This window comes from Ziziphus jujuba, chromosome 4, assembly GCF_031755915.1.
Source record: "Ziziphus jujuba cultivar Dongzao chromosome 4, ASM3175591v1".
Taxonomy (NCBI): Eukaryota; Viridiplantae; Streptophyta; class Magnoliopsida; order Rosales; family Rhamnaceae; genus Ziziphus; species Ziziphus jujuba.
The window spans coordinates 30,471,301-30,611,782 of NC_083382.1; the positions used below are offsets into that span (position 1 = coordinate 30,471,301).

Below are 140,482 nucleotides of genomic sequence, written 5' to 3' on the forward strand. Positions count from 1 at the left end.
TTTGAATAACTCTAATCTTCGAGGGTGTCAATTAGGATCATCTAGCCCAACGGGAAATTCCTATGGCCTAGTCGATGGTCGAGGATGCCTTTTCTTTTTGAAGGTCAAGCTTATCATCATGAATGGTATCCGTTTCGTTCATGGAGAAGAATGATGATTGCCTAAGGATGTGTGTCGATCGATTTCAAGGCGTCAAAATATTTTCCCGATCGATTATCAAAATTTAAATGCTTTTCAAGGTGTTTTATTCAAGTATTTTTGGTTTGTGTTCATACATGTATCTGTATGTTATATTGTTTGATATTATACTGCACCATATGGAGGCGGCGAACCAATGTGGTCCATGTAGAGCTAGCCCCATGATCATGTTGCCTACGAGCCCGGGGAATTGGACGGCCAATATAGGCAACCACCCTGGTTTGTATTGGTAGCAGAGTGTCGGCGACAGTTGGAATCATGGATTACGTAACATGTAGAAGGTGTTGTACGTACCTCCATTACAAGCGTGCATATTTTATTTTATGCTATGGATTTTAAGATATGAATTTCAATGTGGAGTTTTAACAATTGCCTATGCAAGTTAGGTATATTTGAAAAATATATTTTATTATTTGTTTTATGTTATGGTTTTTCCAAAAGCGACTTAAGGTTAAGTATCGCCAATTAAGAATCCAAAGCAGGGTATCGTTGAGTTCAAAAAGGAGATCCTAAAGGAAGCACGTGATTCAATGTATGCGATACACCCCAAGGGTACCAAGACGTATGGAATGCTCACTGGATGACATGGTGGTTTGGCATGATAAAGGAAGTTGCAAGATCCGAATAAAGGTACTTAGGTCACCGATAAGTAAAAGTAGGGAGATGTAAATATGGATTTCGTGCTTAAACTATCATTCACAAAGAGAAGGTACGACAGCGTTTAGAGAATCAAGCAAGCTCCGGATAGCGACTAAAGTTCTACTTGGTGGTTGATGAGGTTAATGAGAAGAGGATGATTCCTTAGGCATGGTTAGATGATTAAGCATGGTTATTTTCATTCTAGAAGCTAAGATCTTGATATCTTATTTCCTTGGAGATTTAAGGTTCGTATTGGTGGTGCTTCATCGATTCAAGGTGGTTGATATTGTTGGTGATAATTTACAATGATAAGGAGTATGATTTTTGGGACGGAGTTAGAATTTAAGAAGTGTGGAATACTTTATTGGGTTAAGGATCTAGTGATTTGTTCATAGTATTGGTGGTGATGCTAGAATTAAGATTTAAATTTCTTATTGCTTGAGGTGTGGATTCATGGAATTTATTTGAAATAAGGGAAACTTAGGGTTTTCAAGAATGGTATTTGGATGTTGAGAAATTTTATTCATGACCTTGATGAATTTAGTTAAAAGAAAGATTGATGTTTGTCGAGGTTAAGACTATTGGCTAATCAATGAGGAGCAAGGGTTTTATAATTGTAAGTACTAGGAGGGTAATCGAAGACAAGTGAATTAATCTCAACCTTAACTTGGTGATACCAGTATTTGAGGAAATTAGACTTAAGTTCTAATCTAACCTTTTAAAGTGCTGATCGAGTCACGAGAGTTGGTTGTTGGTTTAAGGATGCATGCTTTAGAAGCACCTTATGGTTAGCGTTCGACTATAACCAAGACTTGCAGATCGTGTTCTCGTGGACCAATTTGACTATCCTTAATTAGTGGGCATGAGAAGGAAAGTTGCACAAGAGGGAAGTTAAAGTCACTATTAGGCGAATGTAGTGGCAGATGCTTTGAGTAGGAAGGCTACTGGATCCCTTGCTCACATCCAAGTCATCCAACTACCTCTCATGGTGGAGTTGAAGAAGATGGGGGTGTTAATGCATATGCACCCTTCAGGAGTTCTCATGGCTAGCTTCCGGGTACGACCGGTGTTGGTGGATCGTATAGTAGAGACCCAAATGGAAGATCCTAAGTTGAGGGCAATTAAGGGCAAGGTACAAGAAGGTCTTGATCCGGAATTTTCCATAAGGAGGGATGGAGCCCTCGTGTATAAAGGACGACTTTGTGTTCCGGATATTCCAGGACTCAAGAAGGAGATTTTAGAGGAGGCGCACAGCTCGATGTATGCGATGCATCCTGGGAGTACCAAGATGTACCGGACGCTTGTTAAGTATTATTGGTGGATTGGTATGAAGAGAGAAGTGGCAGACTTTGTATCAAAGTGTTTGATTTGTCAACAAGTGAAAGCAGAAAGACAGAAGCCTTTGGGACTACTCCAATCTTTACCGATTCCTGTGTGGAAGTGGGAAGAACTCAACATGGACTTCGTATTCAAGCTTCCTTCCACACCTAGAAGGTACGACGACATTTGGGTAATCATTGATCGTCTCACCAAGTCGGCACACTTCCTACCGGTACGAGAACGTTTTTCACCCGAGAAGTTAGCCCAGTTGTTCGTGCAAGGCATACGTGGGATCAGTTCAAGATGGCCTTCTCTACTGAGTTTTGTCCTCCTGCCTACCGTGAAGCAAGAAGGAGAGAGTTCGAAGAACTACGACAGGGGAACATGACAGTGACAGAGTACGAGAGGAGATTCCGAGAACTATCAGAATTCTACATGCACCTAATTCCCGACGATCACACGAAGAAGGTGAGGTTCATAGACGGATTGAAAGAGAGCATCGGCTACACCCTTTCCGGATCAGTACATCCCACCTATCAGTCCGCCAGGGATGCAGCGCTCGAGCTAGAGAGACAGGAGGAGATACACAGACCCTCAAGGCGCAGATCTTTCGAAGGTTCGTATAGCGGAGTACCTCGACAGGGGGCAGCTAAGAAAGGCCATAGCTCAGGCTCAGACAGTGATGGGTTAAGCCCACGAGGCAGATTCCAGAGGAGAGATAGTTATCGCATGCCCCAGCCAGCTCGCCATTCGATCAGTGTGGATGCAAGCTTGTATCAGCAGTCACGCATTAGTTCTCCGCGGATTTGTCCACTTTGTAGGGGGAATCATTCTGGGCAATGTCAGATGGATGGGTTCTGCTTTCGGTGTGGGCAGCCAGGTCACATAAGGAGGGATTGCCCTTATGGTAGCAGCAGTGTGCTAGAAGCAGGTCGACGGACACAGCGTACGGGGATATTTCCAGGACAGAGTTCCCAGGGGAGTCAGCCAGTAGGAGTTTCTTCGGGATCAGTCCAGCCGTCTGCAGGATCGAGTCGAGGTAGAGGAAGGAGACCCCAACAGACAAGTCAAGGCCGGGTGTTTGCTATGACGCAGCAGGGAGCCAGGACTACGCCCGACGATTTCACAGATCAAGGGATGGAAACAGGCCTGATCCTGTTGGATCTATCCGGACTTGAAGTAGTGTTGGGCATGGATTGGTTGGCAAGGAACTACTTAGTCGAGGAAGCAACGTGGGAACCCGAAACACAGATGCGTGAGCAGTACCCGTACCTGTTCCAGTGACGTGCGGAAATTTCGAGGACGAAATTTTTGTAAGGGGGGAAGGCTGTAACACCCCGTCCCAAATCGCACCGGAATCCGTGCACGTTGACCGAGGTTGACCGTTGACCGTTGACCGAAGGGGGTCAAAAGTTGACTTTTTGACTCGGTGAGAATTTTGAGTTGACTAGGGTACCGTGGCGAAGTGCATGATGCCCTGAGTTCGTAGACTAGTAGCACGTCGAAAACGGAGCTACGGTTTGAAAGTTATGGGCAAAACAAGTTGAAGTGTAAACTGTCTAAAAGGTGCCGGGAGTTGACTTTTTCTTGTGATGTAATTGTGAGTTGACTCTTGTATGGTTGTAAAGTACTCGTCGATACGAGTTCATAGACTAGCGGCACGCTTAAATCGGACATGTGGTTAAAAAGTTATGGACGTTTGAAGTTTACCGGATACCGTATTATTTTAATGTTTTTGGGTCGTGAACAGTGAAATGCCACGTGTCAGCTTCTGAGTGGTCCACGTGGCATGAACAGTGTCATGCAGGGTTTTAATTTTGAAAAACTCTCGGGGAAGAGAGAGAAAGAGAGAGAAGAGAGAGAAAGAGAAAGAGAGAGAGAGGACCCGCCGGCCGCCGGTCATTTTCACGTTTTTCCGGCCGAGTTACTGTACACGCGCCGGACAGAAAGCTTGCCCACCTCATTTCCGGCAAAACCTCCAAATTTCACGGCGAACGGCCGCCGGACGCGCCCGGATCGGACGTCCGAAGTTTGGCGGCGATTTTTCCCCCTCCACCGCCGGCCACCGCGAATCAGCACTATTCCGGCCGATAAACAGTACACGCGCCATACACCCAGCATCCTCTCCTCAAGTCCGTCCTACCCACCAAAAATCACGGCCATCGGACCACCGACGCGCCGGGATCGGAGCGTTTTCCGGCGAGGGGTCGAAAATCTTCAAACGGTGATTTCTCCGCCGTCCGACCTCCGTTTTGCTCACCGTCGGTCCCGTTGGATTGCTCTCCTCACGATCTACAAATCTGCAAAATTTCACAGCAAACGGCCACCGTCGGAAATTACTGTTCCGGCGACGGTTGCCGGTGACGTGGCGGCCGCCGGAAATTACTGTTCCGGCGAGTACCCGAAAATTCCGGCCAGCTCCAGTCCGCAGTGTTCGACCTCCTGAACCCAAATCCGACTTCCGTTTCCACCAATTCGCGACGGTTTGGGAGAATTGCAGAGCCGAAACCCGAAAAGCTTCCCGATAAAATTCCGACCCCGTCGGGTACGATCATCGGAAATTAAGACCGGATCTGTGATTAGCATCACTCGAGCTTCGATTCGGTATATAATTCGTAAATTTTAGTTATCGTTTGTGTTTTGACCCCCCGGATACCGGGTATTATTTACCCGAATAAAATATTAATTTATTTGACTGTCTGTGAATTTTGTTCTAGGAGCACCGGTGAGTCGTAGAATTGATCCCGTAGTGGATCATGGGTTAATTGCGTGCTCCAGGTGAGTGACCCACCTTCAAATTAATTTTGGGAATTTAATTGGTGAATATATAATGTGTGATTTAAATATTTGGAATTTAATTTCTATGTGCCAAATATTTATTGGATTATTGTAGAATTATTTATGAATTTATTGGATTTAAGAAAATGCGAATTCTACAAATTTATGCCATGTGAAATTAATTTATGGTTTTGAGGATTTTGAAATTGGTGTGGTTTTAATATTAAATTGGGCACGATTTGATTTTCAAATATTTCAAGGAAAATATTTGGTTATATTGGTGATTTCAATTTTTATAAAATATGCCCATGGAATATTATGAGATTTGATTATGATATTTCGAGAAATTATTATGCTTGGAAAAATGTGGATATTTGAATTGATGGATTTTGGGAGTTGGTGGATTTGAAAATCATGGAATTTATGGTATGGATTATAAGGAAATTGTGGAGAATTTCCCGGTTCAAGCGGATGGATTATGCCCGCTATGTTTATGAAAAATGTGAAATTTGTTTTATAATTTAAATTGTGGATTTTATGATTTTTAGATGCACCGTGCACGTACTGGTGTTCTGATTATGTGATATGGTATATGTGATATGGTTAGTGTGCACACGGTTGTGATTAGCGCGCAGGTGGGTGTGATTAGCGCGCAGGTGATGTGATTAGCGCGCAGGTGGGTGTGAGTAGCGCGCGGTTGATATTATGAGGGTGTCCTGTGGATGCCATCGGAGAGGGCGGCCACCCCCCTTTGGCCGGGACACCAGGTTAGCAGCGGCGCAGTGGGACGCCACGCGACCGTATGCCGGTTTCTTTCTATAACCTCCTGTCTGGCGGTACCTTGGGACGCTGGGTACTGTTGGCGCCACTGGTATATAGTGGGTGCATCAAAAGATTTTCAAAACTGTGTTTTAAAAATAAAATGTTAATGAAAAATATAATTGTTACCGCTTCTGGTATTTAATTGATGTCTTGGTTTTCGGGGAATATGAATAAAGGGTTTTGTGAAATTGTTTTAAAAGGGGAACCTTTCCAACTGAGAGAATTGTAAGGGTTTTGAGAGAAAATATTATTTCCAAATAATTATTATTTATACTTATTACTGTGATATTATATGGTATAGTAGTAGGGTCGCTCACTGAGATGATTAGCATCTCACACTCTTAAATTCCGTTCCTCTAGGTACCAGGTTGTCGGTGTTCACTCGGAGCGGACTTGATCTTCCTCGCTGTTTTAGTTCGGCAGTACCCTGTTATTCTTTTATTGCAGTTGTAATATTTCTTTCACTCTTGTTGTATTTATTTTGCACTGGATTACTGTATTTATTTTTTTAAGTACTGCAATTTGTGGAACCAATTTGTAGTTTGTGGGAGGAATAAGGGGATATTTTTGAAGTGTGTTTTCAGTGCAGGTAAATTTGTGGTAAGTAAATCCCTTAGGGGAGGTGCTGCCGGATTTTCCGTTGGAAGGTTCGGTGGTATTTCCCTGGGATCAGGGCTGTCTAGGGTTCCGGAGGAGGAATTCTGGACGGGTCCTGACAGTTGGTATCAGAGCATAGGTTCTTGTAATCCTAAGGGACTGTGCATTGTTGTGTGTCCCATCCGTGTCTAATCTCTCGTTTTACCCGCGTGGAAGCGTTCTTTCTGTTTGTCTCGAAGTAAATTCGTTGCCCGAGTTTGAATAACTCTAATCTTCGAGGGTGTCAATTAGGATCATCTAGCCCAACGGGAAATTCCTATGGCCTAGTCGATGGTCGAGGATGCCTTTTCTTTTTGAAGGTCAAGCTTATCATCATGAATGGTATCCGTTTCGTTCATGGAGAAGAATGATGATTGCCTAAGGATGTGTGTCGATCGATTTCAAGGCGTCAAAATATTTTCCCGATCGATTATCAAAATTTAAATGCTTTTCAAGGTGTTTTATTCAAGTATTTTTGGTTTGTGTTCATACATGTATCTGTATGTTATATTGTTTGATATTATACTGCACCATATGGAGGCGGCGAACCAATGTGGTCCATGTAGAGCTAGCCCCATGATCATGTTGCCTACGAGCCCGGGGAATTGGACGGCCAATATAGGCAACCACCCTGGTTTGTATTGGTAGCAGAGTGTCGGCGACAGTTGGAATCATGGATTACGTAACATGTAGAAGGTGTTGTACGTACCTCCATTACAAGCGTGCATATTTTATTTTATGCTATGGATTTTAAGATATGAATTTCAATGTGGAGTTTTAACAATTGCCTATGCAAGTTAGGTATATTTGAAAAATATATTTTATTATTTGTTTTATGTTATGGTTTTTCCAAAAGCGACTTAAGGTTAAGTATCGCCAATTAAGAATCCAAAGCAGGGTATCGTTGAGTTCAAAAAGGAGATCCTAAAGGAAGCACGTGATTCAATGTATGCGATACACCCCAAGGGTACCAAGACGTATGGAATGCTCACTGGATGACATGGTGGTTTGGCATGATAAAGGAAGTTGCAAGATCCGAATAAAGGTACTTAGGTCACCGATAAGTAAAAGTAGGGAGATGTAAATATGGATTTCGTGCTTAAACTATCATTCACAAAGAGAAGGTACGACAGCGTTTAGAGAATCAAGCAAGCTCCGGATAGCGACTAAAGTTCTACTTGGTGGTTGATGAGGTTAATGAGAAGAGGATGATTCCTTAGGCATGGTTAGATGATTAAGCATGGTTATTTTCATTCTAGAAGCTAAGATCTTGATATCTTATTTCCTTGGAGATTTAAGGTTCGTATTGGTGGTGCTTCATCGATTCAAGGTGGTTGATATTGTTGGTGATAATTTACAATGATAAGGAGTATGATTTTTGGGACGGAGTTAGAATTTAAGAAGTGTGGAATACTTTATTGGGTTAAGGATCTAGTGATTTGTTCATAGTATTGGTGGTGATGCTAGAATTAAGATTTAAATTTCTTATTGCTTGAGGTGTGGATTCATGGAATTTATTTGAAATAAGGGAAACTTAGGGTTTTCAAGAATGGTATTTGGATGTTGAGAAATTTTATTCATGACCTTGATGAATTTAGTTAAAAGAAAGATTGATGTTTGTCGAGGTTAAGACTATTGGCTAATCAATGAGGAGCAAGGGTTTTATAATTGTAAGTACTAGGAGGGTAATCGAAGACAAGTGAATTAATCTCAACCTTAACTTGGTGATACCAGTATTTGAGGAAATTAGACTTAAGTTCTAATCTAACCTTTTAAAGTGCTGATCGAGTCACGAGAGTTGGTTGTTGGTTTAAGGATGCATGCTTTAGAAGCACCTTATGGTTAGCGTTCGACTATAACCAAGACTTGCAGATCGTGTTCTCGTGGACCAATTTGACTATCCTTAATTAGTGGGCATGAGAAGGAAAGTTGCACAAGAGGGAAGTTAAAGTCACTATTAGGCGAATGTAGTGGCAGATGCTTTGAGTAGGAAGGCTACTGGATCCCTTGCTCACATCCAAGTCATCCAACTACCTCTCATGGTGGAGTTGAAGAAGATGGGGGTGTTAATGCATATGCACCCTTCAGGAGTTCTCATGGCTAGCTTCCGGGTACGACCGGTGTTGGTGGATCGTATAGTAGAGACCCAAATGGAAGATCCTAAGTTGAGGGCAATTAAGGGCAAGGTACAAGAAGGTCTTGATCCGGAATTTTCCATAAGGAGGGATGGAGCCCTCGTGTATAAAGGACGACTTTGTGTTCCGGATATTCCAGGACTCAAGAAGGAGATTTTAGAGGAGGCGCACAGCTCGATGTATGCGATGCATCCTGGGAGTACCAAGATGTACCGGACGCTTGTTAAGTATTATTGGTGGATTGGTATGAAGAGAGAAGTGGCAGACTTTGTATCAAAGTGTTTGATTTGTCAACAAGTGAAAGCAGAAAGACAGAAGCCTTTGGGACTACTCCAATCTTTACCGATTCCTGTGTGGAAGTGGGAAGAACTCAACATGGACTTCGTATTCAAGCTTCCTTCCACACCTAGAAGGTACGACGACATTTGGGTAATCATTGATCGTCTCACCAAGTCGGCACACTTCCTACCGGTACGAGAACGTTTTTCACCCGAGAAGTTAGCCCAGTTGTTCGTGCAAGGCATACGTGGGATCAGTTCAAGATGGCCTTCTCTACTGAGTTTTGTCCTCCTGCCTACCGTGAAGCAAGAAGGAGAGAGTTCGAAGAACTACGACAGGGGAACATGACAGTGACAGAGTACGAGAGGAGATTCCGAGAACTATCAGAATTCTACATGCACCTAATTCCCGACGATCACACGAAGAAGGTGAGGTTCATAGACGGATTGAAAGAGAGCATCGGCTACACCCTTTCCGGATCAGTACATCCCACCTATCAGTCCGCCAGGGATGCAGCGCTCGAGCTAGAGAGACAGGAGGAGATACACAGACCCTCAAGGCGCAGATCTTTCGAAGGTTCGTATAGCGGAGTACCTCGACAGGGGGCAGCTAAGAAAGGCCATAGCTCAGGCTCAGACAGTGATGGGTTAAGCCCACGAGGCAGATTCCAGAGGAGAGATAGTTATCGCATGCCCCAGCCAGCTCGCCATTCGATCAGTGTGGATGCAAGCTTGTATCAGCAGTCACGCATTAGTTCTCCGCGGATTTGTCCACTTTGTAGGGGGAATCATTCTGGGCAATGTCAGATGGATGGGTTCTGCTTTCGGTGTGGGCAGCCAGGTCACATAAGGAGGGATTGCCCTTATGGTAGCAGCAGTGTGCTAGAAGCAGGTCGACGGACACAGCGTACGGGGATATTTCCAGGACAGAGTTCCCAGGGGAGTCAGCCAGTAGGAGTTTCTTCGGGATCAGTCCAGCCGTCTGCAGGATCGAGTCGAGGTAGAGGAAGGAGACCCCAACAGACAAGTCAAGGCCGGGTGTTTGCTATGACGCAGCAGGGAGCCAGGACTACGCCCGACGATTTCACAGATCAAGGGATGGAAACAGGCCTGATCCTGTTGGATCTATCCGGACTTGAAGTAGTGTTGGGCATGGATTGGTTGGCAAGGAACTACTTAGTCGAGGAAGCAACGTGGGAACCCGAAACACAGATGCGTGAGCAGTACCCGTACCTGTTCCAGTGACGTGCGGAAATTTCGAGGACGAAATTTTTGTAAGGGGGGAAGGCTGTAACACCCCGTCCCAAATCGCACCGGAATCCGTGCACGTTGACCGAGGTTGACCGTTGACCGTTGACCGAAGGGGGTCAAAAGTTGACTTTTTGACTCGGTGAGAATTTTGAGTTGACTAGGGTACCGTGGCGAAGTGCATGATGCCCTGAGTTCGTAGACTAGTAGCACGTCGAAAACGGAGCTACGGTTTGAAAGTTATGGGCAAAACAAGTTGAAGTGTAAACTGTCTAAAAGGTGCCGGGAGTTGACTTTTTCTTGTGATGTAATTGTGAGTTGACTCTTGTATGGTTGTAAAGTACTCGTCGATACGAGTTCATAGACTAGCGGCACGCTTAAATCGGACATGTGGTTAAAAAGTTATGGACGTTTGAAGTTTACCGGATACCGTATTATTTTAATGTTTTTGGGTCGTGAACAGTGAAATGCCACGTGTCAGCTTCTGAGTGGTCCACGTGGCATGAACAGTGTCATGCAGGGTTTTAATTTTGAAAAACTCTCGGGGAAGAGAGAGAAAGAGAGAGAAGAGAGAGAAAGAGAAAGAGAGAGAGAGGACCCGCCGGCCGCCGGTCATTTTCACGTTTTTCCGGCCGAGTTACTGTACACACGCCGGACAGAAAGCTTGCCCACCTCATTTCCGGCAAAACCTCCAAATTTCACGGCGAACGGCCGCCGGACGCGCCCGGATCGGACGTCCGAAGTTTGGCGGCGATTTTTCCCCCTCCACCGCCGGCCACCGCGAATCAGCACTATTCCGGCCGATAAACAGTACACGCGCCATACACCCAGCATCCTCTCCTCAAGTCCGTCCTACCCACCAAAAATCACGGCCATCGGACCACCGACGCGCCGGGATCGGAGCGTTTTCCGGCGAGGGGTCGAAAATCTTCAAACGGTGATTTCTCCGCCGTCCGACCTCCGTTTTGCTCACCGTCGGTCCCGTTGGATTGCTCTCCTCACGATCTACAAATCTGCAAAATTTCACAGCAAACGGCCACCGTCGGAAATTACTGTTCCGGCGACGGTTGCCGGTGACGTGGCGGCCGCCGGAAATTACTGTTCCGGCGAGTACCCGAAAATTCCGGCCAGCTCCAGTCCGCAGTGTTCGACCTCCTGAACCCAAATCCGACTTCCGTTTCCACCAATTCGCGACGGTTTGGGAGAATTGCAGAGCCGAAACCCGAAAAGCTTCCCGATAAAATTCCGACCCCGTCGGGTACGATCATCGGAAATTAAGACCGGATCTGTGATTAGCATCACTCGAGCTTCGATTCGGTATATAATTCGTAAATTTTAGTTATCGTTTGTGTTTTGACCCCCCGGATACCGGGTATTATTTACCCGAATAAAATATTAATTTATTTGACTGTCTGTGAATTTTGTTCTAGGAGCACCGGTGAGTCGTAGAATTGATCCCGTAGTGGATCATGGGTTAATTGCGTGCTCCAGGTGAGTGACCCACCTTCAAATTAATTTTGGGAATTTAATTGGTGAATATATAATGTGTGATTTAAATATTTGGAATTTAATTTCTATGTGCCAAATATTTATTGGATTATTGTAGAATTATTTATGAATTTATTGGATTTAAGAAAATGCGAATTCTACAAATTTATGCCATGTGAAATTAATTTATGGTTTTGAGGATTTTGAAATTGGTGTGGTTTTAATATTAAATTGGGCACGATTTGATTTTCAAATATTTCAAGGAAAATATTTGGTTATATTGGTGATTTCAATTTTTATAAAATATGCCCATGGAATATTATGAGATTTGATTATGATATTTCGAGAAATTATTATGCTTGGAAAAATGTGGATATTTGAATTGATGGATTTTGGGAGTTGGTGGATTTGAAAATCATGGAATTTATGGTATGGATTATAAGGAAATTGTGGAGAATTTCCCGGTTCAAGCGGATGGATTATGCCCGCTATGTTTATGAAAAATGTGAAATTTGTTTTATAATTTAAATTGTGGATTTTATGATTTTTAGATGCACCGTGCACGTACTGGTGTTCTGATTATGTGATATGGTATATGTGATATGGTTAGTGTGCACACGGTTGTGATTAGCGCGCAGGTGGGTGTGATTAGCGCGCAGGTGATGTGATTAGCGCGCAGGTGGGTGTGAGTAGCGCGCGGTTGATATTATGAGGGTGTCCTGTGGATGCCATCGGAGAGGGCGGCCACCCCCCTTTGGCCGGGACACCAGGTTAGCAGCGGCGCAGTGGGACGCCACGCGACCGTATGCCGGTTTCTTTCTATAACCTCCTGTCTGGCGGTACCTTGGGACGCTGGGTACTGTTGGCGCCACTGGTATATAGTGGGTGCATCAAAAGATTTTCAAAACTGTGTTTTAAAAATAAAATGTTAATGAAAAATATAATTGTTACCGCTTCTGGTATTTAATTGATGTCTTGGTTTTCGGGGAATATGAATAAAGGGTTTTGTGAAATTGTTTTAAAAGGGGAACCTTTCCAACTGAGAGAATTGTAAGGGTTTTGAGAGAAAATATTATTTCCAAATAATTATTATTTATACTTATTACTGTGATATTATATGGTATAGTAGTAGGGTCGCTCACTGAGATGATTAGCATCTCACACTCTTAAATTCCGTTCCTCTAGGTACCAGGTTGTCGGTGTTCACTCGGAGCGGACTTGATCTTCCTCGCTGTTTTAGTTCGGCAGTACCCTGTTATTCTTTTATTGCAGTTGTAATATTTCTTTCACTCTTGTTGTATTTATTTTGCACTGGATTACTGTATTTATTTTTTTAAGTACTGCAATTTGTGGAACCAATTTGTAGTTTGTGGGAGGAATAAGGGGATATTTTTGAAGTGTGTTTTCAGTGCAGGTAAATTTGTGGTAAGTAAATCCCTTAGGGGAGGTGCTGCCGGATTTTCCGTTGGAAGGTTCGGTGGTATTTCCCTGGGATCAGGGCTGTCTAGGGTTCCGGAGGAGGAATTCTGGACGGGTCCTGACAGTTGGTATCAGAGCATAGGTTCTTGTAATCCTAAGGGACTGTGCATTGTTGTGTGTCCCATCCGTGTCTAATCTCTCGTTTTACCCGCGTGGAAGCGTTCTTTCTGTTTGTCTCGAAGTAAATTCGTTGCCCGAGTTTGAATAACTCTAATCTTCGAGGGTGTCAATTAGGATCATCTAGCCCAACGGGAAATTCCTATGGCCTAGTCGATGGTCGAGGATGCCTTTTCTTTTTGAAGGTCAAGCTTATCATCATGAATGGTATCCGTTTCGTTCATGGAGAAGAATGATGATTGCCTAAGGATGTGTGTCGATCGATTTCAAGGCGTCAAAATATTTTCCCGATCGATTATCAAAATTTAAATGCTTTTCAAGGTGTTTTATTCAAGTATTTTTGGTTTGTGTTCATACATGTATCTGTATGTTATATTGTTTGATATTATACTGCACCATATGGAGGCGGCGAACCAATGTGGTCCATGTAGAGCTAGCCCCATGATCATGTTGCCTACGAGCCCGGGGAATTGGACGGCCAATATAGGCAACCACCCTGGTTTGTATTGGTAGCAGAGTGTCGGCGACAGTTGGAATCATGGATTACGTAACATGTAGAAGGTGTTGTACGTACCTCCATTACAAGCGTGCATATTTTATTTTATGCTATGGATTTTAAGATATGAATTTCAATGTGGAGTTTTAACAATTGCCTATGCAAGTTAGGTATATTTGAAAAATATATTTTATTATTTGTTTTATGTTATGGTTTTTCCAAAAGCGACTTAAGGTTAAGTATCGCCAATTAAGAATCCAAAGCAGGGTATCGTTGAGTTCAAAAAGGAGATCCTAAAGGAAGCACGTGATTCAATGTATGCGATACACCCCAAGGGTACCAAGACGTATGGAATGCTCACTGGATGACATGGTGGTTTGGCATGATAAAGGAAGTTGCAAGATCCGAATAAAGGTACTTAGGTCACCGATAAGTAAAAGTAGGGAGATGTAAATATGGATTTCGTGCTTAAACTATCATTCACAAAGAGAAGGTACGACAGCGTTTAGAGAATCAAGCAAGCTCCGGATAGCGACTAAAGTTCTACTTGGTGGTTGATGAGGTTAATGAGAAGAGGATGATTCCTTAGGCATGGTTAGATGATTAAGCATGGTTATTTTCATTCTAGAAGCTAAGATCTTGATATCTTATTTCCTTGGAGATTTAAGGTTCGTATTGGTGGTGCTTCATCGATTCAAGGTGGTTGATATTGTTGGTGATAATTTACAATGATAAGGAGTATGATTTTTGGGACGGAGTTAGAATTTAAGAAGTGTGGAATACTTTATTGGGTTAAGGATCTAGTGATTTGTTCATAGTATTGGTGGTGATGCTAGAATTAAGATTTAAATTTCTTATTGCTTGAGGTGTGGATTCATGGAATTTATTTGAAATAAGGGAAACTTAGGGTTTTCAAGAATGGTATTTGGATGTTGAGAAATTTTATTCATGACCTTGATGAATTTAGTTAAAAGAAAGATTGATGTTTGTCGAGGTTAAGACTATTGGCTAATCAATGAGGAGCAAGGGTTTTATAATTGTAAGTACTAGGAGGGTAATCGAAGACAAGTGAATTAATCTCAACCTTAACTTGGTGATACCAGTATTTGAGGAAATTAGACTTAAGTTCTAATCTAACCTTTTAAAGTGCTGATCGAGTCACGAGAGTTGGTTGTTGGTTTAAGGATGCATGCTTTAGAAGCACCTTATGGTTAGCGTTCGACTATAACCAAGACTTGCAGATCGTGTTCTCGTGGACCAATTTGACTATCCTTAATTAGTGGGCATGAGAAGGAAAGTTGCACAAGAGGGAAGTTAAAGTCACTATTAGGCGAATGTAGTGGCAGATGCTTTGAGTAGGAAGGCTACTGGATCCCTTGCTCACATCCAAGTCATCCAACTACCTCTCATGGTGGAGTTGAAGAAGATGGGGGTGTTAATGCATATGCACCCTTCAGGAGTTCTCATGGCTAGCTTCCGGGTACGACCGGTGTTGGTGGATCGTATAGTAGAGACCCAAATGGAAGATCCTAAGTTGAGGACAATTAAGGGCAAGGTACAAGAAGGTCTTGATCCGGAATTTTCCATAAGGAGGGATGGAGCCCTCGTGTATAAAGGACGACTTTGTGTTCCGGATATTCCAGGACTCAAGAAGGAGATTTTAGAGGAGGCGCACAGCTCGATGTATGCGATGCATCCTGGGAGTACCAAGATGTACCGGACGCTTGTTAAGTATTATTGGTGGATTGGTATGAAGAGAGAAGTGGCAGACTTTGTATCAAAGTGTTTGATTTGTCAACAAGTGAAAGCAGAAAGACAGAAGCCTTTGGGACTACTCCAATCTTTACCGATTCCTGTGTGGAAGTGGGAAGAACTCAACATGGACTTCGTATTCAAGCTTCCTTCCACACCTAGAAGGTACGACGACATTTGGGTAATCATTGATCGTCTCACCAAGTCGGCACACTTCCTACCGGTACGAGAACGTTTTTCACCCGAGAAGTTAGCCCAGTTGTTCGTGCAAGGCATACGTGGGATCAGTTCAAGATGGCCTTCTCTACTGAGTTTTGTCCTCCTGCCTACCGTGAAGCAAGAAGGAGAGAGTTCGAAGAACTACGACAGGGGAACATGACAGTGACAGAGTACGAGAGGAGATTCCGAGAACTATCAGAATTCTACATGCACCTAATTCCCGACGATCACACGAAGAAGGTGAGGTTCATAGACGGATTGAAAGAGAGCATCGGCTACACCCTTTCCGGATCAGTACATCCCACCTATCAGTCCGCCAGGGATGCAGCGCTCGAGCTAGAGAGACAGGAGGAGATACACAGACCCTCAAGGCGCAGATCTTTCGAAGGTTCGTATAGCGGAGTACCTCGACAGGGGGCAGCTAAGAAAGGCCATAGCTCAGGCTCAGACAGTGATGGGTTAAGCCCACGAGGCAGATTCCAGAGGAGAGATAGTTATCGCATGCCCCAGCCAGCTCGCCATTCGATCAGTGTGGATGCAAGCTTGTATCAGCAGTCACGCATTAGTTCTCCGCGGATTTGTCCACTTTGTAGGGGGAATCATTCTGGGCAATGTCAGATGGATGGGTTCTGCTTTCGGTGTGGGCAGCCAGGTCACATAAGGAGGGATTGCCCTTATGGTAGCAGCAGTGTGCTAGAAGCAGGTCGACGGACACAGCGTACGGGGATATTTCCAGGACAGAGTTCCCAGGGGAGTCAGCCAGTAGGAGTTTCTTCGGGATCAGTCCAGCCGTCTGCAGGATCGAGTCGAGGTAGAGGAAGGAGACCCCAACAGACAAGTCAAGGCCGGGTGTTTGCTATGACGCAGCAGGGAGCCAGGACTACGCCCGACGATTTCACAGATCAAGGGATGGAAACAGGCCTGATCCTGTTGGATCTATCCGGACTTGAAGTAGTGTTGGGCATGGATTGGTTGGCAAGGAACTACTTAGTCGAGGAAGCAACGTGGGAACCCGAAACACAGATGCGTGAGCAGTACCCGTACCTGTTCCAGTGACGTGCGGAAATTTCGAGGACGAAATTTTTGTAAGGGGGGAAGGCTGTAACACCCCGTCCCAAATCGCACCGGAATCCGTGCACGTTGACCGAGGTTGACCGTTGACCGTTGACCGAAGGGGGTCAAAAGTTGACTTTTTGACTCGGTGAGAATTTTGAGTTGACTAGGGTACCGTGGCGAAGTGCATGATGCCCTGAGTTCGTAGACTAGTAGCACGTCGAAAACGGAGCTACGGTTTGAAAGTTATGGGCAAAACAAGTTGAAGTGTAAACTGTCTAAAAGGTGCCGGGAGTTGACTTTTTCTTGTGATGTAATTGTGAGTTGACTCTTGTATGGTTGTAAAGTACTCGTCGATACGAGTTCATAGACTAGCGGCACGCTTAAATCGGACATGTGGTTAAAAAGTTATGGACGTTTGAAGTTTACCGGATACCGTATTATTTTAATGTTTTTGGGTCGTGAACAGTGAAATGCCACGTGTCAGCTTCTGAGTGGTCCACGTGGCATGAACAGTGTCATGCAGGGTTTTAATTTTGAAAAACTCTCGGGGAAGAGAGAGAAAGAGAGAGAAGAGAGAGAAAGAGAAAGAGAGAGAGAGGACCCGCCGGCCGCCGGTCATTTTCACGTTTTTCCGGCCGAGTTACTGTACACACGCCGGACAGAAAGCTTGCCCACCTCATTTCCGGCAAAACCTCCAAATTTCACGGCGAACGGCCGCCGGACGCGCCCGGATCGGACGTCCGAAGTTTGGCGGCGATTTTTCCCCCTCCACCGCCGGCCACCGCGAATCAGCACTATTCCGGCCGATAAACAGTACACGCGCCATACACCCAGCATCCTCTCCTCAAGTCCGTCCTACCCACCAAAAATCACGGCCATCGGACCACCGACGCGCCGGGATCGGAGCGTTTTCCGGCGAGGGGTCGAAAATCTTCAAACGGTGATTTCTCCGCCGTCCGACCTCCGTTTTGCTCACCGTCGGTCCCGTTGGATTGCTCTCCTCACGATCTACAAATCTGCAAAATTTCACAGCAAACGGCCACCGTCGGAAATTACTGTTCCGGCGACGGTTGCCGGTGACGTGGCGGCCGCCGGAAATTACTGTTCCGGCGAGTACCCGAAAATTCCGGCCAGCTCCAGTCCGCAGTGTTCGACCTCCTGAACCCAAATCCGACTTCCGTTTCCACCAATTCGCGACGGTTTGGGAGAATTGCAGAGCCCAAACCCGAAAAGCTTCCCGATAAAATTCCGACCCCGTCGGGTACGATCATCGGAAATTAAGACCGGATCTGTGATTAGCATCACTCGAGCTTCGATTCGGTATATAATTCGTAAATTTTAGTTATCGTTTGTGTTTTGACCCCCCGGATACCGGGTATTATTTACCCGAATAAAATATTAATTTATTTGACTGTCTGTGAATTTTGTTCTAGGAGCACCGGTGAGTCGTAGAATTGATCCCGTAGTGGATCATGGGTTAATTGCGTGCTCCAGGTGAGTGACCCACCTTCAAATTAATTTTGGGAATTTAATTGGTGAATATATAATGTGTGATTTAAATATTTGGAATTTAATTTCTATGTGCCAAATATTTATTGGATTATTGTAGAATTATTTATGAATTTATTGGATTTAAGAAAATGCGAATTCTACAAATTTATGCCATGTGAAATTAATTTATGGTTTTGAGGATTTTGAAATTGGTGTGGTTTTAATATTAAATTGGGCACGATTTGATTTTCAAATATTTCAAGGAAAATATTTGGTTATATTGGTGATTTCAATTTTTATAAAATATGCCCATGGAATATTATGAGATTTGATTATGATATTTCGAGAAATTATTATGCTTGGAAAAATGTGGATATTTGAATTGATGGATTTTGGGAGTTGGTGGATTTGAAAATCATGGAATTTATGGTATGGATTATAAGGAAATTGTGGAGAATTTCCCGGTTCAAGCGGATGGATTATGCCCGCTATGTTTATGAAAAATGTGAAATTTGTTTTATAATTTAAATTGTGGATTTTATGATTTTTAGATGCACCGTGCACGTACTGGTGTTCTGATTATGTGATATGGTATATGTGATATGGTTAGTGTGCACACGGTTGTGATTAGCGCGCAGGTGGGTGTGATTAGCGCGCAGGTGATGTGATTAGCGCGCAGGTGGGTGTGAGTAGCGCGCGGTTGATATTATGAGGGTGTCCTGTGGATGCCATTGGAGAGGGCGGCCACCCCCCTTTGGCCGGGACACCAGGTTAGCAGCGGCGCAGTGGGACGCCACGCGACCGTATGCCGGTTTCTTTCTATAACCTCCTGTCTGGCGGTACCTTGGGACGCTGGGTACTGTTGGCGCCACTGGTATATAGTGGGTGCATCAAAAGATTTTCAAAACTGTGTTTTAAAAATAAAATGTTAATGAAAAATATAATTGTTACCGCTTCTGGTATTTAATTGATGTCTTGGTTTTCGGGGAATATGAATAAAGGGTTTTGTGAAATTGTTTTAAAAGGGGAACCTTTCCAACTGAGAGAATTGTAAGGGTTTTGAAAGAAAATATTATTTCCAAATAATTATTATTTATACTTATTACTGTGATATTATATGGTATAGTAGTAGGGTCGCTCACTGAGATGATTAGCATCTCACACTCTTAAATTCCGTTCCTCTAGGTACCAGGTTGTCGGTGTTCACTCGGAGCGGACTTGATCTTCCTCGCTGTTTTAGTTCGGTAGTACCCTGTTATTCTTTTATTGCAGTTGTAATATTTCTTTCACTCTTGTTGTATTTATTTTGCACTGGATTACTGTATTTATTTTTTTAAGTACTGCAATTTGTGGAACCAATTTGTAGTTTGTGGGAGGAATAAGGGGATATTTTTGAAGTGTGTTTTCAGTGCAGGTAAATTTGTGGTAAGTAAATCCCTTAGGGGAGGTGCTGCCGGATTTTCCGTTGGAAGGTTCGGTGGTATTTCCCTGGGATCAGGGCTGTCTAGGGTTCCGGAGGAGGAATTCTGGACGGGTCCTGACACCACTCTGTTGGAAAATTAATGACAAGGTGGGTGTTTTCTTCTCTGGAAATCTAGCATATGGAATTTTTATGTTGACCGCTAGAAACTTTTGATTAAATAGAAACTAGTCCACCCACCATATGAACTTCAAGGAAAAATACCGAATAGAAAACCCTTCAAGTAATAGATTGGCTTTGCTAGGAATTATTTACCAAGTTCTGGACTAACCAAGCATATGGCAGGGGATGAATAATAGAAGTTTTTGCACATATGCAACAGTCAAAACATATTCACGAATGCTAAAAGTGAAACCTAAATAGAACATTAACAAATAACAAGTTTGTTCAACAAAGCTTTTCTCCCTCTAATTTAAAGCAGTATCGGCTTGAAGGAGACCATCCCTAATCTGTGAAGCGATATCTCTCACAGCACCTGGTCCATGTGGGATGAAAACAGATGATGACTTTGAGGATGCCCCAATCTCCTTCATAGTGTCAAAATATTGAGTGACCAACACCATATCCATAATATCTCTGGCCGTTGTTCCTGGAACATTCTCGGAGAAGGCAAGCACACTGTCCCTCAACCCATCAACAATGGCCTGGCGCTGGCGAGCTACACCAAGCCCGGACAGGTATTTGGACTCTGCCTCTCCTTCAGCTCGCTTTATTTGCAATATTTTGTCTGCTTCAGCCTTTTCGTTTGCTGCCTGCCTCTGTCTCGCAGCTATCATCACAAATGATGAAATGCATCAACATCACACTGCTGCTACTCCAATTGCAAATGAAAATTATACATGGAGACAGAGCAAGTTGCTTGGAACCCAAGACTAGAGCATTATTATCATTATAAAGCAAGTTGTCTCCGTTTAAAAGGAGGGTGCTTTCAAAGTCTCTGAGAAATAGAATCCTCATTGCCCATTTCTTGTTTTGAATGTATCAAATTAAACATAAAAAATGCTATGTAAATGATGCCCATGGCAGAGAACATAAGGCCTAAAAAGCACATAGAGTAAGATATAAGATCTGTTTTTTATATTATTATTATTTTTTACCTGCATTTATCTCGTTCATCGCTCTCTTAACACGAACATCAGGCTCTATATCCACTATGAGGGTCTGAACTATTTCAAAGCCATAAGCAGACATTGCCTGCAACGATAATTGGCGAAGGTTAAGAGGTGTAAATATTGTTTTAGACATTATTATATAAGGTTCGGCCTTTCTCCAATCATAAGCAATGTGCTACCTTCTCTAGCTCCTCCTCAACAGCTTTTGCTATGTCACTCTTCTGCTCAAAGACAGCATCCAACTCCAATTTTGGTACACTAGCTCTGATAACTGAAGGAAATGCAAAATATGAGATTGTACAAGATTGTATGAAATATGGTGTGTTGTATCTTAGTAGAATAGCACAAATACAGCCTTACACACCATCAAAAACATAGGCCTGGATCTGCGCTTTGGCATTGGAGAGCTTATAGAAAGCATCTGCTGCCTTCTCTGGCAAAGCACGATATTGAATAGATGCCACAACATTCACAAACACATTATCCTACAAGACCAACATCAATCAGACTACATCAACACCCATACACTAAATCACAAAATTGTAAACTAGTTTAAATTTGATAACGAGCAGCAAGAACATTGATAAACCCATATAAAAATGAAATCTCTGTTAGTTATAGTTAAAATTTCCTAAAAATGTTAAAATAAGTGAGTACTTAAATTGAAATGCTTTTGTTAATCTCAAAAATTAATTTTTAACAACAGAATAGACATACATTTTGCAATTCAAGTCAGATTATTGAGGGAAGTGAGAGAAAAAGAATCAGAAAACCTTAGTCTTAGTTTCGCAACGAACATCGAGTTGTTGCACACGGACTGAAAGTTGACCAGACAACTGGTATCCAAGACACCAAGGCAAACAGTGACATCCTGGCTCAAGAACATCGTTAAATTTCCCAAAATGTTCCCTCACAGCTACGTTTGACTGCTCTACTGTAATGCAACCCAGTGATTGTCCCATTCTTCAAGTCTCAGGACCTAAAAAGTTAATATAACATTCAAATATTTGAACCTTAAAAATATCCCAACAGCTTATATCCAAAACAATCTCTACTTTCTACATAAAAAAGAGGAATAAATAAATAAGTAAATAAAAATCGAACATTTATGAATTACAGTTCGATTCTCCATGTTTATAACCCAAATATATATATATATATATATATACATGTAAAAATGAATACTCCTAAATGAAATGAAATTAATAGAGTAGCACAACTATGAACCATCATTTTTTTTACTACTATTTTTCTTTCCAATCAAAACAACTGAATGAAGTTAAAAGCAAAGAAAAAAAAAAATACTCTGTTTTTCTAGAAGAAAATTATTATGATAGTCCAAATTCGTCAGAAGAGCCGAAAATAGAAAGAAAAAAAAAAATGTTAACTTTTGACAAGAAAAGCTAACTAGTAGTCTGTGATAGAAGCAAAGAGTGGTGCAAAACTGCAGAGAAATGAAAGACTCCGCTTTTCTTAGCAGCTAAGCAAGAAGCTAATATAGCCATTACCTGAGTAAAAGCAGAGAGAAAAATAGAGGGACGAGAGAGAGAGAGAGAAGAAGAGATGGGTTTTTCTGTTTGTTTGTTTTGGATGCGTGAGAGATTTGATGATGTTGAGAGTAATGCTAGAGGCTTTTGAAATAATAATAATAATAATAATAATAATGCTGTAGATATAAAAAAAAAAATTATAAAACCATCAAAATGATGCGTAGGATAGATTTGTTTTTATTTATTGGTTAAAAATTAATATAATCTAAACATATATAAATAAACTGGGATAAACATAACTAAGGAATAATCATTTATATTCATGTGTTTTTGATAACAATATTGAATTAGAATTATGATTTAACTTTTATAAAAGAAATTATTATAAATAATTTATTTTTTTAAAAATGTTCAAATTTGATAAAAATTAACTAAAAAGTTAAATTTTATAAATTTTTGTATATAATAATCAATTTAAATTTAAACTTATCAAAATATAGAAGAAATATTCTAAAGTGTACATATATATTAAAATATAGAAATAAAATTTTTTAAAAAGAGTTATTGCTCCTTCTCAAATTCAAATAAATACCAAATGTTGGAAAAACTAAATTATTATATTCCTATACCAAACATGCTCTAAATATAAGCTAATAAACTAACAACACCTTATCGTATGTCTGACAGTGGAATGTGACATTCAGAGGTGGAACGTACAACAATCCAGAGTTATATCTGGACTATAATTTCTTTATTCACAAGTTTTAAAATCAAGATTGATTTAAAAAAAGAAAAGTTTTAAAATTCAAATTCAGTTTGCTACACAATGGAACAGTAATTAATTCTCACTCTTTTATATATATATAGACCATATAACTTTCTCCAACATAAAACAAAAATGAAAAAAAAAAATGCAAAAATTCCAGGAGTCTGAATTTTGTATTTGCTGTTTACATTGGATAAACATAAAAGAGATATTATCTGTTCAGCATTCGCTTTCAAGGGAATTGCAATAAATAGGAAAAAAAAAAGATCATTTATCCTCAGAATTTTTAGCTTCTTAAAAAAAATAAAATAAAATAAAATCCTGGGTTGGATTGAATTTAAAAAGCAGTTGTAACTTTGTAAAATCTTTTAGCTAATATCAAAGATGTGGTCGTACAGCTGGAAAGTTAAAAGTAAGTGACAATTATTAATGGTAAGAGAATCAAAACAACCTTGCCTGAAATGGAGCCAAATTGCAGGCGTGGTTGGTACCTAACACATATAAACTTACTATGTTATAGTAAGTTCAGAATCGGTGACTTTAATTCCAGCCATTGGATGCTGTAGTTTGCCATTGTATATATATGGTAGTGGGGGCTACATCATTCTTCCATTACAACAGAAAAGGAAAAAAAGATAAAAACAGAGTGATACAAAAAGTGGAATCGAGTAAAATAACATCCTCTAATGTTAATTGTAATATTAATTCCCATAAACTTAGATGTTATACAATAATACAGTCGAACTTCATAACTCCATTTTCTTGTCACATCATCCAAGTACTTGCTAGAGAAAAGGTAAAAGTAAAAAATATATGGGGAATGATGAAAAGATCTTCTGTGGCTGTGTCTGCTATCATTCTTTTGCTTTTCTGTTTTGTTTTGATGTTGGGCTTGGATGGTGGTATGGAGAAGCTTGGGCACCATTTTGGCTGGACAAGCTCCTTGCTGGTGGTCCATTTCTTGATGTAAATGTTGCCTGTGTTCTAACACCATTCTTGGCATTTGAGATGGCCCTGGAGCGAGCGGCTTGCATGGATTGGAAGTAATAGGAAGAGCTGGCCATGTCCTTTAGGTTTGGCAAAGGCTTCAGGGCTTCAACAATTTCACTCATTACGGGTCTAGCTTTTGGGTCACGGCTAAGGCAGTGAGCAGCTAGCTGGACAGCTTTTTGTGCACCTTTGATTGAGAAATGACCTTCAAGACGAGGGTCTATTAGCCGATAGAATCTTCTCTTGTCTCCAAGAAGTGGCCTTGCCCATTCTACAAGGTTGTGCTCCCCATTTGGTCTATTTTTATCCATAGACCTCCGACCCGTTAGCATTTCAAGCAGAACTACGCCAAAACCATAGACGTCGTTTTTTGATGTCAGGTGTCCTAAACAAAGAAATTTGTTCGGTCAAGGTAACATCAAAATATAATTGAGGCAACTAGAGGCAAAAAGAAGATAACAGGCATTCATCATGTACACAGAATACAAGGAAATATTCACCACTTTTATATAAGAGTGAAACAAGATTCACATTTAGTTGAATAGGAAGCAATACACCCCCATCTACCAATTAACAAAGACATGAAAATAAAAAGCGTGTACTAGGAAAAGAGTAAACATATTTTTCAGTGAAGATATTCTTTAGCATAAGTTCCAAAAGATAGAAAATGATAAGAAAAACATGAACCATGAAAAGAATCAAGCAGGAAAAGGTAGATCTCAATTCAAGACAACCAGAAAAGTAAAATAAGGAAGAAATTTGCAGGCAGGTTTTCTTGCAGTTGACAGAATGCAGTTAAAGTGGTGATAATTCAAATCAAAAAGAAAAAAAAAAAAAAATTCTTCTTTCAAAGAAACCAATTATATTTTTCATGCTACCCCTTCCACTAGTAATAGCTGGCATTTATTGTTGCGAAGGAAATAAGGTAATATTCAAATCCAAATTCTCACCCATCTCCTAAAATGAACCCTTTTCTTCTACACGGATAATACAGCTTCAGTGGCTTAAGGCTATGATGTTGAGTCGGAGCCACAGAACCTTGATACAAAACTTACTCGTCCAACCAGCAGTTGTAAATTTTAAGTCCTTTGATCGCTACAAAGGGCTTCTTAAGGGATTTTATTCCAATAAAGTGGCATTTACTTATTATAATTTCTTGACAGGCCATAGAATCAAAATCCTAAAACCAATTAATCATAAATTTAATTACTAACGGCAGCTAATTGTAGTTGAAAGAGTAACCGTAGCAATACAAATTAATTATCCTGACAAATGATGCTTATAACCAAACTCACCAGTCATTACATACTCGGGAGCTGCATAACCATAGGTTCCCATAACTCGTGTAGATACATGAGTTTTATCTCCCTCAGGTCCATCTTTGGCAAGTCCAAAATCCGAGAGTTTGGCATTATAATCCTGAAAATAACATTTCATTTTTTACAATGGAATAGAAATAGAGGAAGTAGGGAGTTGTTGCTTAGTTATAATAGCTTACCGCATCTAATAAAATATTAGATGTTTTAAAATCACGATATATGACTGGCCTTTGAACTTCTTCATGAAGAAAGGCAAGGCCCTTTGCAGCACCAAGAGCAATTTTCATTCTGATAGACCAAGGAAGAGGCAGGGACCCTTCAGCGGATAACATAGTCATAACCAGAGAACATTAAACATCAACAGAATAAATGAACTTATTTAGGAGAACAAAATCAATAATCACCTAGACCACATGCACATAACTATCAATAAGTCAGTGTGTACTCTTACCGTTCCCCTTCCTTTAAGTTAGAGGCCTCGGCTTTAGAGGGAAGTGGAATTTAGTGGAAATTAAGTGTTATAGGAATAATTCTATTTGCAAGCCAGAAATGAATATGTAGATGACAGGACAAACTAATTCGCTAATGACACTAGCTAGGAGGGTTACTTGGTTTGGACCAAAATATAAGCTAAACCAGAATGCTTGAAATGGAATTCTACAACCATTGGCCTTCAGATGCATGTCTAAAATTCAATGGCATCTATGGAATTATGTCTGATTGAGCTTTGACGTCCACTACTCCTGAATTTACTATTCTAAAGAGTTTTGCTAAGACTGAAAAATTAGTATCCAACACAATTGCAATAAATTCAAATAAAATAAAAGGTTCAGTTGCATACTTCTGAAGAGGTGGTTCTCCAAACTTCCCCGAGGCATGAACTCATAGACTAATAATCTTTGATCCTCCTCAATGCAGAAACCAATAAGTTTAACCAAATTTGGATGAGTGAGGTCACCTAGAAAATTAATTTCAGCCTGAAACACAAGAGATGAAAGTAAAGATGAGAAAATTCGATATAGAAAACTTATAAAACAGGGAGAAATAGAATATAGGAGAAGCCATACAAGCCATTCTTTATGACCCTGAATTCCATCATGGTTAAGGGTCTTGACAGCAACCGTAAGTCCAGTACCAGGTTTCACAGGACCAGTTCCATTCTCCTCAATCCACCCTTTGAAAACACAACCAAATCCTCCCTCTCCAAGAAGACTATCAGGTCTGAAATTCCTAGTTGCTAACTTAAGGTCATTAAATGTGAATTTTCGGAGCTGTGAAGAAATCTTCAGCTCCTCACTAAAATAAGGTGTGGATACAGTACTTTCGCCATTACTAGTGGTTGTTGATGACCCAACTTGAGCAACTTGTTCGTCTGCACTTCTCTCACTTGTATATTTACTTTCCACTGATTTAACAGAAACACCAACACGCTTAAGTAAATGATGATACACAATATTAATGACAAACTACATTCCAACTGCAGTTTTATGGAATTTCTAAGGAATGCTACAATACATTATCTGGTACCTGAGTATTTTCTATTTAAGTCATAGCTACACAATCTATAGGGAACTGGTAGAATAAATAATTGCGATCAGTTCAACATGCATTAAACGTGTACCACATGAGTGTAATTAATGCACAATGTGGTTGTTCAACCATGCAAATTGAAAAGGGGAAAAGTACAATATGAAGAATATCATAATTTAAGCATAAAGCAGTTGCAGAGTTAATAAGGTCTTTGCAACTCTTTTGACACTTCATTTTCTGTCTCATTCCAACAATATAGTTAGAAATATCATTACCCATAACAAATTCTAGCTAAACAAAAAAAAAAAACTAAGTATCTATCATGCAGTTTAGCTCTAGAAAACTTGACAATGACAAAATACATAAACTTTGAGAATTTATACATTTGCTCAATAATTAATTCTAAGACCGGGAAACCAATATACGCTTTTATGCCTGTAAAAGCCATAATTTTTACCACGCCTCTTCACTTTTTAGGACACCCAATAACCCAAAAAAAAAAAAAAAAAAAAAACAAATTTCCTTAAATTTGAATTGATGTCTCCTGTAAAGTATTTTGCTATACAAAATCAAAAACAAAAAAAAAAAAAAAAAAAAAAAACAAAACAAAAAAAAAAAAAAAGGAAGAAGGAAATTACAACAAGAAGTGGTAGTCCCACTCATGGAGTTATCAACTTTTGATCTTGAAGGCATGCAGCCCATAAAAGCAAACTTAACCCAACACCCAGTTTCTTCCACTGCTTCATCATTCTTCTTCCTCCCCGATTTGCTGACATCCCAAGTCTCAACCTTCATAGCATTAGGCCCCAAACCCATCGTCTCAGGACTCTTTGAATCAAAATTTCAATGCCTCGAAAACTATTTCACATGCTATTCATACCACATGGAGCTCATTTCCAACCACCCCACTACAAAATGATTTTTTTTTTGACAAACACAATAAAAAAAAATAAAAATTGAAAAATGAAAAAACCATCAAACTGGTTCCCTAAGCTCATAAGAAAAAGCTCTTGGAAATGAACAAAAAATGGTCCTAAGCTGAACAATGAAATTTATTCAGAGACCCAGTTGGTCAAAATAGGCGCAGGGATTGGACGAAAAGCCAGAGAGAGGAAGGAGGGCGTGGAAAGAGAGACTGCTTGAGAAAGAGGGAAAGTTTTCCTTGAACCGGGGGCAGGTGGCGTAGTTTCAAACATAGGGGGCGGGCAGCTCGGGCAGGAGAGAGAAAGAGAAAAAAAAAACTTTTTTTAGCTGATTTTTTTTCCCCAACCCTTATTCTGCAGGAAAAAATTATAATAATAAAAATAACAAAATGTGAATGAATACTCAATCTGTTTAGCTAAAGAGAAAAATGTGAATATTAAGATCACATTAAAGTGACCTAGAAAACCAAAAGAATAAAAAAAAAAAAAGTTCACTTCTTGGTTATTGTCTTATACATCTCCAAACTTCAAAAGTTATCATTATTTCTCATTTTGAATTATGATGGTGCCAAAAGTTCATATTTGTTAACGATATGAGTATTTCGTCAACAAAAACGATATGGTTATCTACATGATATATACATAATTACCAAATAGTAACTCTCTCTCTCTCTCTCTGATATTGCCACCTGTTAAAAAAGCTTTCATATTGCTTGGATCTTTTCGTAAATTAGAAAAAGGTCTATTTCCACTTTAATCCTTGTATTTATTTATTTTCCAAGAAATATTACTGTTGTATTTGAATAGTTTTCAGCAAATTCCATGTTGTTTTGATTTCTTAATTTTTATATGAGCTTTATTTCTCTTTTTTTCTTTTTTCTTTTTTTATTTTCCATTAAACTCCTTGACTTTGCTTAGGTCTAGATCTAGGGCCAGCTAGAGGGGCTTCAAAAATATCCGACACCTAAACAAGTTGTTAAATTTATCATGAACCTACTTTAGCTTGCTAATTACAACCAATAAAAAGAATAACAAGACCAGGAAAAATAAACTTTATTTAACAAATATGCAAACAAAAATAAAAACTTTTTTATGCTTTTCAAAGATCAACTGAAACCTCAAGTGACTTTTATAAAAGTTTACAAATTACAGAAACTAATTTGTAATCATATCATATCAGTTTATGTTGAACACCATCCATAATAGTAGTTGCTATACAGAATAAATAAAGCCCCTCATTTGGGTTGTGACAGGTGAGTACTAAGCAAACGACAAGAAGCCTAAAAGAAGCCCTCAGATTAAACACGAAATCTAAGTTCAAGGTACATCAGTAGAACTGTAGGAGTAATGTACAACAAGAAGCCTTAGCAAGAAGCCTTAGCAACTAGGCTTTCACTCTTCAATTTAAGGTTCTAAATACTTCATGTTTCGAGCCATGTCAAAGTCCCCACGATCAAAAATTTGCTGGGAAGTTCACCGGCGGATGGTGCAAGATAAGTTATTTTCTTCCTGCATTGCTAGACAGTTAAGTAAGGCAAAACCATGTTTTAATATCATTTTATACTAACTACATTAAAAGCTAAAACTCAAACCTCTGAATGTCAATGTCTGTGACATATATAAACCCAGCTACGTTACTGCACCAAAAGTAAATTAATCAGAATTACAGAAGCAGCAGTGTGTTTGTTTGTTTGAGTGAGAGAGAGAGAGAGAGAGAGAGAGACCAAAACATTTAAATTCATGTGACAGAGACTCATGCTAAACTGAGAGACATCTACCATAACATTTGCACTTCAGATAAATCCATATCAAACTCGACAATATTCTTTTTGCCAAGAATTGAGACAAAAAGCAAACAAAAATCCAGTGCAACAAATTACCTTGAAATAATTTGCTCAGGTTCTTTAGCAAATGAAACAGCAAGGACTAAATGGAGCAAATCCCGGTTAATATTCACATGCACTAATCTTGTAGGGTCTGCCGCAGGCTCTGCGCCAATTGGCAGTGCTGAACGTGGTGCCTGTGGCCCGCCACCAATTCGATAGACAGATAAATCACTGAAATTTGCGATATTAGAATGTGGGGAGAGATCATTTGCAAGGCCGTAAAAATATTCCTGGCAGCAGTATCAGTATGAATAAGCCTTGTAATGGAATAAAAAGTGATAACAGAATATGGAAATCCTATATGAAACATATATGTTAATTCATGCTCTTGCAAAAAATAGATATTTTGATAAACTACAAAGATAACAGAATTTGTTTACTTAGATTAATCCAAATACACAAAGCAATATCTGAAATATGCCCACCAACCAAACAATACCTAGAAGAAAGTAGCTAGTTTGACCAATCATCAACATAAAGTAGAAATATATTCTTAAAGAATGATACTAGAAGCACCATCTAGTCTACCAAGTTATCTATCAAGTGTACACGTCATCATTTGATTGGTTTATACTTAATCACACTTATTCTTTCAAGGGTTGACTCATCCATATTAGGTTATATTAATATATTAACCAATTAAATAATGATACATGTATACTTGGTACATAACTTGGTAGACTAGATGATGCCTGTAACATTACTCATTCTTTAAGCAATGTTGTAGCTCAAGGCGTATACTTTTTTGTGAGAGCCAGGTGGCAATTAAATGACATAATATGCCTTAACGGCAGATCAGAAATCATCAATGGATAATAACATCTTAGAATATATCAAGTTAACATGCATATTACACCAATGACAAGTTATTTGTATTTGTAATTACTAATTAGTATTTTATCTCTTAAATGAATACATCTATATGTTTAGAGTACACGATCAACAATTTAAAAAATTTATCAATTTGTAAAATTATTCATGCAACTTATTTATCAAACACATAGAACTAGAGTAGGCAGTTTAGCAATAAGAGTACTATTAGTTAAACAGTAACTTGGTCATCAGGAAAAATGCCACTTACCCTTATCCTATGACTCCTGGCCTTCTGTCTGAATTTGGCATTCCTGGATACAACACCACCTGACCTTTGAAGTTTCACAACGTCCACGTTTGGCTGCTTGTTCCTCAGAACATCTTTGAGCATGCTCCAAAGCTTTTCCTGAATGGCATTAGTAAATCTGTGTTATCATGGAAGCCTATTTAAAGATAAATAAAATTCTAGCAAAAGCAGTTTAAGAACTCCACAGACTGAAAGGAAACAAAATTTTTATTGCATAATTTTTTAGGTTATCACATCACTTGTTAAGAGGAAAATGGCAAATCAACTCCACAAAAAGACAAGACTGCTGTTGATAATCCAATTACCTATCAATGTAAACATTCTTAAGGCTTTCAAAAATTTCATTTCAAAATACATCTTACCTAAGAAACATTAGAGGATTTCAAAGTCTCTCTAAGTTCAACAAAAGTTAATAAATTGAAGTACAGAGAGAATGGAACACACTATGAATGAAGGAAATTCCCAAAATCAGAATCATATGCAGAAACTTGGAAATGGAAATAACAAGTGCAACAACAATCAGAAATTTTGTTGTATAGAATAGAAATGGAATTTGATGCATATCCAGAAGAACAAGGAATAATGAAAACAACAAAATGCATGTACCAGTTCAGTGTAGAATCATTAATGGTGAGCATATGAAACCCTGAGAATGACCATGTATCTATGTCTGAGTCTTAAAGACCATAACCTATCATTACCAACCATATATATTTTCACAGGTTTGCTTACAGGCTTAACAAACAAAGCCAAAATGAAATCAAAGACAATGCTTAATTGATAACATATTACAATAAAATATAATCAGGAAAAAGAAGAATTTTTAAGGTATCTACCTGACCCAAAACCAAGACAACATTGGCATTGAATGTATCAATTGCATGAAGAAGCAACTGCCAAAATGATGCAAACATAAGAGATCATTGAGGATGGATTCCACCCAAAAGAGAAAAAATTTATACCAGCAGAAGCATCCCAAAACTGTTGCATACCTCATAGCCTACACCTTCTATCCATCCCATTGTGTTGATAACCATGCCTGCAGCTCGAGATTCAGCATTACCAGCAAATTGTCTCTCTAACATTTGTGAAAGCTCCTTTACAAGCACTTTATAGAGATCTACATTGTTACTGCAAATTAATGAATCTTAATTAATATCATAACATTGACAACTAACAGAGCTCAGCTACTTTAAAGTACATGGTAGTAAAAGGGATCGACCACTCAATAAAGACAATGATGACAGATTGCTAACTTAATCACCTAGGAGTTGTGTGCCCATAAAAGTAAACGAGGGGAATCTCTAGAGGAATTCCTTCCACAGGATCAATAGGCATTTCAATAGGGGTAGCTGCAATGCATCCCGGAATTGTTATTGATCCTTGCCCAATATCCAAGTCCACAAAAGTAGGTTTCCAACCCTGTTTAGCTGCCCAGCTAAGAAGCATTCTTGACAAGGTACTCTTTCCAGAATCTGTAGGTCCCACAACAATCACCCTAGGACCCTGTTTATAGAGTATTAAGAAATGAAAAAAGTACATCATCAAAAACGGGACTTCGATAAATATGTAGAATGTAATATGTAGCATCCATGACTAAGAGATATATACATACAGCAAGGGATACAATTATTCTAGAGATCTCAACATAAAAGAAAATTATTGACTTGAACAACCATCATAAATTTCTTCAATGAGCTTATGAAATTATAAATCTTTGCTATGGGTTTATTCCTATGATTTGTAAAAACACTATATAACACAACAGTACAGAAAAATCGTGCTTTTCCATACCCAATCTATCAAAATATTTGTTTTCATTTAACTGAAGTGAGAAGCACATAATTCAAGCAATTTTAATGCAACGTTTTTTTCCAGAAACATACGTATTTTTTTTTTTTTTTTTTTGCCTTTTTCTTTTAATGAATGCTACATAACAAAGTAAAAGAACATTTTTCTTTTTCCTCAGAAACATTATGTTTATGGATGCTACATACGTCAGAAGATGTAAAAGGAACAAATACCTCAGAGGATGAAGCTTTTGCACGGTTTCTCCTACCTTCCAGTACGGCGTGCACATTGACGTAGCTAATCATGGGCGTCTGAAAAAAAAGTAGTATTTCAACTTCAATGACCATTTACTCTCAGTCATCTAGAGTCATAGAAGGTAGTACAAAAATCAAATACCTCATCTGCAGTGTAGTCCGTTTCGGTAGTGCCATCCAATTCGATTGTAGCTCCATACCAAGTAAAAACCTGTTCCAGAAAACTTGTAAAAATTGAAAAATAAATAAATAAATAATAATAATAATAAAATAAAAGAAACGCTTACAGCGAACTTGAGCCTCGGAGGGAAGGTTAACCAAATTTCAGGAGGGAGCTCGGTGCCGAAAATCTCAGCCGTACCAGTAACGAGGCGTAGCTTGAGAGGCGTGTCGTTGGCTACTTCGATTCGAAGCTCGCTCTCTCTCTCCAATTTCACCTGCCTAATCGTCGATGCTGCCGATGTCGAAACCCCCGCCATTGCTACTGGAGCTCCAGCAGCCGAACCGCCGTATGCCATTGTATCTTTTCTGACTCGCCAGCCAAAAAAGCCCTATCAAGTAGAGTAGAGTACTCTCCTAGTCCGTACTAGAGAAGCGCAAAAGGATTCGGATTGCAAATCAAGAACCAAAATTTAACACACCATTTTTTGGATTGATCCAAAAAATTCAGAGTGGAAAAATGAAGGTTTCGTTTCTTTTCTCCGCCATTATTAGGAATTAAAATCTTCCTTCCGTCCAAACTAGGTAAGCTCTTTGTTGTTTTCTTTTGGGCCCAGTTATTCTTTACTTTCATCTCCGATGGGCCCATTCTCTGTCTCTGAGTTAAGAATAAATAAAAAAAAATAAAATATAAAATGGAGATGCGGGGTATCGATCCCCGTACCTCTCGCATGCTAAGCGAGCGCTCTACCATCTGAGCTACATCCCCATGGTAAGCAACATCATATTCCAAAACCTATGTTAATGTCATTGATTTCCAACACACTTTTTACTACCGAAGCGAGTTTTTAGTTCGAAGCCCATCTGGGTCACAGAAAGCAGCGTTCCAAAAATGCTGAGACGAATAGTGCCACAAGCTTCTTCCATTGCTCGTCGTAGTTCCAGTGCCTACTTCTCTCTTAACCAACGGCCATCATCTTCTCTTGCTTTGCTTTTCAAATGTCCTTTTTCTTCTTCGTCCCAAATCCCAAACACTTCTTTTATCGGACACACGGATGACAACGCTGATCAATCCAACTCTCCTGAAGCCACAGCTACAATCTCCATCGACCGCTCCGGCCTATACAATCCACCTGGTACGGTTGCTTCGCCCCCTCTGTTATGGTATTTTTCTTTTCATTTCTATTTGTTCTTGTTCATTCATACGATGGGACTTTTTTTTTTTTTTCCTTTTTTCTTTTTTTGTGTGAATGGCAGAGCATTCTCATGAACCTACATCAGATTCTGAGCTTGTCAAACACCTCAAAGGAATTATCAAGGTTCCTTATATTTTTTTTTTTTTCTTTTTCTTGTTTTCATTTCCCAAGTTCTTTCTTTTATTATTGATGCAGAATTTCATTTCCCAAAACACCCACACACCCACCCACCCCCAACCACCGGCCCCCCGGCGTAGAGAATTTTCTCTATTTGGTATTCTAGAGAAAGTTTTTCAGAAACATAGATTTTGCTTAAAATAGTTATCTTTCGCATTGGTGCTATGAATAACAGTAACACAACCAAGTTTTTGAAGATAGTATAGACATAGGATATATTAGATTCTGTCCCACTATCAAAGCTGTGGTTACATGCGAGTTTTATGCTTTGAGGATTCTGGGATTCTTGTTAAATAACCATATATGTTCTCTGCCATTGCCTGTGGGAAGAGTTTTTATCATTACCCAGAACCTAACTAGTAAATTACTTTATATGAATATCCCAAAATTTGTTTCTCTACTTATGCGGGTTATTTTGCTTAAATTTGTATTTTGGTACTGTTTATTTGTCAGTTCCGAGGGGGGCCGATCTCAATTGCTGAGTATATGGAGGAAGTTTTGACAAATCCTAAAGCTGGGTTCTATATTAATCGAGATGTGTTTGGAGCAGAAGGCGATTTTATTACCTCCCCGGAAGTAAGCCAGATGTTTGGAGAGGTAATTTGGTTGCTTGTTAAAATTCTTTCTTTTTTTTATATCGTCCTAGTTTATTGAAACAATCGATATGTACTTTATTTGACTCTTGAAGGCTCGTCTGGCGAAAAATTTACTCATCTTGTTACTTCTTTAATTGAACTTTAGATGATTGGTGTTTGGGCAATGTGCCTGTGGGAGCAAATGGGGCAACCCAATAGAGTTAACCTAGTTGAGCTAGGTCCAGGACGAGGGACTCTTATGATGGATCTTCTTCGTGTATGCAAACTCAATTCTGATCTGAATTCCTATTTAGAGTTACGAATGGAAAGACCATGTGCGCCTTATTTCTTCATATTCTTCAATGGTGTATTGAGAAACAGGTCCAAGTTTATATTAAAAAGGTATAGATTTTTCTTGTAGGGTGCATCGAAGTTCAAGAACTTCACTGAATCATTGCATTTACACCTGGTAGAGTGTAGTCCCACTTTGCAGAAGCTTCAGCACCAGAACTTGAAATGTGTAGATGAAGATCATATGGCTGACAATGTTGGTAAAAGGACTATTAGCACATTGGCTGGAACCCCTGTATCATGGCATTCTGCTTTGGAGCAGGTTCCTTCAGGATGTAAGGAGTTATCTTCTTGCTGACTAAGTTTTTGTAATCTGAATTACCATATAACTCAATCATCTACTTAATTTATTTTTTGTAAATTGTTTTAAGGATGGTATATTTATTGTATTTAATCATAAGAATTTGAATATGAAAGTTTGTTTTGTTTCATGTTTGACTACAGTTTTTTCTAATCTTATTTTCAATCTTTGTGCTAGTACCAACAATCATCATTGCGCATGAATTTTATGATGCTCTGCCAGTTCATCAATTTCAGGTTTGACTCACTGATTTCAGTTTTGTGTAGATTGATGATCGCAATCTCCATAATTGACCTATATCTATAAAACACAAAATGATGGAATTTTTGAGTAACTAATTGTTTATGGGCTGATGTGAACTATTTAATAATTTATCACTCTGATATACTATGATACACATGTTGTATAATGAGATAGTTGAAAAATAGAACACATATACTCAAACAAATTTGGGGACCAAATATAAATCTAGCCAAGTAAAACTTAAACAAAATCTTAAATTTTTCACTTTAATACCCAAAACTAGGAAAAGCAAGCATGGAGCTCTAAGTAACAATTTCACAAATAGTTTTTTCTGCAGAGAGAATGTCAAGGAATATCCAATTTATTTTATTGTCTTTCTTTATGGGACAAAAATATTTAATATTAATGTGTTTCCATGTAGTTTATTCAATTTGGTTGTATCCTCTCTAATTTCCTAATTCTTTTACAGAGAGTTTCTCATGGCTGGTGTGAGAAAATGGTTGATCTTGAAGAAGATTCTTCAACGTAAGGATTTAATAATGACTCTCACAAGAATAGTATCTTCACATATCTAATTTTGAATTGATTGGGTTATTTGGTGCTCAAATATGGGATAGGTTTCGTTTTGTTCTATCTCCACAGCCTACACCTGCAATTCTCTATCTGATGAAACGCTGCAAATGGGCTGCAACTGAAGAAATTGCAAAGCTTGATCAGATTGAGGTTTGCCCCAAAGCAATGGAGTTGACTCAAACTATTGCTAAGAGAATCAGTTCTGATGGAGGTGGCGCTCTTATAATTGATTATGGCCTGAATAAAGTAGTCTCAGATAGTCTACAGGTTGGTGCCTTTTGCTTTGTATTTGGATAGAGTTTCATTATTATTGATGATCATCATGCTTTAAGATTATTGTCTTCATTTACATTCCTAAATATGATATCCATATTCATTGACTTTACTAAGAAAAGTTCTGTTTGAATATATAAAAAGACCAATATGTAGCTAGCTGGTATTCAGTTTTATGCTGGAACTCTTCACTTGTTATTGGCAGTACACAACCATCCCATTTCAGCTCATGCTTAGATTGTTCTTTTGTTTCCCACCCCTCTTCTGTGTCCTATCCCTACTTTCCTCTTATCAACTTCAATAACACCATATTTGTTGCAGGCAATTCGGAAACATAAATTTGTGCACATTCTAGACAATCCAGGATCTGCTGATCTCAGTGCATATGTTGATTTTGCCTCCATCCGTCGCTCGGCAGAGGAAGTTTCAGGTACTTTTCCTCGTAAGAACATATATGAAAAGGAAGGAACTGAAATATGAAAAAATGAAGACACATATAATGTTATTTCAACATTTTAAACAGGGGAGGTGTCTGTGCATGGACCAATGACTCAGTCCCAGTTTCTTGGGTCTCTTGGGATAAATTTCCGAGTGGAAGCATTACTACAGAACTGCACTGAGGAACAGGCAGAGTCTCTGAGGACCGGATACTGGCGTTTGGTGGGCGAAGGTGAAGCTCCCTTCTGGGAGGGTCCTGAGGAGGAAGTACCCATTGGAATGGGTACACGGTATATGGCCATGTCCATCGTCAATAAGAAGCAAGGCACTCCTGTTCCATTTCAATGAATGAAACTCTATTATTCAATGTTTATGGAGTGAGAATTAGACAAAGCCTAAGCCATATGGAGGCCAAATAAAATTTTGGAAATTTAATTGCTTGTCAAATGTTTAAGCTAACTTATAGTATTTTTTTTATATATATAAACTTTCTTAATTTTAGTAATTTTTTTCATATTGTATGATGAGAATCTTTATGGAACAGATAGATATACATATATATATATATATATATATATTTTTTTTTTCCAAATTCTAAAAAACATTGATCAGGAAGTTATAATAAGTGATATTTTAGAATTTTTTTTTTTTTTCCATTTGATTTTTTATTTTTTATTTTTTATTATATTTTTTTTTTTTCCCAAGGACAGCGACGTCCTAACAAATGGCACGTGTAATGGTAGAATACTTTTGAGCGAGGGAGAGTTTCCTACTACAAGATAAAATCATTTTGTTATATTCTTATCCTGGTGTAGCTTGTGCGCCAGTTTTTATATAACCAACCAACCAACCAAAACAAAAAACCAAAAAAAAATGGGAGGAATACTGTCAAGCCTGCTTGGAGGACCAGCGGCAGCCGAAGCAGCGTCGTCGTCGGAGCCGTCGCAAGTGCGGTCGTTCCACTCGTCGGAGAGGTGGCAGCTACACTTCAATGAAGTCAAAGAATCCAACAAACTGGTACTTTTTTATTTTAAGAATTTTTATTTTTTTTTTTGGGTGGGGAGTTTGTTTGAGGAATTAGAGGTGATGATCTGATAAATTGGTGTTGGAATGGAAAATGAACGATGGTGGAAGGTGGTGATCGATTTCTCAGCGACATGGTGTGGACCCTGCAAGCTAATGGAGCCGATCTTCAACGCCTTGTCTTCCAAGTTCACCGACGTTGACTTCGTTAAGATTGATGTCGACGAGTTATCCGTAAGTTCCTTTCTCATTTTCTCTTTCTTTTTCTTTTTTTTAAATTATTATGTATTTATTTATAATTAGTTGGGTTTTAGATCTACAAGATAGATTAGATCTTTTGCAATGACATTTTTGTTGGTAAAAAAAAAAATAATAATAATTAAAAAAAAAAAAAAAAGAAAGTAGCACAGGAATTTGGGGTTCAGGCGATGCCGACGTTCGTGCTGGTGAAGAAAGGGAAAGAAGTGGATAGGCTGATTGGAGCCAAGAAAGAAGAGCTCGAAAAGAAGATTGAGAAACACCGTCCCACTGCTTGAATTCAATCCACACACCTCCATTGCCTTATTGTCCTGCTTCAACCCTAGTGTAATTTGTGTTTCTTCTTCTTCTTCTTCCATTACTTTGGTTTGGGGGGGGGGGGGGGGGGTGTGAACTAATGTTTGTTTGGAAGTTTAATGTTTGCTTGGAAATTTGGATTTTTATGAATTGTTGCTTGTAACTGCATGAGAGTGTTGCTTCTTTAATTTGTTTTATTTAGATCTATTTTGTTATCAGTCTTATGGAGTACCTTGTTAAAACTACAGCCTGAAGCTACATATGATGTCTTGCATGTATATATGATCAAGTTATATTACTTCTTTCATTTCAATAAATATATATATATATATATATATATATACACACACACACATATATTATTGATTCTAGTTTCTTATTTGATTATATGATTTGTTCCATACTTACCATCAATATTTGCCAGCCAAGTTGATTAAACAAAATGGATGTTAGGATATTAACATAATTATATGTTATCTGTACCATGACGTATGAATTTTTGTTTTTATTTTTATTTTTTTGGTAATGACTACCAAGTATGAATTTATTAATATTGAGTTGGTCTATATGATAAATTAGCAATAGTACAATTCATGTGATTTGTTGGAAATGAATTTATTAATATTGAGTTGGTCTATATGATAAATTAGCAATGGTACAATTCATGTGATTTGTTGGAAACAAACTAACATCCAAGTAAATGCTGTTGAAAGCTCTGAGTGTTACTAATTTTTAGATTTAGAAAATAAAAAATAAAAAAAACCTATTGACAAAAGGAAAGCTAGTAAAGGTTTATAACGCAAATATTAGTAGAAAAACAATGTCCTTTTGGTGAAGAAAGGGAAGGAAGAAGGAAGTGGGTAGGCTGGGTTAAGGTTTTTATTCTTATTTTTTTTGGGTGAAGTATGAAGCTGCCCAAATTAACTTACATATATGATTTATTTTTGGTCAAAACTTACATGTATGATTATTAATTTAATTTCATATATATATATATATATATATATAACATATACCCACGCAAAGTAAAATATAAAATGACAAATTTACGAGTCTCTTAAACTATAATCAGTAAGCAACACCAATGTGAAGAGAACGAAAAGCATTCAAAAGGGGTAGTGGCAGCTCAGACAGTGTAAGCCTGCTGAATTGTGTCAATGTCGAGTCCTTTCAGTCTCACAACCGATTCCACATGCCCTTTCAGTGTATGCAGCTCTCTCAGTCTGTGCATCAGAAAACCATTATTATTAGTATCCCTCTTTAAGAAATCAATCTAATTTGTCCTCCTAAAAGGATCTCAATCTCATACAAGTAAAATTACTTTCACCGACAACAAAATAATAGTGTGTATATATATATATACACCTTGCAATCTCAGCTCTTCTTTTTGCCTCTTCTGCCATTTGGTTAAGCTCTGTATAATTTGTACGGTCAGTGAACATCTTGGTGTCTGGTGGGTGCAGTCCATGGAGAGTCCTCTGTGCATGTGCCCATTTTAGTTCGCGTTCTTCTTTACCGAAATCCTTTTTCCTTGTAAAAGCAATCTGCAAAACAGCAAGTTTGAACCCAAAAAACAAAAAAATGAGCAGATGAGGATCCCTAGTGAATAAAATTAGTCAATTTAGGTAGAGCTAGTTGTACCCTTTGCTCAATAACAAGATCCCAAGCTCTTCCACTCAGCGCATAGCGGGTGATGAATTTGACAAAATCAAGTGGGAAATAGAAGATGAGGTTATATAGCCAAACCACACCAGCCCATCCCCATCCAATCCCCTCAATGGCAGCAAAACTCCAATTTGCATAGACAGCAATCAATGTAGCAATCTGCTCACCAACAGATATTAGATAAATCAAATCATATTTATCTCTGATGTTGGAAGACTGCAAATTAGGTAAACAAAAATTGGCAGTCACTCACCAATTGAGCAATAACAAAAGCTCCTCCAAGTAGCAAACCAGGACGCTCAACAAAAGACCAACTCCGGGCTCGTGTCACGAATATTAGAGCTTGACTGATAGTACTCACTTGCAGGTATACTGCAGAAGCAAGTTTTCTAATGTCATCTCTATCCTCTTTCTGAAGGCTGGAAACCCCAAATGTACGCTGAAAATTACATGCACCAAGTATATATTAATCCAAGCAATATATCTCAATCGAATGGCAAGCTGATTCAGAAATCAGAACACACCTAGGTGGCGTTTCATACATATAAACACAGCTAGAGATACAAAATTTCAGTAAAGTGCATGGGAAGGACATAAGAAACACACAAACAATTTAAATGTTTTCTATTTATTTATTTATTTTATTATTATTATTATTATTATTATTTTGTATGAAAGGCATTTCTGAAGCTATTAATGGAAAGGAGAAAATAAAATTGGAAGATCGCAGTCTATAAGATAAGTTAGTGCACTATGTCATTACTCATTATATTTGGTGAAGACTTATTTTGTGTAGAAGTTATTTTTACTTACAGGGAAGAAATCTGTCTTGTATGCTGCCCAAAAGAAGATGACAGTCATCATAGCCAAGTAACCACCAAGAATGACTCCGGTTGCAAAGATCTCCGCAAGCTTCCAGCTATCTGGCAGAGGAGATGGCTTCACCCTATCTTTTGATATTGTCATAATGGTACCTGGTATGCCACATACCTTGTTATCAGTCAACAACAACAACAACAACAACAACAAGAAAACTAGTGAGAGAGAGAAGGTACATTAGGATTTTGAAGTAACTTCAGTTAGGGATATTTTAAATTTGAAAAATGGGGGGGGGGGGGGGGGGGGGGAAAGGGCAACTTTGTTCCATTTATCATTTAGTCATTAAACTCTATAAGATAGTACTAATACTAGAAAAAGAAAAGTAGAATACGCACCATCATTAAGGATAGCAATAATTAGAACCATGAAAGGAGGGAAATCAAACTGCCATATGAGTGCTAACAACATGAAACCGAGCTGTTACATAAGAAATCAAATTCAAGTTCACAATCAGATATATAAGAAGAGCTCTTACAAATTATATTTTAATCACAGGGATAAGGAAAAGTAATTAATCAGGTCCATTAGAGAACTACAAACCATAGTCAATAGTAGAAAACTTACCACGATACGGATTGTAATGGAAACAGCATAAATCTGCACCAAGAAATAAATCCAATTAGTGTACATAGAAAAATAAAATAACTACCAGCAGTAGGAACAGTAAACTTGACTAGGTTGTCTAAACATCATGCTAGCCTCTTTGTGGATCGCCTAAACCAAACCCATACTTTTATTCTCCAATCACAAGATTGAATAATGAATTAACGTCTGGTCTCCAACAGTCATTACCAATGCCTCATGAAAAAGTTAAAATACCATGCTATTCTTGGCTGAGGTAAATTAGTTTTTGAGAGGCATTTTATGTGCAGCCTAACTTCTCGATGAGCACTTGGAGAAAACTCAAAACAATCAGGACCTCAAACTCACCGTGTAATTTTTCATCCTCTGAAATATTGCCCGGCTAGTTAGGACAGCACTTATGATGACACTCAAGCCAGGTTCGGTCAAGACAATGTCAGAAGCACTCCGAGCTGCATCAGTTGCATCCGCCACAGCAATGCCAATATCAGCCTTTTTAAGAGCAGGAGCATCATTGACTCCATCACCAGTCATTCCACATATATGTTTTCTGGCTTGCAATCGTTTCACAATTTCATATTTGTGCTCTGCACCAACAAGGCCAATTAAGAAATCATGTATTAAAATCATATGCAAAAAGTACTAGTTATAAACCGCTGTTGTGGTTCACTCCCACCCCAATAGAGGGATCAAGCATCCTGCACTTCTGTTAGCAGCCAAAGCATATGTAATGAAACTTGTCCTTGGCTAAATGATATGCCACCTATCAAAACTCCAGATAATCAATATCTGTATATCAAAGATAATATATTACCAGGGAAAACACCAGCAAACCCATCAGCCTTTTCAATCAACTCATCAACAGGCAAAGCAGCAATCGACTCATCCTTTTGTCCTCCTAACAAAGCAGATGAAGGATACATGTTGGTTCCCATTCCCAAACGTCGTCCTGTCTCCTTTCCTATTGCCAGTTGATCACCTAAAGGAGATTGAAAGGGTCAACCAGATGGCATATCGATGCAAACAGTAAGAAAAAACCTTAGCAAAAAAACCTGAAATGAAAGTGGCAGGAATAAATAATTCTATGAACTATAACCAGAGGGAAAAAAAAAAAAAAAAAAAAAAATAGCAGTGGCATCATATGAAAAGGAGGCACACCTGTTATCATCTTAACATTTACCCCAAGATTTAACGCCCTACGAATTGTCTCTGCACTATCATGTCTAGGAGGATCAAACAGAGGCATGAGGCCAACAAATTGCCAAGGTCCTCCTTGGCTTTCCTTTCGACCATCTGGAACTTCCTGTGGATAAAATGGTGAACACATAGAAAAGGAAATAAATTCTAATACTAGACTGAGTGAGACAGAGCGCCAAGATTCTCCACTATTAAAATATAAACTAGAGATTACAGCATGTGAGATTATTTACCTGGTAAGCTACTGCAAGAGACCGCAATCCTCGCTCTGCAAACTTTTCAATGACAGCATGAACCCTACGTTCTATCTCTGATTTATTGTGTACAAGATTCAAAATCTAATAATCAAATCACAGGCATGAATTACTAAAAAATAGCATCAGAACCATCATAATTGAAAATTTGAAGCTTGGTGATCATATTCATACCTGCTCTGGAGCACCTTTGCTGACACGGTGCATTTTACCACCAGCGTCAATATATGTCAGAGCTGTCCGCTTGTCTGTTGGGTTAAATGGAAGAAAGTGCATCTCTTGAATACCAGCTCGTGCCTATGTTGTGGACAAAAGCAGTAAAAAAAAGTATATTTATCACAAGGAAACATTAATATCAATTGTAATATTCAAGATCCAATATAAAAATGATACTATAACTGATCAATATACCTCCTTCGGATCAGCCAACATTCCCACTATAGCAGCATCTATTGCGTCTTGATTTTCCACACGAGAGGCTCGAGCTGCCATCAGAACAACAGTATCTGCATCTACTCCTTTAACAAATATCTAAGCAAATGAATTCAGAAAAGATATTAGAACAGAACTTCGGAAAGTTACAAAACCAACAGTCAGCTGCAGCAATCGTCAACCAACCTCTATAAGATTTTTGTCAACTGAAAGTTTATTCAATGTCAGGGTCCCAGTTTTGTCACTGCACAGCACATCCATGCCTGCCATTTCTTCTATTGCCGTCATTCTTTTAGTGATTGCTCCCTGCAAAAATTGTCAAAGAAAGGGGGGAAAAAAAAACACTCATGTCTTCCAGCAAACCCACAAGGCTATAACCAAGAACAGATATATCAACAAGCTAGCTTATAACACTGCAACACCATTTTGACGTACCTGCTGGGATAACCGATGAGAACCAATTGCCATTGTCACCGACAAAACTGTGGGCATAGCAATGGGAATTCCTCCAATAAGTAAAACCAGTAGATTATCAATCCCAGGGCGGTATTCCCGATGTTGAATTGGGTACATGACAATGATCTCTATGATCATCCCCACGGCGATTGAGCAGATACAGAAATTCCCAATAGCAGTCAAGACCTATTTAGGAGGATGCAACAAGGAATGGTCAATACAGGTAGCAAACATGCTTATCACAGATTTATTTGAGTAGGGAAACAAGCTTAAAGAGGTAACTAAGTATACACAGTATAGGAAACCATTATAGAGTGATCACAAAAATGCTGAAATTTCATCAAAGCATCAATTGGGAAGCAATGAAGAAAATAATCTAAGATATACTAATGCAACAAATGCCAATTCCACAAGTTTCCTTATGCATAAATTTGAATCTTTTTACCTTCTGAAAGTGCCCCTGTTGATTCGTGCTATCCACAAGGTGTGCAGCCTTACCAAAAAAGGTATGAACACCCGTAGCAATAACCACTGCTTCAATCTCTCCTTGCTTGCATGTGGATCCCGAGTACACGCTATCACCGGGACCCTTTGTCGCCGGAAGGGACTCGCCTGTAAGGGCTGACTGCAAATACCAAGTAGGTATCATTAAGATAAAAAGCTCATTCTATTCAATTTTGCTAAAATTCAACCAACAAACACATCTACTTGACAAAGCACCTGATCAATTTTTAATGGATCACCATCAAGAAGACGAGCATCTGCGGGAATAATATCCCCGAGCTTTATACTGATTATATCACCAGGAACGAGAATGGAAGCATCCTCCTCGCTCCATCTCCCATCTCGAAGGACCTGGCACGATGTTAATATAGTCCCACATCACCACATAAGGCAATGAAAGCATGAAACCAACTATTATCCACTTGATAATTTTTTTAGCAAAATTTCAAAAATAATCCATAAATAGCTATTAACAGCTTAATGTTAATGGGCTATTCTGCTGAATACCTTGGCTTTGGGGGCAAGACGTGCCATAAGTGCGGCAGCTGCATTACCAGCATTGTTCTCTTCTATGAAACTTATAGTTGAATTGATAAGAAGCAGAGTAATAATCCCAACAAAATCTTGCCAGTCAGGAGGTTTTCCCTGAGAAATGTAATTCCCAAAAAGTGAAACTTTGAATAATAGAATTACGAATTCTATAAAAAAAAATAAATAAATAAATAAAGAGAGAGAGAGAGAGAGAGAAGAAGAAAGAAGAAGAAAGAAGAAGAAGAAGAAGTTGTTCGTTTAAAAAGATGGCCTGTTATGAACTCAGATTATTGTTGCTTTCTGGGTGTTTCATATAGATTTTTTTTTTTTTTTTTGGGTTAAAAAATATGCTCGCACAACAAAAACGAGATAAAGATTGAAATAAAATAAAATAAAATAACACTCACTCCTCCGTTGGCTAGCGCAATGGCCATGATAGCTGCAGCTTCCATAACCCATGATAGAGGGTTCCACATAAACCCTAAGAACTTCAAAAACTTACTTTCCTGTCAAACCCAAAATACAGAGACAGAACCATAAAACATCAAAAACACCGAACCTATACAGGGGAGAACAAAAACAGACAATTTGCCAAGCATTCCCAGAAGAAAACTTTTCTTTTTCTTTTTAACAAAAAGTTTCTTATGGGCTCCATATATATCGATAGGAAGGAAGGAAATTCCTCTGTAAAACTAAAGGTGAACTCTTTTCAGGAAGTACACTCCGAGAAGACAAAACAGATAGAAGATAAATAAAATAAAAAGAAGCAGAATCAAATACTAGTACCTTCTTCTCCTCAAGTTTGTTGTGGCCGAAAATGACCAACCTTTGTTGCGCAGCCTCTGATGTGAGGCCATGTGAGTTACACCTCAAGGTCTGAAAAACCTCTTCAAGCGGCACGTTCTCCTGCAAACCCAAGTTTTCAATTTCATCACCAACCCAGAAGCAAAAACCATGTTAAAAAAAAAAAAATTAACACAGTACAAACACCAACACCAATCACCAAACCATAAATAGTGCTTATTAAAAACAAGAAAAGAACAGAGAGATGAAGAAATGCTCTGTTTCAGTACCAAATCAACAGCTTCCTTCAACACGGCTTCTAAAGTTTCACCTTTGTTTTCCATCTCGACCCAATGATTTTCAGACGCTCTACCAAAAAAGGGTTTAGAGATTACATAAGCATTAAAAAAACAAAAAACAAAGAGAAAAACAGAGCTCGTTCTTTCTTCTAAGCTCTGAGCATACCCTTTTTTTTTTTTTCTTTTTTTTTCTTTTTTTTTCTTTTTGCTTCTGGGGTGGTTTCCCCCTTTAAAATCTAATAGTGTCAGCTTTCTGAGGACGATTGTCCTTTGGTGTGGATAAGCAGCTCAAAGAAGATCGTGTACTTGGCGGGTACACTCTGCTTCCATTAAATTCCTCGCATTATGTGCTTTTTTTTTTTTTTTTCTTTCATTTTCTTGGGAAGAAAAAAATAATTTGGACATCATGACCTTGTAGTATCGTACAGGTGTCTGATGTTTGTGTTAGTTGTGCACTCTTTCTCATGACCATTATGTCCCTTGCCAAAATTATCCTTTGGATTTGGCAATTTGCACCGTTTAAACCATTTTTTGCGATTTAAAAAAGAAAAAAAGAAAAAAGAAAAAAACCATTTTTTGTGTAAATGATAATATTCTTTTTTAAGATAAATATAATAATATTCAACTAAAATATCATAAGTTTGACCATTGAAAGACAATGACACTATATTTGAATTTCATACGTAATTTACGATCATAATTGAATTGTTACCGCTATAAGAGAGACTCGCGAATAATTAGTGGACTTGTTTTTTCTTTCTTTTATTATTTTTTTTGTTTCTGTTATCTCAGATATATCCAACAAATATTTATCTTGATTCTTTTTTTCTTTTTTTGGAAGAAAGTTATCTTGATTCATAATTTATATATTGTTGTCTAAACTTGCTTATTTTCCTTTTTTTTTTTTCTTTTTTTTTTGGCTCAAATATGCACTATTTTTGGTTTGATGATTTGTTCTTACCTTAAACACTTTACATCTTTTGTAAGGAAAATCCCCTTCTCTAGTCTTGGGGAATTTTTAAATATAATGTTGTTTTAATACATTGTGTTATATTTCCCATTTTTTTTTCTTAAAAATAAAAATAGCTTTGTTGTCGGGGAGGAACATGTCAGATTTTAGTGGAGAGAAGTAGTTTTGCAATGACTTCTCTTTTATTGAAAGCAAAGTAGCTTCTTCGTCGTAATCAAGTTTGACACAATATACATTTTTTTTTTTTTAAAAGAAACACAATATACGTATTTTATATGGTTGGGTTTCTATTCCTTTTGTTTTTGCTCCGCACGGAATAATAATTTATGTTCTTAAATTAAAATTTTGGTATCTGAAATGGCTACACATCTTTCCATTTATATATATATATATATATATATAACCAGTCTTCACGAAAAGAAAAAAAAAAAAAAAATGTATCTAACCAAGTCCTCTTTCTTCGATGGAGTTGATTTGTTCTATAAATACGTGTAGGACAAGAAAACAACAGAGGCAATGACCATAGTTTAGCCATTTTCTTCTGTTTCCTGAGTAATTTAGACGTCTTATTTTACTGACATTATTGCTTTTGATTAATTTGTTTATTAATGATAGAAATCAGATACCATTATTTAAGTTTATTTAGATAGTATCACATCGTTTCATGTATAAATTTGAAAACAGTAAACATGTAAAATTGATAATACTAGTTTTTTGTGTTTCGCCAAAACAAAAATACTAGTCTTCCGTCAAAAGTTTTGGGAGAACACGCCGTTTTGAATGAAAATTACATCGAATCAGAAAATGGAATTTTGCAGAAAATAGCAGAGGAACCGGACCTACCATCCACGTTTAAGAAGATGAAGAGAGAAGAGGGTTTCATTAAATTCAAACTTCTAGCACTTGAAAAGTCATTGGAGTCAGTGAGACTAAGAGACTAAGAGAGAGAGAGAGAGAGAGAGAGAGAGAGAGCATTCCGTCACCTACTCTTTATTTTGTTGCTTTTTTGATTTGTCTGTGTATCTCACTTCTCATTCTCGTTTATTTGACTCTTGGTTTCTTGTTGAATATTCTATATTTAGGCAGCTGATGGTTGTCCAATAAATTGTAGCATCCAAAATCCACATTACATTAAATTAGTTCAACTAAATTTAAAAATAAGCAAACCTAATAATCCAAATAAAAATTTGTTTTGATCTCTTTTGGTAACCCATTGATTTTTGGTTGGAGATTTTTATTTTTTTCACTTAACTGTGTATATTTTGTTTCCTTCAAATATTTATTAATATTATTTAGAGTTTCTAAGTACAAACACAAATACGGATGTCCATTGTTTGACAAAATATGCTATACATCACCAAAATGTGGTTGTATTTTCTTGGAAGAAAGGCCTTTGTAGTTTATTCCTTTGTTTCCTACTTAATGAAGTTATATTTTCCATTAAAAAAAAAAGAACAAAACCTTTTTTTATATATTAATTAACTACAAATTTAAAGAATAAAAAATTATTAACACCGAATGAAAATAATTTGATGTTTAGTTTCTTTTTTTTTCCCTAAAAATTTATAATTATTTGAGATGCCTAATAAAATTTAACTATCATAAATTAACATTAACAAATATTTGAAGTAAAAAAATTACATGAGATTAGGTAAAAATAAAAAATAAAAAAGGAAAAAAACCTACCGCAAATATACACATTGCCTAACAACTTCACTACCGATAGTTATGATATTCTATATAAAAAATTATAAGATAAGAATCACCAGCTTTATTTTATGTAAAAATGTCAATAAAAAAAATTGACGGAAACTTATAATTAAAGTGAATTTTACAAGCTTTTATTTTTTTATTTAAATTATTTTAAGAGGTTATTATAAGTTTAGTAAAAGTTTACACCATCCGTTAACACAAAATGGGCAAAGCACAAAATTATTACCGTTTAGGGCTAGTTGTAGTGGATTTGATCATAACGGGCAACCTTTTAATACACATTATAGTAATGGATGAACTCGCAAAAACCCCGTTTCACCAATTTAGAAGGGTATTTTTGGTAGTTTAATTATATATTCCGAAAAATATATAATTATTTTACTAAAATCTATGTGATTTAGAATAATTTCAGAGTGAAAAAAGTTATATTTGTTATATACTTTTCATTGTTGTAATTTTTAATTTTTAATGTATGCTCTTGATTATTTAGAAAAAGTGAATATGTATATTAGACTTGTATTTTTCTTCTTTTTCTATCAAATCTTTTTATAATTATAAATTTGCTTTTAGATATATTTTATTATGAAATTTGATTATATATTTTTAAATTTTTTTTAATTATATAATATATTTTTAACAAATGAATTTGAATTTCGATATTTCCATCCATTAGCTAACACGTTTTAGTTATAAAAAATTCAACACCGACATGGTATTAGATATTTCGATATTTCGTTAATGTGCTTCGGCAAAATTCATTGGTAGGCTTAATTTATTAGCAAACTTAAAATTTTCTTTTGCTTTTTCTTTTCCCTAAAGAAACCAAAAATAAAATAAAATCCGCTGTTTTTCTAAATTGTACTTCCTATCTTCCAATCTAAGTTCTTTTTGGTAAATATCTTTCAAGCTAAGTTGGAGACACGTATTTTGGTTAGATTTATAATTTCCAAGTCCCCACAACTGGTATAACTCAAGCCTTAGTTGTTTCACCACCCCAAAAAAAAAAAAAAAAAAAAAATTCCAACTTTTGTTGCGTGGGGCACTCCTGATTTTTCATTACGCGCGCGCACTTTTGGTAATTCGACATCGTAAGGTCAAGATTGTCCCTGGCCTTTATTTTCTTACATTTCTCTTTCATTTAAATTAAATAAGTATTAGAAAAAAGATATATAAATATATATATATATATATATAACAGATAGTTTCGGAAAATTAATTACTTCTTTTTAATCCTTGTCCTGCAAAAGTGTCTCAAAATCATGAATGAATGTGACTCGATTTTATCTGTTAATTAAATTTTGAAATATATAAAATTAAAAATAAAAAAAAATCGCCTTTTCTTTTCCAATATGAGTTGTAATATATTCACCAATCACCACATAGAAAAGTTAGAATGTTAGCAAAAATTTTTCGAAAATTCAATCATGCTTTGTTATTATTCAATTCCCATACTCAAACGCACGATAATAGAATGCCATGCTTTGTTATTATTCAATTCCCATACTCAAACGCACGATAATAGAATGCCACACGTTATTTTTAAAATGATGAAGGGGCTCAGAAGTACAATAAAATGAAATACTACTTGAGATTACTTAATCGTGTATTAAATAAATTATTACTTAGCTTATCTTATGTGCACGTCATTGAAATCAAATAATAGCTTTATTTTTTTTGGGGTAGTCAAATCGTAATTGCTTAATTAAGTAATTTTTCATCCTTGTCTTTTCGTTAAATCCAAAAGAAAAAGGTCAAAAAGACAAAATAAAAATGGAAACTTTATCAGCAACAATATATAAACAATTTTTGCTATGTCTAAAAGTGTGAGTTTGGTATATTTAATATATAGGATTGTATCGTTTTAATTTTGTAAAATTGAGTTGCATTGTAGTATAATTTTTTTTTAGAAAAAATATTTTTGTTAAACTAAAATTTATTATTATTATTATTCATATAATTATTATTATTATTTTAAAATAAATAAATTGATTTTTTTATTACTTATCAGATAGCTTTTAAAAATAATTACATTATTCATAACATATTTAATAGAGTTGCGCTATCAAAAGTTATATATATTGTTCTAAAAAGTTATATATATATATATATATATATATATATATATATATATTAAAATATTTGTTTAATATTAAATGTATTAAAAGAATATTTAAAAATTAATAATATTTAATTTTCTATTATAATTAATAAAAATTAAGTCGTCATTTTCTTTTAACATTATAATGAATTTTCATAAATAATTTCATTATCTTTAATATGTTAAATTGAATTTTTATCTCTATTTATAATAATAATAATAATAATTATTATTATTATTACATTACGTAATATTATATAATGTAAAAAATTAAGAAAAATATAACATTTTCATATAGAAAAAAAAAAGAAAGAAAATGGATAAATATGAAAAAGAAAATGGTTTTCTTTTTAACAAAAAAGAGCTGCGTTTTAGGTGGGGGAAATGAAATACTCCAGTACTGTGTTAACCCAAACCCCATAAATTTATATCGTGCAGTTTAATTGCATCAAAATTAAAACGGCGGTCATGTGCCCAGATAAACGTGCCAGGATTTGCTAAACACAATATAACTGTATGTAGAATCTATTTGGTATAATTGACGAAACTAAAACTTTAATTTATAAAAATTTATATAATAAATCTTTTAGAAAAAATTATTTTATTAAAAATCTAATAAATATTTAATTGTAAATAAAAAAATTTAATTAAATATTCATTGAGTTTTCATATAAGCTAAAAAAATATATTTTTCTATATAAATATAAAATTTATACTTATCTTAAAACAGTTTAAAGAAGTTATTATTTGATCAATAAGTATTTGTTGACTCTTATCAAACATATTTATTTTTAATAAAAACAAGAGAATTTTTATCCTCCAAGTAGAGCTCTTGGTTTAAAAAAAAAAACCTATCAAATAGACACTTAATTTTTTTTAATACAATCTTATCTTCTTTTTCTCAAAAAAAAAAGTTTCAACCAAAAAAAGATGTTATATGTTATACTTATTTTATCGTTGAAAGTTTTGTTATGCTTATTTTGTCGTTGGTTTTAAAGCTATTATTATCTAAAAATATCCGATGTAATTTTTTAAATCCTTAGGGAAATGTGAAACAATAGATTTAAAATCAAATTTTTATTAATAATCATTCTAACGTATTGGGAAATGCCAAATTTTAGCAGAAATTGAATTTTTTCATTAGCTTTTTAAAGAATTAATTTTCTTTTGTTTGGCTAATAATAAAAATATTGAGATTAAAAAGTAATTAAATTAAGTTTTATATTATAAATGAAGGGTAAATTTCAATTTTTAGACTTTATTTGAAAATTGTCATTCTTTGTAAGAATATGAAATTTCTTAGGAAAATTAAAACGTGGAACCATTGAAAATTTAATTTTCACCATTTGGTAAAATAAAGTTGAAAGTAAATTTTCTCAAAATAGCGTTATTTAGAAAGCATCTTAAACATTAAGATGTAAATTGCAAAATAAACATATCACATAAACAATATAGACAGTAATTTACAAAAAAATGTTCTTTAATAGTAATGTCTACAATGAATGCTAAAATAAGTTAAACATTTTCAAAGTGGACATCTACTTCTACAGCTCTATTAAACATTTTTAAATTTTCTAAAAAACAAAAATTTTCTTAAAAACTTCGATTCTTTAAAAAAAATTAATAAAATATTTAACTAATTAATAACCATTAACAGTTTTTGTGTGCGTTATTATTAGAAACAATTACAATTTTGAAACTTCATTTATGTAGCTTATGTTTAAATGATGTTATTTTTATGTTAAATAAAAAGCAATTCATATTTATTATTAAAGATACTTTAAGATTTCTAAAAAAAAGTGATGACATTTTTTTAAAAGATAATTTTATTCCTAATTAGAAGATACAGATTAATTTTATTACTTAAAAATCCTAAAAATTTCATTACAAACCAAACACCAAAGAAAGAAACTAATTCATAAAACTAGTTTTTTGGGCAAATCTCAAAATGACACTTAGTGAGAATAACTTTTACACATTTTTTTTTTTAAATATGAAAATCTAATTCTAACCAACATTTTTCTCACCTAAAATAATTATTCAAAAATAAAAAATAAAGTTGTCTTTTTTTTTAAAAAGTTAGATTTCCATTCATTTTATCATTAACTAAATTGCAAATTTATTTGATTTTTCTTATTTAGATGGAAAAGTGAAAGAACCTACATTGTTAGAAACTTGAAAATTAAATAGTAATGTACTCATATATATATATATATATATATATACACACACAATATGCTAGAAAAGAACATGTAATTCTATACATAAACATAAACATAAAAAAAATTAAAAAAAAAAAAAAAAAAGAAAGATTGTATTCTGCAAGTTACATCTGTCACCTGGACGATTCCTCAGATGATACATATTTTTGATTCTTATCCTGTATATTGATACATATAACTATATAAATGGACCAGTTAGCTAAAATATATTCTCGAGTACTTGCAAATAATAATTTGCATGGTTATTCCGTCGAAAAAAATATATATAATTTGGTTTAACCTTGGTAGGAAAGTGTCCACGAAAATAAAATGTAGGAAAGTGATGAGAAATGGCCATGAGTAAGCTACCTGAGAGAGAAGTTTCCATTGCTTACGAAAGGACCAGAAATTAGGTATGCCTTTTTTAATTTTTTTTTTATTTAAATACAAAAGTCTTCCCTTATTCTATAATAAGATCATATAGTATTTTTTGAGTATATATCAAGAACAATAGAAAAACAGGTCATTAGCTGGTAGAACCAACATAGTTGAAATCTAGTAGGCATTCAATCGTATCGTTCGAATCCGTAAGGTATAGAAAATTGCCATGTGAATCAAAGAAATAGTAAAATCTAATAAAATAACAAGTATCAACTAAGGACTTAATGGACAAGAAATTAATTATAAATATGGTAATATTTATCAATTAAAAAAAAATGGAATCATGGATTTACTAATTATAAGTTTTGATTTAGGGGATTATCTAACTCACTTATAATATCAAATATTGATATAATATAAACTTAAATAAGAATAAAATATAAAATATATAAAATTTTCAATTCTCTTTTTTCTTTTTTTAAGGAAAATCCAATGCTGTTTAAATATCACATAAAAATTTAATTAGTTTCTATTAAAATGTTTATTTTTCTATTATATTTTTAATATCTTTAAAATAAAAATAAATAATATTCTAAAGTAATCTTATCATATAAAATTTATTGATCCCACTGCTAATTAACTAATAATAAAAAATGAGTTAGATAGTTCATTAAATCATTACTGATTATATAGTTATATATATATTGGGTATGGCTTTGTTTAGAATAACTACATATTTGGGTATATATTATAACAAGTGGAACATATATAATTTTGCAGTATAATTAAGTTGCATGAGTGAATTATATGAATGTCTCCATAGGCTTGGCCCAATGCTATAACAGTTGAAATATATTTGAAGTTTAAGGATGAAATCTTGACCTGGATGAAAATTTTCCATGTTTAAAGTTGTAATTATAAAAAAACTAAAATAAAATAAAATAACAATATAAAAATAAGTTTTATGGATTCTCACAGTTCCCTTTTAGGTATGAATGTAAGGTTCCACGGCCAACCTTTAATATTAACCGATTCGAAAGGAAAAAAGAAAACTAGAAAAAAATTGACAGAAAACGGGTAAAAAGGACAAAAATAATTATAAAAAAAAATCCATTTATTTGCCGAGATTATTTATAAAAAAAAAAAAAAAATTAAAAGCCCCGCCATCGTTTGTCAAACACTTTGTTCACAATTTGAAAACAAACAATATTTAATTCATAAAGCCGTAGGAGAGAGATAGATTAAAGGTAGATTACCTACTATCGATAGATACCTAATGTCTTTGAAATATCAAAAAATTGAACTAACAAAACCAAGAACACCACCATGCAAAACCCATTCCACATACCAGTCATAATCATAAGATTCTTTTCTGTCTCTCTCTTTTTTTTTTTTTTTTTTTTTTTTTAAATATATATATATATATTTTAACCGACATGAGATTCTGATGATGATAGAGTAGGTAAATGAAAGGCACATGTCTATAAATAAACCATCCGATGACTGCCACCTGGACTGACTGAAGGACGAGATAAAAAAGTAATATTGCATGTTTTGATAGGTTTTAAGACTTTTAAGGGATCAGGAAAATCATATTCTGAGTGGTATCCATAGAAGAGTGGGCAAGCATAAACCCAAAAAATTGCATGTCAATTCCAAGGTATGCCAAGCTGCTTGCACGTAGTGATGGAGGATTTTGATGGGTGAGAAACATGAAAATGATTAAATGAATAGGTGCGATGAGATTCGGTTCAAGAATGGGAGAATATGTGCTAATGCCCACTTAATTAAATCATGGTTTCCACCTTTGGTTGTCTTATATACGCTGAATATTGTGTTATATATATATATATATATATAATTCTAATGTTACTTTTTATTTTGCTAAAAACTAAGAACATAAAAAACGCAATCTTGCTTTTTAAGAAGTGAATCATCAATCCACCAACAAAGAATTTTTGGTGATTTGAGATTTTGATTATTTTTGAGTTCGGCACGAGACTACAACACTTTCAGAAACATGATTAGAAAATTAATCGATTCTAGAGAACTCTATATGACTAAAATTATTATTATTGACTCGCAGTCTTTAGCTACCGGTGCAAAAGCATTAGAGAAAGCACAATCGTTATCAATTATAAAAATTCACAACATTAGTAAAAATGAAGTTATAGGAAAAAAATGACTGACCGTAGTGTAACACTGATTATAACTGACGTCTTTAAATCGAGCAATCTAAGATTTAAAGGTGTATAAACTTTTAAAGCTTTGATTTTTATTTTTATATTTTTAGCCCAAAGAAATATAGGAAACTTCAAGCAACGAATAAGCACCTCATCACGATAGACGTTACACAAGGCCTGTTTAAATTATTCCTCGTCAAAAGAATATTACACATATGTAGTGACGTCAAATTATGGAAATTGTTATTCACATTTAATAGAAGAAAAATACAGATAGAGAGAGAGAAAAAGAGCAGGAATAAATCAGTTCAGATTATCCATGGTTACTTCCAACACGACTGTTTGTCACTGAAAGGTGTCAGACTTCCAAAATTTTTTTTCTTCAAAAGAGCTCAAAACTGGCTTGTGTTATTGAACCAACCAAAAGTTCCACTTATGTTAAGACGACAGGAACTGGAACATATGAGGGGAAAAAAAAAAAAAAAAAAAAAAGGGAAAACAAGGTGAAGATACCTGTTACTTTCCATTTGAATTTGCATGCTTATGGAACGGCCAGAGATTTACAAGGCGCTCAAGCACTGCTGCACTTTTTGAGAAATAGCCAGAGAAGCCAGCAGGTGTTGATGGGGGAGGAAAGTCTTCGGCTGGCATGGCAAATGGCCGAAACATTTTCTCCATCTTCTCTAATGTAAGATATGATCCAACTTCTTGCAGCCTTTCTGGACCATTTATAGGCAATGTGTGCTCCTGATGCAATGAAGCTGCCTCACTGTCATCCTTCTGCTAACAAAGAGAAAACAGAGGTTTTACGTTAAACAAGAAAAGATTGATCACGTTTGTTCAGTGTCCTGATAACAAAAACAAACTTATATGACTGTTTACTATTATCAGTGCTAAGTTTTTATTTGGAATTGAAACAAGGTGGATGCAGAATAACAGAAACAGAACCAAAGCTTAGAACAGGTCCATGTAGTTCGTAAGTAATCCCACCTTGTACAAGCCAATAATTAATCCAGCCCTAAGTCTAGAAACCAACCTTGTCCATAACATACGCAGACAGGGTTCTTTCCCCGTCATCCTTCCTCTCCTTAGCAATAACCATAACTTACAATTTGGATTATCCATTAATTATAACTTTGTTTACTACTATCTGGTATGTATTACCTCCAAGGGGGATAAATCTGCACCTCGACTAAAAGTCATCTCAACGCGGAATCTTTTTGGGTCTTCTAGAGCTACCTGCAATTTCAATTTCAAGAAAATACATTGCACTCAACAAAATGAATCAACAAGAATCTAACTCGTAGAACCACACATAACGACAACAAGAGAACAGATTATAGCTTACAGTTCAGAAAACTACCCAGTAATTTGTATTGAATGAAACTTTTTCTGATCTTATAGACAACAAATTTCAGCAATCTAGAAAGAGAAACTTTTGCTTACCGGTTTTTATAAGCAGAACATATTATAATTGGGACCTTTCTTTAACATACCAATGAAGGACTGCTATCAGGCAGAATTATCTAAATTTAAAACATTTGCAGTATCATAGTTGGATAATTATTGTCACCCTCATTGGATGTACCATTTTTTTTTTTTCATTTTTTAACCACATTGTGAGAATTACTGATATACAGAGATTGTCTCCTTAATCAAACTCAAATCTGATTTCTATATTCCAGAAGCCAATTGACCTTTATCATCCTACAAGGTAAAATGATGCAGTCATGCTTCAAATTATGTTCATTAATCAAGACGATGACTCGTTACAGCTTACCTGCTAGACAGCCAAACATGTGCCAGAACATAATAGCTGGCTTACTGTGAATCATGTTGCAATAAATAACCAAAGTGGAAACCTCATAGTACCTACCTCTGTGTTCTCAAACATTCTGAGCACAAGGTAACTCATATAATCAAGCTCCTTCGTTTTATATAAACGCTCCAAAGCATTATCGCACACAAGGCTATCCTCTCCTTGAAGAGATTCATCCAAGTTACAGTATCGAAGAACATTCATGAGAGAATGAATATGTGATTCCTGACATCAAAATAATAGTACGTGATTAAACTGAGGATCTCATTTACAATGTTCTGTATAACTTCGATCAATCATCTAACATTTTTTTCGGGAGAAAAGAGTGTCACCTCCAACCAATAAAACAAAAAGGTCTAAGAAAGAGTTCTGGAAAATCATTAAACACAACCAAGGTATTCAACACTGTAATCCAGATATTTCCAATTTTTTATTAGATTAGTCATTTTTATGAAAAATCATTTAATTCCTAGAAAAAAAAAATTTCTGCAGAAACAGAATTAGGATTAATATAATATAATCTTAAAAATTTTACAGTTGGTGTGCAGCTGCCATCTCTGGCTACAATAAAACAAACTGTGAGTCAAAGTTTTACCGCTTTGCAAATAAATGAAGAGATTGAGATAATATAAATGCCAATGCTGATAGGTTGACCCCCTGGATAAGTAGAATTCCCACCCTTTACAAAAGATATAAAAACTTCTCTTTGATCGACTCATAATTTGCAAAAGAACATAGGAGATCTTCATTGCAAGGTTTTGAAGTACAGTCAAAACAAAGAGGACTGTACACATTTACCAGGAAGGAAAAAAAAAAAAAAAAAAAAAAAAAAAGAAGTTAAAAGGAGCTGTACACTTACTGATGTAAAGTAAAGGCGTGTCCTCACATGCCGTTCAGGTGTCTTGACATTTGCATACCTGAAAGAAGGTAGATAAAAGACTGATTTGAACAGTTATAGAGAATGACGGTTGAAAAAGGAAAAAAATAAAAAGCTTCGCTATTTACTTTGGATCCAAACGATATTTGGTCTCCTTATCATCGTCATCATCCTGATCCATTGATTTATCGCTTGTGGTACTAGATCTTCTCATATCATCATTCTTGATGTGAAGCTTTGGTAAATCACTAGCATTGCTTGATTTTCGAAAGTCATCGTTCTTAATACAAAGCTTTGGTTGACACTCTGCATCTTCTTTTTCACCCTGTGTCAGCTTTGAGGGTTGATGATCCTGGTTACTCTTTAATTCAGCAACACTGATGGCTTCTTCACGAGTATTCCTCAGATCAATCAGAATTTTACCCAATAAACGACGAGCAATCTAAAATGTAAAAATAATAATAATTATAAATTAAATTCAAAGCATGATTGGGAGCTACATATACAAATACCTGGCAGTAATAGGATATGAAATATACACCAAACAATACTGACCATGACAAATCGAAGGTACAAAAAGATTGGCACAATTGAACATTTGTATGACTATCAGGTAACTTTATCCAAATATGAACTCAACCAAGGTTTTAATACTTTTGTAAAAATTGAAGGTCCCTTCATTTTATACTTTTTAGTGTCCATTAAGGTTTCACACAACAAAAGGATCCTACTAAGAAGATGGTAAAGAATAACAGGAAATTGCCTTTGAGCCAATTTTGAGCTTCTGCTTTGGATTGATTCCATATTCATTCGGGATGACTCCATCAGCAAGTAACTGCAACAGAAATACAAGAAAAAGACAAGATTGATGACAAATCAACCTAAGCCAATAATTCATAAATATTATGTGCATAGAAAGGAAAGATGGCAGATGAAAATAGTTCATTTCCCCCACAAATATTTTCTACAAATTCTGAAACTATTTATGCTCAAAACTAGCTTTTGGGGACTGGAGTGTTTCATACAAAATAAGGGGACAATATCCTTAAAGCTAAAGAATAATTTTTACAAGCATCGTTCATGGATAAGAAGAAAATAAGTTCAAAGGGATGAGTGTGGATGCCGCACATTTGCTATACAACAGAAACTTTACATAAAAACTGAATTTTGCCATACCTGAGCAACTTTGAAGAGCTCATCCAATCCTTCTAGGTTCAGATGTGCATTATGCAGAAGATCATATCTGTGAGGCAACAACTCAACAGAACATACAAATCAAATACAGAAAACCGATAATAGATTCTTAGTAAGAGTAAGAAAGTCAACTTGGTTCATTATTAGTTCATATCATACAATAGACAAAATTCAGGATTCAAAATACTTTCTGAACTTAGTAGATAATGATAGCTGTACAGGTAAAAACAACATATTTGAATTGAAGACCTTGGATAGGGATTAGGATAGTAAATAACTTACTTGCACGAGTCATAGACATCTGGGATTTGTGTGATATCAAACCGTCTGCAATTATTAAAGAACTTAGAATGTCAGCAAATAAATGCCTACCATATTTCCTCTATCAAATCAGATAATAAGAATCTTATTTTCAGCAATTGACATCAATTTCAAAATAACAGTGAAATCCTCCTAGTGCTAAAAATGATTTCTAAAAAATAAAATTCAATAAATTGAATAAGAGATTCCTATTTTAGACAAGCAGCTAGAATGCTAAGTGCTTACTCTTTGCGTTCATTATATAAGTCTCTTTCAAGCTTTCTCCAGCGAGCATACATTAAAAGGAATCCCTCACTACCACAAGGTAATCCAGCAGCAATACGATCAACATCAATATTAGTCTTACCAAGGGCCTTTGCTTGGTCATATGGAGGAATCACATCATATGAACCTATCTCTGCAAGTTCTTCATCTTTATCCTTGGCTAGCAGCCTTACTTGTTCAGTAACCTTTTTAGTTAATTTTACCTATTCATCAGAAAAACACATTTAAAAGCAGAAGCATTCCTCCCAGGCTTATGCACAAAATTGATGCAACTTGACAGTAGACATAATTTGCTAGTAGCATATGCACAAGAGAATTTAAACCTTAAAAAAATATAAACAAAAATCTAACATAATGGGTATTAACAGCATAAATCTAACAAATATTAATACAATATGCAAAATGCACCAAGCAAACAACACAAACCAATAACATATGATCAAATTAATTGGTAAACAAGTTGGTGCTGATAGCACTATTGCTTAGAAAATAATTAAATTATATTAAAAATAAGTCATCCTTATCAATTACTGTTATCGTCAAGCATTAATATCAACAAGATAGATTAAACTATAACGTCCCCCCAAAAAAAAGTATGATTAAATTTTTGTTAATAATTATCAGTTTATCTTATCTTTGGAATTTAATATATATATAAATATATATTTAACTTTCAAATTATCTTATTTATTTCACCAAAAATAAAAGAATGAATTATCTTATTTTTATATATTTCTTAATATTTGGTTTATTTTTTTAATAATATATCTTCACTTTTTAAAAAAATAGAAAAATGGAGAAAAAAGTATGTTGTTTTCTCCCTCACATGAGGTGCAGGGCTGTTCAGAGTCTTGCTTAAATGCCCTGTGGCACTTTATCCCCATACTGCAAAGGCATGCTTTTAATTCCTAATAATTTGTGATGACTTTCACAAAGTGCAATTGCAAATATATTTTAACAATAAGAATAAAGTCTCAGCAAACTGGCAATTTCAACCCTAGTCAATTTAATGAACAGCACTGGGCAGTAATATAAGAAAAGGCAAAAAGATGCTGAGTCTTGGAATGCCAGCAAAGTGTGCTTAATATAATATCCAACTTCATATAGGCTTCATATCTATAGCTATAATTTTGGTTTTATTTAGAGAATGTGATTACCATTTTGGGTAAAAGCTCAGAAGCATTCGAAGGAAGCCCAGCTCCATCATCCATCCAAGGGGATGATACGTTATTATGAACAGTCTTTACACCAGAAGTTATAATCTCATTCAATCTAGCCTGCAAAATCAAAAATGTGCAAATGGAAAATAAACACCACCTGGGTTAAAAATAATCAACAGCATTCCAAAACCTTGAGTATGCTGAATTCTAGGACATCAATCACATACTACTATAATTATGTCAACCTATTTTTCAACACGGAAAGGTTCCTTTTTTTTCACCTTTTTCAGAGTTATTGAAACTGGAAATATATGACATCATCAACTATTCATAAAAAGAATCAAGACAAACCTTCGCTTCTTCCATCTCTACACTGGCATTGTCAAGTCCATCCAACATAGAGGAGTCCTTGCTTACAAGGGAAACCTTGGTAGAGATGATAAAGTCAGTGAAAAACCATCAACTTCCAAAAGCAGTCAAAACTCTCTTGGGGAAAAAGGTACAAACCAGGATCGGTGTCAGCTGACCTTCAAGATCAAGGAGGCCTTTGGCAAATGCAGCTGCAGACATCTATCAACAATATCTTGTGAATAATTTTAATTGTCAATGATGCCAAGGATAGATAATTGGAGTCTAGAAAATTGGAGAATAAACAGGACAAAAGAAAAGGATGTCCAAATTCTGCTTAAGCTATACCTGCACACGACCCTCATCAGAACTGTAGATTTTAAGATCATGACGGTATGTACTATGTAGGCGAAGCAGGCCGGTTCCCTCACCTGCAATTGTATAAAATCAATCACGAAAAGTAACGAAGGAATATACTTACTAGACTACATTATGATTCACCCTGGAGTTATAAAGATGCTAATGCTTTTGCATGTTATAAAACACAAAAGCAACCATCTAGCATTTCAAAACTTTTTGTAATAGGCTAATCATAGATGAAATTACATGCAAAAAATAATAAGTGCGGCCATAGAGTGGTGAACCATGTCATCAATAGCCATATAAATCAAGATGAATTACATATGTAGAACATTACATTAACCTTCAACAGCAGTTAACCACAAGCATGCTAAACTAGAACTACATTAATATAGGAACCAAAGTACAATGGTAATTTCAAAACTATCCCCATATATTTCTATCACACCTTTTGTAATAATTTGATACTATCTGATAATGTTTCGTAGAATATCCAAGAAAAGAATGAAGGGCTAACCAAAAAGTTTATATATACATATCTCTAATAATTTCAAACAAATTGATTTTACAAAGGCAGAAAAGAAAGAACAAAATTCTGACCTGGATACATATTATTTCGGAAATATCTACCAAGTTCTTCAGCCTGAAAATATATAAAAGAAGAGTAAACTAAGGATATGAAATTAAATAAATGATAATGCATAGAGAAAGACCTCAACATTTGAGTTACTATATAAGTACCTGCTTCCTGCCTGCATGGGTTAGGACACCTCCATATTTAAGAACCATTAGAGCTTCAATAGGCCGTTCTTCCTCGCCTTCATTATTTTTTGTTACTTTAACCCACTTTAGAGGCTTTAGTTGAACTTTCCTATAAATTCCAGAGAAATGCCCTCCCTGGATGAGACATTTGTGAGAAAAATAGTACATGGTAAGAAGCAAAAGGCACTTCAATGGTGCATTGAAATAAAGCATAATAGGACTCATGTAAAAGATAATTAATATACTTGGACGAACTTCATATGTATCATGTAAATTTTAAAGGAAAGTGCAAAATTCAAGTAACCATGGAACCTCTTCAAGAACTGCTTTAACTTGACGAAGCTTTTCGGCATGCTCAAAGTCTTCAGCTTCACTATCACTTTCTCTACCTGGTCTAAAGAATGTAAGGAATCATCAACAATTAAAGCCTTTACAAGTTTCTCAAACAAGAAATCAATACAAAAATAGATTATTAGATTACCAATATTGTAAAAGTGTAAACCATAAAAGCATAAACCCACAAGGGCTATTTAGTATTCCAACTAATTCAGACATGGAAAGGGTATCGCTCTCCATTATTTTAACATTAATGCATCATATGTGATGAATATCCCTAATGTCTTACAAATGTTCCAGAAGCATCCTAAAAGGAAGGTGAAATATTCATAATATCATGTTTAAGCAGGAAGTTAGATGCTCATTAAAGTGTATTCACAAAAGTCCCAATTTGCATGTGCATGTAAAGGTAGGTAGCCATTGCATAGTTATTTACTTTATTGTTTTAATTACTCCCATTTTCTCTATTTCTTTCTTCAGTCTTTTTTTTCCCCCAGGTTAACTTATTCTGAACCACTGCCAGAGTTCTCTCTCTTTATTTGCCACAACTTGCTTCAACCATTCCCTCCAATCTTGACCCCCATCCTTCTAATTCTTTGTTCCCTTACACGTAGATCACAACTATGTAATCCTAGGAGCATGTTTGAAGGGAGCATCATATGGCCAGAATAAGCTGGATAGGTACAAGGCATTTTTAATAATTATATCAAATAGTTCTAAAAATAACTAGATTATTCATCAATTTTTTTTAAGGAAAAGACCATCCGACCAAATCCATAAAATTTTTGCAAGGAAAATAGAAAGACCATCAGACCAATTGATAGTTATAAAGCCTTTTTTAATATATTATATCAAATATTTAAAAAAAAAATATTGGCATAACTGCTCATCAATGTTTAGGAAGATAAAAAGACCATGAGACCAATCAACAATACACAAGATACAACCTTTCTTTAAAGCCCTACTCTGAACTTCTCTACCCTTTTATATGGAAAAGAGGGAGAGATGACAAAGGTAAGTTGCATAAGATGCACATGCATAAATAATTGGAATGTTTTGATGTGGAGCAGTACCTATTACGAGGCACAAGCATCCGAGTGGCATCCAACAGATCTTGCAATTGGACAGCACTTTTCAGTTTTGTCTGCAATAAAGGCACCAAGAACAAGTGGGTTAGACCATACAACATCTTGTCTGAAAGAGAACAAAATTTATGGAAGAGGAATTAATCACTTCAGATCTAGGTCGTCCGCCGTTGTACTTCAACATCAAGTTTAGCAGCTTTTCCTCAGTAACCTTCAGCTTCACCTTTTGTTTTGGAGTTCTATCACCACTGCACAAAAACACAAGACTAAGAAGAAGGAAGGGGAAAAAAAAGAAGATATTTCACTGCAACAAGTAAATGGACTAGGATATTACCAAAAAAAGTAAATGGACTAGGATAAATACAACATACTGGCGAATAATAGCAATAACACATCGCAGCTCCTCAGCCTGCCCAAATGTACCAATAATCCCACTTCCCTGACGAGTTAATCCCTCAGTAGGCTGGCTTGGTTCATTGACTTTCCAAGGTAAAGTTGGTGGAATTGCTGAAGAAAGATGAGGAGCTTTAGCATCTAAAAACATCTTCCTAAGTACACAAGCCGCATCATCATAATACCTGTATTTGGGAAAAAGGAACATGTACTTCTAATAAGAAAGTGGAAGAGTATTTGTGACAATAAATGATTCATATATTAAAGAAAATAAAAAGGAGAAGAAGAATGCCTCTGTCCAGCCTTTCACTTGGTGATATACAAATAAATAAAGGAGTACTTATGTGACGTACAAAAACAAGACTTCTGAATACATTTTATTTGAATCTTCACATAGCTAGCTAAAAGAAACTGAACAATTAAATCTCTAAAACCCGTTATGCCCGCTTCAAAAGGCAATTCAGGAAAAGCCAAAGCTTGAAACAACAGTCCGAAGACCACAATCCACTTCATCTAATTTAGCTGGGTGGTTATATCAAGTTCTAAAGCATCCATGATGTTTGAGTGCATGGATCAAGAATGATAGAGATAATTCAGATTCATAGAGATGCACACAGGTGATTTCTAAGCCAATAACAAGAATTTGATTCCCCTAATACGAAAAAGGTCAACCACAGAGGACTTTAGGAATGACTCCACATACAACAGTCATAAAGACACTATCCACCTTCAGCAATTTTGGGGAGACTGAAGTTATAAAGTCGCTTGGGAATTAGGTACAAGGTAATGGTTCTTTTAGGAATTAAGGCACCCAATTCTCAAGTACAATACATAAGTTAGAAATTTAATGTTGTGATCAGCTAGCAAACACTACATAAAAAAATGTGAACACGCTGATGATTTGAATTTATAATGTGAATATCAGCAATAGAACCACCATGCTTAATTCCATAATTTTAAAATATCTAAAAAAATGTTACTTGTAGGAGTTCTTCACGAAACTCCATCCATTCACATCACAAACATATGACCGCCCCTCACATCGCAAAAGATCAAATCCACAAACCTGTAACCGAAAATATAGATCATTTAACAAGAAATTATGAAAGAGAATGAACGTATTCATATGCATATGTGTGTCTCAAACTGAAAGAGTCATATGCTTCTCAGCTTTACTGAACTTCAAAAATGATGAGGGAAGCCGATTTGTGTTACTGTATCAAATGATGTATTATCTCTCTATATGGCTAGAAGACAGAATATAAACCATGTACAATAATAACGGTTTGAAACAATATACCAACTATATCTTGCCCCTCTAAAATGACATACCGATTGTCTAAATGCATGGCAAACCTCTCTTGCCATTTGCTTCTCTGCTGGTGTTAGTAACACAGGATACCTAACCTGTCAAGCAAAGTAGCAAACACATGATTTAAGCATTACTGTTTCAACTGACCCCTAGACTAGAATTTATTAGCTAACTCCTGATGGAATTCACTTGGAAAGCTAAAGAAATATCAAAATCACAAGTCACAAGAAAGTGAAAATTAAAAATTTTGGACCAAGAGAGAGTCTCAAAAGTTGGAGGTAGCAGAAAATTCATATCAAACTCAAAAATGTAAATTTACACTATGTAGTTATAATTTCTTTGCTAAATGTTTATTTAGTACTTACTTCCTTGCCATCAGGGTTTCTCATGACAACACCATCAACAACAGGAGACTTCCTTGCCTCAGCATGTGCATATTCAGGACCAACTGTATATACCTATAATGATTCAACACGATGATCCTACATTATCTTTAGACACAAAAGTGTAATAAATGATTTGAGTACAAATAACATAAGAGTGATAAACTCTAACATGGGAAAATGTAATGCAACAAAAGTAAAAATGATATAATAGCACTATTCTGGATAACCAGTCATTTCAAAACTGACAAACAGATGATAGGAGAGTAAAAAGCAGAGGCATAATGCAATGACTGACAAAGAAAAAAGAAAGAATATCGAGTTTTAATAAATTTTATTCACAAAAAGAAGATATGCCTTTTATCTATTTACAAAATCCAATGAATGAAAAATTCACTATGCAAATAACATAAACTCAAACCAAATAACCTTGACATCTGTTCCTCCAGTAGGCATGAATTCCTCATATATATAGGATCCTTCACGTCTCACTCTTCTAACCTCTGGATGGAACTCACTGGATCGGTTTCCAACCTGAAACAAATAATACCCATATGCAAATAATACCAGATTATAATCAGATGTCATTACAAATGAGCTGCCAGAGAGATAAAAATCAGTCAGAATGATAGCTGGAATACAGAAATGTTTATTGACAGCGATGTCATGAATACACAATGTGGCAAATTCAGAACTAACCCTATCAAAACACCTAAACCTGCTTCAAAACAGAGTTGAACTGTGTACCACTACAATTTAAAAGCCAATAAACTCATGTACCCCTATCTGTCCTCATTACAAACACATAGATCTTTATTCATCACAAAAAAAAAAAAAAAAAAAAAAATGTAGATCGTTTAAGCGGAAAATGCTAGCCAAAATTTAAGAACATGATTTCTCTTTTGGTTTTCATTCACCAAGAATTTTCAATCTCTTAAGTTTTACTTTTAGTGAATATGACAGAAAAGAATATTGAAAAATATAAATCTCACCTTCCTAAACAATTCCTTCATTCCACCACCAGCTGAACTAGGATAATATATCATTATACGATGATCGTCCCCTTCAAGAAAGCAAAACATCAGTTATTACCGTACATGAACATAAAAAAGTCAAAATGTTGAAGTTAACCTTAAAAATTGCCAGCTGCAGAAGTTGCAGACAACAAAATAATACAATATTTGTGGCAATGTTCTCCATATTACCCATTATTCATAAATGAAAATCAAGCTTACCAAGAACAGGCTTCTCCACGAAAGGTTTCCAGAAACGGCTACCATGAACCTCAACAAAATCTTCTTCCTCAACAAAATAATCCAGTTCTTGATATGGTACTTCTCTGTTTATGAGGGCATACCTTGGTACTGGGATTCCAAACATTTCAAGACGCTGGATTCCAGAAAATTAAGGAATTAGACAACACTGTTCAATGACAAAATAATATATAAACAAATATTGAACAAAGTAAGTTCAAGCCTCATGATGAAGAATTAACAATCAGTTTTTAGGAGCTTCTGCAGGTAATTTGTAACTTATTTCTCTACACTCATATGGCTCAACTACAATCACCAGCCTTGTCAAATCCTATTGAAAAGATTACAGTCAAAACGAAGACTAAAGAAAGAAAAGGAAGGAAATGAAAAGACGGAGAGATATGAAACAGAATGTTCCAGCAAAGATACATGCTCCAATGAAATAGTCCAGCTAAGATACAAGCTCCATGAACTTTCCAAATATCACAAAGGGCATCCTTCTTCACACTTTAATAATTAAACTTTACTTTGGACCAGTAGGTTCAGTATGTCGAGATAGCAAAGCATTTTGAAGAGTACACAGCTTGAGCTTTATAAAGTTGGGGTCAAAACTCTTTCTCGTGTATTTTAATTTAGTGCTACAGCAAGACAGAAGTATTTTACTGACAAATTCAGTACAAAAACAAATTTTCATAAAACACTCTCCACGGAATGCTGCCATTTGACATCTAGAGGATAGTAATTTAACTAGCAAAGCTACCAAAAAAAAAAAAATGTAATAATTAATTAGTGGTAATACTAACAACAGGAAAAAAAAATCTATCTACATACCTCATAAACCTTCCTTCGGTCGTGAAGCAGATGTTGCGGCTCCAACTCATTTACAAGATAAGGTCTGAAAAATAAACCACTTTTCCTTCAACATAGAACAAAGCGGAAATAAACAAAGCCCAAAAGGATTGAAATCGTAAGATTATGAACAATCATATTGAAGAGGCCCTCTCAGTAAGCAATTGACAGACATATCAAACAATAAACGAAGAAGAAAGGAATATCATTCTAAACTCTATATGCTAAGTACTTGAATTCTAGTAAGGTCATTAATTTACATATTTGGACCTGGTATAATCATTGATTTGCAACACAGATTCTGCAAGTTAAGCTAAAATTATGTGTGATTAAAATTTTTATTGGAACTTATTATTACATCTCATATATGATTTAAGAGAAAATTAACTGCACTACTGTCTCTGTTTTCCATAAAAATAACATCCTTAATAACTTTTGCTTTTTCTTTTTCTACTGATTAAGCACCTCACTGTTCCATACAGCTTTGCATCACAGGTGGCAGAGGGACTTGTACCTAAGCAACATTTAAAAATTTAATACAAAATGTATTTTTATATCCCCCATTTCTTTTTAATTATTCAGTAATACGCCCTATAGCGGCTGATGGGAGAAGTTTGTGGGAAATAGGAGTCATTTGAACTATTGGTCAATCAGCAAATATTTAACATTACTTTTCCACCACTAAGTCAAATTTCAAAAGAAGTTTTATGGTCTATTATTAATGGTAGGAAGATATATTTAAGGACAATTTTCTTAACTCAATAATTTTGACGAGCTTTGAAGCATTAGATTTGTTTCTCTAAAGTAAGAAAACTATGAGTGGTCAACCTACTACAAAAAGAAATTAACCAGAAGTAAATCTTACTTTCTTAAAGCAGCATAAGCCTCAACCTTATCAAGAGGATAGCCAGTGGAATAGAAGGCGATCAAGCAATCACATATAGGCCAGCTGAAATAAGAAAATACCAACAGAGCATGAGCTAAACAGTTACCAGCTGAAATAAGAAAATGCCGGACACGTAAAGGCAGAAGTACATTACATATCATATTTATAAAGTCACAAGAGAACCATACCAACCCCTCCAAAGAAACATGTTTCAGCACATTATGTAAAAATATCCTTTTTCTATTGGTCTTTGAGAATAACATGTCAATAAAATGTTGCTAGTCTCTGTGCGTTAACTTAATATGCATTAGTCGGGCCCACTTCCTAATATTTTTAGAATGGATGACGACTTAATATGGTGTACACTGAACTTAAGTTTTTCCTTTTGGGAAAAGTGGAAACTCAGTAAATGTATGATCATACAAATGCGCGCACACAACAATTACCATCGCACAAGAAATACAACATGGTTCAGCTAGATAAGTGAAAATGTACCTTTCAATTGGATCTTCAATAATGACCTTGTCCCCAAAATATATAATCTACAAGCATACAGCCAACAGAACTATTAGAAAGAAGTGCATATCGGCAATAACTTGTAACCGAGCGAGCGCATCTATTTCAAAAAAGTTGAATTCAGTCTAAAAAGAAATACGCGCTTTCCCTTAATATCTGCATAATTTAAACTTTGGCGTTGCTATAATGCTATTGAGAAAATATAAATATAAAGGTTATAATATGAATCTGCGACCTTCATTTTCAAGAAAGTAAAAACTCAAATCCGATACAAAAGCAACAATTATTATGCGTGAATCCAATCATTGCAAATATGTACCTCAAATTCACCAAATGCTTCTAACCTGTCGAGGATCTGTCTCATTGGTGCTGAAAACACCTATATATACAAATGAAATGAACAGGTTATCACCATATACATACAAACACATTCTTGGATTGATCAACCTACTCTGTTTTCAGATTATAGAACGAAAAAATAAAACCTCGGCGCCGCATTTCACCTTCTTTTCCATCACACAAACGCCAATCGTTATTTTCTTCACAACATCTTCCCCTTCCATCTCTGTCTCTCTCTCTCTTTCTCTCTCCGAACTTCTCTCTCTAAAACCAGCAGACTATCAAATCGAATAGAACTTCTCAAATTCCACTTTTCACCGCTCAAATCCAATGCAAAAATAAAGCAGCAGCACGCTCATCAGCCTCTTTGAGCATCTGAAACGCATATACATTTATATAAATATTTTATTAATATAAATATATTTTGATATATATCATAATTGATATAACACAAAAATAGAAAAGGTGATTGCGCGTGTTTTATAGTACATAATAAACGTATATATTTACGACTACAACTAAATATTTTTATAAAAAATATATATAATATACTTTTCTATATATAAATATAGCAAAAGTAAAAGAAATTCGGTACCAATTATAAGACTAAGCGCAAGAAACTGGGGGCGCCGACTCGGAGGAGAGAGGAGGAGAAAAATGGAAGCTAGTCACGGAAAATATGAGAGGAAGTGAGAGAAAAGGCCGAGGAGGCTTTTAAGAGGCAGAGGAAATTCGGGAAATTAATATATACGTAGTGGTTATGTTTGGAGATAAACATTTTTGGATTCTGGAATATACAGCTAAAACAAAAGGATGACGATGCAGAGAGAGAGAGAGAAAAGGTTGGAATGGGCTTTGGTAGAAAGAGGACGTGGAAAAGTTTTATGTGGGGATTTTGGATTTATTTGGCTTTTTGCCAAGATTGTCGCTGTCTGCGTCACTATCCTCCACTTAGTGCTCGGTAACATGGATCATGTTTTTTTTTTTTTTTTTGGCCTATTTCTTTAAAACAACCATCTTTAGGTCCTATTTACCAAACCAAAAAAAAAAAAAAAAAAAAAAAACTTTAGGTCCTACTTTTGTTTTTTCTTTTTTTCTTGTTTTGGGGGGGGGGGGGGGGGGGGGGGGGGGGGGGGTCGTCGAAATTAGTCTTACTTTTTCAGAAGTGGTTTTCAAATTTGATGGGTATTTGAATTAATTACTTTTACTTTTTAATAATTAATTACTTAATTGGTTTTGCTTTTTTTTTTTTTCCTCATAATTAATTGGTTCTACTCGTTATGGATAAGACCAAAGTCCACCACGTTCTTCAGTGTTTTTCATATTATTCTTTTTTTTTTTGTTTATAAATACATACAGATAGGTTAATATTTGTTCCGATGAATCATTTAGTACGGATTAATTTAATAAGAATTTCAGTGTATTTAAGCTATCTAAATATTGTAAAATTCATTAAATTTACTAAACTAAATTGATTACAAATAATTTACCAAAAAAAAAATGATTGCAACTAGATTAAAGAATTTGGACAATATATATTTCGTGCTTTTCTTTTTCTTTTTTTTTTCTTTTTTTTTCTTTTTTTTTGGCTCCATAAATAGCGCAATATAATGAAAAGTAACAACACTGATATTCAACATTTGGTTTGTGGGAGATCTAAATATGCTATGAATATAAAAGTTACATTTGGTTAAATCTTTTCTTTTATTTATTTATTTTACCGTTGCCTCATGAGGACTTTTGAAAATATTTTGTAATTTGCTTGGGCATGTAAGCATATTATACTCTCAAGAATATCCCCGTGCATTAATTAATAACTTAATAACTAAGATATTTTGTGATGATTAGACACGATTAATGATTATTTAATAGGGTCATAGCGTCTCACCGGGTCAAAGGTTCAGGTGATGACTACCGGGTCTAACGGGAACCCATATTAGAGTTTGACCGCCCGCCATTGTGATCATTCCTAAGCGTTGAATATTAATACTACTCTGATTTCGTACTTTATTCCCTTGGGACTTTAGAATCTACAAATATTCAAATGGTGTGTTTTTTTTTTTTCTTTTTTAATCAAAACTTTTAAGAAAATAAAGTCGGTGAGGCGACATTTTCTGAAATATTATAATAATCCTTTACCATTGTTTTTCCCCCTTTTTTTTGGGCATGAAACACACTTTTTTTTTTCCCCCTGTTTTATTAAATTTTATATTGGTCAAAGAAATGCATCCGATAAACTAAGTGTCGTTATCATAATTCTAAATTGAACTTTATTTATTTGATAACGAAATTGACATACAAATTCTACATTGTGCCACTTGGCATATTTTCGAAAAAGCAAAGCAAAGAAACAAAATTGAGAACAACATCTAATTGAGCTGGCAATAATATTTATCTGGACTTTAGAAGTGCAAGCGAGTGGCTCTAAACGGGTTATTTCAACGCCCCCCTCCCTAATGGATAGATCCGTACCCACTTTACAAAAAGATTGAATTTTTTTTTGTTAGTGGGAATTAGCAAAAATCCCCATCTACCACTTTGCTTTTTAAATTAAAGAAATTTCAAAAGGAGCTCGAAGAGAACCATAAATTACATAGTGAAAAACATGTAAAGGACAAACAAACAACTATTTCCTGATTGCACCCATTCCTTTTTATGGCCGAGATACTAAATTGTTTACTAAAAAAATATATAAGAAAGACCCCACCAACCTCTTCCTCCAATAAGTAAAAAAATCAGGTGCTACTGAAGTACGGAAAATTTGCACCTCCAATAGGCATCTTTTGTTTAAGAAATTTATCATGAATAGGCACCCTCTCGATAAGAACCATGCACTCGTTCACCAATACTAGTTCCTGCAATGTATCCACCGGACCAAGCATTCTGGAAAACAAAAAAGAAAAAAGGAACAATATTCATGGCCCTTGAAAATCATTTGGGTTAAAAGTGCAAATTTGTGATTCATAGTAATTGAAGTTCCTTGAAGTTTCTAACTAGGAATTGACCGAGTATGTTTGAGTTCTAATCTCTAAGTGGTATGGACAACTTTGATATTGTACATGGGAAAGGCTCACTATGGTTGCTATATTGATAGTCTCATTATGTAAAAGTGAATTTTTCAGCGACTTATACTTTCATACCAACATAGTGATACTTATTGTTTTGCTTTAAACACAGTTTAATTACACTAAATGGTTGCATTTTTCAAATGTTATCAATATGATCTTTACCTGAAAGTTGAAACCACCTGTTACACCATCAACGTTCAAAACCTGAAAAAATAAATTTCACACTTAATTGCCAAAAGTGGAAAACCCATGGCAGATTGTGGACTACTGTGTGCAACTGTGCTTGTTTTTCATAAGAATCAAAAATTTCAAGACACTACCTCCCCTGCGAAGAATAAACTCGGTCGCCTTTTGCTTTCCATTGTATTAAGTGAAATCTTCATAAAGCAAAATAAAATGAATTGGACATCAAATGAAGGTAGAGAGAGAGAGAGAGAGAGAGAGAGAGAGAGAGAGAGAGAGACCTCAGACAGTGGAACACCTCCAGCAGTGACAAATTCATCCTTAAATTGACCCTTCACCATGAAAAGATGCATATAACTTCCAGTAAGCCTTAACAAATTTAATTTAGATAACAACAAAAAATGTAGAACATAATTAAAAATTTTGGAAAAGGTTTGCAAACTATACCTTCCCGGTAACTTGAAAGTTACAATGCTTCAAAAGAGAGGCAATCGAGATTAAGGAGTTATTTGAAACAGAAGCCCATAACATTTCTCCAGATAAACCCTACATATGAAAGTCAAAACATTTTATTTGCAAGGAAATTTTCTCTTTAAGATAACAATATTTAGAGCTTCCAACATGGAACAAACATAAAACCTGACGATCCAACAGATATTTCCAGAATCTCTTCACAAGGCCATATTCTGAAGGATATGAATTGGAAACCTTCTGTTTCTGCATAGGCGTAAGCAATGAATAAGCACATGTCGATACAAACACTATGAATTACAACGGTAAAATATATCAGGACCATGAAGTTCTAACAAACTCAGCTTGCCGTGTTACAGTGCTGAAAATATGAAAATGTCGGCAGCCAAAGAAAAGATTCAACAACACTATGTCATTTCCATAAAAGAAATTAGTTTTCAATTCTATCCTAAAGCATGATAGAAATCTAATAAGAAGCACATATATCTGCTTACTGCAAACTGAGACTTGTGTCGACCGAGTATTGACTTCACATCTTCGATATGCATATCAGGTGTAAAATCCACAGTAACAACCCCTGCATCCAGTTGTCATAAAGGTGAAACAACAAGAAATCCAACTATGGTATAAAATAAGAGAACTTACTACCTGTAACAAAAGAAAAGGAAGTAAAAAACAAAAGTTCCTTACCACTGTAACCTGAACTAAAGAGTTCACGAGCACCCCAAGCAGATAGTCGTAGAATTACTGGACCACTGAGTCCCCAGTGTGTGACTAACATGGGGCCAACCTACAATCCATTAGTCTTGGTTATGTTACCCATGCTATTCAGAAGTAAAGGTGATAATAATGGACAAAACATGCCTGTGTAAATTGTTGCATATCTCTTCTAACATTTTCTAATATCAGCTTTGCCTTTACCTTTGGGAATGTAACCTGAATATTAGAAAGAAAGAAAAAATAATTATTGATTCAAGTTGTGACTGATAATATAATGCTGAAAGGCATAGCTTCAATGTCTTTCTGTTTTAACTACAAGCTGTACAATCAGATGACTACAACATTATGAAAATTACTGATTCTGATAATTATCAAATGAATGCACATGCATAATTGGAGATCATATCAAATAATAAATGATACAAGCTTAATCAAAGGAGACATTTTTATGCTGGAGAAACAATAGCAAGAATCTACTTGTCTGCCAGTTTAATGCTCACACACAGTGAACTAACCAAAAATGATAAACAAAACTTGTAATGAAATCTCTCATTTAAACAGGATAATAGAATATTACTCCAGAAAACTCTTCTAGCTGCAAATCATCGGTCTTGAAAGTAAATAGACTTGGCACTGGATCTACAATTGAATGACCAAGTTGAGATGCGAGGCTATAACCCTGTGGCAAGGATAATGGAACAAGAATATTTCATGAATTTTAAACATTGGCATGAGAATGAAAAGGAGCGGGTTGTCCAATCCAACCTGCCTGCTATTACCGCTGGCAATCAATAGATAATCAGCTTCGACGTATTCAACAGATCTTAGTTTATTGTTCTCAACACTCAGAAGGAATTTCCCATCAACAGAAGATGCAGTTCTCACGGCCTTTCCAGTCTGTAGGGAAACTGATAAAGAAACTCAAAGATCAGCCCAAACAACTAAGCCATAAAATTAAGTAGTTCACCACTAAAGTTATACTGTCTATATAGCAGGTGAGCTGTCTAAGGAAGAGAAAGAACTATGTTGTTTGGATAATCAATTGGTATCATCATCGATTATTTCACACAACCAGACTCTCTTATCAGGATGGTGAAATAAAATTAGAGTGAAAGTTAACACCATAAACTTAATGGTGGACAAACATACCTCCTGCCCGCTTTGCTTCGGACATAAGACAATCAATTATTGATGAAGAACTGTTGCTGACAGGGAATACCCTTCCATCCTCCTCAACCTATGTGCAGTTGAGCATAAATTATAAATGCAAAGTAAATAAGAAACAAGAAGGCATGCAATTTATGAGACAACCTTCAGCTCCACCCCATGATTAGTAAACCAGGTCATGGTATCCACAGGTCCATGCATGTTGAAGAAGGATCCTCTAAATTCTTTATGACCCCTAGGGTAATTTTCTGCCAAAATCTATGCAGAATTCATCATTGTGAACATTACATAACTGAAAAATAATAACAATAACAATAACCAAATTAAAAACAAACATCTATGGATAATTCAATTCACGAGGAGAATGTATGGAAGAGTTTCATTAAAAGAAATCTGGACATGTTAGTTATATGGCATAGATCATGCTTTTGAAAACTCATGAATAACACTACCTGCTCTTATAGAGCATTGAAAAAAAAATAAGTGAATTGGGAATTATATTCTACTAACACATTAACACACCATCTACAATTTTTTTTCTATGCTAAATATTTGGTAAAAAAAAATAAAGAGAGAGAAGCTTAAGTTCATTTCTTGATTGACCTCATTGAGCATGATGTAATTATGTAAAGCTCACCATATTGTCGCGACAATGCCCATTGGTCACATTGCACCGGCCTCCTCCAGAAACTCTTACCTGCCAATACAACATCCAAAAATAAATAAATAAATGAATATAAATAATACATACAATATGTATAACCAGAAAATGACCAATTTCAGCGAGACAGTCGGACCAGACCTTAGATAGAGGTTTTCCCTGCTCAATAACCACCACATTCAGGTCGGGTGCAACAGTTTTAGCTCTAATTGCTCCAAAAACACCTGCTGCTCCACCCCCAACTACTACCAATCGCTCTTCATTTGACTACCCACCACAGAAAATTACCACATATTAACATTAGTCACTCAAACCAGATGGAAAGACGTCTAAGAATAAAATAAAAAATAAAAAACTGAGATAGAAAAAATTTTCACCTTTTGCGCCACGGGAATAGGAATGGTAGTAGTAGTAGTAGAAGATTTCCTCTTCAAGCTGGTACATACAGCTTCAGAGGAAAACCCAAAACGAAGGACCAAACGAGTCGATGTGAAGCTCATGCTGATGGGTATCCAGGCTCAAGCCTCGGTGGTGTGTTCCGCTTCAACTCTCCGCCTGGGTTGGAACCTGTACGATGGGGCTGGGGATAGCCTGGTATTTTGGGGATTATGACGTGGCGGAAAACAAAACGATTCGTTTTGAAAATAACATTAATAATAATAACAATAATAATAATAATTTGAATATGAAATTCTTAAATAACGGTCAAAACGACCAATTTCCCTCGTTCCGGGTTCAATTCCGCACTCCAAACTATGCCCGAAGATGAACGGCAGCTTCCGAGTATGGAAGCGGTGCATGTCTCTGGCAGAGCGCTGCGCTAACATGCGCCAACTGAAAGCCATCCACGCCATCTTCATCACCCAAGGTCTCCACCTTCATAACTACGCCATCAGCAAACTCATCTCCTTTTGCGCTCTCTCGGACTCCGGAAGCCTGCGCTACGCGTCTCTCATGTTTGATCAAATCGACACCCCAAATTTGTATATCTACAACGCCCTCGTCAGAGCCTACTCTCGCAGTTCTCACCCTCGTCTTGCTCTGCATTACTTCCAACTCATGTTGGATACACAAACCAACGTAGTTCCTGATCACCACACCTTTCATTTCGTCCTTTTGGCTTGCGTAAATGGCGGTTGGCTACTTGAGGGGAAGCAAATTCATAATTGGGTGATTAAAAATGGGCTTGTTTTATTTGACTCTCACGTTCAGACTGCGCTTATGCGATTATATGCAGCGTGTAAGATTATAAATGATGCGAGAAAAGTGTTTGATGAAATACCTTTTAGAGATCTTATTCAGTGGAACGTACTTATGAATGGGTATATACGATGTGGTTTGGCTTATGATGCTTTGAAGGTTTTCCGAGATATGTGGGTACCTGGGGTTGAACCTGATGAGTACTGTGTAGCTACTGGACTCTCGGCTTGTACACATTTGGGGGCTCTTTGGCAGGGGAAGTGGATCCACCAGTATGTTAAGAAGAGGAAAGGGTTCGAATCTGATGTGTTTATAAGGACGGCGCTTGTTGATATGTATTCCAAGTGCGGTTGTTTAGATATGGCTGTGGAAGTATTCGAGAGGATGCCTAAAAGGAATGCGTTCTCTTGGGCGGCCATGATAGGAGGTTTTGCAGTACATGGAAATGCAATGAAAGCAATCCATTGCTTGGAGAGGATGCAGGTGGAGGATAGACTTAGGCCTGACGAGATTGTCCTTCTTGGAGTATTGATGGCTTGTAGTCATGCAGGTCTGCAGAAAGAAGGCCAGTTTCTATTAGACAACATGGAAACTCAATATGGTATCGTACCCAAACATGAGCATTATAGTTGTGTGGTGGACCTGCTCTGCAGGGCAGGTCAATTAGGGGAAGCACTTCTGCTCATCAGAAGAATGCCTATGAAACCTCTTGCTTCTGTTTGGGGTGCTTTACTGAACGGTTGCCGAATTGGTAACAACAAAGAACTCGCAGAGCTTGCTGTTAAAGAGCTTCTACTGCTAGAAGATGATGATAAGAGAGAAGAAGACGGTGCCTATGTTCAGTTATCAAACATTTATTTAGCCGCAAGAAGAAGTGAAGATTCAATTAGAATAAGGAAGATGATAGGTGGCAGGGGTTTGAAGAAGACACCGGGATGCAGTATGATAGAGGTTGACGGGAAGGTAAATGAGTTTGTTTCAGGAGACGTTGTACATTCACACCAAGTTAAGATATGTGAAATGCTAGATTTATTATACGTGGAAGGGTCTGGATCCTTTCTAGATAACAATATTCCAGTCACAAATTTCTAACTGAGTTTTCAATGTGATGTCTAAGTTTCACTTAATTGTTGCTGCTTCGCATAAAGTTTTCAAGCTGGTTCCCATTCCACCATACACATAATTATCAGCATATACTTCACTGTATCAGCTATGGCATAGATGAATTATAAAGTGCTCCTCCTTTTTCTTTTTTTTTTTCTCCCTTGCCTTGTTATAGGTTCCTTAAAATTTTAGGTTAAAACAGAATGTTGAACTCCATAGATTTGTCTGAACAAATTTATCTCGTAGTAAAAATAGTAACATAAAATACTAATAACAACAAAAGAAAAAAGAAAATTGGTAGACAAAAACAAGTCCACTTGCCTCAACGGATTCCATCTAATCCCCAACTCAACGGATTCCATCTAATCCCCAATGATAGTACTAAATTACTGAAACTTTCCCACACAACATTGTACGGTTGTTGTAAATAATACAGGGCTTCCCCTTCTCTACTGCTTCAGTAATGGCATACAATCATACGATTCTTTCCCCAACTTTTCTCATCGAGTCCCAGCACAAAAATGAAAGCTGAATATACAGAACATATGCGTAATTGAAGTGGTTAGCTGCTGGCGGATGCCCAATGCGCAATGGGACTCTCAGGTTCAGTTGCTGTTGTTATGGCACAAGATAAGCATTTTTAGCCAACATAAATAAACTAAAGTAAATAAAAAATAATAATAATAAAGCTAAAAATATGCTGAATCAAGCTACAAGGAATAAAATATGTTCAAGGAGCACATCCGTCTTTATATAATTATATTGACCTTCTGTCTTCATTCATAGCTTGTAATGCCTAACAGAAAACATGTAAACTTTTTTTTTTTTTTTTTCTTTCTTTCCTTATTGATGTTTCACAAGATGAAAGATTTGGACTCAGAATAATATAATCGGCACCACTTATAATTAATACTAAACTGGGACTAAGCCATTTTAAATGCTATATTTGCAGATTGGAAATGCTCATTCCATTGCCAATTTCACCTGAGAAAGTCTTCAATGTAAATTATGCTTCAAACTCTGCCCCTGGCTGACAATAAACTCACCAAGCAAAATGTAAACTATAAACCAGCTAAATGGACCAGGAAACTAACTTGTAACTAAAACTAAAGAAATGGATAAATTCCTTGTGCATATCAATTTCGTCCAGTGACTTAGTTTTTGAAGCGGCCGATAGACAAAAATAAAAATAAAAAAATAAAAATTCCAGCTAATAGAAACTCTTCTCCTTCCAAGTAATCAATATTCATAGAAGGGACATGTACGATCAACCATAATTCCTGCTATAACCCCTCAACAATGCACACGAGCCAGTATATATAAGTTTAGTGATCCAAGCATTAGAAAATAGACAAACCATGTTCGAGAAACTTTTTGCTTCAAATTTTGTCACAAGGAACAATACAACAAACAAGTAAGAAAAAGTAATTTGTTTTCCTTTATACTTTTCTACAAAATACAAATATAAGAGAAGAAGTTTAAAGAGTAAAAAAAAAAAAAAAAAGAAGCTAACCTTTAGACGAAGGAACCACAACAACATTCATATCTGCATTGTTAGGAGGAAGCCGTAAACGAAGGGGAAAAAGCTTGCCGTTCAAAGGACTGCGCGTGCATACAACGATATTGTCAAGCCCTGTTTCCTCCTTGAGTTTCTCCTTCAACTCCTCAACACCATCACCTTTGAACGTGAAGGAAAGCCCTTCACTTCTATCATCAACTTCTCCTTTCTCATTGGCCACATGGTAGCATATATTCCTTCCTTCATCCTTCACAGGCGAACCCTCAGAATGATCATTTGGCTGCAATACATTCAACAATAAACAACAAAAAAGAAAAAGAAAAAGAAAATGTTACATTTTCTCTCTAGATTTACATAAAAAAACAGCGTGCAATCAAAATTTTCTAAACAAAATAAAACTGTAAAGATCTGGGGACAAAGGCAGGACAAAGACAAAAACCTCTTGTTTTGAAAATGTGGGAGTCGTGAGTTCGATTTTGGCAGGAGAATTGGGTTCAGAAGGCAATAATCCAGGTGGAGGAGGAGGTGGTGCTACAATGCGGACAGGTTCCGGCTGTTTCTTTTCTGGAGAAGGAACACGAATCTCCACGATATCGACATCCCAGAGAATCCAATCCTGCGTGGCGGTTCTGTGAGGGATGTCGTGGGTGATGGAATTCCTCCACGGCGGCAGCCCACCATTAGCGCGGAGGTACTGGCCGTACCGCGTCTTGAGGCGGACCTGGAAACCTTCCCTGATTGGTTCCCATTCAACGGAAGAATCCAACCTCTTGGGCAGCGTTTGGAGGACTTTCTTACCGGACATTCCGAAGAAGAATGGCATATTAGAAGCCGTCAGGTATTTGCCGTAACAGCTTTTGAAGCGCAAAACGTTGGCATCACCGACGAATTCGACGGTCCATTTGGCTTGCCTGCATGAACCATTGCGATCCTGGCAGACCGTTTCTTCGTCTTCGTCGGCTAGTAGGTATTTCTCGTGGTGACTTTTCAGGCGTACCGATTTGGCTTTTTGGAAAAGCTCCATTCCACTCTGAAAATTAACAAATGGTACCAGAAAAAACTCAACCAAAATAATAATAATAATAAAATCAGAACTTTCAGAATGAATTATAATTATATGAAAATGCAATATGGAAACTCACGTTCATAATTACTTAGTTGGATCGAAGCAATAAAATGGTGGAAAATAAAATAGCAATGAATTTTAATGGTGGTATAGGATGATGAAAACAAATGGAAATGCCTTAATATTTGTTTTTTTTTTTTTTTGAGAAATACCTAAATATCTTCTGATTTTCTGCTATAATATATATATATATATATATATAGGTTTGGTGAAAAATTTACGATGATAGGTGAGAAATTTTTAATGGTGAGATTTGCGTGAAAAGATGGTGTGCGCAAGGTAGGAAATGAATAGCAGAAATGTTAAAAAAATATAAAATTTTTCACAATTATTTTTTTTGTATGATAAGGAGTAATCTGAATTGTTCGTAAGACTCTTTAAAATTCAATGGTTTTAGATTTTTCCATGTTACACATTATTTTAATCAGATTAATACTATAGAAGAACTATATATATATATATATCTATCGGTAAACATATAAAAAATAAAATTGTCTGCTTTTAGGAGGTAACGGAATAGAGTGTTTTTATTTATTTATTTAGTTTTAACAAAGTGTTTTATTTTTTGAAAATAAAAAAAATGAAATTGTGTGTTTAAGCAACCGTATATGCTGGAATTAGAGATTCAGTGATTGTATTAGGAAAATGAAACTAATATTACTGTTTATCTAATTTATTTGTAACTAATATTTAACTAAATCTTAACCCTTAAGCTGTGTTGCGTCACGTCTATAAAGTTAAAAATAAAAATAAAAAAATGTGTGGCTCCCAAAATGATTATTATTATTATTATTATTATTATTATTGTTTTTTTTGAGGAGTTTGTGCTTTTATTATTTTTATTATTATAATATAAAATAAACATATATACAATATACGCTATCACTAGTGCTAATTTTGCTTAGAATGTAGGGGGAAAAAAATTTAAAAAAATTCCTGGTCAATTAAACTTTCTAATTTTAAAATTCTTTTTCAAAGCCTATGTACGAAAATGGCATTCAAAATTCTAAATTGAAAATATTGTGTAAATAGAAAATATATATTTATTAGTGTTTATGACCAACAACCAATTCCATCATTGGTTGACAATATAACTTTTCAAATATACGATGTGTATATTGATTGGATTCTTCCTACCAAAAACTTTTAAAAAAATAATAATTAAAAAAAAAAAAATCCTTACGCTTCTTCCTCCTTTACTGTTTGAATGCAACTAGGCCAATATAATAAAAGGAATAAGGCCCACAGTCATAGAATAAAGAAGTTAAGAGAGCATGTATGGTAAATTAACTAAAAACCGATTATTCAAGTTAAAACATCTGGTCTCTTAGATAGACATTGTATTTGATAATTTTAATTTATAAAAATAAAAAATAAAAAGAGTTTGTAATTCTTACCTGTGTTTCATCTGAAGATCCAAAAGTTTCAGAATTAATCGGCTGTAGATTATTATCAGTGTCCGACCATTCGGAAGACCAAGAAGGAGTTGACCTAAGCGACAAAAAATCAGACCGGAAATGATCATCATCATCATCATCCGAATTATCGGCAACTTCTTCAACATCCCAAAGAATCCAATCATGGGTTGCGGTTCTATGAGGAGTAACGTCGTGAGTGACCGAGTTTCTCCAAGGAGGCGTTCCCCCATTTGCACGCAAATATTTCCCTCCCCATTTTGCCCTCAGCTTCACTTGGAAACCATCTTTTCTCGGTTCCCATTCTATTACGCTGTCGTTTCCGCCCATCGGGATCGTCTGCAACACTTTCTTTCCGGTCATTCCCAGCAAAAAAGACTCGTCGGACGCCGTGAGGTACTTGCCGTAGCAGCTACGTAGTCGAACCACATGGCTGTTGCCTTGTACGAGCTCTACTGTCCAGTGGGTTTTCCTTGAAGCACCGTCAATGCGGCTTTGACGAACTGTTTCTTCGTTGTCTTCCGCGATTAGGTACTTGTCAAGGTGGCTTTTCAGTCTCACCACTTTGGTTTTGTTGAAAAACTCCATTTCTAATTGTTGTGATGCTAAAAACCAATTGGAAATAATTTATATCACATAGCTTACAAGTATTGACTTTTCTGGGTTGACTAGTGATCTCTGAATCTAACTTTGTGGCCCAGTTGGCTGTTTTTAGGTTGTAAAAATCACAGTACCTACTATCCGTTTATTTTTTTATTTTTTATTTTTTTTTTGTGTCTACAATTGTTTTTTTTTTTTTTTTAAATCATTGAAATAGTATAAGTAACATGATAGGTGTACTATTTGTAGAAAGAAAATCTTTGATTTCGTTATAATAATAATAAAAAAAAAATGTGCGTATTCATCTTCTTTATGTTTTTCCATCACTTGAAAATTTACTCTTTTTTTTTTAAATTTTTAAAAATAATGAGTGTTTTTTTTTTTTTAAATATTCAAAAGAGGATGATAAATGGAGAAATATTAGGTGCAGAAAATAATTTAAAAATACTGTTTAACTAATATATATATATATATATATATATATGGATAGCCTCCGGAAGTTGATGATTTAAAATTTCATTTTTGTATATTTAATAACAAATTTGACTTTGTGGAGTAGGTTGTTTTAGGTTATAAAAGAACTAATTAAGTAGTTATATACATGCTATTTATTTAAATAATATTGGTTTTGATATTATATGTATATATATGCATTTTTTTCCTCTTTATCTTTTAAATAATTAATACTAATATTAATACTACTATCTTGATTTTGCGTAAGAATATATTTCTTTTTTGATAAAATTCTTCATAATATTATAGGTTACTAGGTGTAGAAAGAAATTGGAATTTCGTTGTAGAAAGAAATCAGAATTTCGTTATGATAAAGGTACATAGTACTACTATCGTGGAAAGAAATCTTCATTTCGTTACCATAAATTTACGTAGTATTATCGTGAAAAGAATCTTCATTGTATCTAATCAGAGTTTGAAGTCTGAACTTAAAGGTATATTTTCAATGATTTTATTTCCATATTATAACAATTATATAATTGTACCCATTTATTGATCGCTACATTAGCTATTAAAATGGCTAACACTTTTTTTTTTTTTTTCGTGATTAGCATGACTAAATATGTTTTTGAGAATCAGTTTTTTGAAATTCAGTTTCTTGAAAATGAGTTTTGTTGGGATTCTTTTTATAGTATTTGGTTAATTATAAAAGAAAATAAGACTTATAAATAATTAAATAAATTTATATATTAAAATTAAAGGATAAAATTATATTTAAAAAAATACTTAATATTAGTGAAAATTTTAGAATGACACATTTTTAGTCGGCTTCATTTTTCTTATCAGTTTTCCACATTATCAGGTTTATTTTCCATTGAAGCCCACAAATTACTTCTCTTAAAAATTATCTAAATAGAAAAAAATTTTACTTTCCTAAGAAATTTTGAATTCCCACTAACTTTACCACTATCCAAACACCCCGTTAGGGGTTTATTTCATTTAAAATCTAAAGAATTTTTAAAAATTAAAAATATAGGGGTTTTCGATTTAGAAATATTTAAAAAATCATTCATTTTAAAAGATTTAAAAAAGGATAGATTTGAATATATTTTATAAAATTTTAAAAAGAATTATGTATAAAAATGTTGTATGAAATCCAATTTCAATTTTAAAAATTTCAATATATTTTTATAAATTTTTATGAAGCCTATCAATTTTCATAATAATTGATGAATTCTTTTAAAATTTGTAAATCCTTTTAAAACTATTAAATTTTAAATTGATACACTTTCCTAATGTACTAATATCAGATTTGGATATAGCTAGACTTGGGTTTTCATTTTTCTTGATTATCATATGTTCTTAGATTTCTCTTTAATTATTGAGGCCTTTATTTAGCCATATCTTACCAAAGAGAAATATATCAGTAAATTGTGTTACTAATTAATTTTCAATAAATATTTATCGAAATGCAAATAAAAAAAATACCTTTTATTTTAAACAAAATACTATATATTTTAAAATAGAAGCATAATATATATATATATATATATATATGATAAATTGATAATATTCAGCAACAACAATCAACAAAAAGATAAAAAACGATCAAATTAAGAAGTGATCTTAGCTAGACGAACTACATATATAGCTTCATTTTGTCAAAATAAAAGAAGAGGGATAAAATATAGAAAACAAGACCTTCTATATGGTATGGCTGGCAAAAGAACCAAAATACATGTTTTATAATATAGAAATTACACACATAATTTTATTGTCTGGATGCATTAACTATATGGCAAGAATTTGCAAGATATCTTTGTCTTAATCTTTGTTGTGAAATTGAAGCCAAATGGAAATTAATCTTGATATGCATACTTAATCTTTGGAAATAATCAAAAATATGATTTGAGTATATCTGACTTGGTTTCAAAAGAATTATACAGTACTGGATATATATATGTTTAAGACTTCTAATTCTGCTAAAACTTGGTACAAATTCTTCTTTTTCTATTCCATATCAAATTGCAGCTGATCTATGTAGACATTAAATGACAAGATAATGTACTGTGTTTCAAAAAGAAGTCCTTAAAGAATCAAATTATTATTACTTTTTTAAGGAAATCAAGTTAACTTTTAACTATATGCTGCATAACCAAAAGCTTAATTAAGTAGCAAGCGATTAAACCAGGAGAGGCAGCTAGCAAAACCATTGAAAAAAATTCTTTGCGTGTATTTATCTTACCCTTGGATATATATGAGAACTTTGACCTTCCCAATAAAATTCAATGCTTTAATATATATATATATATATATAGATATACAAATATCTTTACCTATCTAATTATCATGCAGTTATGTGATGAAAATCTCACTCTGAACCAGTCAAATCCTACACATTTTCACTTGCCATTTTCGAACATGTACAGTTAAAGGAATCATAGAACAATGTTGAGGGAGAGGGACATATCCGTCATTCAATAAGCCCCCCAAAAAATTGAAAAAAATTTCTGAAATACGCAAGTATCTATTCCAATCTTAGCCTGTAACCGTAGACAAGTATATATATGACTCTCTGATACTTCAAACTTGAAGTTCAACAAAATCAAGATCTATTTACCTATAGAATAGGAACTTCAAATTTTACTCGGTCTTTTCCATTTCCAGCTCATATTTTTTTCTTTTTTTCTTTTTTTACTTAGTTTTTCTATGAAAAGCTCACCAACATAGTCACACTCACAGTCATTCTCAAATCTCATCACCTTCTTCGGTTTCAACCAATGAAGTTAAAATCATCATTTTCACCCCCACCCTTACCCTTTTCTTCTTCAATTAATAATTATTTTTCCAATCTCTCTTTTTTGATCCTTTTAATATATATTCTAATTTTATGTCCATTTTCTCCTATAATGACAATAAAAGGAGGCACAAGCCAGGCCTGTGCAGCCTGCAAATACCAAAGACGAAGGTGTTCCAAGGAATGCGCTCTTGCTCCATATTTCCCGGCTGAAAAGGCCAAAGAGTTTCAGAACGCTCACCGTCTGTTCGGGGTGCGCAACATAATGAACATATTAAAACAAGTCCCTCCACAACATAAAGAAGATGCAATGACTTCAATAATATTCGAGTCCGATATGCGCGCTCAATACCCTGTTCGTGGCTGTATGGGTATTATTTCACAACTCCATTTGCAGCTCCAACAATCAATTGAAGAACTCCGATTGGTACAGACGAAGCTCGCAATTTGCAAAGAGCAGTGCCAATATCAAATCCCTCTCTCACCATCTAATTTTTTGCCACAGTTGCATCTTGGAATGAATTCCAAAAACGATGCACTTCCAATTCACCACCATCCACAATACAATTGTGTTGGCGGTGAAATGGCAATTGAATTCTTGGGAAACAATGGAATTGCGACCACGACATCGATGACGAATACGATAATGAATGGGATTTATATTGAAGCGGAGGATAATAATATGGTCAAACCTTTGAGGAACCAAAGCCCATATTATTGCATTGATTCTATTCAACAAAATAATAACCTGTTTGCATCATCACAACAAGGTTACCCTATTCAGCAAGAACTTGATGTTTCTCATTATGATGATATACCGTTTGATACTATTGCTGATGACAGACAATCTTATATAGAGTCTAAGGAAGCATGCGAGTCAAGGTATATTAATCTTGTTAGTTGCAAATTCATGTATTCTCAAATCTATGAAAACAGAGTGAAATCCCTATCACTATCTCAATTTACAAATTTGTTTATGATAGATATGTTTTTATTATCTATACAATATTATTATTATTATTTTTTTGGTGGCTTACTTATGTGGAATGAATTATATATTTGCTGTGTGGAATTGTACGTTTTATGTGTATGAATTATTTATGTTTGCAGTGCGGAATCAGCGCTCAAGGACAATACACAGATTATGGAACATGTTTCACAGACAGAGTTGAAGAATGCTGCAGCATGTTTCAGTCTAACCAGTGTCAAATGAAAACAAATTCCAAAGTTGGAGAGTTTGATTTTTTTTTCTTTTTTGGCTACGATGATGATTTTTCATTGTTTCATATACAATTTTTTACAGAACAAAAAAACAAAAAAAAATAAAATAAAATTTTGAAATTTTGATGAATTCTTTTAGTGTAATAATGGAGTATGTGAATACGAACTATAATCCATCTCTTAATTAATTGTTATTGCTTTTATTTTTTTTCAAAGCATTAATTATTCATTTTGCATGGATAAATTCATTAATGTTTCAATTTAATTACAAAATAAAAATGAAAAGTTGTTTGTATACATACAGTGCTAAGCATGTAGCAGCTCAGGTAGTTGCAGTATCCAAATTATGGAAGCAAGTTCAGCACAATGCCAATTTTGGTGGTGACAGCAGTAGTCATAAAGAGATCATTTGTTGGAAGCCTCAACAGGGTTATGGATCCTGAATTCAACCTATTGCTCAGCTTCTTTTGAGATAGCATTTGTTGGCATTGGTCATCTGTCTCTAATCAGCAAATAAGGTGTTACAATTTCTGGTATTGCTACAATTGGTCCCCAAAAAAAACAAAACAAAAATAAAAAATACTCAATCTGATTTAAGTAGTACTTAAGTACTTAACAATTTGATAAATTATTGTTTTAAAGGTGTTGCAAAATAGATATTCTCTAAGCATTTATTCATTTGTAGTGTTAAATATTGTGGATGATTTTTTTTACCTTTTCTCCTCCCAAAGCTGTGATAACATCCAGGAGCCATTGTTTGGAGGCCTGTGACATACCCACATGGCACCGGGAGGAGCGGCGAACGGCTGCTACTGCAGTAGAACACCCTAATCTTTAGATATATATTGTGATACTAATTCAAACTAATCAAAAAAGAAAATGTAAAGAGGGTAAAGGGGTTTTTAGCGACTTTAGTTTTACGGTGACTATATAAAGTTTGTTTAGTACTGCATAAACAAAAACTATTCCATAAATTTTAGGTGAGCAAGTTTAGTGTACGGGCCGGGCTCTATGGCATGGGCCGTTGTAGGCCACCCACCATAAAAATAACCAAAAAAGAAACCACAAGAAGTGGAGTTTCATAATGCAAATTAACAACATTAAATTAAAATAAATAAAAGACTATTTTTGGGTGACATTTTGTAAAACAAATTTTTTTAAATGAAAAAGGAAAATTGGATTTCATTATTTTAGAATTTAAAATGATGAAATGACAATATTTAATTTTTTAGCAGAAAAAAAGTATTAAATATTGATATATATATATATATATTGAAAATGATAAATATTATCCATATTTTGTTATAGATTTCTTTTACACGTTTCTATGAAATTAATTTAATTGGTAAGTCACTTACCCTTATCACCCTTATACTACGTGAAAAGTCACGGCTTGAGAACTCAAGATATGAAAAATTATTTGAAATGATAAAAAGAAAATTTCCAAAAACATATAAAGAAACATTCAATGTACAAAATATTTGACACATTATTTTGGCCTTTGATTGACTACATCCAAAGGTGAATAAGTATTAAAAAGTTATTTTGGCCTTTGACTGGCTACATTGAAAGGTGAATAAGTATTAAAAAGTAATTGCTAGTTATTTATTTACCATCAAATCTATCTATTCAATTGATAAAATGATATCATGTTAAAAATCTTTATCAAATATTTTGGTATATAGAATCAACATCTACATATCAAAGGATGTTTTCAAAATACAATCTAGGAGCAGGTTCTATGTATAAGATATTTGACAAATATTATATTCTCTATTGAATGTGAATACTCATTCCAAATACTTATCCGTATCTGGATATGCCTAATTAAGCATGAAGATGATTTATCAAATATTTATATTGAACTTTTTCTACATCTATATTATTGAAAAATGTATTCAGGGCCATTTGGTACCATTTTGTAAAAGAATTTGAATAAAATAATTTTGTAAATGAAAATGAAAAATGAATTTTATATTTTTAGATTCACTTCAAAAATTGAATTTTAGATTTTTAGAATTTGAAAATATGTTAGTTAATATATTTTAGAATTTTTTTACAAAAGTAAAAATGATAAAATTGTGCTTAGTAAATATTAAATATGATATAATCTATTTGGAAAAAAAATTATTGAAAATAATAGATATTATGAATATTTTATTATAAATCTATTTTTGAATATTATGAGTATTTTATTATAAATCTATTTTTGAACTTTTTCCAAATACATGTAAAACATCTTTTCAAAATACATATATTTTTATAAGATGTATCTTACCTTTTAGATTCTATATCCCAAATATGGCTGCATATGTTTTTCACTATTTTTAATTTGTAAAATGGAAAACCCTTTTGAAAAAGGGTACAGGACTTAGGCCCCGTTTAGAATTGCTTTTAAGACTCAAAATTCATTAAAAAATTAATCAAAAGTTATTTAGGTGTTTGGTAAAATTTATAAAAAAACAAATCTAGTTCTCCAAAAATCAATATGTTTAAAAGTTGATTTTGGGAAGCAGAAGTGAGGTAACTTATTTTAATTTTAGCTTCTCTTGTTGATTATAAAAGCATCTTGATTGACTTTGTATATTGCTAGATTTTTTTTTTTTTCCACGTAAACAAAGTAGATTGCCAGATTCTTTTTTTCCACATCAAAAAGTAGATAGCCATTCAAAAAAATTTCCCAATAAGGCTGTTTAAATATCTTATCAAGCTAATGTGATAAAAAAAAAAAAAATGATAAGGTGACCTTTTGTTTTTGAAGGCTCTATTAAATATTATGAAGTTTTTTTCAGCATAAAATTTTCTTTTAAAAGTCAATTTTTTTCAAAAAAAATAATTTATAAAGTATATATAATTAATTAATAACATAAATAGTCTTTTATGCATTATTATTGAAAAGCAATTTTAAAATACACTATATATTTATGTCACCTAACTTTTAACAATGTCAATTTTTATACTATATAAGTTGCAATTTACATTTATCATTAAAAATGGTCCTACTAAAACAATTTTAACCCTTGTCAATAAAGATAATATTTTTTTTTTCAATTTCTAGTTTTATTAATAAATGAGTTTGGTACACTAAATATTCTTTTCCCTTTTATATAGTTATGTTGAATAAAAAATTATTATGTTAAATAAATATTATGTAGTAATAAAAATAAGAAAATATTTTGCAATATTATTAATAATAATACTACTAAGGATATTATAATAATAATTAATAAAGATATTATAATAATAATTAATATTCTTTTTAGTGATCAATAGTTACAAAACTTAAATTTTGATTTTCAAACCTACAACGGTTTTGAAATATTTATTTACTGAATACTTACTAATTTTTTTCCACAAGCGATTATTTCTTCAGCAAAACTAAAATTGTTTTTTTTTTTTTTTAATAAGCTACAGAAATAGTTAATAAATCCTTATTGATTGAGTTTCTAATTTGTTTTACAAATATAATTTTTGAAATATTTGTTTAGCAAATAGTTACTAATTTTTCTGCAAGTGATTTTTTTTCAGCATATATAACTAAAATTGATTTTTTTTTTATAAGCTACAGAAATACTTAACAAATCCTAATTGCTTTTCTTATTTGTTTTACAAATATAAACTCAATTAGTTGAACTGATTCTTTCTCCAGCACTGCTAAAGATAATTCTTTTATAAGCTACAACAATACTAATAAAGATTTGTTAATTCATTTTCTAATTTTTTTAACAAATATAAACTCAATTAGCTGATCCATTATATATACTTTTTGTATGGTAAATACCAGAATTACTCTCACTGATTAACAAGTACTCCAATTACTTTAAAATTCTTATTTTATATACTTTTTCCACCTAGTATATAGCTTCAAAGTTTACTCTTTTATTTTCAATTTAGTTTACTTTTTAGTAATAAGAGACTTCGAATTAATTTTATTTTTCAATATCAATAGCACCACTAAACTCACCAAATTTATTCAATTGCGATTTTAGATATACTAATGTATATTATTTTTGGTGAAATGATATATACCAATATGCTACTACTTTATTTGTAATTTGCATGCATTCGATTCCACATTGCTTTGGAAATCTCATTGATTATTTCTAACAACAGTTACACTCAAATTTTGGTAATTTTGTAGCATATATATTGTCACAATATGTCAAAAAGATAACCATTGGTAAATAAAATAGCTGTCAATCTTTTGATCTTAGCTGCATATATACTTGCCGTGTATGTGGTGTTTTACATTTCATTTCCTTAACTGGTTGAATTTATATATATATCAAATTACCAATATATAATTCGATAAAAGAACATGTGCATCTTGTCACGAAAATATGAAATTGAAGCAAACTACAACATGACATGTATATATATATATATATATATTTTTTTTTAATGTAATTGATCGTGTGTACTACACTATACACTGAGTCTATTCATAACTCCTTTTGCACCGAGTTCATGTGAATTTCGTCAACAAGCAAATCTTTTAGTATCTTATAAAATAAATGTATAAGTAAATTGATAACCTAAGGAAAAAAAAAAAATTTAAGCATTAACAAACTATGCTTAATTAATAAATTACTAATATGTAAATCAAAAAACATGATCAGTCATGAAATACAACTTTTCAAATAAGGTACTCAGGTCAAAACAAAAGAGTGTTGCTTATGAGTGCAATCACAGCGTTTTGGAAAACAATCATTTTAAACTATCTATTTTTACATTTTTTTAAAAATAAATTTTTAACACGTGATAAAAATTAATTGATATGATTTTAAAATAATTAATGTGATATAATAGTTTAATTTTTTATTATAATTTTTATCATGTGCCAATAAATTTGTGAAAAAATCATATAAAAAAAAATGGTTAAGAGCCTACTTGATTTTATCTCCAATGTTTGACATGCAATGGGCCAAAATCGAATGACTGTCCGCATCCAAACGGTGTCGTTTGGGTGAAGAAAATTTAATTGGCGGCAAATAGAAAGGAGGCAAGGAGTGCGATTGAGCTTGCAAAACTATAGCTGATCCAGAGAGAGCTGTTCCAGAGCGAACATGAAGATATAGATAGAATAAGACAATTCCATCAAATTGCAAATGTTGACAGAAAAGAAAAAAGATTGAAAAATTGCAAAAATATAGGCCATTGCAACGAATTCATGATTGGGCAAAATTATTTCTATTTTATCTTATTATTATCATTTGCAACAAAATTTAAATTAGACAGAACTATATTATATCCGCCACAATTTATAAATTCATCACTATTAGCTAATAATTAGCTATGAAATTGTATGCTGCAAACCTTGACTAATATAAGTACACAAAATATCAACATGACCAAAAGATTCTTCAATATGTATAAAACAAGGGATCACTGTTTGGCGGTATGTTCTTCCTAAATCACCACAGCAAAGGAAAGGTACATATCACAGAACAAAGAGCAAGAGCACCGACTCGACCCTTTACACTTAACAAAGTACAGAATATATAAAAAATTTTAAAAAAAAAATTAGCTTATCACTCTATGTACATAATTCAAGTTTTTAATATTATATATGGGTATTAATAAAATAAACCGCTAGTTTACAACATTATGCAGGAATATTTTCACTAACCACACAGAGCATATACTTAAGCTGATTAGAAAACACTGGTATTTCTTATTAACTCTTAATATATTTAAAAGTACTAATTTTAGCATTGGTAGGGGGGCTGGCCGGCTGGGGATGTGCTTATTTTCAGACACTCCATCTATAGCCATCGAAGGTAGTTTGGATAAATATAATATATAATGCGGTAGGTCTATCAAAATATTGATTAAATTAATAAATATTATGTATTAAAATATTATTAATTATTATATTTATATAATTAAAATATTAAAAAATAAAATTTTAAATAAATATGTAAATTAAAAAATAAATTTATTAAATATTATTTTATTATTTAATAAATAAAGTTAATAAACATTTTAATAACTCTACATTATTGTTCTTCAAATAATATGCGTACAGAAACCCGAAATAAGACTTCAGTTTATATCCAGTTTGGATACATACGCATACGACAAAGCAATCTGTGGCCTAAAGTCTTAAAAAAGAAATCTATCATTTTCTATTATATTCTGGATTAATTATATAGGTATGTGCCGGTTGAAAGGAGGATGACTACGTAGTATCAAAACGACATTTTATAATTTTTTTTTTATTACAACAATTTATAATATGAAAAGGCAAAAAAAAAAAAAAAATGATTGTAATTAAATACAAATATGGCTTTTTAAGTCAACTCAATAAATTCATTAAATCGATTGAGGAATAATGCAAATAGGTTTTTTTTTTTTTTTTTCACTATCGTCAACAAAGACTTCGAACTCTTTGATGCCCTGGTTCTGGATTGGTCCGTAGTTATAAATAAGGGCTGCTTGCTGTATGAAAGGGACCTTTTTGCCAGAGGAAAAAAAAGGTTGGAAAAATTTACTGTGAATATATTTGGTCTAGAAATTCGCATTGTTCTGTAACATTGAGAGAGAAAGAAGAGAGAGTTATAGAGAGAAAGAGAGGAGAGAGATGTTCTGTAATATTGAGGAAGAAAGGAGAGAGAGAGACCAGCGAAGCGACAGCTTAGCACAAAAAAACCACTTAACCATCATACTTACAGATTTTAAATTGTGATTCAAATTTTGACAAATCTTGATATCGCTATTAAATCCTGTGATATCTATTATATTAATGGAAGACATTTTTTTAATTAAAAAAAATAAAGGGAGAGAGACATGAGAAAAGAGAAAGGAAAAGACATAACAAATGCCCATAGTTTTTCCAGCCAAAATTCTATTTTTCCTCGCACACTTAAAAGGAAATTGAAATTCCTATTATAAAGCTACTTTCCTCCATAATTTCCAACATGTATGTATATATATATATATATATATATATTTGTATGGCTTTTTCTTAGAACCAAACAGAGGATAAATTCCCCCCCCCCCGGCCCTTTTTTTTTTTTTTTTTTTTAGTGTGAAGATAAGTATTGTCTTTTTTTTTTTTTTCCTCTTAAAATTGATATTTCAAATATAGATGTATTAGTCCAAACCATTGAGAAAAATTCACACAAAAAAATTGCCAAGCTAGCAAATTAAATTCTAAATAGATTATGTATAAATCTCAATTATATATATATATATATATATTTATCTCAACTTTAAAAGTAATTTAAAAATTAATAAAAGAGGTTCTTATTAGAAAATTCATATTGGTTTAGTTTCAGGATATTCATCTTTTGTAATGCCGAGCAAAACATAATTAATATGATGTTATACAGAACTATATATGTTTAAAATTCAATAGTTTATCTATTTAGAAAAAATAATATATATATATATATATATATATATATATATATATTGTATATATCAGTGAAGCAAAAATCATCGAGACAGGTGATATATCGGCAACAATGTCGTATGTCGGTCTTCGGCAACATCGATAGGGGAGGGAAGAAAATTTTTGTTAGGGGTGTCGAAGTTGAAAGATGCCGTCTGAATTGTCAGAAATCAATGAGAGTTTCGAAATAAAAAATCAATGAGAGTTACGATTTTTCTGTGGATAACAATGGAAACGAAATGGAGAAGCCAATTATTGGTGGAAATCTCGATCAATCCTCTCTCATAATCCAGTTTGAAGGATTTCAACAGGCTTGAATCAATCTACGTTGAGTATTGTCTAAGACTTGGTTTTTAGAAAATAACACTTTTCCACCTTGTAGAATATATTCGCCTGGTGGGTCTCCTAGATTTGGGGTTTATGGTAGGGATTTTGGGTGGAATTTACCTAGAAAAGTGGATATGATTGGTATTGATAGGGGTGGGATTATTTCACTTCAAGACCGTAGAGATGGTGATGAAGAAGTTGAGATTGGATTTGTTGTGAAAAAAGATTTAACGGAAGCTTTTGCTGCTCTGTTTGCTGAAGGACTTGAAGACCACCCATTTCAGTTTTTCTTGGGGATATCAGATTTTATTCTTTATTATTATTATTATTATTATTTTTAAATATTTTGTTTCTCAAAATAGTAGACATAGAAAATAGAAGGGAAATAAAATGGGTGTTTTGGATGGTTGTGAGTAAATGATGTTTCAAGGTTCAAAGTCAATGAAGCAAGTAAAGGTGATAATATATATATATATATATATATAATTAATATTATACCACAACCTGAGGGAGTAGGGAGATAGAATTCTGTTTAAGGTGATTTGACAATTAAAAAAACTATGTGTTGGTTGGATATGAATCGATGTTGTATCCTTTTTTAATATAATAATAGACAATTCTTTGTGTTGTTTTGTTTACCAAAAAAGTGTTGTTTTCATGCAAGTTGTATGCATTTGAGAGTCTCATCTGATATGCAATCTGATGTGTTTATGATTGGAAGAGAAAAATTTGGTGTGTTTATGATCGAAAAAGAAGAGGGAAGAAAAAGATCTGGTATGTTTATGATGAAAATATCTTGTATTCTAATATAATCTGTTAAATTTTTTATATTAATACTAAATAATATTATATTTTCTTCATTTATAATAATTTTTAATATATATGAACTGTTTTATTATTATGGTAATATAATTATTATATTTTTATATTATTTTACTATATAAATTATCTCATATGTAAAAATTTATATTTTAAATTAAAAATTTACAATTTTTATTACTTTATCGATATTTTTATTGACATTTCTATAAAATCATATCTTTGATATTTCTATTGATATCGATATTTTGTTCATTGATGTATATATATATATATATATATATTTTATCATAACTTTCACGAAAATATTGATACAACAAATAAATGCTTTTTTTTTTTTTTGGCATTTTTCTCAAGTGAGAGACTAATTATAACAGTATGATTTAATAAAATTTAAAATTAAATGAATTAAAAAACTGTATATACGGGGAATCAACAGCATTCAATATTTTCTCGAAAAATGACAAGATGTGCTGACTGGACAACCATTCAGACGACGTCACTGCGCTTTTGTTTATGAAGCGTTGACGAGAAATCGATCGCCTTCATAGTCATTATCACGTATTTGACTTTAGTTCACTAAAACGAATGAATTATTTGTGTATTAATTTTATAAAACGAGAATCATAATAAAGAAATGAGATTTCCTTTTTGGTTCTGTACATATATATTATTTTTATGATGGCTGTGATTCTGCTGCTATTTAATTAATATGTCCAACTTCAACTCAACTCCTACACTGTTACATATTCGGCAGCATTTTTTATTTTTTATTTTTTTTAAAAAAAAGAAGGTATCATTCCCATGTTATATTTTTGTTCATATTATTTTTTTCCATTTGCATTTTATAGACAGTTTCAAGTTGTCTATTTAGGCCACTTATAAACTTCATTTTTTTTCCCACGCTCAAAATTCGTATTATAAATGTGATTAATAAAAATTAGGGTTAATTTTTTACCCCCAAACTATTATACGATTTTCACTCTCCCACTAAATTATATATATATATATATATATATGTATTTTTTTTTCATTTTACTTTCCAAACTATTGTTCTCTTTACCCTTTAATCTAATCAAGCACTTTCAACCAATGATTCGATATAATTAACAATATACGAACTATACCTGGCAATTCGGGTTGGTGGGTCGTGTTCGTGTCAACCCGTTTAATAATCGTGTCAAAAATGCCTAACCCGAACACGACCCATTTATTAATCGTGTCAGGTACCTAAAACACTAACCCGACCTGTTTATAAACAGGTCAACACGACACGACCCGTTTAACACGATTATTTTAACGGGTCGTGTTGACCTATTAACCCGTTAACCTGAAATTGACCTATTAACCCGAAAACTAACCTATTAACCCGTTAACCCGAAAATTAACCTATTAACCCGAATTTTTTTTATTTTTTTTTTATTTTTATGTTTTTGTTTTATTAAAGATGTATTTTTTTGTTTTTAAAAAATTAGTAATAGAAAATTATTTTTATAAAATTTTTAATTTATAATATTTTTTAGTTATTAAATATTATATTAGTGATAAAATATTAATTTAAAATTAAATTTAAATGGGTTGTAATAGGTATATAATCGTGTCGGGTTGAAACTGACACGTTTAATAAATGGGTCGTAACGGGTCAATTTCGAGTTAAACAGGTCAACCCGAAAATGACACGATTAATAATCGTGTTAAACGGGTTGATCCGATTATGACCCGAACCCATTTATAATAAATCCAAACCCATTTATTCCGTGTCGTTTTCGAGTCGTGTCGCCGTGTCATGATCCAAATTGCCAGGTCTAATACGAACCATGTAACTTTATTTGCAAACAATTTTATTATATTTTTTTTCAATGAATTATATATGACTAACTTGGTCAAATTCAGTAAAGAAAATTGCATAGTTAGACTAAAATGATATAAATGTAATAATTTAAGGGCCATGGTTAGAACTTAGAAACTTATAGTTTATGAGTTAAAGTGAAAATATGTAATCGTTTGGGGGGTAAAATAATATTAAGAGAAGAGGCTCTGTACTTGGTCATCTTATGAAACAAAATGATTTAGGAGAAGAGAGTGTGTTTATATGCTAATTTCTGTGGTTTGGTCACGATTCATTTGACAAGGATGACTAGACACATATAAAAATTATGTACTCTTTTTAGATTAAACGTCAGATCAGTAAGAGTTGATCTCCCTTTATAACGAGGTTCCATGTTTAATTTTGTCGCAAAAATTTCAAAATGGAAATTATGCCATTTGCCAAATTTGTATATTTTGCCAGATTAAATTACTCCTTAAAATGTTAAATGAAAACCATAAACACTCCTATATTTTCTTTCTTTAGAGTTCCTTGTATCTATATTTATTAATTCCTTATGCAATTTTTTCTTCTTCTTCTTCTTTTTTTTTTTTTTTGGATCCAACCTTTGTATGTAAATTATTTTTTTCATTGCAAAAAAAAAAAAAAAAAGGCTTTAGTATGAAATAATATTTCTTTAATTTATATTATTTATCAAAAAATAACTTCAAGCGTTAATTATAAAGAAGATTGGACTCGTCTTTTTTTTTTTTTTTTTTTTTTGATTAAATTAAGATTGGACCCACGAGCAAGATACCGAATCATATGCATTATATAACAATTAATACAGAAATTAATAGTCTCCTTAAAGAATCTGTCTACACCTTATCACCACTGATCCGGTAGGCTTGGTTGCAAGGCGCAAATCTCCCTATCCTATATATATATAAATATATATAAACATTGTTTAAAAACCACTTACTGTCAATTTGGCCTTGTTATTTTTTTATAGTTAACAATATCATAATAATAATATAATAATTGAACTTGCGCAGTTAATGTATGTAATCTCCGTGAATGATATTATTATTAAAAAAAGAAAAAAATCTCCGTGAATAATGTATATACTACAATATTGTCCGTTAAATAATGTTGAAGGAGTATATAAAAGAATGAGTTAGTGGGTGATTAGCTACCCAGATATTCACAGTTTGGAAACTTGGAATGGTAGAAATTCCATGGAAATGGAATCAGCAGAAATTAATAGAAGAAGCATCAACGAATCCTCTTTCCATATCCATGCATCAAGTTTTAGGAGCAGTATTTCAACGAAAGAAAATGATGACGATGACGATGAAGTTGAGTTGCAGTGGGCAGCAATCGAAAGATTGCCCACTTTCGAACGAATTCGATCATCATTATTCGACAACGAGCATTTAAATGGCAGCAAAGAGAAAGAGGGCAAGAGTGTGATTGATGTAACAAAGCTAGGAGCTCAACAACGGCATATATTCATTGAGAAACTTCTCAAGGATATTGAACAAGACAATCGCCGCCTCTTGCAGAAACTCAAAGAAAGAATAGACAGGTAATTAAATATATTTTCTCTGTTTTACCATAAATTTTTTTTTTCTCCTCACATATATACTTATATAAAATATCATTTTTGCTACAGTATACATCAATCCTGTATTATAAAGAATACGCTATCAATCTATTATCGACAGTAGATTAAATTCAATAATAGGTTAGATTTTCAAATTTATTATCGATAATAGATTAATGGTGCTCCTTTAATAATGCGAGACTGATATATTTTTTAACAAAATTTTATAAAGTTGGGTGTATATAAATACATAATTTTGCTAAAAAACATACCAAATCTTAGCATAACAATATGCACTTCATATCACACAATATATTCCACACTTTCATCCGCAACATATTGTTTGAGGTGAGAGTGTTTATTACAGGGGTTCTGGTGCAATTTTTAGTGGGTCTGTACACCCACGCGTATATGCATATCCGTTTTGCATGCTATAGCTAGTGGCTTCTAGGTAATGACAAAATAACAGGCATATATTAACTCCTTTTTTTTTTTTTTTTTTTTTGTTTTTTTTGGTGAATATAGCATATGTTTTGTTTTGGTGAATGAAGATAGGCATATGTTAACTTGGCAAATGAGAGTCCGCAAATTTATTTGTAACCTTAAGTCTGATCTTTTTTTGATAATTAATCTCAAGTCTGATCTAGTTTACTTCAAAAAGTAAATGGAAAATACGTAAAGATTTCAAGAGTTTTCCTGTACTCTGACAAATAAAATTTTATGGGTTTTGGAGCACAGAGACTCATGGACAAGACAGAAACAGAGAAGGAGATGACTCACATGTGGGGTTGAGTATTGTAGAACTAAAGCAACTTTTAAATAGAAGTAAGGAGATGACTCACAAGTAGGGTTGAGTACTATAGAATTAAAGCAACTTTTAAATAGAAATACTAGTTTTTAGTGCTAACTGAAGCTTTACTTGCAGTGCTATGATTAGATCTATAAATTCAGGAGGCGTTGTCCCTTTTTTTTTTTTTTTTTTAAAAAATTATTATGAATAAAGAAAAAGAAAAATTTTCATTTCTCCCAATTCTCAACAAAAAATTAATAAAAAAAATAAAATGCAAAAAAATTCTTCTCATTTTTTCATTTATCTGCCGATAGTTTTATGCAATAAACAGTCAGAATTATAACTGCTTCATGATTTTATAAAGACGTATATGAATAATGTATTCGATTCATGATTTTATAAACACATACATACATACATACATACATATATTATATATATATATATATAAACAAATTTTAAAGACACATATGACTAACATATTTGACTATGAATGTATACCATGCTACATATATCTACACGGTACATATGTATATATAAAAAATTGGTATTGTACTAAATTGACGTTTGCTTGTTATTTAGTGTGGGTGTGGAATTGCCAACTGTGGAAGTAAGATACCAGAATTTGTTTGTAGAAGCAGAGTGTGAAATAGTTGAAGGAAAACCTCTTCCAACACTTTGGAACACCCTCAAAAACATAATATGTGTAAGTATTTTATATTTTATTATCATTATTTATTTTTTGTCTCCCCAATACCAATAAATTTCTATTAAAGTATATTAAAATCCACCTCATGAAAAATTTACCTTTTGGGAAAAGTGCTTTATTTTTTACTTTTTGAAATACAGACTTGGAAATGGGTTTGTGACCGGAGGTAAATGAGAACAAAAGGTAGAAAAGAAAAAAAGACCCAAAAAAATAAAAAAAGAAAAAAAGGTCGTGAGCCAGGCTGGCACGACTAAGACACTGCCACGTGTAAGTTCGGAAAAGTTTGACCCTTTACTGTTGAGGCAGGCCACGTCATCACAAATTCACAATGTGCTTTGCTTAGTGCATCAGTTGATGTATATCTGTTTTTTATTTTTTATATGGAACCGAGAATTTGAATTTGGATCATTATTCTAAAAGAAGATGGCTTTAACCATTCGAATGTAGGGTGTATGATATTTTTGGTTTTTGATAGCATTAATCTAGCTTTCCTTACAGGGTATGACACAAATTACAAGGTGCAAGTCTCAAGTGAAGAAGCTAGAAATTCTCAAAGATGTCAGTGGCATTATCAAGCCCTCAAGGTTGATATTAAACACTTTTAACTTGAACTCATTCAATTCATAATCTTTCTTCTCTTTCTCCTGATTGACAGAAAAAAAAAAAAAGAGAATAATTTTTTAAACAAATTCATTGCAGGTTGACTCTGCTGCTTGGCCCTCCTGGCTGTGGGAAAACTACTTTGTTACAGTCACTTGCAGGGATACTTAATCACTCTCTCAAGGTTCATTCTTTCATATATGTATTTATGTTTCAGAAACAATATTATAAGTTTTGAGTGTGCATGGATATCAGTTAATCATGCAGGAAATAACTTTATCAAATGGTTCATAAAAATTTCAGGTGACTGGGGAAATAACTTAAATGGTTTCAAGTTCGATGAGTTTGCTCCTCAGAAGACATCAGCTTATATAAGTCAATATGATCTGCACATCCCTGAGATGACTGTGAGGGAAACACTTGACTTCTCGGCCCGTTGTCAGGGCATTGGAAGCAGAGCAGGTAGGCCTCTTTTTGTGCACGTACCGAAAATCATAAATTCCTCTATGCAGATTATAATACCTCTTAAGATTTTGGTCATCGAAGATATGATGCAAGAAGTCAATAGAAGGGAGAAGCAAGCTGGAATTGTACCGGAACCAGATATAGATACTTACATGAAGGTAAAGAACCAAGAAAACAAATGTATATTTTCAAACTAGTGGTAGCTTAAACATTATTCATTTTCTTGGTGGGCTAATCTACAATGAAAGCTTGCATAACAGGCTATTTCAATTGAAGGGCTAAAAAGAACTCTGCTGACGGACTATATCATTAAGGTATGTCTCTTTTTACAAAAGGATATAAAACTACCAACCAAGCCTCCATTCTTGCACGGATTTGGCAGTAATTTTGCTAATATTGTTGGCTTCTTCAGATCCTTGGGCTAGACACTTGTGCAGATACCATTGTAGGTAATGCTATGAAAAGAGGGATTTCGGGTGGCCAAAAGAAAAGGCTAACAACAGGTGCTGTAGATCTTTTATGGGATTTTTTCATAATAAATCTACTGGTTTAACATAAACATCCAAGATATATCTTCCACAAGATTTCAGCAGCGCATCAGCGGCTTGGTTTTTGTAACATATCTTCAATAATTAAGAGAGTTTATTCTGTCTTACTGTCATATTTCGTTTACCTGACCTTTTCAGCGGAAATGATAATTGGTCCAACAAGAGCTCTCTTTATGGATGAGATATCAAATGGTTTAGACAGCTCCACAACATTTCAGATCGTTAATTGTCTGCAGCAATTGACACACATAACCGAGTCTACCATTTTGGTTTCACTTCTTCAGCCAGCACCTGAGACCTTTGATCTCTTTGATGACGTTATATTAATGGCAGAGGGGAAAATTGTATACCATGGACCTCGAAATAATTCTCTAGAGTTCTTTGAGCATTGCGGTTTTCGATGCCCTCCGAGGAAAGGCATTGGTGATTTCCTCCAAGAGGTATATGTCCTTGTTTTAATTTTGTACATGATTCAAACTATTGCACTAATATGAAGGGAGGCCTTGTATAGGTGGTTTCAAAGAAGGATCAAGAAAAGTACTGGTATCATAAAGACCAACCCTACAGTTATATTGAAGTTGACAAGATTGCTAATATGTTCAAGGATTTTCATGTGGGGAAGAAACTGTCAGAGGAACTATCCAAACCTTTCAATAAATCTGAATACCACAAAAATGCTCTGTCATTTAACATATACACGTTGAAAAAATGGGAATTATTAAGAGCATGCACAGAAAGAGAGTGGCTACTTATGAAGCGTAACTCATTTGTTCATGTGTTCAAGACTGTACAGGTAATGCATAAATTGTAACATATTGTAAGTGACTGAAATTGAAAATTGGCATAAACTTGAATTTTATGGTCATTTTATTCCCTTGTACAGCTGGTGATCACTGCAGTAGTAACAATGACAGTGTTTATTCACACACGGATGAACATTGACGTGGTCGGTGCGAATTTCTACCTGGGGTCACTGTTTTATGCACTTGTTAGATTAATGTGCAATGGAATTGCTGAGATATCAATGACTGCGTCAAGACTTGGAATCTTCTACAAGCAAAGAGATTTCTACTTCTATCCTGCATGGGCCTATTCCATTCCAACTGCCATTTTAAAGATCCCCCTTTCTTTGCTAGATGCTTTTCTTTGGACAGCTGTTACTTATTATGTCATCGGTTACAGTCCCGAAATAGAAAGGTGCAAACGCAAGAAAATTATTCTTCAATAATGTTTAGAAAATGAATAAGACCATCTTCTAAGTTCCTATCCTTATCAATGAATATCAGGTTCTTTAAGCTGTTCCTCCTGCTGTTCCTTGTGCATCAAGTATCAGTGTCGCTGTTTCGTTTGATTGCTTCTATGGCTAGAAATCCTTCAGTTGCATCAACTTGTGGTCTTTTATCTATAGGAGTAATATTTCTATTTGGAGGTTTCATTATTCGGCGAAGTAAGGAAGGCTAAACTCTACACAAAATGTATTTCTACATACTTCTCAGGTCAATATTTGTAATGGAACTTATCATTTGTGTAGCTTCCCTACCTGCTTGGCTTCAGTGGGGCTTTTGGGTATGTCCGCTGGCATATGCAGAGATAGGTATTTCAGTCAATGAGTTTCTTGCTCCAAGGTGGCAAAAGGTGATACTCAAATTACTATTTTTTTCTTCTTTTTTGTCAAATAGAATACAAAACTTGGTAGATGATGCCTTTTGCTCAATATTCATTGTTCATTTCCCCTTCCAGATATCATCTTCAAATATCACTGTCGGCCAGCAAGTTCTCAAAAACCGTGGCCTTGATTTCAGTGACTACTTTTATTGGATTTCAATAGGAGCATTGGTTGGATTTTGGATTGTCTTCAACATTGCATTTACCTGCGCCTTAAGTTATTTAAACGGTAAGTTTCGTACAATAAAATGATTGAAAGTATGAAGTTAGTTATTCGAAGCTAAACCCTGGATGTTGAAGCATGAAACTAATGCAGCTCCAGGTAGATCCCGGACTAAGATTTCCCACAGAAGTCTTTCTAAGATGAAGGGAACAGAAGACTTTACTGGTCTTGTTACTCAAACAGCTATTGCAGAATCAAAAAGAACAAGTGAGAAATTTTTCATACTATGTTAGTACCTGGTACAATTAGAAGTATCGTGCGAATAAAACACACTGGTTAGTTTGTATGTGGACAATAATATGTTGACAAGTGTGATGCTTTATCCCATAGGTTTGGTTTTACCTTTTGAGCCTGTTGCAATATCATTTGAGAATGTGCAATATTTTGTTGATGCACCGAAGGTAATCACACTGTCTTCGGCCTTTTGTTCTCTTAGAGATATTGGTTAGAATTCGTTCAATTTACAATCATATATCTTTCAGAAACTGAGAGATCAAGGTTTTCCACATAAAAGACTGCAACTCCTTCATGACATTACTGGTGCATTTAGGCCAGGAATACTCACAGCTTTGATGGGTGTCAGTGGAGCTGGTAAAACAACTTTGATGGATGTTCTATCAGGAAGAAAAACAGGTGGAATTATCAAAGGTGATATTAGAATTGAAGGGTATCCAAAAGTCCAAAAAGCATATGCTAGAATATCTGCGTACTGCGAACAATTTGATGTGCATTCTCCAAATATTACTGTTGGAGAATCAGTGACATACTCAGCTTGGTTACGTTTGTCAGCTGAGATTGATAGACGTACTAGATCCGTAAGATACATTTAAACTTGCTTAGCTAATGCCATGGAATGCCACGGAATGTACTTATCAAGAACATATTCCATATTTCACAATTTCTTTTTTAAATATTTTTATCAGGAATTTGTGGAAGAAGTCCTTCAAATGATAGAGCTAGATGAACTCAAAGATGAGTTAGTAGGTGTAACTGGTGTCAGTGGTATATCAAATGAGCAACGTAAACGGCTAACCATTGCAGTAGAGCTTGTTTCGAATCCATCCATAATTTTCATGGACGAACCTACTTCTGGTTTAGATGCCAGGGCGGCTGCAATTGTCATGCGAGTTGTCAAGAATATCGTGAGTACAAATAGAACAGTTGTCTGCACCATTCACCAGCCAAGTATTGACATATTTGACTCATTTGATGAGGTAACTAACAGATTTATTTCTATACATGAAAAAGTGATTGCAACTTTCTCACAATAAGTTTTTCTCTTCTTAAATTTTGTGCTTTTTAGAAGAGTTTCTTGTATAAATCTGGTAATAAATATGAACTTAGGTAGCACTGTGTTGATCATCAACTAATTGCTACTTTGTACAGTTGATTCTGTTGAAACGAGGAGGGCAAATTATCTATTCTGGAGAGCTGGGTCAGAATTCAAGTAAGCTTATTGAATATTTTGAGGTAAGTTTTAATGCAACAAGTAAACTTCCTCACTATATATCTTAATTTCAAAATGTTAGTTCCTAAACTTTGCTAAAAGCGAGTTTCAGTGAAATGCAGCATTTAAGAAATGAAAGCCATTATTTGATTTTCATAAGCTCATCGAAACTTTAAGCACTTTCTTTTTGGGAATTCAGGGTGTTTCTGGGATACCAAAGATCAAAGAAAACTATAACCCAGCAACATGGATGTTAGAAGTTACCAATCCTTCTGTAGAAGCTCAACTAGGTTTGGATTTTTCCGTTCTCTACAAGGAATCTGACTTATTCTGGTAAGCCCACCCAATTACGATATATAAATAAGACAAAGGCAATGTTACAGTTTTGGCAAATAATTATAAGGTGTTATGTATCGGCTTACTAATCCAACTTCACAATATAATTCGTTCTGCAAAGGAAAAACAATGAACTAGTTAAAGAACTGAGCTCACCAAGAGGCTCAAAGGAGATACAATTTTCTACTCGCTTTCCTCAAAATGGATGGGATCAATTTAGAGCATGTCTGTGGAAACAGCATCTCTCATATTGGAGAAACCCACAATATAATTTGGTGCGCTTGATATTTATAGCAGTGTCTTCTTTGTTATTTGGAGTACTTCTTTGGCAGAAAGGACAGAGGATGTAAGTCTCTCTAAACTAAACTACTAGATCATCTTTCATGTACTTTTATATACCGTATCTGAATTTCTTGTAGCTACTGTTTCTTTGCCTTCTTTCTGAACCATGTTCCTATCCTTCACCTACAAATATAAACATCTTCATTTAAATGGACTTAAAAATTTTTACATGTTTTAACCTATAGCTATATATTTCACTTCCCATTAAGAAGCAGCAGATATAAATGATTATGGTTTATAGTTCTGAAATTTCTTTGTTTTGAAGAGATGGTGAACAGGATTTGTACAACATACTTGGAAGCATGTACATGTTTGTTCAATTCGTGGGACTTGGAAACTGTTCCTCTGTTTTACCACTTATAGCTTCAGAACGCACAATTGTATACAGAGAACGGTTTGCTGGAATGTATTCCTCATGCGCATATGCATTTTCACAGGTCCAGATATATTCCCATAGCGCATCTCTTGTGGTTCTCCAAAGTTTAATATTTAAGGAATTTAAAATTTTTCTGAAGGTTGTGAATGTTCTTTTTTTCTCCATGTTTTGCAGGTTATTATTGAAATTCCCTATGTATTTCTTCAAGCATTTTTGTTTTTGATTATTACATATCCAGTAATAAATTTCTATTGGTCACTTTACAAAATATGTTGGTATTTCTACACCACGTTTTGTACATTTCTCTACTTCAATTACTTGGGCTTGCTGATTGCTTCTTTGACACCTACCTTAGAAATGGCTTCGGTAGTTGCAGCCTTTTCCTACACCTTGTTGAATTTGTTCTCAGGGTTTCTCATACCCGGACCGGTAAGCCAAATCTTCCTCTAACTTGCTTTTCACTTGGTTTAAGATTCAAGTAATCTGTCTTAATCAATTCTACTCTCTTTTTTGCTTGCAGAAAATACCAAAATGGTGGGTTTGGGCTTATTGGAGCTGTCCAACTTCTTGGTCCTTGAAAGGTCTTCTAACTTCACAGTATGGAGATTCAAAGAAGCAAATTACCATATATGGGGAGAAGCAAGCAATTGATGCATTCTTAAAAAGCTATTATGGGTATGACTATGATGACCTAGGAATTGTTGCTTTTGTTCTTCTTGCATATGCACTTGTTTTTGCGTGTGGTTTTTCATATGCTACAGAAAAACTCAACTTTCAGAAGAGGTAAAGATGCTTCTTAAATGTAACTAATGTAATGTGTAATATCAGCTTGAACAAGTCTTTAATGCATTTAAAATGGAATTTTGTTTTTTATGGGGATGAAAAGGTAAAGTCAATACCAGAAGAACCGTGGCAACAATTTTCAATGAATCAACATGACAAAAAGCATTCTTCTCTGTACATGAGAAAAAGGTGCTTTAATTTATAGATTACAAGAAACACCCAACATAAACAATGAAAAGAAAAAGAGCAGCATATCTAGCAATGAAATGTGGAGCCTCCTACCAGTTGAGGGAGAAGGTGAAGGTGGAGTAGACCTTGGATGTGGAAGACGTGTACTATTCTCATTGGAACAAGTGCAATTGCAGCGGCTTGGCCGAACAACTCTATAGAAACCGGTGTTGGCCAGGATAAAGATGTCCTTTCTGTTATCCTGTCCAAAAGAAAATATGAATCCCAACGGAGGAAGAAAGCTACCATCTTCAACACTGCACTGGATAGGAGAGTCGAGAGCACAAGTCATAGGAATTTTAGCACTAGTGAAGTTTCCACTATCTTTCGGATGTTCTAACCCTGTCCATATACCCCACCAGCATACAAATCTGCATACAGGTATCTGCAAATCCAATATAAGTAACATGATTTCAAAGGTAATATTAAGCTGTTAAAAATATAATTAAAGTTTCAATTAATGGTTTAACATAATCTTACCTTCCATACATGCATGGATCGGTCGTGGACCGGTAAAAGTAGCCACCGGTGATTGATGCAGAACCTTCAACCTTATTGACCTCACAGTGGTTGTAGCCCATTACAGGGAAAATTGGAGTTATGGAGGTAGCAGAAGTATTTCCTCCAGGGTACTCTGGAGGATTGTAAAGAAAATGTCCTTCATACACACGCCATCCATAGTTCCACCCTTTGTGACTATATCAACCTCTTCAAACAGATCCTATAGGATTAACGGTTTCAGTATTAGTGGCAATAAAGGATCACAAAAACCGAAATGTAGGGCAGAACACAGTGGAACCTTCCAACCTGGCCAACATCTGCACAGAGGAAGTAGGAAGGCCTCTCTAAGTCGAAGCTGCATCGCCAAGGATTTCTGAATCCTAAAGCCCAAATTTCAGGCCGCAATTCCTTGTCTTCAGAAAATGGATCATCTCCGGGAATAGAATAGTTCCCCCACAGATCAAGGTTAGAAAATGTTGTTGCGCCTGAAAATAAGTGCAACAAAAGGAAAATATTGATCATATACTTCCTGATAATGATTTTTTTTTTCCCTCATAAAATCAAGAATCGAACAAATGAAAAACCAGATTTTCAGCCTTAAACAATATACTTAATATTTCAATTATAATCTATATTTACTTACTTGGAGTGTTATCTATATATACTTAATGATTGGGCTAAATTATTTCTACGTGATCTTCTTATTATCATTAGCAACAAAATTTAAATTAGACAGAACTATATTATATCCGCCACTATTTATAAATTTCTCGCTGGCTAATAATTAGCTACGAAATTGTATGCTGCAAACCTTTGCTAATATGACTACACAAAATATCAACCTGACAAAAAGATTCTTCAATATATATAAAACAAGGGATTACTGTTTGGCAGTACATTCTTCCTAAATTACCACAGCAAAGGAAAGGTACATATCAGAGAACAAAGAGCAACAGCAGCCCACAGAGCACAGACTTAACCCTCTACACTTAACAAAAATACAGAATATACAAATTTTTTTGAAAAAATTAGCTTGTTACTCTATGTACATAATTAGAGTTTTTAATATTACATATGGGTATTAATAAAATAAACCACTAGTTTATAACATTATACAGGAATATTCACTAACCAAACAGAGCATACAATTAAGCTAATTAGAAAACACTGGTATTTCTTATTAAATCTTAATATATTTAAAAGTACCTAATTTTAGCATAGTTAGTGGGGCTGGGAATGTGCTTGTTTTCAAACACTCTATTTATAGCCGTTGAAGGTAGTTTGGATAAATTTAATATGTAATACTGTAGGCCCATTAAAATATTCACTGAATTAATAAATGTTATGTGTTTTAAAATAATATTGATTCACATATTTATAAAATTAAAGTATAAAAAATAAACTCAAAAAATAAATTAATTAAATATTATCATAATCCTTTAATAAATATTTTAATAACTCTAATATTATTGTTCCTAAAATAATAAGCGTGCAACAATCCAAAAATAAGATTTTAGTTTATATCCAGTTTGGATACATACGTATACGACAAAGCAAAAAAGAAGACTTGCTTTATTTAAAACTTCAGTTGTTATGCTTCTATTTAGGCCTAAAGTCTTAAAAAAGAAATCTATCATTTTCGATTATATTCTGGATTAATTATATAGGTATGTGCCGGTTGGAAGGAGGATGACTACGTAGTATCATAACGACATTTTATAAGAATGTAATTAAATACAAATACAGAGACGGCTTTTTAAGTCAATCCAATAAATTCATTAAATCGATTGAGGAATAATGCAAATAGGTATCTTTATTTATTTATTTTTTCACTATCGAAATCAAAGATTTCGAACTCTTTTTGATGCCCTGGTTCTGGATTGGTCAGTAGTTATAAATAAGGGCTGCTTAATGTTTGAAAAGGGCCATTTTGCCAGAGGAAAAAAAGGTTGGAAAAAATCTACATTGTTCTATAACATTGAGAGAGAAAGAAGAGAGAGTTATAGAGAGCAAGAGAGGAGAGAGATGTTCTGTAATATTGAGGAAGAAAGGAGAGAGACGTACTGTGAAATTGAGAGAGAGAAGAGACAAAGAGGTTCTCTACTATTGAGAGTTATATAAATAAGAGGAGAAAGACATGCAAAGCGGTAACTCTACTATTGAGAGTTATTTTAAATTGTGATTTAAATTTTGATAAATTTTATTATTGTTTTGGAAAATGTTATACGATATGGTATTGAATCCCGTGTGATATCTATTATACTAAGAGAAGATTTTTTTTTTTAAAATAAAAAAAAAATAAAAGGAGAGAGACGTGGGAAAAAAGATAGGAAAAGACATAACAAGTGCCCATACTTTTTCAAGCCAAAATTCTATTTTTCCTCACATATTTAAAATGAAAATTGAAATCCCTGTTTTAAAGCTACTTTCCTCCATAATTTCCAATATATATATATATATATATATTCATTATATGACTTTTTCTTAGAACCAAACAGAAAACGTAAATTTCCGCTTTATTATTATTATTTTTTTGGGTGTGAAGATAAGTATTGCCTTTTTTTTCTCTTAAAATTGATATTTCAAATATAGATGTATCGGTCCAAACCATTGAAAAAAATTCACACAAAAAAATTGCGAAGCTAGCAAACTAAATTCTAAATAGATTATATATAAATCTCAAAAATATGTGTATATATATATATATATGTATATATATTTATCTTAACTCTAAAGATAATTTAAAAACTAACAAAGAGATTGTGATTATATAGTTCATATTCGTTTAGTTTCAGGGTGTCATCTTCTATACATGCCGACCCAAACATAATTAATATGCCGTCTTACAGAGCTATATATGTTCAATGAGAGGAAAAAAAAAAAAATCTTTCAGGAAGATATTTATATTTTTTTTGGTCATAACTTTCACGAAAATATTGTGATTTAATAAAATTTAAAATAAATTAAATGAATTAAAAAAACTGTATATGCGGAGGGAATCAACGCCACTCATTTTCCCGAAAAACGACAAGGTGTGCTGATTGGACAACCATCGATACGACGTCACTGCGTTTTTGTTTACGAAGAGTTGACGCGAAATCGATCGGTTTCATGGTCATTATCAGGTGTCTGACTTTTAGTTCATGAAAACTAATGAAATATTTGTGTATTAATTTCATAAAAAGAGAATCATAATAAAGAAATGAGATTTCGTTTTACTTGACCAGTCAAGGGACCCATGAGGAAGCCACACAGTTATACATATACATATATATATATATATATATATATATATATATATGAGTTTGAACATTGAAAATATTATAATACAATATCATATAGCATAAAATTACAGTTTAATATATAAATATGATTAAAAAAAAAAGATTTCTGTACATATTATTTTTATGATCGTTGTAATTCTGCTGCTATTTAATTAATATGTCCAACTTCAACTCAACCCCTGCGCGGTTACATATTCGGCAGTATTTTTAATTTAAAAAAAAGATAAAAAGAAGGTATCATTCTCATGCTTTATTATTTTTTTCCATTTGCATTCTACAGACAGTTTCAAGCTGCTGTCTATTTAGGCCACTTATAACCCTCATTTTTTTGCGCGCGCGCGCACACACACACATATATATATATATATATATGTTCTTTTCCATTTTACTTCCCAAACTATTGTTCTCTTACCACTTTAATCAAATCAAGCATTTTTTAACCAATGATTCAATAAAATTAACAGTATAAAAACTATTTAACTTTGTTTGCAAACAATTTTATTATTATTTTTTAATGCATTATATATGACTAATTTGGTCAAATTTATTAAAGAAAATTGCATAGTTAGATTAAAATGATACAAATATAATAATCTGAGGGCCATGGTTAGAACTTAGAAACTTATAGTTTAGAAGTTATAAAACAAAATGATTTAGTAGAAGAGGGTGTGTTTATATGCTAATTTCTGTGGTTTGGTCACGATCCATCTGACGAGGCCAACTAGACACATATAAAAATTATACTACTCTTTTTAGATAAAACGTTACATCACTGAGAGTTGATCTCCCTTTATAACGAGGTTTCATGTTTAATTTTGTGTCAAAAATTTAAAAATCGAAATTATGCCATTTGCCAAATTTGTATATTTTGTTGTGGTTCTCTGACCACTTTAGAGAAGAAATATGAGAAGAAAAATAAAAGAATTCTATTACTCTCTTAGAAATAAAATACAAAAATAAAAACTTCTCTCATGGAGGATTCTCACGTGGAACCTCTCTCTACACTCTCAAATTCTCTCTGGAATTGCTCACTCTTCTCTCAAGCTCTCTCTGGAACTTAAACACTCTCTCTCTCGGAGTTTTCTCTCAATATTCCTCACTTGGGATAATATTGAGCTTGCTCACTTGGCTTGGCTTGCATACAACGGGATGGAGTCTATTTATAGGCTTACAAGGTCGGTTGCATGGCCACAATCTTCAACAGCCTCTGATAGTAGCCCACAATTGTTGAACAATCCATTTTCGGTGCAGTAATGGCCATTGTCAAAAATGGTGGCTGTCGGTGCAGTGGTGTCAAAAATGGTGGCTGTGCAATCTTCACACTGTCGGTGCAGTGGTGGTGCGGCTGGACTTCACAATTCTCCCCCTCCAGCCGCATTTAAACTGATGGTCATCTGCCATCTATTCCAGCTATGTCTCTGCATAACTTCAGCTTCTCTTGAGCAACAACTTTTGTTAGCATATCTGCTGGATTCTCTTTTGTGTGGATCTTCATCAGTTTCAGCAACTGTTGATCTATTACTTCGCGTATCCAATGATAGCGGATGTCAATGTGCTTTGTATGGGAATGATACATTGAGTTTTTGCTCAAATCCATGGCACTTTGGTTATCACAATGTATCTTGTAGTCTTCTTGCTTGATGCCCAATTCTGTGAGAAAACGCTTTAACCACAACATTTTCTTACCTGCTTCCGCTGCGGCAATGTACTCTGCTTCAGTAGTGGATAAAGCAACACACTTCTGCAATCTTGACTGCCATGACACAGCTCCCCCTGCAAAAGTGTAGAGATAACCCGATGTAGACTTTCTATTATCAGGGTCTCCGGCCATATCTGCATCTGTATAGCCTTCTAAGATTGGATCACCTCCCCCGTAGCACAAGCACAGCTTCGATGTACCTTTAAGATACCTGAGAATCCATTTGACTGCTTCCCAGTGTTTCTTTCCAGGATTTGAAAGAAATCTGCTCACAACACCTACTGCATGAGTAATGTCTGGTCTGGTACACACCATTGCATACATCAGACTTCCTACCGCTGAAGAATATGGTACTGAAGCCATCTCCTCTATCTCTTCTTTGGATGAGGGGCACAATCTCTTACTCAACTTGAAATGATTTGCAAGTGGAATGCTGACCGGTTTGGCTTTATCCATGTTAAATCTCTTTATCACCCGTTCAACATACTTCTCTTGAGATAGCCATAACCTTCTATTCTTCCTGTCTCGGATTATTTGCATTCCCAAAATTTGTTGAGTTGATCCTAAGTCTTTCATATCAAAGGACTTAGATAATTCTTTCTTCAGCTGACTAATCTTCATTGCATCTTGTCCAACGATCAACATGTCGTCCACATATAGCAAAAGTGCAATGAAGTTTCCACCTAAAAATTTTTGAATATAAACACACTGGTCTGCTGCAGTCCTTTTATAGCCTTGACTCACCATAAGCGAGTCAAACTTCTTGTACCATTGTCTTGGTGCTTGCTTGAGGCCATACAAGCTCTTCTTTAGCTTGCATACGAGGTTTTCTTTCCCTAAAACCTCAAATCCTTCTGGCTGCTCCATGTAGATTTCTTCATGTAAATCACCATGAAGAAATGCTGTCTTCACATCCATCTGTTCAAACTCTAGGTTTAGACTTGCTACTAAACTAAATATGACTCGAATTGAAGTCATTTTTACCACTGGTGAAAAAATCTCATCAAAGTCAATTCCTTTCTTCTGAAGAAATCCTTTGACCACCAATCGGGTTTTGTGTTTCACCACCTTTCCGCTGCCATCTTTCTTGAGCTTGAACACCCATTTATTCTTTAGTGCCTTTTTTCCTGTTGGAAGCTCAACCAACTCATAAGTATGATTTTTCTGCAAGGATTCCATCTCATCTTGCATTGCTTGCAGCCACTTTTCCTTCTCTTGATGAGAAACAGCTTCCTGGAAACTCTCTGGCTCCCCCTCTTCAGTAAGCAGAATATACTCAGATTCTGGAAATCTCTTTGATGGAATTCGGCCTCGCTCAGATCTCCGAACTTGTAAACCACTGGTTTCAGGAGGTGTACCATCATCTGACCGCTGTGATGGCCCTGCAGCTGCTTGAGAGGATTGAGTCTCCCCCGGCTCAATATCCCCTTCTTCCTCCTGGTCTGCTTCTGGTATATCTTCATGCACCTCATTATCCTCTGTGGCTATTTGTGCTGGTGCTGGATTAGGACAACAATTCTCGGCACTAGAACTACAATTAGGAGACATTCTGGGCTTTTCAATGTCTTCCATTTTCTGGTTTTCATGGAATACTACATCCCTGCTTCTAATAACCTTCTTTGTTTTCGGGTCCCATAACCTGTATCCGAATTCTTCATCTCCATATCCTATAAAGATGCATGGAGTAGATCTTGCATCGAGCTTCTATCTGAGCTCCTTGGATACATATACATAAGCTAAACAACCAAACACTCTTAAATGAGAGTAGGAGGGAATCTTACCCGACCATATTTTCTCCGGAATTTCAAAATTCAACGGTACTGACGGTTTTCTCTCATGGAGGATTCTCACGTGAAACCTCTCTCTACACTCTCAAATTCTCTCTGGAATTGCTCACTCTTCTCTCAAGCTCTCTCTGGAACTTAAACACTCTCTCTCTCGGAGTTTTCTCTCAATATTCCTCACTTGGGATAATATTGAGCTTGCTCACTTGGCTTGGCTTGCATACAACGGGATGGAACCTATTTATAGGCTTACAAGGTCGGTTGCATGGCCACAATCTTCAACAGCCTCTGACAGTAGCCCACAATTGTTGAACAATCCATTTTCGGTGCAGTAACGGCCATTGTCAAAAATGGTGGCTATCGGTGCAGTGGTGTCAAAAATGGTGGCTGTGCAATCTTCACACTGTCGGTGCAGTGGTGGTGCGGCTGGACTTCACATATTTTGCCAGATTTAGTTACTCCTTAAAATGTTAAATGAAAACCATAAACACTCCTATATTTTCTTTCTTTACATTTCCTTGTAAATATATTTATTAATTCCACTTATGCAATTTCTTCTTCTTCTTCTTCTTCTTTGTTTTTTATCCAACCCTAGTATGTAATTTTTTTTTTCTTTGCAAAAAAAAAAAAAAAAGTTTTAGTATGAAATAATGTTTGTTTAATTTATATTATTTATCAAATATAACTTCAAACGTTAATTATAAAGAAGATTGGACTCGTCTATTTTTTTATTAATTATATATATATATATATATATATATATATATATATATATATATATATATATTTTTGGTTAAATAAGATTGGACTCGTCTATAGAAAAGATAAGGTCCAAAAAGTTATGAGCAAAGATACCCAATCATATGCATTATATAACAATTAATGCAGAAATTAATAGTCTTCTTAAAGAATCTGTCTACACCTTATCACCACTGATCGGTAGGCTTGGTTGCAAGGCGCAAATCTCCCTATCCCGTATATATATATATATATATATATATATATATATATATATATATATATATAAACATTATTTAAAAACCACTTACTGTCAATTTGGCCGTCTTAGTATTTTTTTTTATTATTATTATTTTTTTTATAGTTAACAATGTAATAATTGAACTTGCGAAGTTAATGTATGTAATCTCCTTGAATGATATTATTATGAAAAAAAAAATGAAAAAAAAAAATCTCCGTGAATAATAATATATATACTACGTACGTAATATTGTCTGTTAAATAATGTTGAAGGAGTATATATAAAGAATGAGTTAGGGGGTGATTAGCCACCCAGATTCACAGCTTGGAAACTTGGAATGGTAGAACTTCGATGGAAATGGAATCAGCAGAAATCAATAGAAGAAGGATCAACGAATCCTCTTTCCATATCCATGCATCAAGTTTCAGGAGCAGTACTTCAACGAAAGAAAATGATGACGGTGACGATGAAGTTGAGTTGCAGTGGGCAGCAATCGAAAGATTGCCCACTTTCGAACGAATTCGATCATCATTATTCGACAACGAGCATCTAAATGGCAGCAAAGAGAAAGAGGGCAAGAGTGTGATTGATGTAACAAAGCTAGGAGCGCAACAACGGCACATATTCATTGAGAAACTTCTCAAGGATATTGAACAAGACAATCGCCGCCTGTTACAGAAACTCAAAGAAAGAATAGACAGGTAATTTAATATCTTTTCTCTGTTTTACCATTTTTTTTTCTTTTTTCCTCACATATATATATGCATATATAAACTATCAATTTGGCTACAGTATACATCAATCCTGTATCATAAGAAATACGCCGTCAATCTATTATGGACAGTAGATTAGATTTAATAATAGGTTATATTTTCAAATTTATTGTCGATAATAGATTAGTGGTACTCCTTTAATAATGCAAGACTGATATATTTTTTAACAAAATTTTATAAAGTATATATACACATAATTTTGCTAAACAACGTACCAAATCTTAGCATAACAAAATGAACCTCATATCTCACAATATATTGCCACACTTTCATCCGCAACATGTTGTTTGAGGTGGGAAGTGTTTATTATAGGGTTTCTGGTGCATTTTTTTAGTGGATCTGTACACCCCCGCGTATATGCATATCCATTTTGCATGCTATAACTAGTGGCTTCTAGGTAATGACAAAATAACAAGCATATTATTAACTTTTTTTTTTGTTTTTTTGTTTTTGTTTTTGTTTTTGTTTTTGTTTTTTACTTTTTTTGGTGAATATAGGCATATGGTTTGTTTTGGTGAATGAATATAGGCATATTTTAACTTGGCAAATAAGAGTCTGCAAATTTATTTGTAATCTTAAGTCTGATCTTTTTTTGATAATTAATCTCAAGTCTGATCTAGTTCACTTTAAAAAGCAAATGGAAAATACATAAGGATCTCAAGAGTTTTCCTATACTCTGACAAATAAAATTCTACGGGTTTTGGCATACAGAGACTCATGGATAAGACAGAAACAGAGAAGGAGATGACCACATGTGGGCTTGCTTATTATAGAACTAATGCAACTTTTAAATATAAATAAGGAGATGACTTACAAGTGGGTTCAGTATTATAGAATTAAAGCAACTTTTAAATAGAAATACTAGTTTTTAGTGCTAACTGAAGCTTTACTTGCGGTGCTATGATTAGATCTATAAATTCAGGAGGCGATGTCCCTTTTTTTTTTTTTTTTTGGTGTAATGTTCTAGTTTGGTTTGCTGTTTGGTACAGTTTTTGGGTACTGCTTGTACTTAGTACTTAGGTTCTTTTCTTTTCTTTTTTAAATTATTATGAATAAAAACAAAAGAAAATTTTTCATTTCTCCCAATTCTCAACACAAAATTGATAAAAAAATAAAATGCAAAATTTTTTTTCTCATTTTTTCATTTATCTGCCAATAGTTTTATGCAATATACAATCAGAATTATAACTGCTTCATGATTTTATAAAGACGTATATGAATAATATATTTGATTCATGATTTTATAAAGACATACATACATACATATATATTATATATATAGAAACAAATTGTAAAGACATATATGATTAACTTATCTGACTCATGAATGTATATCATGCTACATATATCTACACAGTACATGTATATATACAAAATTGGTATAAATTTATAGGTTGCATATGCAACCATGAATACATTTATATTGTACTAAATTGACATCTGCTTGTTATTTAGTGTGGGTGTGGAATTGCCAACTGTGGAAGTAAGATACAAGAATTTGTTTGTAGAAGCAGAGTGTGAAATAGTTGAAGGAAAAACTCTTCCAACACTTTGGAACACCCTCAAAAACATAATATGTGTAAGTATTTTATATTCGATTATCAGTATTTATTTTTTGTCTCCCCAATATCAATAAATTTCTATTAAAGTATATTAAAATCCACCTTATGAAAGGTTTAGCTTTTAGGAAAAGTGCTTTATTTTTTTACTTTTTGAAAAACGGACTTGGAAATGGGTTGTGACCAGAGGTAAATGAGAACAAAAGGTAAGAAAAAAAAAAAAAAAAAAAAAGACCCAAAAAAATAAAAGGAAAAAAGGTCATGAGAGAGAGTGCCAAAAAAAAAAAAAAACAGCTAGGCGTTGAAAATTCACCGTTGGGCTGGAACGACTAAGACACTGCCACGTGTAAGTTCGGAAAAGTTTGACCTTTTACTGTTGAGGCAGGTCACGTCATTTAAATTTAAGAATTAAAAATAAAACAGCGATAACAGTCGCATCTGGCTCATTACAAATTCACAATGTGCTTTGCTCAGCACGTCAGTTGATGTGTATCTGTTTTTTATTTTTTATTTGCATTTGGATCATTATTCGAAAATAAGATGGCTTTAACCATTAGAATGTATGATGTATATCCTCGCAGGGACATTTGTTGTTATGGATCAGTGTTGATGATATTTTTGGTTTTTGATAACATTAATCTAGCTTTCCTTACACTTCTGTTATTTCCCATCACTAAAAAAAAATAATGAAGGAAATTGTCAATTACGATGAACAGGGTATGACACAAATTACAGGGTGCAAGTCTCAGGTGAAGAAGCTAGAAATTCTTAAAGATGTCAGTGGCATTATCAAGCCCTCAAGGTTGATATTGAACACTTTTAACTTGAACTCATGCAATTCATAATCTTTCTTCTCTTTGATTTACCCAAAAATAAAAAAATAAAAAAAAAAAGAATAATTTTTTAAACAAATTCATTGCAGGTTGACTCTGCTGCTTGGCCCTCCTGGCTGTGGGAAAACGACTTTGTTACAGTCACTTGCAGGGATACTTAATCACTCTCTCAAGGTTCATTGTTTCATACATGTATTTATGTTTCAGAAACAACATTATAAGTTTTGAGTGTGCATGGATATCAGTTAGTCATGCAGGAAATAACTTTATCAAATGGTTCATGAAAATTTCAGGTTACTGGGGAAATAACTTACAATGGTTTCAAGTTCAGTGAGTTTGTTCCTCAGAAGACATCAGCTTATATAAGTCAATATGATCTGCACATCCCTGAGATGACTGTGAGGGAAACACTTGACTTCTCGGCTCGTTGTCAGGGCATTGGAAGCAGAGCAGGTAGGCCTTTTTTTGTGCACGTACCGAAAATCATAAATTTCTCTATGCAGATTATAATACCTCTTAAGTTTTTGGTCATTGAAGATATGATGAAAGAAGTCAGTAGAAGGGAGAAGCAAGTTGGAATTGTACCGGAACCGGATATAGATACTTACATGAAGGTAAAGAACCAAGAAAACAAACGTACATTTTTAAACTAGTGGCAGCTTAAACATTGTTCACTTTCTTGGTGGCTAATCTACAATGAAAGCTTGCAAAACAGGCTATTTCAGTTGAAGGGCTAAAAAGAACTCTTCTGACGGACTATATCATTAAGGTATGTCTCTTTTTACCAAAGGATATAAAACTACTAACAAAGCCTCCATTGTTGCGTGGATTTGGCAGTAATTTTGCTAATATTGTTGGCCTCTTCAGATCCTTGGACTAGACACTTGTGCAGATACCATTGTAGGAAATGCTATGAAAAGAGGGATTTCGGGTGGCCAAAAGAAAAGGCTAACAACAGGTTCTGTAGATCTTTTATGGAATTTTTTCAAAACACATCTACTGGTTTAACATAAACATCCAAGATATATCCTCCACAAGATTTCTGCCGCTCATCTGCGGCTTGGTTAACGTATCTTCAATAATTAAAAATGTTTTATTCTGTTTTCCTGATATATTTCGTTTACCTGAACCTTTTTCCAGCGGAAATGATAATTGGTCCAACAAGAGCTCTCTTTATGGACGAGATATCAAATGGTTTAGACAGCTCCACAACATTTCAGATTGTTAGTTGTCTGCAGCAATTGACACACATAACCGAGTCTACCATTTTGGTTTCACTTCTTCAGCCAGCACCTGAGACCTTTGATCTCTTTGACGACGTTATATTGATGGCAGAGGGGAAAATTGCATACCATGGACCTCGACATAATGCTCTAGAGTTCTTTGAGCATTGCGGTTTTCGATGCCCTCTGAGGAAAGGCATTGCTGATTTCCTTCAAGAGGTACATGTCCTTGTTTTAATTTGGTACATGATTTAAACTATTGTACTAATATGGAGGGAGTCCTTGTATAGGTGGTTTCAAAGAAGGATCAAGAAAAGTACTGGTATCATAAAGACCAACCCTACAGTTATATTGAAGTTGACAAGATTGCTAATATGTTCAACGATTTTCATGTGGGGAAGAAACTGTCAGAGGAACTATCCAAACCTTTCAATAAATCTGAATACCACAAAAATGCTCTGTCATTTAACATATACAAGTTGAAAAAATGGGAATTATTAAGAGCATGCACAGCAAGAGAGTGGCTACTTATGAAGCGTAACTCATTTGTTCATGTGTTCAAGACTGTACAGGTAATGCATAAATTGTAACACATTCTAAGCGACTGAAATTGAAAATTGGCATAAACTTGAATGTTATGATCATTTTATTCCCTTGTACAGCTGGTGATCACTGCAGTAGTAACAATGACAGTGTTTCTTCGTACACGGATGAACATTGACATGGTCGGTGCGAATTTCTACCTAGGGTCCTTGTTTTATGCACTTATTAGATTAATGTGCAATGGAATTGCTGAGATATCAATGACTGCATCAAGACTTGGAATCTTCTACAAGCAAAGAGATTTCTACTTCTATCCTGCATGGGCCTATTCCATTCCAACTGCCATTTTAAAGATCCCCCTTTCGTTGCTAGATGCTTTTCTTTGGACAGCTGTTACTTATTATGTCATCGGTTACAGTCCCGAAATAGAAAGGTACCTACGCAAGAAAATTATTCTTCAATAATGTTTAGAAAATGAACAAGACCGTCTTCTAAGTTCCTATCCTTACCAATGAATATCAGGTTCTTTAAGCTGTTCCTCCTGCTATTCCTAGTGCATCAAGTAGCAGTGTCGCTGTTTCGTTTGATTGCTTCTATGGCTAGAAATCCTTCAGTTGCATCAACTTGTGGTCTTTTCACTGTAGGAGTCATATTTGTATTTGGTGGTTTCATTATTCGAAAAAGTAAGGAAGGCTTTACACGAAATGTATTTTACGTACTTCTCAGGTCCATATATTGAATGAAACTTATCATTTGTGTAGCTTCCCTACCTGCTTGGCTTCAGTGGGGCTTTTGGGTATGTCCGCTGGCATATGCAGAGATAGGTGTTTCAGTCAATGAGTTTCTTGCTCCGAGGTGGCAAAAGGTGATGCTCAAATTACTATTTTTTTCGGCTTTTTTATCAAATAGAATACAGAGCTTGGCAGATGATGCCTTTGGCTCAATATTCATTGTTCATTTCCTCTTCCAGATGTCATCTTCAAATATCACTGTCGGCCAGCAAGTTCTCAAAAACCGTGGCCTTGATTTCAGTGACTACTTTTATTGGATTTCAATAGGAGCATTGGTTGGATTCTGGATTGTCTTCAACATTGCATTTACCTGCGCCTTAAGTTATATAAACGGTAAGTTTCATATAATAAAATGATCGAAAGTATGAAGTTAGTTATTCGAAGCTAAACCATGGATGTTGAAGCATGAAACTAATGCAGCTCCAGGTAGGTCCCGGACTAAGATTTCCCACAGAAGTCTCTCTAACATGAAGGGAACAGAAGACTTTACTGGTCTTGTTACTCAAACAGCTATTGCTGAATCAAAAAGAACAAGTGAGAAATTTGACATACTATATTAGTACCCGGTACAATTAGAAGTATCATATGAATAAAACACAGTGATTAGCTTCTATGCGGACAATAATACGTTGACACGTGTGATGCTTTATCCCATAGGTTTGGTTTTACCTTTTGAGCCTGTTACAATATCATTTGAGAATGTGCAATATTTTGTTGATACACCAAAGGTAATCACACTATCTTCGGCCTTTTTTTGTCTGAGAAACGTTGGTTAGAATTCGTTCAATTTACAATCATATATCTTTCAGAAACTGAGAGATCAAGGTTTTCCACACAAAAGACTGCAACTCCTTCACGATATTACTGGTGCATTTAGGCCAGGAATACTTACAGCTTTGATGGGTGTCAGTGGAGCTGGTAAAACAACTTTGATGGATGTTCTATCTGGAAGAAAAACAGGTGGAATTATCAAAGGTGATATTAGAATTGAAGGGTATCCAAAAGTCCAAAAAGCATATGCTAGAATATCTGCGTACTGCGAACAATTTGATGTGCATTCTCCAAATATTACTGTTGGAGAATCAGTGACATACTCAGCTTGGTTACGTTTGCCAGCTGAGATTGATAGACGTACTAGATCCGTAAGATACATTTAAACTTGCTTAGCTAATGCCATGGAATGCCACGGAATGTACTTATCAAGAACATATTCCATATTTTACAATTTCTTTTTTAAATATTTTTATCAGGAATTTGTGGAAGAAGTCCTTCAAATGATAGAGCTTGATGAACTCAAAGATGAGTTAGTTGGTGTAACTGGTGTTAGTGGTATATCAAATGAGCAGCGTAAACGGCTAACCATTGCGGTAGAGCTTGTTTCGAATCCATCCATAATTTTCATGGATGAACCTACTTCTGGTTTAGATGCCAGGGCGGCTGCAATTGTCATGCGAGTTGTCAAGAATATCGTGAGTACAAATAGAACAGTTGTATGCACCATTCACCAGCCAAGTATTAACATATTTGACTCATTTGATGAGGTAACTAACACATTTATTTCTATACATGAAAAAGTGATTGCAACTTTCTCACAATAAGTTTTGCTCTTCTTAAATTTAATGCTTTCTAGAAGGATTTCTTCTATTAATCTGGTAATAAATGTGAACTTAGGTAGCACTGTGTTCATCTTCCATTAATTGCTACCTTGTACAGTTGATTCTGTTGAAAAGAGGTGGGCAAATTATCTATTCTGGAGAGCTGGGTCAAAATTCAAGTAAGCTCATCGAATATTTTGAGGTAAGTATTAATGCAACAGGGACAATTAAACTTCCTTACTATATATCTTAAATTCAAAATGTCAGTTCCTAAACTTTGCCAAAAGCTAGTTTCAGTAAAATGCATCATTTCATAAATGAAAGCCAGTATTTGATTTTCATAAGCTTATCGAAACTTTAAGCACTTTCCTTTTGGGATTTCAGGGAGTTTCCGGGGTACCAAAGATCAAAGAAAACTATAACCCAGCAACATGGATGTTAGAAGTTACCAATCCTTCTGTAGAAGCTCAACTAGGTGTGGATTTTGCCGTTCTCTACAAGGAATCTGACTTACACTGGTAAGCCTAGCTAACTACGATATATAAATAAGACAAAGGCAATGTTAGCAGTTTTGGAAAATAATTATAAGGTGTTATATATGGGCTTACTAATCCAACTTCATAATATAATTCGTTCTGCAAAGGAAAAGCAATGAACTAGTTAAAGAACTGAGCTCACCAAGAGGCTCGAAGGCGATACAATTTTCTACTCGCTTTCCTCAAAATGGATGGGATCAATTTGGAGCATGTCTGTGGAAACAGCATCTCTCATATTGGAGAAACCCACAATATAATTTGGTGCGCTTGATATTTATAGCAGTGTCTTCTTTGTTATTCGGAGTACTTCTTTGGCAGAAAGGACAGAGGATGTAAGTCTCTCTAAACTAAACTACTAGATCATCTTTCATATACTTTTATATACCATCTCTGAATTTTTTGTAGCTACCTGTTACTTTGTCTTCTTTCTGAACCATGTTCCTGTCCTTCACCACAAATATACACATCTTTATTTAAATGGACTTACAAAATTTTACATTCTTTAACCTATAGTTATATATTTCACTTCCCACTTAAGAAGCAGCAGATATAAATGATTAAGGTTTATCATTCTGAGATTTCTATCTTTATTTTGAAGAGATGGTGAACAGGATTTGTACAACATACTTGGAAGCATGTACATATTTGTTCAATTCATGGGAATTGGAAACTGTTCCTCTGTTTTACCACTTATAGCTTCAGAGCGCACAATTGTATACAGAGAACGGTTTGCTGGAATGTATTCCCCATGGGCATATGCATTTTCACAGGTCCAGATATATTCCCATAGAGCATCTCTTATGGTTTTCCAAAGTTTGATATTTAAGGAATTTAAAATTTTTTAAAAGGCTGTGAATATTCCTTTTTTCTCCATGTTTTGCAGGTTATTATTGAAATTCCCTATGTATTTCTTCAAGCATTTTTGTTTTTGATTATTACATATCCAGTAATAAATTTCTATTGGTCACTTTACAAAATGTGTTGGTATTTCTACACCACGTTTTGTACATTTCTCTACTTCAATTACTTGGACTTGCTGATTGCTTCTTTGACACCTACCTTAGAGATGGCTACAGTAGTTGCAGCCTTTTCGTACACCTTGTTGAATTTGTTCTCAGGGTTTCTCATACCCGGACCGGTAAGCCAAATCTTCCTCTAACTTGCTTTTCACTTGGTTTAAGATTCAAGTAATCTGTCTTAATCAAGTCTACTCTCTTTACTTGCAGAAAATACCAAAATGGTGGGTTTGGGCTTATTGGAGCTGTCCAACTTCTTGGTCCTTGAAAGGTCTTCTAACTTCACAGTATGGAGATTCAAAGAAGCAAATTACCATATATGGGGAGAAGCAAGCAATTGATGCATTCTTAAAAAGCTATTATGGGTATGACTATGATGACCTAGGAATTGTAGCTTTTGTTCTTCTTGCATATGCACTTGTTTTTGCTTGTGGTTTTTCATATGCTACAGCAAAACTCAACTTTCAGAAGAGGTAAAGATGCTTCTTAAAAGTAACTAGTGTAATGTGTAATATCAGCTTGAACAAGTCTTTAATGCATTTAAAATGAAATTTTGTTTTTTATGGGGATGAAAAGGTAAAGTCAATACCACAATAACTGTGGCAACAAATTTTCAATGAATCACCATGACAAAAAGCATTCTTCTCTGTACATGAGAAAGGTACTTTAATTTATAGATTACATGAAACACCAAACATAAACAATGAAATGAAAAAGAGCATCATCTCTAGTAATGAAATGCGAAGCCTCCTACCAGTTGAGGGAGAAGGTGAAGGTGAAGGTGGAGTAGACCTTGGATGTGGAAGACTTGTAGTATTCTCTTTGGAACAAGTGTAATTACAGCGGCTTGGCCGAACAACTCTATATAGACCTGTGTTGGCCAGGATAAAGATGTCCTTTCTGTTATCCTGTCCAAAAGAAAATATGAATCCCAACGAAGGAAGAGAGCTACCATCTTCAACACTGCACTGGATAGGAGAGTCGAGAGCACAAGTCATAGGAATTTTAGAACTAGTGAAGTTTCCACTATCTTTCGGATGTTCTAAACCTGTCCATATACCACCAGCATAGAAATCTGCATACAAGTATCTGCAAATCCAATATAAGTAACATGATTTCAAGAGTCATATTAAGCTGTTAAAAATATAATTAAAGTTTCAATTAATGGTTTAACATAAGCTTACCTTCCATACATGCATGGATCGGTCATGGACCGGTAAAAGTAGCCACCAGTGATTGATGCAGAACCTTCAACCTTATTGACCTCAGAGTGGTTGTAGCCCATTACAGGGAAAATTGTAGTTATGGAGGTAGCAGAAGTATTTCCTCCAGGGGACTCTGGAGGATTGTAAAGAAAAGGTCCTTCATACACACGCCACCCATAGTTTCCACCCTTTGTGACTATATCAACCTCTTCAAACAGATCCTATAGGATTAATGGTTTAAGTATTAGTGGCAATAAAGGATCACAAAAACCAAAATGTAAGATAGAACAGGGTGGAACCTTCCAACCTGGCCAACATCTGCACAGAGGAAGTAGGAAGGCCTCTCTAAGTCGAAGCTGCATCGCCAAGGATTTCTGAATCCTAAAGCCCAAATTTCAGGCTGCAATTCCTTGTCTTCAGAAAATGGATTATCTCCAGGAATAGAATAGTTCCCCCACAGATCAAGGTTAGAAAATCTTGTTGCACCTGACAATAAGTGCATCAAAAGGAAATCTTGCTGATAATGATTTTTCTTTTCCCCATAAAATCAAGAATCTAACAAATGAAAAACCAGATTTTCAGCCTTAAACAATATACTTAATATTTCAATTATAATCTATATATACTTACTTGGAGTGTTATCTATGTCCAGCCTCATTATCTTCCCAAGTAAGGATTTCTTGTTTTGTGCAAAATTGTAAGGGTCACCAGTACCTCCACCATCTCCCATCATGAAGTACAAGTAACCATCCTGGGGTCCAATGAGAATTTGACCACCATGATGAGAAGTAAATGGAAGTCCCATAGTGAATATTCTCCTAACTTCCTTTGGTTTAACCTGAATTTCATGCCAAATCCTATCAATTAGGATCAGTAAGTGATCATAACCACAAAAAGAAACTGCTCTAAAAGTATGCAGAATTTTACCGAAGGTTGTGATGTGGTACCATTGGCAGTGAACTCTGCTATGACACTGTGATATTGGCATGGCTGTGCTCCATTATCAGAGCCAAGCGTCGAAGGATCACATCCCACATCTGAGTTACATGAACATCTTCCTGAACATTCTGACCATTTAACCTTATCACAATTGAACGAAGCAAAGAAACGGCCATTCTCTTGGAAATTTGGATGGAATGCTATTCCCATCAGCCCAAGCGCAGTCTCAGCATATACTTGATCAGTTAAATCAATAAAAGGATTTGATTCATCAATTGCTAATGTTTCTCCTGACCCCTCTTCAGGAACAGTTGCCAGCCATATTTTACCTGCTTGGTTTGATAAGAAGACACGATTAGATCCATCAGGATGGGCTGCCATATTAAGATAGGATCCATTCCCAATCTTCTCAAGGCACATTCCACTTGGGGGACTTGGAATTTCAGTATTGTTTAACGAAACCGGACCACCATCAAAACACACCAAATCATCTTCAGAAGATCCTCCAAATGTACCACAGAAAGAACTTTTTGAATGCCATGTATCAGTCAGCTTGGAAGTAGAATTAAGTGGTTGAGCTACAAAGGGGGAATTTTGTATAGATACATTTTGGCATTTGTTCCAAACTTCTGAGCAAGAGTCAATTAAACCTTGTTGTGACTGGGTGGAGTTTGCTGAAACAGTTGAGTTGCAGAGAACAGGAACTGCACGAGGTTTTGATTCGATTCTGTATAGCTCTGCTGAAAACTGATCACATCTCTGCCCAGCATATGTATACTGTAAGTTAAATAGTGCAATAATATTCCAATAATGGCAACTAACATAAACAAAAGAAGAAGAAAAAACAAAAACGAGAAACTTTGTAGCAAGTTTTCATAAGCAAAATGGAGCAGTAGTGACATCAACCAGAATTCCAAATGAACTGTATCAGCGTGTTTAGTCCAATGCATACATGTCTTCTACTCAAAGAGATTGATCCACTAAAATCACGCTTTAAAGGAATGGACCAATTCAGAGCAGAATGAAAGACTGAAAGTTCTAAATCATTTGGAAATTATTCATCATGTAAACTGGGTCACCGCCTTACCGAGCAAAGTACTGATTTCATAATAGAAGCACAACCAGGATCAGAGATGTTCATTGCTTTAAGTTGATTCTGGAATTGCGATTCTTCAGTGGAGTTACAGCACACACTACCTTCATACTGACAGAAAGTAAGAGGGGTCTTTGGGATGAAAGGTGATCCTGTTTCATTGAAAACACACCTGAAATCAGCCAAATGAATTGAAAACAATACAAGGATTTGGAAACTGAACCAAAACTACTAGCACAGACCAACGCTTAATACAATCAGCAAATATATGAGTTTTTACAGGACTTCCAATTAAGCTTTCTCTCAAAAGTAAGAACTCACTGTTATTAGTACAGAGGGGAAACGAAGAAGAAAAATCAGAAAGTAGAAGCAGGTGATAGAACAGGAAGATTATGGAAAGAACACCACTCATCTCTCTATCTCACAACAAAAAAACTGACAGAAAATAAAAACCGCCACTTGACTTAAGAATGGAGAAATTCTGTCACTTTATCTGAAATGAATGTATATATGGTTATAGAACACAATTGAATTACAGCTAAAGCAGCCTTTCTGGGCATAAACAATTTTCCCAATTGATGTTTTTTTAAATCTATGAAGCTCTCATCCACCTACTTCCAATGGCAATAGTCATGTTACAAAATTCTTATAATGCAACTTTGCAGGTCAGACTTTGAATTCTGTGTCCTATCTGAAAGAAAGTTGACCTTTATCGTTTTTCATAATCCATTGATATTAGAGATCAGAGAAATACCCAAAAAAAAAAAAATATATATATATATATATATAATATAATGAACCATTTAATATCAATTTAGAACCTTCAAATTTTGGTGTTGGTTGACTTTCCTGCAACTCTCAAAATAAAATATAGTGGACTGGGGAGACAAGGGCCAAGAAACTCACAAGTAGTCGAACATTAATAATATATACCAAAAGCAGATGAACAAGCTACAAATGGGCTCAAATCAATTTATCAAAAAAAAAAGTGGGCTCCATAAAAATGCCCAAGCAAAGTCTTAATAAAACAAACAGAATAATGCAGGCTAATATGTGATGTACAATGGAATATAATTTGTACCAAGAAAATCATATGGAACTCTTTCCAGATAATAAAAATTATTTTAAAGTAGGATATAAAAATAGAAGTAAAATTGATCTAACCCAAACAAACCGATGTTGGTTCTGTTAGACTGTCGCAGAGAGCCAGAAGTAAGTGTTGTACGGCGTGAATAGTGATGGTTGTGCTGCTGCAAAATATCACAATTCTACAACAAAACAAAGAGTGGATATTTGTCTGAATAAAATCGTGGATTGAAAAGAAGTTTCAGATGCTATAACATAAACCCCCTAACATAAAGACTGGGTTTCGAAATTGGAACCAGTCAGTGACCGATCCAAGTTATCAAATTTGTATATTTTTTCTGTAATAATTTTGTGAAAAGAAAAAAAAAAAAAATGTGTACTTTCTCGTTATCCTCTCCTTCCGTGCAAGTAGGAACAGTCCCATCTTCTTCTTTCTCTCTCCCTGTATTGCCGTCCATTCCCATTGAGGCCAGTAATTACGCCGGCATATCCTTCACCTTCAGGAACAGAAGAAAAAAGCCAAGGCTTGTCAAGGTCTTAGCTTTCTCGAAAGCCAAAGATGTCTGGAGGAGAACACCGACGTACGAAACTACACCGTTTGATCAACTTCCCGACAACTTCCAGCGTAGGAAACGACAAGGGCCGGCGTATTTGGATCACAGCGTGGATATGGATGAGCTTTTGGTCTCAATTGGGCAGACCCAGAACGAGCATGAACTGTATTCTCTTCTCTCACCCTACAAAGGAAGGCAGCTTTCGATAAAGTTCATGGTTTCGCTGCTCTCGCGCGAGTCCGATTGGCAACGGTCGCTCGCTATTCTCGATTGGATTAATGAAGAAGCTCTGTACACTCCCTCCGTGTTCGCTTACAACGTTGTTATTCGTAATGTGCTTCGTGCCAAGCAGTGGGAAATCGCACATGGATTGTTTGAAGAAATGCGACAGAGAGCATTAGCGCCCGATAGATATACTTACTCTACGCTTATTACTTATTTTGGGAAAGAGGGTATGTTTGATTCTGCCCTTTCTTGGCTCCAGCGAATGGAGCAAGACCATGTTTCTGGTGATCTCGTTTTGTATAGTAATTTGATTGAGCTTTCGAGGAAGTTATGTGACTATTCAAAGGCAATCTCCATTTTTACGAGATTGAAGAGGTCTGGTATCACCCCAGACCTTGTTGCTTACAACTCCATCATTAATGTGTTTGGAAAAGCTAAGCTCTTTCGAGAGGCTCGTCTTCTGCTTAAGGAGATGAGGGCGGTGGGTGTTTTTCCTGATACTGTTAGCTACTCTACTCTTTTAAATATGTATGTTGAGAACCAAAAGTTTGTGGAGGCACTCTCTTTGTTCTCCGAGATGAATGAAGTCAGGTGCCCACTTGATCTTACAACTTGTAATATTATGATTGATGTTTATGGGCAACTGGATATGGCCAAAGAAGCTGACCGGTTGTTTTGGAGCATGAAGAAGATGGGAATTGAACCTAATGTTGTTAGTTATAATACCCTTTTGAGGGTTTATGGCGAGGCTGAGCTTTTTGGAGAAGCCATCCATCTCTTCCGATTGATGCAGAGGAAGGATATTGAGCAGAATGTTGTCACCTACAACACCATGATTAAGATTTATGGTAAATCTCTAGAGCATGAAAAAGCTACAAACCTTGTGCAAGAAATGCAGAAGAGAGGGATTGAACCAAATGCTATTACATACTCAACAATAATATCTATATGGGGTAAGGCAGGGAAATTGGATCGAGCGGCAATGTTGTTCCAAAAGTTGAGGAGCTCAGGGGTTGAGATTGATCAGGTCCTTTATCAGACAATGATTGTAGCTTATGAGAGAGTAGGTTTGGTTGCTCATGCTAAGCGTTTGCTTCATGAGCTCAAGCGTCCAGACAATATCCCTAGGGAGACTGCAATTACCATTCTTGCTGGAGCTGGTCGGATAGAAGAGGCTACATGGGTTTTCCGTCAGGCTTTCGATGCAGGGGAGGTGAAGGATATATCTGTCTTTGGTTGCATGATAGATCTTTTTTCGAGAAACAAAAAGTATGCAAATGTCACTGAGGTGTTTGAGAAGATGAGAGAGGCTGGATACTTTCCTGATTCTAATGTGATTGCACTTGTATTGAATGCTTATGGAAAATTGCGGGAGTTTGAGAAGGCAGATGCTATTTATAGGGAGATGCAGGAAGAGGGGTGCGTTTTCCTGGATGAAGTTCACTTCCAGATGCTCAGTCTGTATGGTGCAAGAAAGAATTTTAAGATGGTAGAGTCACTGTTTGAGAAGCTGAACTCTGATCCTAACATGAACAAGAAGGAGCTGCATCTTGTTGTTGCCAGCATCTATGAAAGATCAAATAGACTTAATGATGCATCCCGAATCATGAGCAGGATCAGTGACAGACGAATCTTGACATCGTGAACACAGTGGAAAAGTTGTTATCCAATAATCCTTTCCCCCATTTGTTGCAAGTCGCATGGTTAATCTGTAAATATTATTCTCTCGAGTGTTGTTCAGATGGCTTTCTTGTCTCATCTTCAATTTATTTGTACGATAAACAAAATATCATACTTGTGGAGGTGATCATGTAAATTGGCCAATATACGAAGAGGTTTGTCATGATTTAGATCAATAAATGAGAGACCTGTTCTATGTGGAAGATTGAGGAACTGGATTATGAAGAACATGTGTTCAAGTTCAAATGAAAAGGTTGAAATGTAGAATACAAGTTTGACTTAAAACCCTTTATCTGAAAGTACGAAAGAATTCTTGTAGGGGAAATTAGTTATTATTCCATTAGATGTAATTTAGGAAGGCTGGTTAATTTTTTTCTTATAAAGAATGTTGTTTCTGAGTCCAGTTGAAGATGATACAGCCACAGCATAGTTACTGAACTTATTGCTCAATTGAATATATGATATGTGGATACCTTGCTTTGTAGTTCAGGCATTCTATATTCCTGTACAAAAATACATTTAAAAATACTAGCATTGATCCCTCTCTCAAATACGTTAATCTTGCGGTGTTCCACATGCCTAGATGCTGCATGACAAAAATACATAAAAGTAGCTCTTTTTAGTTATTGCTGGTAGTCCTATCCTACTTATATATTTTACTTTGGGATGCTGCAAAAGTAGATTAATTTGGAGCCCATTTCCTATTTTTAAGATAAACAATTGCAAGTGAAATAGGTAATCTACCTTGGGAAAAGGCATTGATGAGGAGGAGAAATTGCATAAACCAAAGGGTTAGGCCATTGAAAGAAAATTTTCATCCTCATCCACCAGGAAAAAAAAAAAGAAAATGATGATTGTTCTTTTTTTCTGTGTGCAAAGGGTACACCTTGTTTTCTAACTCTTTGGAAAAGAATAATCTTGACTATGAAACACAAATCCCATTGCGGTTTGTGTGACATCTCATCAGATCTATTAGGTATCCGATAAAATTTTCCAGGTAGGTTGGCAGGTCAGCCATGAGAGAGTTGGGGTCCACAGTTGATTTCCCGTGAATCTTTTTTTTTTTTTTTTTTTTGAAAAAAGAAAAATATAGTATATTATTGGGTATGGTACGGATACTTATGCACACATACCATCCCAACCGAAATAAATAATAATTGAATTAATATTGAAATATATTAATAAAATAAGAAGTTAACCGTCGCACCATCACAATCAACGTTTTAAAGGCTGCTTGTTATTTGAAAGGATCATTATCTTTGTGGTTACTCAATCACATTGACATCTTACATTACTTTGTTAAAATTTAAAAAAAAAAAAAAAAAAAAAAGATAATTGGGGCTTTGTTTGGCTATCGGTGCAAATCCAATGGATTTAGCATATAATATATAAAAAGTGGTGGTACATTTTTTTGTTATTTTTTTATTTTTTGGTGGAAGAGTGGTGGTACATTCACATAGAATGATTAGGAGAAGCATATTAATAAAAACATGACACCCAAGAACTTGATTCCTACTCTTCTTGCTGCAAATCATGGCCTTTTCATTTTGCTTTTAATTATTGTGGCGAGGACTATGCTTTATTATTTGGATTTTTCTGGTTACACTCTATGGAAAATGAATGTGTCAGAAAAAAAAAAAGCCGTTTTAAGGTAAATATTGAACTGTTAAAAATACAAAAAAAAAATGGTAAACTTTGAAGAATGATGTTTTTGCTTTTTTCAAAATAAAAAAAAAATAGAAATTTAAGTCACGAATTTTAGAATGGGATATTGGTAGTTTATTTTGTCAAAAAATAGTGTACCATATACGGCATTTTGAATTAGATTTTTGTCATGTTATTGATCCTAAATTCCTAATTCCATTTCCAAAAAATTCCAAAATAGGATACAAGTCAAAGGACTAAATATTTGTCATTATTTTAAAAGTTATAAACTTAAACTTACAAATTCCACAATCGTGAATCTTTTGCACCTTCTTAGAAATTGTTGAACAAGAATCCAAACAGGTACAAAAATTCCTGTGAGTTTATTAATTTTCTAACAATAAATTTATAGTTTTGAAGACAAAAATTTTATCACATTCAATCAAATTGATTTAAAACTTGTTTAAATAACGGAAGGGTATTTTGTCCCAAAAAAAAGAAGACAGAATTTAATTTATATATATATATATATTATTTTCCAATTTAAAAAAAAAAGTATACAGAATTTTGAATCAAAATTTGTCTTTCTCATCAAATCATAATCCCATTTAAAAAAAATATTATAATAATCAAATATACATATATTTCTTACTATATCAAAATTAAAATTACAGATTTGCACATAAAATTACAGATTTGCACAATCTTAATCTTTTTTTTTTTTTTTGGATGTTCATAAATTTGATTTTAAATTAGAATCCAACAGTGAAGTCAAAGGGTAGGTAAATGCTCAACTGAAATTTTAATTAGTCAACCAACTTATACAAAAGGAGTTTAGCCTAACACCATCTTTGCCGCAACTGTCACGGCGAGAGACTACAAATCCCTGTACTGTTCTTCAAGACTTGAGTCGTTTCGTCTTCTATATGCAGCAAAACGACATCATATTTAAATCTTAAAAAAAATAAAATAACATTGGTAAAAAGAAAAAATTAAAACCAAAAAAAAATTAAAAATTTTTTTTTGAAGAATTAAAAGCCCAGCTTTGCACTTAAAAGGATACATACCTGATACCCATCTCAAAGAAAGAAGAGAACTCACTCTTCAACTACCCACCAGCTTGACATTTTCCCTCACTTTCCCACCTCATAGAAAACTCACAGAAGCTTTGTTTCTCTTTCATCTCTATTGGGTAGAATTGGTATTTAGAAACAGAAAGAGAGAGAGAGAGAGAGAGAGAGAGAGAGAAAGAGAGAGGGGTGAGGGGGAGATTTGGAGGTGAAGAGATGAAGAGGCTAAAGAGCTATTACATGCATCTGAGACACCATCAAAGCATGGAGAGAAAGTGGATCTTCCCATTAGCTATCGGTTCCATAGTTTCACTTTTTCTTCTATTCCTCACGACGCTAACCTCACCCGATGGTACGCCTCTTCTTCCGTTCTACCGCTCCATTCCGACATCGAATTCCGTTTTCGTTGAATCGAAGCTGCACCCAGTTCCCATTTCTTATCTCCCTCCGCCTCCTCGTTTCGCTTACCTCATATCTGGTTCCAATGGCGATGGAAAGATGCTCAAGCGCACCCTTCAGGCTCTCTATCATCCCCGTAACCGCTATGTCGTGCACTTGGACCTCGAATCGCCTCCCGAAGAGCGATTGGATCTGCAGAATTACGTTAAGGACCACCCCACTTTTGTCAAATTTGGTAACGTGAAGATGATCACCAAGGCCAATCTCGTCACTTATCGGGGACCGACTATGGTGGCTAATACGCTTCATGCCGCTGCGATCTTGTTGAGGGAAGACGGCGATTGGGATTGGTTTATCAATCTCAGTGCCTCGGATTACCCTCTTGTTACTCAGGATGGTGGGTTTTAATGGTTATGCTTCATCGGTTTTTGATTTGGGGATTGGGTTTTTTTTTTTTTTGAATTAATTTTGTGCTCAATGTGATTGATTCCTTATTTGGTTTTGATTGGTTAGATCTGCTACATACGTTTTCGTACTTGCCGCGTGATCTCAATTTCATCGACCATACCAGTAATATTGGCTGGAAAGAGTATGTGAATATTAGTTTTTGTTCTTTCATTTTGCACTTGTTTATGTTTTCTTATTTTGTTTCTTGTTCTTTGCTCTTTTCCCTCTTGTGTGGGTAAAAGTTGTCTTATTGATTTTTGTAATATTCTTATGTGTAGGTACCAACGGGCAAAACCGATAATTATAGATCCGGGGTTGTATATGACAAAGAAACAAGATGTTTTCTGGATTACACAGAGGAGAAGTGTGCCGACCGCCTTCAAGCTTTTTACAGGTTAAAGCAAATGCAATTCATTTTCGTCTATTCTATGTTCAAAATAAAGAGCTATGTCATTAAAAGTGCTATTCTATTGATTTCACTAAATACTATTTATCAAGAAGTAAAGCATCGATTAGACATCCAAATCAAATACATTGTTTAGAAGTTAGAATAAAATTAAGAAACTTGTTGCGTATGAACATTTTTCAAAATGGCTTGTTGTTTTGTTTACAAAAATATTTAGAATATCAATTAGAGAGGCTTTCCATTTAAAGAGACATGTTTTATTTTTAAATTAATTTGCTGGAAGGAGTATAGTAACCTACTCTGAGCTGGACAGAACTAGATAAATAATTTGGCTCTGCTTATTTTTTATTTTTTTATTTTTTCTTCAGGATAATATTACAAGATGAGAATAAACTTTGAGAGGTTTCTTGTATAAAGAGAAACGTCGTTTTAGTGATCTCCATAACATCGTTGTTGCAATAGTTGAAATCGATATAGGATGCATAAGAATTTAGAGAATGGGTGGCACTTCTAGAGGATAAAACTATTTCAAGGAAAACTAGTTATCTTTCAAAGAGTTATCCTTTCTTCTATATAAACTTTTATGAGGTTTATTAATCTATGCATTACATTTTAGTATCTAGGAATTTTGTCTATATGAGAACTATATGGAAACAGTGATAACTTACTTGTAGCACCCTGGGAATTTCATCTATATGAGAACTATATGTAAACAATGATACCTTTTGGATTATGCATAGAAAAATTAGTTAGGGTGGACCTACTCTATTCTGTAGGAACCATGCAATGTATGCATGTCTGTCTTGCTTGTAGTTATATCCTGCACTTACATATTTTACTTTCTACTTGTTTGATGATCATTTTGTAGAACATTGACTATCCTTTATCTCTCTAAGAGGCTCAACTTTATATGTAAAGAATTTAGTTTTATGTCAATAATTTGGAACAGCTTGGATGTTGAAAGATTCACCCACATCACCGAATCTGCTTTGCTGCAGATGATTTATTCTGAGTAGGTGCAATGTGTTGGTTTGCATAGATTTTGTATTATACATCATTCTGAACTTATTGATATATTAACATTTTGGGAATAATGGAACTTAACATAGTACTAGAACCTTGTTATTAACCACAATGTTGCCTTCTTTAGGTTCCGCTTGGATGGTGCTTTCTAGGCCTTTCATTGATTACTGCATATGGGGATGGGATAACCTACCGCGAACTGTTCTCATGTACTATTCCAACTTTATATCATCCCCAGAAGGATACTTTCACACGGTCATTTGTAATGCTCAAGAGTTCCGCAACACAACTGTGAATTCTGACCTCCACTTTATATCATGGGATAACCCTCCAAAGCAGCATCCCCACCATCTTGACCTTGCTGACATGCGAAAGATGGTTGACAGTAATGCTCCTTTTGCAAGGAAGTTCCTGCAAGACAATCCAGTGCTTGACAAAATTGATTCCACGCTCTTGAATAAGGGTCCAGGCATGCTTGTTCCTGGTGGTTGGTGCATAGGAAGTAAGGAAAATGGAACTGATCCGTGCTCTGTTATTGGTAATACCACAGTCCTCAGACCTGGCCCTGGAGCAAAAAGGCTGGAAGTTTTAATCAGCTCTCTATTGTCAAGTGAGAATTTTCGACCAAGACAGTGCAAATAACAAGGTCCCCGAACTTTTTTAGGAAGTGATTCTTGTGCAAATTGAGTTAGTTTTACTTAAAGATGGAAGCAGGCACGATATTACAGTGATAAAGAAAATGGCGAAAGTAATTAAGACACATCTCTGCTTTACAGATTGCCAAGGATGAGATGGATTTGGCAGAATGATATGGATTACATATAGCGCTGTGACTGATTCCTACTGTGATGACATGGTATGCGAGCACGAACTGATCACTAGGGTAGCACACATTTTCACCTTTTGTATTTTGGAAAACCTTTGAAACTGTATTTACCATGGTCCAGCCAGTTTTCATGCAGTAGTAAGTTTTGTTGTGGACCAAATGATGTTTTGTAAGAATTAATGGGAAAAATGAGTGTCTGGAAGAAAAAAAATTAAAGAAAACGAATCATCCTTGCGTGATTCTATCTTTAATTCAGGAATGGTTTCCATCATATTGAAAGGGAAATTTGGTGTTTGCTAAACATGTTTAGTAGGCACATATAATAATTATCCATGCACACCTGCCTTATATGTCTTTCTTTTGAGGAAATTATCAACTGCTCTGTATTCTGCTGCAATATACTGCTAAAACTTTCTCGTCAAGCAAACGTCTTTGGCGAAAGGGACCGTTAAAATGTTTGAGATTTCATTTTGTAGGCACCATTATAAGTTATAACGTTTGAGATTTCCTTTTGTTGGTTTGTTGCTTTCTAAATTGCGTGCAAAGACAATAAAGGAATCACGGTCATTTGGAATGAAACCAAACACGTTATTATTGCATTTGGGTTTTGTTTTTCCTTTCATCACGAGTTTGGTTTGATTTGTTAATTGGATTAATCTAAACCTGTTTCTGCATGAAAAAAAAGATTTGACAATTTTATCGTCAAATATTTGTGAACAAGTAAGCCCTTTGATGATTAAAAAAAGAAAAGCCCTCTTATTTATTTGTTTATTTTAATTAATGGTTTATTGATGTTCATATGTTCACACTTTTTTCGACCTTCGAGTTTGCTGAGGGTTTGCTTGTTTAGCAAGTGAATGGGCAGCTTAATTACCACCCACCCACCCCCCACCCAAAACCAAAAAAAAAAAAAAGAAAAAAAAAAAAAAAAAAAAAAAAAAGAGGAAAAACAAAAACAAAAAGTGAATGGACCGGTTCGGAGTCTCAGATTCTGAAGCAGGCCTCTCCTTTTCAGCTTTGTAAGCCCATGTAATGAACATCTTTTGCGGCAGCCTGTACCCAATGGGTCCGCATCAGTTTTGTTTCTTTTTTTTTTTTTTTTTTTGGTGGGGTATTAGGAAATGAATTAATGAAGGAATTTATGGAATCCAAAAGGAACAATGAAAATGGAATTTTCATCTCCATCTTCTTCTTATGTAAATTATTTGTTTCTTAGTTAATTTCATCGTTAGTTGCCTATATATATATATATATATATCAAAGCAAATGACAAAAAGCCCAATAAAAAGCAGAGTAATAATGATTTACAATTTCATTGAGGATAAATAATTGAGGGAAAAGTCTTCAAGGAGCATTATTGAGGCTGTGCAGCTGGACCCCTTTACCCTGGACATAATTAATATGATGATTCGTTTCTACGTCTTATATATATATATATATATATATAAACATCGGTGTTTATTATCATGGAACAAATGGAACAATTAATAATGTTCATGGATGGGATGGCATGGAAATATTCACGCCGATAAAGTGAATAGGCCGTTGAAGCCAAAACTTATTTGATTTGTCAACTTATATATATATATATACATATTAACTAACCTATTCATAAAAAAAAAAAAAAAATGTATATATATATATATAACTGGCACCCCTTGGTTGCTTTTCGGTGATAATGGTTGCTTTTCGGTGATAATGCATGCACCAATTTGAGACATCCAAACACCAATCTATATATATATATATATATGAAAATTCTATAATAAGGACGGTCAATATGAGAATCGCAGTATTAGTGACAGTTTTTTATATTATTAACGATATTTTTTTAAAAAATTATTATCATCACCAATACTGTAATCTGTATGAGTACCATCCACACCATAGACGGGACTGTATATATATATATATATTATATATCTGTGTACAGAGTCCAACATATACACCTTTACTTATAATAGTGCGCAAAGTGTACTTTTTGCCGGGAGGGAATGAGAAAATGTAAGTAAATTGAGTACGATGTAGCTTAGATGACACATGCATTTCACGAGGCCAAAATTGAATAGTCATTGTGATTGCCTAGCGGATAGTAGGAGCTAGCTTGCACGCTCTATTATTAATTTCCTTCATTTGTGCTTTACAGCTCACAAAGATTCTCTCTCTGATAGATTCTCTTTTGGTTGTGTTTTTATCTTCAAAAGTTTTTAGTATTCGCTAATGTATTAATCAATTAAAACTTACATAAAAATTAATCTGAGTGCTAAACATCAGTTCGTGCTAAACATCAGTTCCCAATTTGCAATTAATTAATCACAATATATACATATAAGTT

At 34.7% G+C, this 140,482-nt stretch overlaps 16 protein-coding genes and 1 non-coding gene across 32 annotated transcripts; 8 read left to right on the plus strand and 9 right to left on the minus strand.

The window, feature by feature from the left end:
- Positions 1-19,840: 19,840 nt before the first annotated feature.
- Positions 19,841-22,367, minus strand: LOC107415592 (hypersensitive-induced response protein 2). 2 transcript variants are annotated; one of them, XM_048472826.2, is made up of 6 exons: positions 22,253-22,367; positions 21,518-21,723; positions 21,109-21,229; positions 20,924-21,015; positions 20,730-20,826; positions 19,841-20,401 (listed from the first exon to the last, which is right to left on the minus strand). In XM_048472826.2, exons 2-6 carry the CDS (start codon positions 21,704-21,706, stop codon positions 20,040-20,042), a joined length of 861 nt encoding a protein of 286 aa, XP_048328783.1. In that variant the 5' UTR covers positions 21,707-21,723; positions 22,253-22,367; the 3' UTR covers positions 19,841-20,039. The 2 variants fall into 2 exon arrangements, with proteins under 2 accessions (XP_048328783.1, XP_048328782.1); XM_048472825.2 differs by lacking the exon at positions 22,253-22,367 and adding an exon at positions 22,050-22,198.
- Positions 22,368-23,669: 1,302 nt separating this feature from the next.
- On the minus strand, positions 23,670-28,076 carry LOC107415590 (serine/threonine-protein kinase PBL34). The gene is made up of 6 exons (XM_016023939.4): positions 27,478-28,076; positions 26,377-26,714; positions 26,151-26,286; positions 25,489-25,625; positions 25,286-25,409; positions 23,670-24,375 (listed from the first exon to the last, which is right to left on the minus strand). The coding sequence occupies exons 1-6, from the start codon at positions 27,653-27,655 to the stop codon at positions 23,855-23,857; spliced, it is 1,434 nt and encodes a 477-aa protein (XP_015879425.1). The 5' UTR covers positions 27,656-28,076; the 3' UTR covers positions 23,670-23,854.
- A 792-nt stretch (positions 28,077-28,868) lies between these two features.
- On the minus strand, positions 28,869-33,561 carry LOC107415545 (protein CLP1 homolog). Of its 2 annotated transcripts, XM_016023882.3 has the most exons (10): positions 33,101-33,560; positions 32,956-33,024; positions 32,793-32,870; positions 32,033-32,274; positions 31,761-31,899; positions 31,605-31,661; positions 30,730-30,867; positions 29,643-29,878; positions 29,355-29,399; positions 28,869-29,271 (listed from the first exon to the last, which is right to left on the minus strand). In XM_016023882.3, exons 1-10 carry the CDS (start codon positions 33,329-33,331, stop codon positions 29,184-29,186), a joined length of 1,323 nt encoding a protein of 440 aa, XP_015879368.1. In that variant the 5' UTR covers positions 33,332-33,560; the 3' UTR covers positions 28,869-29,183. The 2 variants fall into 2 exon arrangements, with proteins under 2 accessions (XP_015879368.1, XP_024928621.1); XM_025072853.3 differs by lacking the exon at positions 31,605-31,661 and having other exon boundaries at positions 33,101-33,561.
- A 107-nt stretch (positions 33,562-33,668) lies between these two features.
- On the minus strand, positions 33,669-33,741 carry TRNAA-AGC (transfer RNA alanine (anticodon AGC)). Its single transcript has one exon. It is a non-coding gene; the product is annotated as a tRNA-Ala (tRNA).
- Positions 33,742-33,782: 41 nt separating this feature from the next.
- LOC107415552 (uncharacterized) lies at positions 33,783-37,604 on the plus strand. 3 transcript variants are annotated; one of them, XM_016023890.4, is made up of 10 exons: positions 33,783-34,108; positions 34,230-34,291; positions 34,799-34,942; positions 35,087-35,197; positions 35,342-35,546; positions 35,750-35,808; positions 36,285-36,340; positions 36,433-36,655; positions 36,983-37,091; positions 37,185-37,604. In XM_016023890.4, the coding sequence occupies exons 1-10, from the start codon at positions 33,865-33,867 to the stop codon at positions 37,445-37,447; spliced, it is 1,476 nt and encodes a 491-aa protein (XP_015879376.1). In that variant the 5' UTR covers positions 33,783-33,864; the 3' UTR covers positions 37,448-37,604. The 3 variants fall into 3 exon arrangements, with proteins under 3 accessions (XP_015879376.1, XP_015879377.1, XP_024928620.1); XM_016023891.4 differs by lacking the exon at positions 34,230-34,291 and having other exon boundaries at positions 33,888-34,108; XM_025072852.3 differs by lacking the exon at positions 34,230-34,291 and having other exon boundaries at positions 33,999-34,136.
- Positions 37,605-37,897: 293 nt separating this feature from the next.
- Positions 37,898-38,975, plus strand: LOC107409681 (thioredoxin H2). The gene is made up of 3 exons (XM_048472827.2): positions 37,898-38,116; positions 38,234-38,356; positions 38,521-38,975. The coding sequence occupies exons 1-3, from the start codon at positions 37,973-37,975 to the stop codon at positions 38,656-38,658; spliced, it is 405 nt and encodes a 134-aa protein (XP_048328784.1). The 5' UTR covers positions 37,898-37,972; the 3' UTR covers positions 38,659-38,975.
- A 664-nt stretch (positions 38,976-39,639) lies between these two features.
- LOC107415589 (ATPase 4, plasma membrane-type) lies at positions 39,640-46,687 on the minus strand. The gene is made up of 21 exons (XM_048472820.2): positions 46,251-46,687; positions 45,964-46,083; positions 45,585-45,683; positions 45,154-45,291; positions 44,863-44,997; positions 44,588-44,767; positions 44,122-44,328; positions 43,873-43,992; positions 43,666-43,785; positions 43,429-43,551; positions 43,234-43,338; positions 42,962-43,106; positions 42,618-42,782; positions 42,152-42,390; positions 41,786-41,818; positions 41,557-41,638; positions 41,156-41,316; positions 40,596-40,781; positions 40,319-40,501; positions 40,043-40,221; positions 39,640-39,900 (listed from the first exon to the last, which is right to left on the minus strand). Exons 1-21 carry the CDS (start codon positions 46,302-46,304, stop codon positions 39,804-39,806), a joined length of 2,871 nt encoding a protein of 956 aa, XP_048328777.1. The 5' UTR covers positions 46,305-46,687; the 3' UTR covers positions 39,640-39,803.
- A 9,238-nt stretch (positions 46,688-55,925) lies between these two features.
- LOC107435658 (inositol hexakisphosphate and diphosphoinositol-pentakisphosphate kinase VIP2) lies at positions 55,926-71,119 on the minus strand. Of its 8 annotated transcripts, none has more exons than XM_060816183.1 (32): positions 70,858-71,119; positions 70,409-70,637; positions 70,243-70,302; positions 69,903-69,949; positions 69,387-69,470; positions 68,504-68,567; positions 67,655-67,808; positions 67,412-67,482; positions 66,849-66,953; positions 66,402-66,494; positions 66,057-66,131; positions 65,705-65,790; positions 64,703-64,909; positions 64,480-64,579; positions 64,320-64,390; positions 63,223-63,304; positions 62,890-63,045; positions 62,749-62,791; positions 62,137-62,219; positions 61,948-62,010; positions 61,792-61,866; positions 61,438-61,557; positions 60,242-60,483; positions 59,978-60,022; positions 59,678-59,744; positions 59,265-59,336; positions 58,630-58,943; positions 58,484-58,541; positions 57,678-57,849; positions 56,970-57,040; positions 56,319-56,588; positions 55,926-55,982 (listed from the first exon to the last, which is right to left on the minus strand). In XM_060816183.1, exons 2-31 carry the CDS (start codon positions 70,484-70,486, stop codon positions 56,322-56,324), a joined length of 3,225 nt encoding a protein of 1,074 aa, XP_060672166.1. In that variant the 5' UTR covers positions 70,487-70,637; positions 70,858-71,119; the 3' UTR covers positions 55,926-55,982; positions 56,319-56,321. The 8 variants fall into 8 exon arrangements, with proteins under 8 accessions (XP_060672166.1, XP_060672164.1, XP_060672165.1 ...); XM_060816181.1 differs by having other exon boundaries at positions 55,926-56,203; XM_060816182.1 differs by having other exon boundaries at positions 55,926-56,207.
- A 1,390-nt stretch (positions 71,120-72,509) lies between these two features.
- LOC107415566 (uncharacterized) lies at positions 72,510-77,179 on the minus strand. 3 transcript variants are annotated; one of them, XM_060816188.1, is made up of 16 exons: positions 76,910-77,179; positions 76,674-76,799; positions 76,509-76,568; positions 76,016-76,129; positions 75,854-75,941; positions 75,470-75,612; positions 75,282-75,383; positions 74,906-74,920; positions 74,675-74,774; positions 74,479-74,561; positions 74,153-74,230; positions 73,961-74,059; positions 73,795-73,845; positions 73,651-73,707; positions 73,493-73,534; positions 72,510-73,145 (listed from the first exon to the last, which is right to left on the minus strand). In XM_060816188.1, exons 1-16 carry the CDS (start codon positions 77,030-77,032, stop codon positions 73,062-73,064), a joined length of 1,365 nt encoding a protein of 454 aa, XP_060672171.1. In that variant the 5' UTR covers positions 77,033-77,179; the 3' UTR covers positions 72,510-73,061. The 3 variants fall into 3 exon arrangements, with proteins under 3 accessions (XP_060672171.1, XP_015879396.3, XP_024928934.3); XM_016023910.4 differs by having other exon boundaries at positions 74,849-74,920; XM_025073166.3 differs by lacking the exon at positions 73,651-73,707 and having other exon boundaries at positions 74,849-74,920.
- A 117-nt stretch (positions 77,180-77,296) lies between these two features.
- Positions 77,297-78,986, plus strand: LOC107435648 (putative pentatricopeptide repeat-containing protein At3g28640). Its single transcript, XM_016047272.4, has one exon. It carries the CDS (start codon positions 77,298-77,300, stop codon positions 78,822-78,824), a length of 1,527 nt encoding a protein of 508 aa, XP_015902758.3. The 5' UTR covers position 77,297; the 3' UTR covers positions 78,825-78,986.
- LOC107435647 (uncharacterized) lies at positions 78,955-83,484 on the minus strand. Of its 2 annotated transcripts, none has more exons than XM_016047270.4 (4): positions 82,879-83,484; positions 80,795-81,385; positions 80,350-80,635; positions 78,955-79,448 (listed from the first exon to the last, which is right to left on the minus strand). In XM_016047270.4, the coding sequence occupies exons 1-4, from the start codon at positions 83,482-83,484 to the stop codon at positions 79,399-79,401; spliced, it is 1,533 nt and encodes a 510-aa protein (XP_015902756.3). In that variant the 3' UTR covers positions 78,955-79,398. The 2 variants fall into 2 exon arrangements, with proteins under 2 accessions (XP_015902756.3, XP_015902757.3); XM_016047271.4 differs by lacking the exon at positions 82,879-83,484 and adding an exon at positions 81,498-81,641.
- A 3,220-nt stretch (positions 83,485-86,704) lies between these two features.
- On the plus strand, positions 86,705-88,113 carry LOC107435643 (LOB domain-containing protein 27). The gene is made up of 2 exons (XM_025068029.3): positions 86,705-87,628; positions 87,857-88,113. Exons 1-2 carry the CDS (start codon positions 86,730-86,732, stop codon positions 87,957-87,959), a joined length of 1,002 nt encoding a protein of 333 aa, XP_024923797.3. The 5' UTR covers positions 86,705-86,729; the 3' UTR covers positions 87,960-88,113.
- Positions 88,114-99,531: 11,418 nt separating this feature from the next.
- On the plus strand, positions 99,532-108,310 carry LOC107435644 (pleiotropic drug resistance protein 3). Its single transcript, XM_060816574.1, is given in 25 exon segments — positions 99,532-99,904; positions 101,295-101,418; positions 101,920-102,005; positions 102,121-102,205; position 102,261; positions 102,325-102,483; positions 102,568-102,644; positions 102,747-102,800; positions 102,899-102,989; positions 103,173-103,474; positions 103,546-103,827; positions 103,918-104,265; positions 104,268-104,481; positions 104,566-104,669; positions 104,775-104,928; positions 105,016-105,135; positions 105,244-105,323; positions 105,405-105,737; positions 105,846-106,136; positions 106,309-106,392; positions 106,569-106,702; positions 106,827-107,051; positions 107,313-107,484; positions 107,598-107,852; positions 107,944-108,310. Coding segments are annotated over 25 exon segments (4,392 nt in total). The 5' UTR covers positions 99,532-99,554; the 3' UTR covers positions 108,211-108,310.
- An 8,695-nt stretch (positions 108,311-117,005) lies between these two features.
- Positions 117,006-126,037, plus strand: LOC132803446 (pleiotropic drug resistance protein 3-like). The gene is given in 24 exon segments (XM_060816534.1): positions 117,006-117,382; positions 118,910-119,033; positions 119,730-119,815; positions 119,936-120,020; positions 120,140-120,299; positions 120,384-120,460; positions 120,562-120,615; positions 120,714-120,804; positions 120,987-121,288; positions 121,360-121,641; positions 121,732-122,045; positions 122,135-122,295; positions 122,374-122,477; positions 122,583-122,736; positions 122,824-122,943; positions 123,052-123,131; positions 123,213-123,545; positions 123,654-123,944; positions 124,117-124,200; positions 124,383-124,516; positions 124,642-124,866; positions 125,133-125,304; positions 125,418-125,687; positions 125,689-126,037. Coding segments are annotated over 24 exon segments (4,392 nt in total). The 5' UTR covers positions 117,006-117,032; the 3' UTR covers positions 126,028-126,037.
- Positions 126,038-126,127: 90 nt separating this feature from the next.
- Positions 126,128-130,394, minus strand: LOC107435660 (HIPL1 protein). Of its 2 annotated transcripts, XM_016047288.4 has the most exons (8): positions 130,254-130,394; positions 129,952-130,055; positions 128,782-128,939; positions 127,683-128,453; positions 127,386-127,593; positions 127,063-127,241; positions 126,735-126,976; positions 126,128-126,639 (listed from the first exon to the last, which is right to left on the minus strand). In XM_016047288.4, the coding sequence occupies exons 1-8, from the start codon at positions 130,295-130,297 to the stop codon at positions 126,222-126,224; spliced, it is 2,124 nt and encodes a 707-aa protein (XP_015902774.1). In that variant the 5' UTR covers positions 130,298-130,394; the 3' UTR covers positions 126,128-126,221. The 2 variants fall into 2 exon arrangements, with proteins under 2 accessions (XP_015902774.1, XP_060672516.1); XM_060816533.1 differs by lacking the exons at positions 129,952-130,055; positions 130,254-130,394 and adding an exon at positions 129,109-129,647.
- LOC107415611 (pentatricopeptide repeat-containing protein At5g39980, chloroplastic) lies at positions 129,977-132,819 on the plus strand. The gene has a single exon (XM_016023971.4). It carries the CDS (start codon positions 130,246-130,248, stop codon positions 132,295-132,297), a length of 2,052 nt encoding a protein of 683 aa, XP_015879457.2. The 5' UTR covers positions 129,977-130,245; the 3' UTR covers positions 132,298-132,819.
- Positions 132,820-135,080: 2,261 nt separating this feature from the next.
- Positions 135,081-138,484, plus strand: LOC107435657 (beta-glucuronosyltransferase GlcAT14A). The gene is made up of 4 exons (XM_016047281.4): positions 135,081-135,842; positions 135,959-136,034; positions 136,171-136,286; positions 137,449-138,484. The coding sequence occupies exons 1-4, from the start codon at positions 135,263-135,265 to the stop codon at positions 137,961-137,963; spliced, it is 1,287 nt and encodes a 428-aa protein (XP_015902767.1). The 5' UTR covers positions 135,081-135,262; the 3' UTR covers positions 137,964-138,484.
- The last annotated feature ends 1,998 nt before the right edge of the window (positions 138,485-140,482 follow it).

Coding starts and splice junctions, on each gene's coding strand:
- LOC107415592 (XM_048472826.2), bottom strand. CDS start 21,706: ATGGGACAATCACTGGGTTGCATTACAGTAGAGCAGTCAAACGTAGCT. Junction 21,230..21,517: donor GTTGCGAAACTAAGACTAAG/GTTTTCTGATTC, acceptor TTGGTCTTGTAG/GATAATGTGTTTGTGAATGT. Junction 20,402..20,729: donor GATGAACGAGATAAATGCAG/GTAAAAAATAAT, acceptor TTGTGATGATAG/CTGCGAGACAGAGGCAGGCA.
- LOC107415590 (XM_016023939.4), bottom strand. CDS start 27,655: ATGGGTTTGGGGCCTAATGCTATGAAGGTTGAGACTTGGGATGTCAGC. Junction 25,410..25,488: donor CTAATATTTTATTAGATGCG/GTAAGCTATTAT, acceptor TGTTATTTTCAG/GATTATAATGCCAAACTCTC. Junction 24,376..25,285: donor TCCCGAGTATGTAATGACTG/GTGAGTTTGGTT, acceptor TTCTTTGTTTAG/GACACCTGACATCAAAAAAC.
- LOC107415545 (XM_016023882.3), bottom strand. CDS start 33,331: ATGGCATACGGCGGTTCGGCTGCTGGAGCTCCAGTAGCAATGGCGGGG. Junction 29,879..30,729: donor CCAGGAGTCATAGGATAAGG/GTAAGTGGCATT, acceptor TACTGCTGCCAG/GAATATTTTTACGGCCTTGC. Junction 29,272..29,354: donor ACAGACATTGACATTCAGAG/GTTTGAGTTTTA, acceptor CTAGCAATGCAG/GAAGAAAATAACTTATCTTG.
- LOC107415552 (XM_016023890.4), top strand. CDS start 33,865: ATGCTGAGACGAATAGTGCCACAAGCTTCTTCCATTGCTCGTCGTAGT. Junction 34,292..34,798: donor ACCTCAAAGGAATTATCAAG/GTTCCTTATATT, acceptor TTTATTTGTCAG/TTCCGAGGGGGGCCGATCTC. Junction 36,656..36,982: donor TAGTCTCAGATAGTCTACAG/GTTGGTGCCTTT, acceptor TATTTGTTGCAG/GCAATTCGGAAACATAAATT.
- LOC107409681 (XM_048472827.2), top strand. CDS start 37,973: ATGGGAGGAATACTGTCAAGCCTGCTTGGAGGACCAGCGGCAGCCGAA. Junction 38,117..38,233: donor TCAAAGAATCCAACAAACTG/GTACTTTTTTAT, acceptor CGATGGTGGAAG/GTGGTGATCGATTTCTCAGC. Junction 38,357..38,520: donor TTGATGTCGACGAGTTATCC/GTAAGTTCCTTT, acceptor AAAAAAAAAAAG/AAAGTAGCACAGGAATTTGG.
- LOC107415589 (XM_048472820.2), bottom strand. CDS start 46,304: ATGGAAAACAAAGGTGAAACTTTAGAAGCCGTGTTGAAGGAAGCTGTT. Junction 44,329..44,587: donor AACAGGGGCACTTTCAGAAG/GTAAAAAGATTC, acceptor CCTCCTAAATAG/GTCTTGACTGCTATTGGGAA. Junction 41,819..42,151: donor AGAGGATGAAAAATTACACG/GTGAGTTTGAGG, acceptor TTCTTGGTGCAG/ATTTATGCTGTTTCCATTAC.
- LOC107435658 (XM_060816183.1), bottom strand. CDS start 70,486: ATGGAAGGGGAAGATGTTGTGAAGAAAATAACGATTGGCGTTTGTGTG. Junction 59,745..59,977: donor GATGTCTATGACTCGTGCAA/GTAAGTTATTTA, acceptor GTTGCCTCACAG/ATATGATCTTCTGCATAATG. Junction 58,542..58,629: donor AAATATCGTTTGGATCCAAA/GTAAATAGCGAA, acceptor ACCTTCTTTCAG/GTATGCAAATGTCAAGACAC.
- LOC107415566 (XM_016023910.4), bottom strand. CDS start 77,032: ATGAGCTTCACATCGACTCGTTTGGTCCTTCGTTTTGGGTTTTCCTCT. Junction 76,569..76,673: donor AGGGAAAACCTCTATCTAAG/GTCTGGTCCGAC, acceptor TTGTATTGGCAG/GTAAGAGTTTCTGGAGGAGG. Junction 74,775..74,848: donor ATATGCAACAATTTACACAG/GCATGTTTTGTC, acceptor AATGGATTGTAG/GTTGGCCCCATGTTAGTCAC.
- LOC107435648 (XM_016047272.4), top strand. CDS start 77,298: ATGAACGGCAGCTTCCGAGTATGGAAGCGGTGCATGTCTCTGGCAGAG.
- LOC107435647 (XM_016047270.4), bottom strand. CDS start 83,484: ATGGAGTTTTTCAACAAAACCAAAGTGGTGAGACTGAAAAGCCACCTT. Junction 80,636..80,794: donor CCACATTTTCAAAACAAGAG/GTTTTTGTCTTT, acceptor AATGTATTGCAG/CCAAATGATCATTCTGAGGG. Junction 79,449..80,349: donor TGTGGTTCCTTCGTCTAAAG/GTTAGCTTCTTT, acceptor CCATAACAACAG/CAACTGAACCTGAGAGTCCC.
- LOC107435643 (XM_025068029.3), top strand. CDS start 86,730: ATGAAGTTAAAATCATCATTTTCACCCCCACCCTTACCCTTTTCTTCT. Junction 87,629..87,856: donor AAGGAAGCATGCGAGTCAAG/GTATATTAATCT, acceptor TTATGTTTGCAG/TGCGGAATCAGCGCTCAAGG.
- LOC107415611 (XM_016023971.4), top strand. CDS start 130,246: ATGTGTACTTTCTCGTTATCCTCTCCTTCCGTGCAAGTAGGAACAGTC.
- LOC107435660 (XM_016047288.4), bottom strand. CDS start 130,297: ATGGGACTGTTCCTACTTGCACGGAAGGAGAGGATAACGAGAAA. Junction 128,454..128,781: donor TGAAATCAGTACTTTGCTCG/GTAAGGCGGTGA, acceptor TATGCTGGGCAG/AGATGTGATCAGTTTTCAGC. Junction 126,640..126,734: donor GATCCATGCATGTATGGAAG/GTAAGCTTATGT, acceptor TTGGATTTGCAG/ATACTTGTATGCAGATTTCT.
- LOC107435657 (XM_016047281.4), top strand. CDS start 135,263: ATGAAGAGGCTAAAGAGCTATTACATGCATCTGAGACACCATCAAAGC. Junction 135,843..135,958: donor CCCTCTTGTTACTCAGGATG/GTGGGTTTTAAT, acceptor TTGATTGGTTAG/ATCTGCTACATACGTTTTCG. Junction 136,035..136,170: donor AGTAATATTGGCTGGAAAGA/GTATGTGAATAT, acceptor TCTTATGTGTAG/GTACCAACGGGCAAAACCGA.